The following is a 144,179-nucleotide window of genomic DNA, read 5'->3' as shown; positions in this document are numbered from 1 at the left end:
GCTAAATCTTACCTGATAAGCTCATCTTTAAATCTTTTTTAAAATTTTCTTTAATGTTTATTTTTTAGAGAGACAGAGACAAAGCATGAGTGGGGGAGGAGCAGACAGAGAGGGATCTGAAGCAGGGATTGGGAGCAGAATCCGAAGCAGGCTCCAGGCTCTGAGCTGTCAGCACAGAGCCTGACTCAGGGCTCGAACTCATGAACCGTGAGATCATGACCTGAGCCAAGTGGGATGCTTACCCAACTGAGCCACCTGGGCACCCCCGTAATCTCATCTTTAAATGTTATTTCTCAGGTCTTTCATTAGTCACATTGTTTCACATTTGCAAAATGGGATGGGTATGCAAAGATAGCAGAAGAAAAAAAGAAAGGAAACTAATTAGAAAGAAAAAGAAAAAAAAAATGTATACGGTTCCTGACAATTTGGATCACAAAAAATTAGCCAGTTCTATATCTTTCAGTTTATCCCTCTTTCCTATACTTACCCATCCGTTTGCTTCTTTGAAACAAGGGCTGACAGAGAAGATCTAGGATTCCAGAAAAAGGATTCCAAACTGCTGACAAACCACAAGCCAAAGAAAAAAGCTGGCATCATGATAAAAAATCAAAACATTTACCAAAAATGTAATTGTTTACTTGTAAGATATGTTAAATGTCTCAGTGCTAAGAAATATTCCAGAGCAGATATAACTTACTATCCAGTAAAGAAACATCCATAGAAAGTCTGGCCTCATTCTCATTTAAACTTGTTAAGTATAGAAAAAGATTGATCCTGTAACTAAATGCTTCCCAGAATGCTTTTAAATTCCCCAAATAATTGAGTTATTATTTGTTATGGATTGTGGATACTGTTATAACTTTTCGACAGCAATAGCAGAAACATGGTTGGTCTTTCTGTTAGTTCTTGAAAATACATTAGCAGCGATCTCTCCACTATATCTAGGCAACAAATACAAATACATGTTGGCACCTACTAAATATACTGCTATATAGGTAAAGCTATATACTATACTTACTAAATACCTACTAAAGTGACAAATCCTGGAGGAGCACATAAAAATATACAGTCACCAGAAAAGATATAAAGAAAATAACATATGGATGATCATTATAAAGGAGAAACTGAATAAAGGTCAGTAAAGACAAAATTTTACATGAGCCTAAAAGGACACATAAATTTTGCCAAAAAGGGCATCAAGATGATTTTATAATGCAGGTTCCAGTTCGCGGGGCTTTCATGACGGTCAGCATGTGATTAAGTGGGGTAAAGCAGGCCATTTCCAGCACAGAGAACTGAGGAGGAGGGAGACTGAACGTGAAATTAATCATCCAGAAATTGCAAAATGCCCTCAATCACAAAATCCTCAAATGCTGACAAATCCTGCAAACACTGTAGCAAAGGAGGTCCTTTTTAAAATGTAGATTAAAGACGTAAGCACCCAGCAACAGTCATTTAAAAGAAAGGCCAATGAAACACAAACCTTTTCTAACTCTCTGGTCTAACTACCAAGCATAAGAAACCATTAATGTTCATTTTCATGTGAACACAATGAAATGGACTAAGGTCGGTAGACTCAGTTCTAATTTGAATGTGGTCATCCATCTGCTGAGTGACTCTCTGGGTGTCACCTAGAGAAGGAAGATCATGAACCCTGCTCCCACAACCTGGTCTTCTAACAAAATGAAGTTTTATTCTCCCTCCACCGAACATGTGAAGGCCCATGATGAACATCTTCCAGGGTTCTGGATTGGCATTTTAGTTAAAGTTGTGTTGCCCTTTAAAACAGGGACCACCATGGGGCGCCTGGGTGGCACAGTCGGTTAAGCGTCCGACTTCAGCCAGGTCACGATCTCGCGGTCCGTGAGTTCGAGCCCCGCGTCGGGCTCTGGGCTGATGGCTCAGAGCTTGGAGCCTGTTTCCGATTCTGTGTCTCCCTCTCTCTCTGCCCCTCCCCCGTTCATGCTCTGTCTCTCTCTGTCCCAAAAATAAATAAATGTTGAAAAAAAAATTAAAAAATAAATAAATAAATAAATAAATAAATAAAATAAAACAGGGACCACCAGACCTCCAAATCACAGGATGAGAACTAAGTATGTTTCCTACATCTTTGCAGCCTTGAGAAAACAAAGGATTCATTTCATTTCATTTCATTTCAGCCATCAATGAATTATGAATTAGTGTGCAGGATTGCTGTGTGTTACGTGACGTGAAGGGCACATCTGGAACACTTCCTTACTCTGTATCACATTTCAAAAGGTATTTTTAAAATCGTCATGTAATATAGTAGGCATGAAATTACTTGAATAATGTAAAGCACTATCTAGCTCTATGTTATTATTGACGTGTAGAATCCTTCAAAGAATGAAAACCTCTCTCTTTAAAGAATAAAAAATACAAGTATAAAAATGTTGTATGATAGGCTCAATAATAAATATAAAATAATCTGATAATGAGAAGTAAATGTGCAAGGATGGCCACATACTACCGTTTCTTAAACTCACGACACAGTTGTCTCCTACTGAATAATTACTTCGCGTGTCATTACGGATAGTAACCAAGAAACTTCTCTAAACACTCAGTCTTTTCTACTTTGCTTTCTTTGGTGTCCATGCTTTAATTAGGTGAAGTTTTGAAAGAAAAAAAATAGCCCCACATCGTTTGGGCACATGTATCCTAGGTTTCACTACTACATCATGTGATAACAGGGATGTTAATTTTCTTCCACCAAACAACCATCTTTCCTAACCTCTCCAAAGACACCATCGTGGGCAAGCTCTTCATCAGCTGTACTGCTGTGACACAAGACAATGTGCAGCATAATCCGTTCTGCCACATCTGCTTGGTCTCTCACATATTTAACGAAGCTTTCATCTCTGAAGTGCAAAGATAATTATTTCCAGAAGTCATGGAAAAGAGGAAGCCCACTGGAGGACACGGGTGCTAGGGATTTGCTTGCCTTTCAGACAGTAAGAAAAAGTGAAAAATCTCTAAAAAGAAGGATTTGTGAGATTCTGCAGGGAGGATGTGTTTTACAGTCCAATTTTTGTGTGAGAGGAGGAGAAACCTACGAGAGGTCAGAAAATCCACGAGGGCGGGAAGCATACTGTGCCGCAGTCAATGTGATGTTGCAGGAAGTTGTGCGGATACCCAGATGGGGAGAGCAAGGCGTGGCCTCAATACTGAGAAGGGCAGGGCAGGTTCTGGCTTGGGCATAGAGCTGCCCACAAGTCCCACAGGAATAAGGAAAGGCGACTTTAACAAAGAGACACTCACTTAAACATTCTTAGAAACACTGTTAAGATCTCATTATTCTGGGGCACCTGGGTGGCTCAGTCCATTAAATGTCTGACTCTTGGGGCGCCTGGGTGGCGCAGTCGGTTAAGCGTCCAACTTCAGCCAGGTCACGATCTCGCGGTCGGTGAGTTCGAGCCCCGCGTCGGGCTCTGGGCTGATGGCTCAGAGCCTGGAGCCTGCTTCCGATTCTGTGTCTCCCTCTCTCTCTGCCCCTCGCCTGTTCATGCTCTGTCTCTCTCTGTCCCAAAAGTAAATAAATGTTGAAAAAAAAATATTTTAAAATGTCTGACTCTTGATTTCAGCTCAGGTTCATGAGATCAACCTCCCCATTGGGCTGACAGTGTGGAGCCTGCTTGGGATTCTCTCTTTCCCCCCCTCTCTCTCCCTCTCTCCTGCACGCACCTATGTGCACTTTCTCACTCTCTCAAAATAGATTTTAAAAAAATCTCCTTATTCTGTTAAAACATATCATGTGATTATTGAATTTATTTTTTAGTACTTAGGCAAATAAAACTAGTTATTGATTGGCTTTGAATTTTGCAGGTGTTAATTTTGTTTCTATCACATCATAAAATTCAAAACTTGCCCCTTTTCCTCTTTTCACCCATTCTAGCAGACCTAGTTAGGACCAGATGAAAAAAATAATGATGACCAAGTTCTTTTATTTGTTTGTGACAAATCATGAGTTATATCTGATTCGGTCAAAACAGAGGGAAAAATTCATAAATAGCAGGAACATACTCGATGTTATGCTGTTAAAAGCCATAAGTTGTAAAAGTTAGAACATTGATTTTGAAGACGTACTTATATCAATATTTATTTCACCGTTTCAATAATGCTGGTCATTACTTTGTGAAGATTACCATTACAATAATTTATTTATTTAATGCATACTCTATGCTAAACATTGTGCTAAGAGCTTTACTTGCATCATCTCTTATATTTTTAAACTTTTTCTTGGGGCGCCTGGGTGGCGCAGTCGGTTAAGCGTCCCACTTCAGCCAGGTCACGATCTCGCGGTCCGGGAGTTCGAGCCCCGCGTCAGGCTCTGGGCTGATGGCTCGGAGCCTGGAGCCTGTTTCTGATTCTGTGTCTCCCTCTCTCTCTGCCCCTCCCCCGTTCATGCTCTGTCTCTCTCTGTCCCAAAAATAAATAAAAAACGTTGAAAAAAAAATTAAAAAAAAACAACTTTTTCTTAGGGAAGTTTTCAACATATACAAAAATAAAACAGTACAATGAACCCCCAGGCACCTCACTACACATCCTCTACAATTACAGACTCGTGGCCAATCAACTTATTTCCAGAATAACTCAGAATCATTGGAGTCCTCATAGCTGTACTGTTTTGAAGCAAATCCTAAACTTTGTATTATTTCATTCATACATATTTCATTATAAAATGTCTAAAAGATAAGTCGTTTTTGGAAGCAGCATCATTTTACATAATACTGAAAACAACCTTATGAAGTTGGTGCTATTAATACCCCCATTTCCTAAATGAGAACACGAAGTTTTTTGTCTTTTTTTTTTTTTAGGTTTAATTATTTAGAGAGAGTGAGAGTGCGAGTGGTGTAAGGGCAAAGAAAGAGAGGGAGAGAGAGAATCTTAAGCAGGCTTCAAGCTGTCAGCGCAGAGCCCAATGTGAGACTCGATCCCACAAACTGTGAGATCAAGACCTGAGCCAAAATCAAGAGTCAGACCCTTAACTGACTCAGCCACCCAGGCGCCCCAAGAGCACCAAAATTTTGAACAGTAGAGCATCTTGTCCAAAGTGCCCTGATAGTGTGTGACCTCCTAGGGATTCAAATACAGCTCTGTCTAAACCCAAAATCAAAGCTCCCAAACCTTACATTGGCTCTCTAATGTAAGATAATATCATGCTCTAGAATTTTTTGTTAACTTTTTAATATCCCAGTACGGTCTGGTACTTTATGGTGACAACGAGGAAGTAAAAGTGCTCTTAAACACTTCAAGGATTGAGAATTTTACTCAGGGCACTAGGTGACATGAATTTCTAAAGACAAAGGTGGTCACAGAAATCCTTTTATGCCTCTTTCTTTATTATCTTAAGTTCATTAGACATTGCGACTTAGATGTACAGACTCCTGAGAGCCCGGCTATACCATAAGGAAGACCTCTGGCCATTGGTACTCAGGGGTACTAAAGGCAGAGAGAGCTACCAGCCCGGGAAGGCCAGGGAGAAGGTGGACCGGAACATGGGTAGGTCCCAGGAGTTAGCACTTATTACAACTCAACATTTTCCCACAGCATTGCACACACTCTGGTGAAGGGCAGGGGACACGTAGGTGCTGCTGGCTGGTGACAGTGTCAGCGGATGCTGTTTTCGGTGTCGCCATCCACGCGGTTCCTTATTCAAATAAAACAATAATTGTCATGCCTAGATATTTTTCTCCAAGACGAATTGCTCCCCTAGCTGTACTATTTGTGAAGCCGGCTCGGAATAACTTTCAGGTTCGGCTACTATGAATAATAACAACTATTATGTAACATGGAATTTCTCCGTTGAAATAGAGCTATGTAATCAGAGCGATTTCCATGCAAATGATCCTAGACATTATTCTAGTCTGGAGATACGTAACCGGCAATTTACAGTTGCCAGATCCCGAAGAGGTAGTTGTCATAGAGGCAGGACCTTGGAATAGTCAAAGAGTCAGCAAAAAAGAGTGGTTTGCTGGGGGATGTGATGATGTCTGAGCAGGCTGAACCGAAAGAAGAAAAAAACGAAAACTCTTTGCTCGGGATTTGTAACGTTAAATTTACATCCTTTCTACATTACACAGAATTCCTTCCCTTTCAGCACATTTGGACCTTTGCACAAACAAGTCAAAAATACATGGTAATTTTCCATTTTCCACTTGGTTCGTTAACCTACTTCTTGGTAGGATTTGATCCCATAAACAAGCGCTGTATACACATACAGTAGATACAAATATGGGTAAGTCAGACTTGCCATTACAACCTGGTAGTGTTCTGATGCTTATGACACATTGGAGTGCATGATGTCTCTCCTAGGAGAGGGAATAAAATGTGAGTAAAGTGCTATTGGGTTGGAGATGAGGGTCCAAAGGCAGGATTGGTATTATTCAGCTGGGATGGAATAAAAAAAATCATAGCATCTGGGCATATTAGGCCTTATGACTCCTCCTTTCTGCTTGTTTCCTTCCTACTATTGCTAAGTCTCAAATGAGGTGTCACCTTCTCCAGGAATTTTTCCATGACTCCTTCCCCTAGTATTCCCACCTTTCTATTAATGCCCTTCCCGGTGATTCTAAAACGATCCTGCTAAATCACAGTATGTCCTACTATAGGAGTTCTTTGAATTCTGGGGCACTGATTTATTCATCTCTGCATCACTTTTACAATACGGGCACACAGTAGGTGCTCAAAACTTGGTTAAATCAATGAGTAATGCTAAGATTTAAAAAGGATGACACCTCAAAGGAGAGGTAATATTAGAGATATAGATTAGGAAACCACCAGCATACAGGTACCGGTTGTAGAATGTAAGGTAGATGAGCTCCCCAAGGGATGTGATACAGAGGAAAAAGAGGTGAGCCCTTGGTGGACTCTCTTCTCAATGGGGCCTGTTATTGATAAAACCTGCTTCCTGCTTTCAATCTTCTGCACCCACACTCACCTTCAGGATGCCCCATATCTTGCTTGAATGTTCTTTCTTTCTATTGACTTTTAAGATATTACATAATTTTAACTTATTTATTATATTTATTGTTGTCCAACTGCCCTTGTTAGAATGTAAGTTCATGGGGCACCTGGGTGGCTCATCCCGTTAAGCATCCGATTCAGCTCAGGTCATGATCTTACAGCCTGCTTCGGATTCTGTGTCTCCCTCTCTGTCTGCCCCTCTGCTCATGCTCTGTTTCTCTATCTCTCAAAAAAATAAGCATTTAAGAATTGAAAAAAAAAAGAGAGAATGCAACTCATGAAGGTTGAGATCTCTGAACATTCTGTTCACTAATGCAGTCTAAATACTTAGAACATAGCAAACACTCAATAAATATTTGTTGAATTAATGAACACCTATGTATATTTAGGACAGTAAACAATAAAGAAGAGAAATGCCCAAAAGAACAATCATAATATGGGAAGATAAACACAAGATCACTCTATGTGGTAGAAACAAAAGAGAAAAGAAAAGAAATATAATAAGTAGTGAGTAGATAGGAATTGACACAGCCATTAAATGTTTTAGGCAGGAGTCTGAGAAGAGATTTTTGAATTGAGTAAATCCAGATCATCAATAATGACAGAATAATTTCAATGGTGGTGAGTGAAGAAATCAGATAGCAAAAGGTTGAAAACGAAGCCAACGTCGAGAAAGGGAATAGCACCTAGCATAGACCATCCTTGTAAGAAATTTAGTGGCAAATAAAAGTGCAGTAAAAAGAAGTTTGAAGTAGTCACATAGTTTTAAAACAAGGGATAAATGGCCCCTTGGTAGAATGCAGGGGGAAAAAAGGGCTAAAAATGAGGAGATAGGAGATGTAAAATAATTTGGGAGAAAAAACCTAGAGGAAGCAGGCAGTGATGATAACAAGAGCATAGGTAAGTTTAACCTCTCTAAGCAGTCAGCAAACATTTCCCCCCCCCCCCCAAACATAATCAAAAGGATAAGGCAATTCTCTACAGACAGATTAAGGGGAATAAAGAGAATACAAAGGAGTTTACGTTGTATGGTGCAGTTTTCTGTGCATAAATGGAGTTATCAGCTCATGTCCATCCATACTAACTCTGTCCACACATGAGCCTTATCAACAAAACCGATCATGAGTCTGGATCACAGCATAATCCATTTAGCTACTTTCTATCTGTATGGGTGCCAAAGATGCAATATATCTTTGTGAGCTATCTACTATGGACCCATTTCTCTTCGAGGCACTGGGGCTACAGCAGTGAACAAAACAGACAAAGCTCCTACTAGAGGAGAAAAATAATAAACAGGATAGGTAAATTATACGTGTGATATCTTAGATCACGATGTATGCTTAAAACACCAAAAAAAAAAAAACACCAAAAAAAAAAAAAAAGAAGAGAAAGAAGATGGAGACAGAGGCGAAGATGAAGAAAAACAAACCTGGAAAGTGATAAGAAGGGTTGTGTCAAGAACTACAAAGGGTCTGAGAATTCACCCTATTGGCAAGCTGACAATTAACATGCAATAGATTGCTGGGTGTGAGCAGAAGACACAAGACTCCTGGGCCAGAGACAAAGGACTTTATTACCTAGGGTAAGCAGTAGCCAGAGTATCAAATTGTACATTTCCTCACAGCTGCATTCCTACAGGGTGATGAGAAGAAGGCCAGATAATGCCTGCACATGTAGTGGGTTACATTATACGAAAGGAACAATGAGCTTAGGGAACCTGAATCTTTTAAAACAGATAGTGAACCTGCCTGATCTTTTCCCCAGAGGGAATATTACCTTATTTAAATCAGAAGTAATTATGCCTTTCTTTGTTTTACAAGGCAAAACTCTTTCTTCTTCCAAAGATATTAGCCATACAAGTATTCCTAAAAAGATAGTCAAGAATAAACAGCTATCAGAATTTCACTCACAGGATGTAAAGAAACATGAGAGACCCATGAAGAATTATCTCCCAGTAATATCAGTTCCTCATTTCTACCAAATCTATTCAATTTGTTCCATACAGCATTTTTATTAAGGCTACGACCAACAGAATGCCAAGGTACAGGATGAGGCCGATCTTGATCTCAACCATGCTGCCCAGGGTCCAAGATCCAACCATATGAACAAATTCCAGAAACCATCAAGGTCTACCAAGAAAGTCAGGTGATTTTCTCCTAAAGTTTTTTTTGGCCTCTCGACTTTGCTCAAAGCAGGGATCCAGGTACAAAGAGAAGTCTAGGGCAGATCGACCTTGTATAACCACTCTGATCGGTGAGTTGAGGCTAACCTTGAGTGACTTCCAGAAACAAGTGGCATCATTAGTCACTTTTGCTAAAGTTAGGCATCCATTTTCATACCAGCTTTTCTAAATGGTATGATCCCCAAGGTAGGAATAGCTTCAGTTATAATAAGAAGCCAGTTAAACCCTTAGGATACTTCCAAGAAAGAGTAGTCTCATTAGAAGAGATGGATCCTTCACTGTAATCTGAGGGCTAGATACATAATCTACTGATGGTGTTTCTTTAAACCCTTGAAGGTCATTTATGATCACCCTGATGATGCAACTTAGCATTTGGGAGAGAAAGAAGTAAGTTAATGGCTTCTACACAATGAGTATAGCTCTCAGAGCATGTGGTCCCCCTGGAAAGGAAGTGTTGCTTGCAGTTATCAAAGTTCTCCGAGTGGGACCTATGTAAGTGACAAAGCACAGGATGACAGTGCCTCCAAACCCACCTTTCAACATAGAGGATATATACACATAATGACAGGAAAAGACTGAGAAGTTGAATAAAGACCTGAAAAATGTGAGATTGGAAGACACTTTGTGGACGTCTGGAGTTGAATCATCCTTTTTTATTCATACAAAGACATAGTGAATAAAACATTGTAGAGAATACTTGGCCGAGAACTAGGAAACCTGAATTAGAGGGCTGGGCTTCCTCCTAACTATTGTGTAAAGTAGGGTAAAATCAACTGGAATTTCCTGTTCTCAATCTTGTCTACAACCTGAAGGGGCTTGCCAAAGACCTTCCTACCTCCGTGATTCCATGTTGATCTATACCTACAGACGTCCATGGCACAGAAGAGTAAACCTTTAGATCCTTATCATCATCAACATTCTGTATTTGAGAATTGAGACTCTTTAAAATGACTCCCTTGGATAAAATGGCTGATTTCCACCATGACCCCCTCAACAAGGGCTATTATCCCACACTGATTTATTACTTCACATAGTACTTCTCTCATTCTGAAAAAATACTTTATGTTTTTGTATTGTTTATTTCCCTCAGTAGAAAGTAGGCTTCACAAGGGCAGGAATTTTGTGTCTTTTTTCACTTCCAAGCTTCTAGCACCTAAAACAGTGCCAAACAGAGTAGGATCAAACTTGTTGAATGTTAGTTTAATTATGAAAATACTTGGTATGTCAGCTTTCCTGCTGAGATGTATGCCTATCTACTTAGAATCCACTTCAAGTCAAATAGATTCTAGAACATTTACTAATGATTTTATACCATCTATATCCTGATTTAGCAACATTTTGCTAAGATAATGTCATTTTAATCATGTTTCTCACCTAAAGAAAAAGAATAATAAATTAGTCATGTGACTGTACTGTTCTCGTTGCTTCTAACTATTTTTTTTTAATTTGCTAATATGTAAAAAATTTTATCTGTTTAAGTCAGTTGACTTGAAGTGGAAAACCAGGTTGAATGTTCTTGATAATATAATGCAATAGTATAGTATTTCTTGGGATGATTAAGATAGTGTATAAGAATTGCCTTTAACCACCTACTTGTAATCACATTTTTCTTCCTTCAGCAAAACGTGTTTTGTGACTTTGATAATTAACCTGAATTAACAAATGTCTTATTCATTAGTTGTAGTAACAACATGAATCATTTTTTTATGTGTCCTCAGCTGTTTAATATGTGAAACGGAATAGATCTTTTAAACTTTCGATGACCATGACCAGCATACCTAAATAAAATAGAAATATACAAAGAAAAATAAAAATTCGGGCAGACAACACAATTTGTGGTCAAGAATTTCTGGAATTGTCTAATTTGAATCCAGCTCTGACACTAACTCGTGATCTTAATGAAGTTGTTTAACCACTAGGAACTTGACTTTCTTCCTATGTAAAAATTGGGTTAATAGTAGGACCAACTAGTTGGACTGTTAAAAGCTAACAGAGATAACAGTTGGAAAGCATTTATCACAGTATCTGGCAGGCAGTAGATTTTCACTAAATCTTTGCTATTATTGCCATTTTAAACTTCAATTGGCTAAACATCTTTATCAAAGTATCTTCTGGTAAGTGTAAGTCTTTAATCAAGATCCCACATGGGTTTACCAAGAATCTACTACTATGCTAGCAATATCACAGTCATAAATATTCATTATGTTGCTGATACAGCCTATCTTAGGATCATTTCTGAGAAACAGAGCCCAGGCAAAAACAGATGTGCTAACACTTTATGGAGGAATGCTATCCAGAAACATAGGCATGAGGGGTAAAGGGAGGGAGATCAAAACCAAGTAATGCTGGACACAGCTTCACGACGAGCTAATCACTCATTTTCACAAGATATCTTCAGTGTGCATTTACGAAGCCACTCAGTCTCTAAACAGTCTTTTTACGAGGGAGGAAGAGAGTAGAATTTATCTACCAGCCTTTCATTGTTCAAAATTTGTCCCAAGGGCATGATTAACACTTATCGGTTGCACACGCATGGGCTCCCAGTGGAAACCTTAGTATCTTGCTTCTGGGATAGGGAAGCCATAGGGCTAGAGAAAGAGATGTTCAGTGAGGATGGTGAGTTGCTGTTTTAGGGGCATGCCCATGAACAACATGAGGAAATAGTGAGCGGCTACCACAGTGAGCCTGTTTGTAGAAACAGGGACCTCTCCTGTCAGACAGCAAGGCAAGTATATGGAGTTGGAGTGCACAAATTGACTCTGATATACATACGCTAGCTAAAGGAGCTCAGAGTTAAGGGAAATAGGATTGAGAATTCCTAGACAAATCAAATCATATCTCTTCCTCTTCTAAATTAGCCGGGCCTGGGCTATATCAAGTTTCTCCAAATATCTAAAGCACTCACAAACAAACTCTATATGAACATCTCCTTTAGACTCCAAGAACTCTGCTACTGTAACTGATCCTTAGGGCTTTTTTGTTTTTTGTTTTTTGTTTTTTGTTTTTTGTTTTTTGTTTTTTCAAATGCCATTTCCTTTGCTGGCAAGTAAATTAGCAAAAAAGTCAAACCCAAACCCAAAAATGTGGCTGAAACAGTAACGGGGCAGTTAGAAAACATGCTACACGTGAAGAATAGAAACACATCAATTGTCTTCAAAAGCAATGCTAAAATTGCTCATATTAAACAATTTGTAAACAGAAGTAACTTGAGGCTTCTGTACAAGTTAATATTTAACATATATTTTACTGAGATACTACAATCTCAAGATATAACCAGACATATTTGGGGGTACATCATATACCTGGAAAATATTTACTTTATCTCAAAGAAAATATAACATAATGGGAAAGCATTTGAGGTATATTCTGGTTAACTTTGAATGGAAAAAAGAAATTGGGGTGAAAAATATTAATGTATTTAAAATATAATGCTTAGCCCAGAGGGATTCTGCCTTAATCTGTTAGATCAGCTTCAACCAAAGATAGATAAGTTGCTGCTACAGCGAGGTAAGTTTGGTCATAAAATGGACGAAAGTAACATCAGTTTTAGAAATTAGAAAGACTTAAAAGCACAATGGTAGACTAGATAATTTGGAGTAGTTGTCTGCTATGTATCGGAAAAGCTGGACAAGACATATTTTCTTTAAGGCATGGGGGAGCTAACATGTTAGTGAAAAGTTACTAGTTCGGGATCCTGAGGTACAAAAGAGAACCAGAAAAGTGTGCCCAGCTTTGTAACCACTTTTCATCTCCCCCCCCGCCCCCATCCCACCTCGCCCAATTTGGAAGAGGAAGAGTGAGAGAGTGAGTAGTACCTTTGAATGAGAGAAGAGAAACAGTCCAGAGACTCCCAAAGGGAGTTTCCGGTTCAATGCCTTACTTTGGTTTGGAACTCTGGAGGAATGGGCGTTCAGATAATAGGGGTGAAGGACAAGGATAAGAATGAAGGGTATAGGACTTGCAGGACTATTGCTCAGCTTAAAATCATCTCAATACATGAAGTTGGATTAAGATGATCCCCATCTTGCTAATGCTTCCAGATGCCTGGTTGAGAGAAAAGTAAATCCTCTCTAGAAATTAAAACATTATCTTCTTTTCTAGAATATTTTTAAGGGAGCTCTGTAAACACATTATCTGGGGCAGGGGTTTGGGGAAAAGCAGGCACAGAAAAGCAATGCTACTGAAAAACAGCAAAAACAAACAATAGAAACAGACCCACAAGAACTTCAAATTTGGAGTTAAGACTTACTCTGCTCAAGGACATGAGATAAGATTATAAATTTTAGTAAAGAACTGAAATCTACTTCTTAAAATAGAAATTCCAGAACATTTGAAAAACTAATTACCAAAATTAAGATCTCAGTGAACAGACCTGACAATAAATTTAAGATAATTGAAGAGAAAATTAGCAAACTGAGGTATAGGTCAGAAGAAAATTTTCAGAATGAAGCATAGAGAGACTAAAGAATGAAAAATACAGAAAAGAAAAAATATAAATTATAAAAGGATATAGTATAAAAGCCTAAGATGAATATAATGAGAATTCCAGAAGAACAGAAAGAGAATGGATATATAACAGCAGTTATAGTTAAGGAGAAAATGGCTGAGAAGGTAACCAAATGGATCAAAAAAAATCAAGCCACATTTTCAAGAAACCATACAAAGCACAAGTAAGAAAAACTAAGAAGAAATCAACACCTGCTCACATTGTGGTTTAACTGACATGGAAAACAATGCTGAAAAACAAAATCCAAAGAGAAAAATCATAACAGCAATTTTCAGAAAAAGACCACAGACTGACATCTGAGCCCTCAACACAACAACATAAGCAAAAACAAAAACAAAAACAAAAAAAAGATCCAGAAAGCTATATTTAAAGCTATACTTAAAATATTTAAATAAAATAATGATTCAAGTTAGAATTATATGCATAGCCAAAACGTCCTCCAAAGATAAAGATGAAAGGAAATTAAGATATTTTCAGACCAACAAAAACAGAAAATTCATCTCCAGCGGACTTGCATTTAAAATATTTTTCAGGCTGAATAAAATTTATCCAAAAAGAAATTCAAAAACTCAAGAAATAATAAACAAATATGGTAACTATGTGGGTGAATCTAAATGAATAAAGTATCTGATAAAAAAAAACTTCTGCAATGGGGCGCTTGAGTGGCTCAGTCGGTTAAGCCTCCAACTCTTGGTTTCAGCTCATGATTTCATGATTTTGTGGGTTCGAGCCCTGCATTGGGCTCCGTGCTAGCAGCACGGAGCCTGCTTGGGATTCTCTGTCTCCCTCTCTCTCTCTACCCCTCCCCCACTTGCCCTGTCTCTTTCTCTCTCAAAATAAATAAATAAGTAAACTTCAAAAAACTTTTTTTTGAAAAAACAAAAAACTTCTATGGTGAATGTCTTAGTGATGTTGCTATTCAAGGGCCGAAACATAAAGGTATACATCAGTTTCAAATGTGCCTCCAAGCTAGCATCCCATAATGAGTTCAGCTCTCTCACCTTAGAGCTCTGCTGTATAATACGGTAGCCACTAGCCACATGTGGCTATTCTAAATTGAGATTTGTTATTAATCTCATGGACACATTGGGATTTAAGAAACTTAATTTTTTTAAATATATAAAAATCTTATTAATACTTTTATCGATTCAACATTATGGATATATTGGGTTAAATAAACTCTTATTAAAATTAATTTCATCTGCTTTTTTTAAAATTTGTTCTAATGTAGCCATTATACTACCACAAATTTCAAAATTACATAAAGGTTCTTGTTCTATTTTTATCGGGGACTGCTGTCTTAGAGCATGAATTCCATTACCTCAAAATGGAAAGTTCCATGCTTGATACCCACTCTCTGAAATCACTGAATCACTAAAATCATATAGAGCTTATTAATAGTAGAGACATAGTAATTCACGAACACTATGTCTTTTTCTCCCTAAGGTAGTTTCTCAAATTTATTTATCGCTTTGAGAGTTATGTCGACCCATCAAACAAGATGGGTTGACATAAAACTAGATCTTTAAGAACTAGATCTATTTTCGGGGCTCAGTCGGTTGAGCTTCGGACTTGGGCTTGAGTCATGATCTCACGATCTGTGAGTCTGACCCCCACGTCGGGCTCTGCGCTGACAGCTCAGAGCGTGGAGCCTGCTTCGGATTCTGTGTTTCCCTCTCTCTCTGCACCTCCCCCACTCGCACTCTGTCTCTCTCTCTCTCCCTCAAAAATAAAATAAACATTAAAAAAAACACAAAACACTAGATCTACTTTTAAGGATGTAGTTGGACGGAAAAATGCAGATTTTCAATTGCAGGAGCAGCTTCGCACTTTACACATTCTCCCCACGGAATCACCTTCTTGGTAGGAGCTCATCCTATCAGCACAAGTGGAAGCTCAAGTCACCTTTGGAATTATAAAATATTCAATTACTAAACAAGGAAGGGAGGTATCTTTTAGAGATGGTTCGTGTTTGTTATTTATTACAGCACCTTGGCAAATACTTCAAGGTTTTGACATGCGAACAGCACTGTGAACAGTACATGGGACATGAAATGATCCATGAAGACCAGCCCATAAACTACAAATGTGGATGTCCACACACACACATCCATGATGGCACCGCAGAGGACACAAAGACACGAGGCAAAAAGCATTATGTGCCTGTATGTGGGTATATATAATATGCATATGATAATTTTCCCCTCTCAAACCCAAAGGGACATTTACTGTGCTCTTCCTCCAGAACGTTCAGTAACCACGTATCCAGGAGACAATATTTTTTCTGTGACATGATCTTTTATCTTCGGGTCTCGTTCTTGTTCTCTTGTGGGTGAGGTGCCCGAGATAAAGAAGTGGTACTATAGGAAACGTACCAACTATTCGTGAGAACAAAGTAGTTCTACCCTTCTTTCTACTTCTACCAAACATGAAGCCAAGAATACGATCCAATTGGCACATCGCCATCTCCACCTGGTACAGGATGAAGTCAAGAGGGGACAGATACTTGAGAAAATAATTTCAAATGTGCCCATGAATTAACCCCTGGCCGTATCCCAGCGCCATTTCTTCAAATAATCGGCCCTAATATTTATGCTTCTATTTTGTATATAAGGTCATTCACAACCTCGCTCGTGCCAACCATTCCAACTTCATCTCCCATTACCCTCACACGAGGCCTTTGCACTCCAGAAAGACCAACTTTCTTATACTGTCCTGCACACGCCGTTTTCTTTCACACTTCTTCCCACATGCTTTGACTTCTATCTGGAGTGTTCTTCCTCACTCCCTCTGGTTCCTTAAATCTATTCGTTCTTTATGGCTAAGCTTGTATTTCACGCCTCAGTGAACCTTCACCTCATAAAAAATGATTTTTGAAATCCATTTTGAAACATTTTTAGACTAGTCTGTGAAAAACATGGGAAACAACATAACAATCTAGAGCAATTTTAAGGATTTCATGAACAATTATTCACATGTAATGATTATGTAGAAACTTAGAGTATATGCTCCCATACATGTATATGAATGGATACATACTTTTGCAATTGACAAAGGAAGATGATACGAGGCATTCTGTATACACAAATACGTGCACATACGATATTTATGTTAACGAGAAAGCAAATTTTGCCACTATATTTGTAATGTTTTGGAAACAAAATCATTTTTAGCAGTAACTGGAGATATATTTACCATTATTTTGTCGTTAGACGATTTCCTCACTGAAATGACTGAAATACGTGAGTTTATAAAGAAAAAAAATAAACTACACGATATGCAAAGGGATACCAAATTAAAATTTCAACTTCAGTCAAGACAACAAAAACATGTTTCTCTTCAAATTTAATTTCCATGAGAAACTATTCTAAATTAAAACCTTCCAGTGCAGTGTCCTTCCATTTTTTGCATTTTTACTACCTAGAGATCAAACAGTTTGACACAGCAAAAATTCTGGTAGGTTAGGAAGAAATGCTGATTGGTTTGTTGGCTGGTGGCCGGGGGAATGTTATGACCGAGTAATTATGTGTTCTGGACAGATGCATTAACCAGGCTTGGGGCTGGAGCCACTGGATATTATTTTAGTCATAAGGCTAGAGGAACTGAATCATTTTCAAAGCATTGGCTGGCTGACATTGCCTTACTGATGCCTGTTCCAATGACTCTCTGGCAGTAACTTCCAACGCTGCACTTATGACATGGTAAACAAAAACTACATTAAAGGTTTGCTTTTTAATCATGAAGGAGTTCAACATTTCCACTAAGCTCTCTCGCTATTCATCAAGTCACATTGAAGGCTATTGCAGATTTTCACAGTCCTGTCTTCTGACGGAAGAATTGTAGCAATGTAACAGGCAGAAAGGCTTGATTTTTATCCAGCCATAAAAAGGCACATGATCAGAATTCAAAATGATAATGCACTTTTACAATCGCTCTTAACTATTAAATAGACCGAAAGTTGACAACGCCTTCTACTTTTTACCAGTGACTTACTTCAATTCATAAAATGCCATTCTTTATAAAGTATGTGTGTTTAATGATCAGAAAAATATACACGATAATGAAATAATACGGTCAACACGATGGCTTTTGGCTTCTAGGAAAAGACAGTAAGTCCCATAATAACTGGTTAGCTTCAGGTAACTTTTTGTTTTCTGCCATTTAGACTTGAAGCTTTACTTTGACATCCGGTACTAATCATAAATTTAATAATAATTCAATGGGAACCATGCTTAGTTATTGCAAATATTTTTATACTGGTTATTAAAAAACTTAACTAATAATTTTAATATGACTTAAAATAAAAGAATTTTTACCCTGAATGCTTTTGAATTATAAGGGTATAGTGACATTTTTCTCAAATATAGCACTACTACAGTAAAATGCAAATAATAAAGTCAGATTTCAGGACATTGGAAGACTTGAATAGTTTTTTCATAATAGCAAATGATTTACTTTGATAGCTGGCAAGGTAGGTGACAGAAAGATATGAAATTTCTAAGAAAAACACTTTAAAAGATGATTATAAATTAGTAATGAAATACATTAATATGATCATTAAAATCATTACAACCCCCTTATTATTTTTTATTAACCAACTCACTATTTAAAAAAAAAAATTAATGAGCTCTGAATGCTATTCCCTTGTACTAAAGGGTTATCAAAAGTCTGAAGGGGTCAGTTAATTGGAAGGCAGTTAATGAACTTGTTAGGAAGAATTTAGAAAAAGTCCCTCCTAAACCATCAAGCAGCTCCTAAAACAATATAAACTGACACTTTATGTAATGTCAAAGAAGAATTTACTGAGAGAAGAAAACCTTAAAATGTATCTGAAAAGCAAAAGCCTAATAAATGAGACCACAATGATAAACATGATGGAAAATGTCTTTCCCAGAAAATGAGAAACAAGAGAAAATTGGGGGGAAAGGAGGCAGAATAAAGACATCAGTTCAATCATGTGCAGTCAAAATTATACCATGTTTTAAGAAATGGTGGTTTATGATTCCAAAATACAGGATGCATTAAAATGTACTACATTAAGAATTGATAACAAGTCTAAATAGATCAAAATATTAAATATATACTAAAATATTATGATACTATAACTATACTATAATGAAACATTTTTGCCCATTAGAATTTGACACACGAACTATAATTAACAGAAATATTTTACAGGGAAAGAATGTGCTGTATTTCAACATTGAGGACACACTGTAAAAACAGCTCATTTAAAATTTTTCTTTTTTTCCTTTGCACTTGGGACTCAAATATTTTCAGAAAATCATTTTTTTACTGTAATCATTGTAATCAACTTATTTTTCTCTAAGTTGTTTTTAATTCCACGAATAGTGTTCACTAGTGGAACTAATTTATTGCCATTTAAACGAAAGGATAAATGAGTGGAATATGGATTAGTGCTATTTTATCATATATGGTATATTCAAGTCCTTTCTGAAAAATGAGAAATTAAAATAGTTGATAGTGTTGGTTAGGTTGTAAAATTAAAATATTTAATGCAATATCTGCCAATAACATATTTACAAAATATCGTGAATAAATTTTTTCCCAATAAATGGATTTATTTTTGTTTACAATTCTAGTATTCAGTATTCGTTTCACTACTTAACCTATCCTCATGCATTGTTTTCATTCAGTATATATATTGGGGTATTTATATATTATAATAATTGTGTATACATCAGTTATAATAATTGCCTGTTTAACTGTAAGAAATTCTAGGACTCATTTTTCTCAAATGTTTTCATAAGATGCTTTTTGATTTTTAAAACCTATTCAATCAGATGTTCACCTTGCTGAAGTACCAAAAAAAAAAAAAAAAAAAGGTGGGGGTAGGAGGGGAAAGACTTAAAAAAAAAAGTCTCTGAATGAGCAAAGAATAAAATAAGGGGAAAATATTAAAAGGTATTCTGTTACCATAAAGTGTAGTGAATGTGAATTTAGTCTGGAGTGACCTACATTAAATACAGAAACTTACACGATATTTTCTCTGATGGACCTAAGGAAAATACATTTTCAAACAAGCCAAAAAAAAAAAGAGTACAAACAAAAGAATCCATGTTAATGTGAACTGATCCTCCACTAATGATTTTCTTAAAAGGAAAAAAAAGAAACTCTCTATAAAGCCTAAACAAGACAGAAAAGACCCACAGACACACATCTGTCATATGTTTGCTGCTTTATAGTTACTGCTTTAAGAAAGGATGTGAGTTATGAAGTGAGTCCTTTTGTAAACATTCTAATAAAGTCTGGGTAAGATATACAAGACATCAGAACCCTTCAAGCTGCTGTTCTCTAAATAATACTAAGAATTGTATGAGAGTCTCCAAGGTCCTTGTATAAATTGCTACACCAACTGAAAACACTAAGCTGCTGTACCATTTTTTAAATCCTTTTTTGAAAACCTGTGTTACTCTTCTGTTTCCCAGAGAGGTGAGAACACAGCAGTGAAGAATCTATATTTTATAAGATGTCCATGCTTTTTGGAGGAAGGAGCCAGAACATTTACTTTATGAGCCCTGATTTTGTTTTCCCCCCTAAAACCTCAAACCATTAGCTCTATTGAGGGTACCAAGGATGACATTAGCAAGAGCACATTCTAGGCATTTATTCTTTAAAAAGACATCAGTGAGGGGGGCACAGAAAAGCCAATTAACCTCTGATCAGTTTATCAACCGTAGTCTTTAAAAACTGAAATGAAAAGAAAATAGATTTTAAAAGCATAGAACAAACAGTAGAATATCTCCTCATGTTCTCCCTTGTCTTTTCTAATAAATATTTTTGAACCCAATAATTTAAATCCTTTGTGATTAATTTCCACAGACTGTTTAAATAACTTAAATTCCTTCCTGTCTTCAGACTATAGCATTGCTGGTTCAATCCTATTCCTGGTGACCCTCCTGACTTTTAATAGCTTATTTTTATTATTCCTTTCTAAACAAACCAACTCCCGAAAAGGGAAATGTTAAAAATCATAGAAATTAATTCCAATAGTTAAAGAAAAAAAATATTTTTCTTGGTTTCTAAGGATATTTAAAGAGAAGGAAAATGTTAATATCGCGAGAAAATCTGAAGCTGAAGTAAATAAATAAATAAATAAATAAATGATCTAACTCAAATCCACAAGGCGCTGTCAGATTATTGATTGTTAACAAGCTTTAATTGTTTAATGGCCGGTTACAGTGTTAACAGTTCGAAACAACAAAGAAATACAAACAAAATGACAGAAGAAAAAAGAAGTTGAAAACCAAAAACGAACAGTATAGATTATGTATATGGTTCCTGTAGAATGTGGAACTATAATACACTTCTTAAAAGTCTCCAATTAATGTTTACTATTATCTCATGAGGATTTATGTTCCTTAAATGTAATGTTAAATTTAGTCTGTGACTCTAACATCAGGAATTTATTTTATTTCCTACAATAGGAATCACCTACGGAAAAGAGTGGCTACTGCAAAGTTAGATGTTAAAAAAAGAAAAATAGAGCCAAGTGTTTGAGATAATAGAAGCTATAAAGATATTTTAATTCTTACTTGCCTTTCTCCTAACAACACCCGGCAACTCTGGGACCCTCACCCTCTTTAACTGATGCTATATAATATTTATGCACACATGACAACAAAATATGTTTCAATAAAAATATATTCGAGCTAGCAAAGCAAAATTGCTTTAAGCTTTTGATCTGCCTCATAGCTCACATCTCTGAAAGTCTTTTCCTTTCAACAGTTACATTCAAAAAGTCAAAGATATACAGCTGACGATTCAAGCTGAACGGCACCACGATAAACTATGGTTTCTCCTGAAGATAAAATACATCATAAATCGGTGCAACACTTACCTCATTTTAAATATTACTGTCTCCTTTTATCAGGTAACACTAGATGACCTCCTCTTACCTCCCTTCTTCCCATATTTTACGTGGGATTTTAATTCTATGCAATGATCACAACCAGAATTTTTTTTTAATTAAAATAGGATATATGGCTTTAAAGGCTTAGGTTATCTGATAGATTTAAGTTAAAAAAAAAAATAATGAGGACAGATTGACTTCTGATGCCCTGTAAAATGCGGCAATAATGGAATTATATCCATTTTTAAATTGCAGTAACTTTTTATATTTAGCTGCAGTTTATCACATGATATAAAATGATAGGCAACATGGTTTAATAAAATGGAAATGCATTCACAACTAAATGGCAAAGAAAGATTTTCCAGGGAGTATATGACAACATAATATGTAGCTTTTTCTCATTAAAATTTCTATGCATGAACTACAGTGGCCCCATCAACACTGTATTTCCAGGGAAACACTTGATTTATACCGTCCAATCTCTAGCCAGAAGTTATCCTTTTTCTGGATACTCAAAACTGGATTACACTCCCCAAACTATTAAATGTGTTAAATGTACTAGTATAAATCCTGATTATCATCTACACAGCTTTGGATCCCTATCCTTCATCTTTCCTGGCCTGTTGAGAGGAGGGCTTTCTTCTTTGGCTGAAGTAAAGAGGAAGAAGGGGTCCCCTGGTCAGGAGAGCAGATGTGAGGGAGGGACCCACGGGCAGCAGATGGCCAGTCACCTGGCCGCTGGTCTGTCCTTTTCCTTCCAGGGCTGCCCCCCAGCACACACTAGTGCGGCCCTTCCAGATACTTCGGTCTTGTCTATCCCTGGGGAACACCAGTCACTAAGGGTTTTGTTGTTTTTTTTTTTTTTCCCCATTTCACAGTTGCTTTTATCTGAAACTGGGGCTGGGAATAGAAACCTGTGGACTCAGCCCCCTGACTCAGGCTCCCAAAGTACTCTGTCTCCTGAGTTCTTATCCTTCCAAGACACCTCAGGCAAAAGCCACCTAATGCACTCTTAAGTGTATCCTTTCATTGAGAGGTCCGTTGCCCCTGTACTCTGATAACACACGTTTAGGGTGAGTTAATCTCTGTATTAACTCAGTCCATCCTTTTTTTTAAATTAAAAAAAAAAAATTGTTTATTTTTGGGAGGATGCAAGTAGGGAGGGGTAGAGAGAGGGGGACAGAGGATCCAAAGGGGCTCTGCATTGACAGGCTGACAAGAGGAGGCCGGATGTGCGGCTCGAACTCACCAACCTCGAGATCATGACCTGAGCTGAAGTCAGAGGCTCGATGGACTGAGCCACCCAGATGCCTCAGGTCAACCCATACTTTTTAAAAATTATTCTTTTGGGGCTCCTCGGTGGCTCAGTCGGTTAAGCGTCCGACTTCGGCTCAGGTCATGATCTCACGGTCCGTGAGTTCGAGCCCCATGCGGGGTTCTGTGCTGACAACTCAGAGCCTGGAGCCTGTTTCCGATTCTGTGTCTCCCTCTCTCTCTGCCCCTCCCCCGTTCATGCTCTGTCTCTCTCTGTCTCAAAAATAAATAAAAATTTTAAAAAAGAATTGTTTTTTTAAAAAGTAAGAAAATAAAAAGTATTCTTTTTTTACTATACCAGGACTGCTTACCGTGTGAGAGGTTTACCTACATGAGTAAATTATATAAGTTATTTTCACATAGTATGAAAAAGAAATAAAATGCCTTTTATACAATCCTACTGCTTTCAAAAGCTTCCATTGAGAGCATATTTTGTGAGGATTTTCAGTTAGTGGTAAGAGATTTGTCTTGAGGTATATCAAACCGGTTCACCACCCCAGGCTCTATGGGAGCACGTCACCCATTCGCCATACCGCTGCCTCGAGTTGACATGGGGTTAACAGTGCAGTCTACAACCTTGGAAACCAGTTCGTCATATTCCTGAGGCCCCAACTATACTTGAAGGGTGAAGTACCCAGAATTGAAGACTGCTGGTTTTCTTTCTCCCAACCTCTAAGCAGCATTATGTCTACACTGTAGTTTTCTTTTCTTCCTTCCTACTGGGGGGGGGGGGGGAAGTCCTTATTTTCCACAGATAAACTTCTCTACCTCTCCTCTACCTGTGCTTAATCCCATCTCCCAAGGACTTTGCATCATCAATGGTCTGCTCTTGCCTCTGCCGCAGACCCTTTCCAATATACCTTCAAAGACAGATGGATCCAGTTGGGAGAAAAAAAAAACCACTTCATGTATCCCTGCCACCTTCTTCCAGTTATTTTGTCTGTTTCTATCCTTCTTTTCATTGCTGGAAACTTCCCGAACACCCAGTCTTCTCCTTCTGTGACACATGAGCCAGTCATCTTAATTACCTGTTTCATGTCTATATTCACGAGAGATCCCTAAACTCCATAAAGTAGGTCATCTTGTCAGGCTGTGCCCTCAATGCCCAATACATTTTCTGGCACATAGTAAACATTCAAAAAATACTGCTTGTATTGGATTATTTCATTTTAATGAGTGCTTCGTTTGTTTTCTTACCGCTTTGACCACCACTCCCACCCCTCCATTCTCATGAAAATGTACACTCAAAAAATACATGGTTTATACTTTCTCAATAACTACTTACAAATCAATAAATAAGATAACATTTTCTCAACCCTCATTTTTTTTTTTTTTTTTTGATCCTTAAGAATCAGATACTGATGAGGACACTTTCTCTGGGGAGCCTCCAGCATTCAGCCTCCCCCTCTCCTCAGGCTCCAGTCGCCGTGACTTTGTCTCCATCTCTTTGCTCTGAGCTTTACAAACTGACCCCAACACCTACACCCCAAATTCCTTGCCTGGAATGTTACATTGGCTCCAATATTTCCCATCTCAATTCACGCTAAAAAAGCTTCTTGCTGTTTGTATTATTAATGCCTTATCCTGGCATTCAAGGCTCTTCATAATCTGTACCTTAATCTCTTGCCATACCTCCCAAATTATTTATAGTCTGCCTGATCTACTTACTGAGACCACAAGGGTCTTATATTTACCTTCCTAGGACCTTTGCATAATTGCCCTGCCTGGAATGCTACCCCCTCATTTCAGCCCATTCAAATATCTATCTTTTAATATTAAGTCCGAATGCTATTTCTTCATTAAGACCCAACAAAGAATTCCAAGTAAATGGTGTCCATCTGAACATTATTTCAGAACGTATTTATTTTATTTGGTTAGTTTTGATACAGCTTCGTAATACATTCTTGGTATTCAAAATGCAAGGGGTGCAAAAGTGTATATAAAGAAAAGTGTCTCTCTTCCAACCCCATCCTTCAACCAGTTAAGTTCCTCTTGGAAGCAACCAACATTATCAGCTTCTTGTGTATCCTTCTAGAGATATTTTATTAGAAGCAAATAAAATTTACTGACTTTTGATATGTTCAGCATTTTGTACCAAGCAAATATGTATCTATTTATCTCCTTTATAGTTATTTAACATTTTGAGTACTTACATATTATCTTCCCACTTATGGAGACTGTGTGCCTTCGCTTCCTTATAGAAATATCTGTCACACAAATATTCCTTGATTGATTGTGCCATTCTTTCTTTCAAGTTTGGGATGGACTATTCAATGGTAAGACTGACTCTCCACCACCTTCCTCCTCAATTAAGAAGGATAAAAAAGTAAGCGGTAGGTTTTTTTCAAACACTTCCTCCCCATCCACAGCCACTAAAGGAAAATTAAAGCATGACTAATCACATATGCAGATGTGCATTGTTTTACTGCAATAGTTTAATGTGTTCCAGATACGAGCACATATTACCATATTTCCTTTGGTTCTGATACATCTGCTGATACAAAGATTAACAGAATCACGGATTTGTAATGGACGATTCTGTTTCCTTTTAGAAATCTCCCATTTCTGCAGCATTCCAAATTCACTGAAGGCATGTTTGCGAAACTTTCGTTTCGTAACTGTGTTCGTCTCCACTTCACGTAGCACATATTAGACATGACATGAGAGCCCACCCACCTTGTTATTGCTTCCTGATACCCCCCAGCTTCTTCTTATTATTTTCAATGTATATATCAAACTGTGAAACAAACAAAAAAAAACTCAAATATTTTTTTACATAAAGCTATAAAGTAATACTTAGGGGTCAAGCGCTGGAATCCATAACCCAGCACTATGCCTTGCAATACTAACCTAAACGCAGTACATAATCAAGTACATGTTTGTCATCAAAGGCTTTACAGGGTCAATAGAGAGTCAAAGGAGATAAGCTAGAATCCTTCAAAATCCAGTAAAGAGTCTTAACTATCACACTGGGTGGATCAAACTGGTTACATAGGTGCCAGCTATTTCCCTGAGTTCACAGAATACAAAACAGAACTTTAATGTCCATGGCACACACGTCCCTTCAGTTGGGATATTTCTAACTAGACTTGCACTGAAAATAATGCTCACAGTCTCAATATTAATTATAAAGGTCTAATTTTTCTTAGGAAATAGGATCTTGAACCAATAACTAAAATTCTAGCGACTCCTGGGTGGCTCAGTGGGTTAAGCGTCCGACTCTTGATTCGGCTCAGGTCATAATCTCCTGGTTGGTGGGTTCAAGCCCCATGTCAACTGCAGGGAGCCTGCTTGGGATTGTCTCTCTCTCTCTCTCGCCCTCTCTCTCTGCCCCTCCCCTGCTCATACTCTCTGTGTCTCAAAATAAATAAATAAACTTTATAAAAAGTAAAACTCTAGTTTTAAAGAGTCAATCTAAATTATTTTATCTATCAGCACTAACACTTTAAAATATTTGATTTTTTTCTTCTCAGAACTCTATGGAAAATACTAGTATTTCAGGATTAAGAACTTTAGTAACTCATTAAATCACCAGAATTGTAATATACTTCTGGTTTTGGTTATTTTTCTTAATGGTATATTTCCTTCCCAACTAAACACACACATATAAAATTGTTATAAGCTTACTTTTATTCCTATGGGCCTTTCACCAAGAAGAGTCTCATAAGTATAAAGTTGTAAAGTATAAAGTATAACGTAGTAAGTTACAAAATATTCAAGACTGAGTGGGATTAAGTAGGATTCAATAATTCTGATTCATCACAAAGACTGATTTTATTTTTTATCCTCTATTTTGATAGATTTCGTTTTGGGTTTTATTTCCGACCGTGGGTCTATATTATCATCAGTGGCTTGAACATTTACCAGCTAAGGAATTAAGTAAAATTTAACGGGTAAGGCTACTGCTCAAGTGAGATGTTAAGATACTGTTAAGGCAGGTTGGAAGCACTTAGCTTTGATAGGCATGATATATAGCTGGGGAAGTAGGTGTACCCGAATAATTATGTTGTCTTTGAAAGAGTGGTCTATTTCTACGTAGACTAGCCAATGAGACTGAGGTGGTACTTGTCAAATTTACAGGAAGTAATTAAAGAAGCAGAGATTCTCTTTTTTTACTGGCAGTTTCTGGATTACATAGAGATTATGAAGAGAGACAAGAAAAATGACAGAGCAGCCTGAACAGCCCGTCAAACTCTCTACTAAGAAAATTGTTTTTCTCCGTGAATAAACTTTCTAATTAACAAACACTTGTTGTTTTCAATTTATACTGTATTGGTTGCACTTTTCCACGCAAAAATATCTGATTTCTATGTTGTAGCAAAAACACAGGGATGTTTATTCCCCAGAGGACTTGTTCCCTGTTTCACCAGCATTTTGTAATCCTCTCCATCCCCAATTCCTTTGGTTGGTCGCCATCTGGCATTGTGCCTTTGATTTTATGAATAAGGTCCCCAATTGTTTCTGCAGCTGTTATCAGTACGGTCTGACCTGTTGCGAATGGGGATAACAGAGAAAAATATCTCCACGACTTTCACAGAATTTCATTCCCGTGGCTCTCTTCCCAGACCTCGATTTTCTAGTGTACATTCCTCAACACAGATGGTGACATTACCAGACCCTTGGTTCGAGGAAGACATAAAAGCGAACCCTTTTCCAGCAATCATTGTTTATAAACATAGTTATGAATCTATGTATGAATGTGGGACCTATTAATTCTATACATATTATGTACATACATGGGATTATTTTCATTCATGGTCACTGATAATGCTTCTTACACAATTTCTCCCTACCTCCAACTGGTTGTTTCTTACGTCTACAGTGATGTCAACATCTTCCATATTGGCCTCATGCAAAATAATGATTTTCAAACTGTACTCCCAAGAAGTGAAAGAGACAAGGATGCTGGGCTGCTCCTAGCTTCATTTTCAGGTAATAAGTCCACCACCATCCTATCACCCAAGGCATTTCTTTTTAAATTTATTTCACATATTAGACTTCCAAGTAAAAGTCCTTTTGGAGAAGGGGTTTCCCTTGCTATATGGAGGACAACAATTCGCTCACTACTAAAGGTGGCTCCTGGCCAGTGGAACCAATAGACAGATAAGACATTATTGTAGTTGAAAGGCCCTTTATTAGCAACCTCCCCCAAAATATCTCTCCTTGTGACAAAGCCATCTAGAATTTCCACTTCTGGTTCCACCTTTTTCGAAGGCATTGGAAACATCAGCTTTAGAGGAACTATAATAGATCGGACAGGAGAACACATTAAGCCATCCATTAGCACTTCGTATGAGTAAGTTTGTCTATCAACCCTTGGGACCTAATGATGCCTGAAGAAAACCTGATAAGTTTTGGTGGGGGAGGGGGATAGAGAAATGTTTCCTAAGTTACCCCTTCAGGGAACTGTAAGTTACCCAGTGGCTGGCAAGTGGAGAGGATAACAAGAAAAGGAATGGGATCCTGAGTAACAGGACAGAGATAGGAAACCCAGGCTCTGAAAAGTTGAGATTTGTGAGTCAAGAGAGTGGGGGGCTGATGTCTAGTGAAGAGTGGAGGACAGCCCTCATCTGAACCTCCCCTGGGTCAGCAGAGCTCCTACCTCCAGATCACCAGAAATTTTCTTTTCTGATATGAATACTGTATTCTTCTGATCATGTCAATGATAAATATTTTTTTAACTGAATTTTACTCGAAAAGCCTTCTGTTGTGACCAATACCAAAAATAATGCCTAACATATATTCACCCTGAGTTCTGTTTCTTTCATAAAACACATCCACTCTTCCCCAAATTCAGGTAAGGAAGTTCTTAAATCTATGCACCATTTTTTTTTTAAAATACACACTGACATTTTATGCCCCTATTTTTGCACTGAAAGATATTGCTAAAGGCTCTTCTAGGGTACAAAGGTAAAATGCGATGCCACAAATTCTCTAATGCTATTCTCCCTGCAGCAAGGTAGAGGCAGAATATTTACTTAATTTCCACAACTTGTAACATGAAGGGAGAAGAAAAAAGCCTGTTAGGTCTAGTTTTTACAAACATTCAAGTGATAAGTAAAATTGAGCTATATCTATGACTCACTATGTGCAAGTTAGTATTCCACATCTCCAGGCCTGCCCTGGCGGAAGATTCCCTTAAAGCATACCTCTGTACACACAGTAATTTTGTGCTTTGGCATTGACGGTGATCCTTGGCTAACTCCAAAGAAAGCCAAGTTTGCAGGCAGCCTAACTTTAGGAAGGAAGAAGACAACAAGACTGGATACTATAAAGACTGTGTAAAGTTTCAGTAAATGTCAACTTCAGGTGAGCGTGGGAGCTAACGGGGAGGTGGCAGAGAATATTAATGAAATGAAATAAGAGCTCTACAGAAGATTTTCTTACCAGTTGTCCCCCCATTTGTGTATGAAATTTGCAGATGCACACAGCAATATTGCAACCTAATCCCTTGGCAGCTGAAAAGGTACTTTCAGGGGGCATTTCCCTTTTCTGCAGGCTGTGACGCCTGAACACTCTCGCGGACCCATCGGAGAGTCACCCGGGATGCTCTCTGAGGCTGAAGAATGAATAGCCCTGCTGACCCCAGCAGTCTTCAGCCACCACCTCTGTGGGAAAGGACACCGCCCGGCGCGCCCCCTGGGCCGGAGGTGCCAGGCCCGTTGCGAGTGTTCGCGCTCCCACCATGTCTACCGGTCCAGGCACAAGCAACAGCTGTGCCTGCCAGCAGGTAAGAGCCTTTCTTTTGCAGGCTGCTGTCGGTCACTTTCAGAAAAAGCCACAGCGAAGTGCAAACACCTTTCCAAAGGTCTCAGCTACCTGGAATGCAGGCATCAACGCCTTGCTGATTTATCCATTCCTTTGATGATCAAATAAAGGGAAGCCCAGCTCCCCGCTGTTTGATGTGCGCCTCCATCCAGGCTTTTAGGGCTGTGCGAACCCGGGGGCGTCCTCGATGACTCACCCCACTCCCCGCTTCCCAGTCCCCGCGAGTCTGCGAAGGTACAGTGATTCAGTGGTTGCCGGTGGCGGCGGGCTTTTCCTGCGCGTTCTGTTTCTTGTTCTCAAGATCTATTTACGCAAATTGCTTCTTCCTTTCATTAACTAACCGGGCTTTATTTTCTTTTCTCTATACCAACCACGCGCATATTCAGTGCCGGAGAACCAGTCAACGTTTTGTGTTCTTATTTATTTTTATTCCTGATGAGGCGGGTTCAAATCAAACACCAATGTCAGAGAAAATAATCAAACAGGTCACGGTGCGCTTTTTGCCTTTTTTTAAAAAAAAAATTATTATTATTATTATTATTATTCGAGTTTCTCTTTGCAGATCTTTTTAAATCCTCTTTGCATCAGGGGCAATTAAATGAGTATCCTTGCACGCAAGTCAGAGTGCAAGCTGGCAAGGAGGCCCGGCCAAACCCCTGGATCCCGAAAGCTTCCTTGTCCTGGTGTTAAAAGGGCAACTTTCCTTCCCACGGAAGGGGAGGCTTTCAGCTGAGAAAGAGAGAGGGACTGAAAGACCTTCCAGCAGAATCAGCCACTGTCTGCAGAAACCTGGCCAGCTCTGGCTGACCGTGAGAAGCTGCTAATTCTTCCCTAGGCAACACTTATGTCCCCTGAGGGGTGGAGGAGAGTGAGATCCCAGGTAGAGGGACGGTCCAAACAGGGATGCTGATGAAAACAGAAAATCCCCTCTGTCACCAGGGAACATGGCCTGCTTTTTGTTTTGAAGCTGGCCTCGTGTCACTGAAGATTCACGGGGCCGAGATTCCTTCGGGGACACTAAAAATATTGAATTGTTGACCTCATGGCTTGAATAATGACCAACGTTAGTCGACAGCGGCACGGAGTGCCCTTCTCTCCAATACCACACATGTGGAAACGGGCCCTGTGAGGGGAAAGAAATGGTGGGTCCTGTCTGCTATTTAGTGCCTCCGGCGCATTGTAGAAGGGCTGGGGAAAGGGAGGCAGTGTGATTTAAACTACACGTAATCAAGAGACCTCTTAGGTGACAACAGGAGAGGTTCCAACCAGGTGGCCGGGACTGTGCCCTATGCTTTTATTTAAAAGCACATTCTCTCAGTGTACAGCCCAAAGTGAGTTCTAAGGCACACCTAACCCTCCCTGCTAGAGTGAAAGCTCCAGGAAAGGTTTTTGTTCTTTGTGAACTGCTGCGTCCCCAGTGCCCGGACCCGTGGGCATTCAGGAGCTAGTTGTCGACTGAATGATAGAACAATGGAAGTCCTCCCCGCCTACAAACACGCACGCACGCGGCAGCACCCCCCCCCCACCCCCTCCCCAAGGATCAGACGGATTTGCAAATCATGACCAGTGAAAGCAAGAAGACCAGGCCACCCAGGAAAATAAATTCGGCCTCGACAACACCTTCACCTACTCTTTTATTCATAAAGAGGAGCGAAGTCACACCTGGGGGGCGCAGGGCAGTGAGCGCTTCTAAGGATCCTTCCTTGGGTTCTTAGAAGAGATCCTGCGAACTGGGGGCGCCGAGGGAAGGCGCCGTAAACATTCGCTTTGTAAAAATTAAGTTCATAAACGCCACGCTGCAGAGCTTTCAAACTGCCGTCTACCTAAAAGAAATCTATTCATTCAAAATGCAGCTGATGCATGGGCTTTGGAAACGGCTCTCGCGAGAGGATTGTTGCTCTTGGCCCTTCCTCTGGAGACTCTCACCCGGCTCCCCTCCGCTGGGTGCTTACGGAAAGGAAAGGGAATGGCCCGTGGCGAACGTCCCCGTTGTCTGGGTCGCTCACAGACCAGACCAGACCAGACAGCTGCCTCTCCCACCGCAACACCGTAGGAGATGCTGGCGATTGGTGCCGGCGGCCCCCTGCACGGCCCCCGTCACAGTCATCACACCCCCTGCCCTGGCTACTGACGGGGGCCATGCGCAGCTGCCATAATGTGTATAAAAGAATCTCAGCCAGACGTTGGTTTCCTCCGCTCTTGGAATGCTTTTTGGCAGATCCTCCACGTTTTCCAGGTCTCTGGGGAGTCTGAACATACACTTTCTTTATTTCGGACTAGATTCCAAAGTGTTAACGGGATTGGGAACTTCCCACACTACCTGTCCGCCTCCCCTTTCAGCCGTCGGGGAGCAGGGGTGAGCGCCCTGGCAAACGCGCGCCTTCCTCCCCGCGCGCGGGCGAACCGCTTTCGGGACGAGCACGGTTCACACCGTCCCTAGGTTGTGTGCTGCCTGACACCGGAGCGGCTGATCTGGCCAAACTGAGCTGCTGCGGACGCCAGCTTTGGTGCGTCCCCAGGACCGACGCCGGGTCCGTGCGGGTGCGCTGAGGTCGCAGCGCGTCCCAGGCTCCCCGACTGCAGGGTCGCTTTTTTTTTTTTTCAGAGCCCACAGAAGCATCCCCTCATTGGGGTCCGTCCCTGGCACCTGTGGGGAGAGGAGCGGGCGAAGCAGGGCCCGAGTTGATGGGGGGGGGGGGGGGGGTTCGAGGGAGAGGAATTGGAAAATGGGTGAACGCGTCTGCTGACCTTGGGTTATTCCGCTTGGAGGCTGATCGCCAGAGAGGTCGGGTGGTTTCGGTCCCGCAACTCATTTGCTCGGATCGATCCTGGCGCTAGTTACGGGTGTTAAAGTGGTACGCGGGTGGGGCAATTCATTAGGCCAGAAATGGATTAGTTGTTTATTATCTATAAACATTCCAACCGCAGCAACCAATCATAAAACCGCGGAAGGGCCTATAAAGTCGTGCGGCGGCGAAGCCTCCGTGTGGGCAGTGAGGGTTCAGCAGTGGTGCCCGGTGATAGAGCATCCGTTACGGAAGGAGAGAGAAGGAAGAGGGTGAAAGTCAGCAATAAAGCCATTTGTCGGGAAATACTTTCCTAGACTGGGAACCGCGAGTTCTCCAAGTTTAAGGGCGTGGAGGGGGAACTTGGGGTGCGTTGGCAACGGGTGGTGAGAGGCAGGAAGAAATAAGGAGTAGGGGAACAACAGTGGGTCGTTAGTGAGGTTGATACCAGCAATAAAAGCTATTGATTAAGTGGGGACAGCCATTTAGTCTTAGGTTCTTGGTGAAATGCTTAATCACCAACCATGAAAGCAGCCTAATAATCTTTTATGGAGGGAAAACAAGCTTAAAACTGGCCGCTCTCTAGCAGGAATTCACTTTTGAGGATGGGTGATATGCTTTTTAAATTCTCATTTGGGATAAAACCTTTTCTAATAGGAGTCCGTCTCAATTAAATACTGTTTTAAAATGTGAAGTCTGGTTGTTGTCGTTGTTAAATTTCTTCAGGTACATCTTACAACAAGCCTTAAACTCTCATTGCTTGTTTAATATTTTAATATGTTAGGAACGATGATCCAATAGTTACACTGGCTGACAAATAACGAATTCAAGGATGTTGTTGTCAATTTCATTCAGAACCTATGGCTTCGAAATCAAGTTGTTGGTAAACATATTGCTTTGAAAACTTTTTAGGAGTAAGTTTTAGAAGATAGTGACATATAGACACACACCTCAAAGGTTTCTTATTTCTCAGATTAAAAAAAAATTATTGAACTGTAGCAATCCAAAAAAAGACATAAATCATAAGCAAAAAGCTTGAAATAATTTTTAAAACGCTTCTTATGTAACTATCTAAATAAAAAAATGGGGGGGGGCGGGTTAACCCACATTCAGAAGTTCCCCCTCATTAAAAAAAAAGGCCATTTATTAGATTTTTTTATTTGGGGATATGTTGCTTTTAAATTGTTGCTCATCAAATGCTCAGATTTCTTTTCAGTTTCAGTATTGTGGATTTTTTTTTTTCCTGGGGATTATCTTCTGGAAAATAAAAATAAAAACCCTTGGAGCTTTCCTGTGTTGAGCAGGGAACAAAAACAGGCTCCAAATCCATTTTTCCCCCCTCTGGCAACAGGCACCCCTTCCCCCAGCTTTTCTTATTCCATGCTGAGAGACATAACAAACAAACGATTACATGTTGAAAAACACATCTGAAAACAGAAAGGTCACGTTACTACCGAGTCCTGGGGAACATTAATCTGGTGTTTGGAAAACAGTTGACAGTTGAAGGCTGAGGTTTCTCTCTTTTCTACTTTTCTACTTGGACTGGGAGAGAGACAGAGACAGAGACAGAGAAAGAGAATTTGAATGAGAAGAACAAGGGAGAGACCACTACTTTGTGGCCTCGTAAGAAATCAATGCTTTGGGGGCTACCAACAATCTAACCCAGATTTTTAAAAAATAAACAACAACAACAAAAAGGAAACTGGACAAAGAATCTGAAATGGCTCGTGTTCCCCTTTACTCAAAGCGTGGGGGGGGGGGGTGTGTATTTTCCTAAAATAATTAATGTGAATAGTGAGCAATAATCACGATAACGTCAAGCCCTGAACGCCTGAGGGTACAGTTTGCTGGACGAAAACCAGTCCCTTTTCTAATAGCTACAAGAAGGTGAAAGTTGATTGCCTGCCCACTTGCTCACTACAGCATTTCTCCAAGCCCGCGCCCACCCTCTTTGACCCTCATCTCTCCTAGTCCTCCCGCTTTGCAGGAATGCTTTCCCTCACAAAGATGGGTGCTGGTAATCCCTCGCCCAGAGGCCCAAGAGGCCAGGAGGCGAACTGGGTGTCTAGCACCCCGCTTATCTGAGATTGCCTGAGATTCCTCTTGTCTGAATTGTGAGGTAGCACGAGAAAAGATCTGAAGTTCATTCCTGGGAGGATAAGTGGAGATATCACACTGAAATTTATCCTGATAATTTGCAATGACAGCAAATGGTGACTCGTTCTTTACAGGCAGCCTTAGATCCTGTCATCTCTAAAGGAATAAATTTGAGAGGCAGGAGGGTGGAGGGGGTCAGGCGGGGAAAGGGGGAATCAAGAAATCAGGCAGCAGTGTTACCACTGCTTGATGTGACCTTGAGAATGTCACTTTAATGTTGATGGGCTCAGGGTTTCCCATGCACAGAATGAGATCTGGTGATGTGCTCTTGCATTCTCTGATTTTTGGACGATAATCAGGCCGTCTCGAGCAGACGCGATCTGTTGCTAGAGCCTTCTCGAAGCCCCGGCGCCTTTTGCGTGTCTGTACAAAGCACGTATTTGGGGTCAAGGTGACACGGCTGAAAAGATTTCTTTGGGACAAATACTCCGGGTCCGGAAATTTCGCGCGGAGCCCCCCCCCCCCCCCCCGGGCAGTTAACCTGCCTCCGGCCGGCGTGTCCAGGGCGTGCGGGATCGCTCTGCACCCTCCGTCCGGGCTGACAGTAATTTATGCTCTGGTGACACAAGTCGGCCATAAACCTGGACGGTTAGGCTGTATTTGGGAGCTGCGGCAGAGTTAACGCAGGACTGCTCAGCCCAGGGGACGGATACCTGCACACCTTGCCGCAACCTCCGCACCCGACGCTCTGCAGCTCCACAGCGAGATGGCAGCTTTTCCTGCTAGCTTGGATTCAATTTCAAACCCCTCGGTTAATTGAAAAGTATATGCGTTCTTTGACCTGTCTGGCCCGCGGGCCTCCGGGAACTCTAAGCTGAGGCTGGCGGGGGTCCTGGGGGCCGCGCGCCAGCAGAGCCCGGGTGGGGGTCGGGGGGCAGCGGTCGAGAAGCCAGGGCGCGTGCAAATCCGAGACCCACACCCGGTCGGTGGGAACAAAGCGCCCTAGAGTTCAATGTGAATCGCCTTGCTAGCGGGGGTGGGGGACGGGCCTTCTGCCTTGGGAAAGAATTATCCCTGATCATTTATTTTAAGACGTGAACTTCTCCACAACCCACCAGCGACTGCGGCCGTAGCCCCAGCGCCAGGCAAGCGGCCAAACTGCGCTCTCCACGAAGGAGCGAGACTGGTTCCATCCGGTTACAAATACACTTTTTTTTTTTTTTTAAGCAATCAGATCTCAGAGCGCCTCTCTCGCCTTTCACGGTTCTCAGCAGGGTGCCTCACCCGAGCAGGCGGCGTCCGAGTAAACGCCTCCTCCAGGCTGTCCTCGGGTAACAGGCCAGGGAGAAACTCTGACCAGGACCGTGAAAGCTGACTTGACCTTTTCAGGTTCCTTCCCGTTTGTTTGCTAGCCCAGCAGTTCAAACATTTATTTTTAAACTGTCTCCAAACAAAACACAAAACTTAGAAAGATTGCAAAGAATTAAACTGAAGTCGGGCACCAGTGTTTTGGATTTTCCCTTGAGGCAGAGTTGGGGGGAGGGTACTACCCCCTTTGCAGTTTCTATTTCTTCCCACTTTGTGATCTACTTGGTGCCAGGAAGCTACGCGGACATGGTCTTGAAACGGCATGGGACGCAACACGTGTCTCGCGTTCCTTTTATTGTTAGGTCCCCGAACACCATCTCGACCCCCACTGCCCCGCCTCGTTGAGAAGCGGCCTGTGTCTGGGCGTCAGGCCCTGCAGTAGGAAGACCTTATATGAAGGATGCCTTAAGTGTTCCTCGTTGGTAAAATCCCGGAATCTTGGAGGCATTTAGCCTTGTTCTCTACTTGCCTCTTGTTTTTATCACACCGTTCCGGCCATTCCCCCTCCCTCCTTGTCCCGCCCCCCCCCCCCCCCACCCCACACACCTGTACGTGTAGCCAGTGGCCCGGGGAGGTAGTTGCCCAAGACTACGAATCCCCTCGCCCTCCCCTCGCAACACACTCAGAATCTCCTAAGGCCACGCGACATGCCTAGTTCTGGCGGCAGTCTGTTAAGATGCTAAGATCTATCAGTGGTTCTGCTCAACAAAGCCTGAAAGCAGACAACCCTCTCCTATTCATAAATATTACTCCAATTGTGTCAAAGACTTTGAGTGATCTTTTAATTCCGTTTGGAATCTCCCGTGGCACACTTGAGATTCAGAAACAGGTCGGGGATGCTTTGTGCTAGCCACATGCCAGAGCACCCTTAAAGCGAAAAGAAGAAGGAACTAAAAGTTTTTAGAAAGACACACGTAACATTTAAGATAACCATATCGAAAATGTTCACCTAATTTTTAAGAGTTATATGCATAGCTATAATGAAAAAATTACATTGCCAATTTAATAAAATGTATTTTAGTCGTTTGCACAGATTCCCTACATTGATGACGTTTTGTTGTAAAACTTTGCAGAAAAAAGTATTGCTTCCCTATCAAATTGTAACACTATGGCAGCAGATAGTATATTTTACTTTTAAAAATACACAGTTATTTCATTTATTTATTTATTTTTTAATATCACTTCTTGTCAAATTGGCTAAGGTACAGTGTGCAAAGTGCATACACAGTTATTTTAAAATGAAATGTTTTAACTGCTGGCACAGACATAAAACACTAAAAGCATGGTTATATTTTAGAAATTATCATAATACATTCCCCTCGATGAAATCAGAATTTATCCCATTTAAGCCAAGAAAGAACAACTAACTCTTTGGGTTAAATAATCTTTTCTTCTTAATTCCTAGACATGGGTTGGCAAGCAATACATGAATATTTGCAAGAAATCATTAAAAATCAATATGAAAATGCTGTATCATCTTCCTTGTAAAACATAACTTAAATAAATTTTATATCTGACCATATGAAACACCCACTTATACATTTTACACTTTTATGAAATACAGTTTACTTGTGCTGTATTTATTTTGTAGCAGAATGGAAGCGTTGTTGTTCAGGTAAACAAATATTGTAATCACCTATGTTGATTTATTTTTATCTTTTAAAAGCCTCCTTCTCAAAAGAGGGATGGTTTGTTTAAGCAGAAAATGTTATCAAGGTATAAAATCTAAAGTAATTAATTATTTGAAAGCACTTTGAAAACTTTAGAGATTATATTTCTTGGACTTTCTCTTCTGTCTCTCTTCCATAATTTACAAGTGTGAATATTTGGGTGACCTTCATGGTCTTTCCCCACATAAACTGTGCATATTAGGCATGAAAATTAATTTTGAAACTCCTATTTATTTAACAAATGTTACATATCATTACTGCAAGGTGAGTAAACTAAATGTAGAATTTCTCTTTCGTCACCATGCTGAAGCAAACATAAGTAATACTATAGTGTTGATGTTCAAAGGTAAAACCTCTCGGCCTGGGAAAATCACCTACCTACCTCCTTTTGATGTTTCAAAAATGTACATTGAATTATTTGGACAGACTCTCTATATGATCTGTGTCCTCATTAGCTTTATTCATAAATATCGAAATTATGGAGATAGCTTTATTTCAACTAAATAAGCTCTAAGAGAGCTTATGAACACAAGCATAAAAGGAAAAGACATCTTTACTACATATTCACACCCTAAACTTTCTATCCTCAATGTAGCAGAAATAATCCTTTTATTCTATTAAAATGGTCACTAACCTTATAATGATAAAAGAATGTTTTCATTTTTTACCTGAAGGAGTCTTGTCAACGTAACAGGAACTGAAATTGTGTGTGTGTCCCATGTTGTCTATTACAGGACAGGGCTCTGTACTGTTTTGCCTTTGTGAAGGCTGGAGTAACAATGTATGACTATTGCCTCCTGGGACCTGTATGAAAATAAAAGATAGATTGCTGGTTCAAATAAATGCTATAGACCTTGACCTGGGGATATAGCTGAGAAAGGCAAGTAATTCCACATACACTAAAAAATAATTAAAATGGTATTCTAAACTTGTTTTTCTTGTGTATGTTATTTTACATGTGCATGTGAATGTTAGTTACACTCAGTTACACAGAGAGGTAAGAAATAATTGTCCCTATAAAATGTTACTTAAGCCCCCTTTTGTCCCCCTAGAAGGGCAAAAATACCTTAGAAAGCAATTGCATTAAAACTTCCATTTTCGAAGTCTTTGAATCTTGCATATTTTAATTCGTAACATAGCTTTATCATTCTAAAAAAAAAAAGTAGGCTTCTTCAAAGATGTCATTCTAAATGTATTGGCAAGTTATGTATGTAAGGTTGTATTTCCTATTGACTGGGTCAAAATGAAGTCATTGCTTTGGACTTAATATTTATTTGGATTTGTGTGCATGTTGTTTAAAACTATGAACCCTGTAGAGAGTTTCAATTCTATGCAACATAAATGAATTTTATATAAGGAATATAGAGTTGCAGCTAAAAAATGATTTGTATCTCAACAATACGTTATTTGTTAGGCTATTGTCAAAGATCAGCTTGATTTGAAAACAAATGATTAAGTTCTTTTAATGAACCACTAGCATACTGCTATATGTTATATGTATATATATTTTGCTGATTTTAGAATGGAATATAATCCTCTGGAGAAAGAAATTTGAGGTAGATTACCTAATGAATTTTTCCTGGCTCAAATTTTAAGATGCTGAAACATAGGCATATGCTTTGTTTTTTAAAACATCTCCAAAAAAAAGTCTCAAAATCAAAAAGACATTAGAGGAATATTCTATTTAAAAATTATGATCATTACTGTATTTTTTAAAAGCACCAATCTTTATGCCAGGAGAAATATGTTTAAGAGTCACTAACACTTTAGGCCCAGTGGAGTAGAAACATGGAATGCTATTCTGAAAAAAAAAAAGCATATACACACATACATATATATACACACATATATATATATACATATACATATTCATATGTATGCATATATACTTTTTTAAAAAAGAGAGCTGAAAGGGCTTCATAATTTGGGGCAACAGAAAAAGGGAATAGTGAGCATCACAGCCCAAAGCAGGAAGAAAACCAGTCGTGGTTTTAAGACAAAGACAAAAGGGCATTTTCCAGGGTAAATTTAGTTTTATTTGGAGCAGTTGGGGTGGAAGAGTAGATACATCTCTAACCTGACAATATAGAATCCACCATTTACTTTTGAAATAATTTGGGACTTCCAATTTAGTTAGGAAACTCATGTCACCAATATCATACTGTAACTATATTTTAAATTACATTCTCCATAAGAATAGTCTTTAAATGGAGTTACCCTCCATTATTTTTTGATCATCTACTGAGTACCAGGCACTGTTCTAGGAGCACCAATGAACAAAACAAACAAAATCATTGCCCTAGGTAGTTGGGCAATTGTTTCTGGTGAGTATGGAAATCGATAGTTGGGGGTGGGGGCGGGAGCGGCGGGTGGGGGGGTGGGAGTGGGGAGGAATCCTGTAGTTGTCACGTTGTCCACTAGGTGGCAAAATGTGCAAAACTGACCACAAGGAGGAGCAAACTTTGGTGCAAAGGATAGAGTATTTCTATGAAAATTTCCACCATATTTTGCTTGAAACGTCTCTTTTTCAGCATTACAAATAATAGCTAATTGTCAAAAAACATTCTGTGTTCAGTTTACAAAGCATTCCTTTCTAGGGGCTCATCATTTCAAGGAAAGAATACAGCCAGCTGCATTCCATAGAAGTCTGTCTACAAGATCCCCTAGCTTATCTAAAGAAATTTTGCTATTTCCCTTTCCATACTTCTCTGTACTCCTAGGTTTGTGGTTTATAGAAATCTGCCTAAGGATCTGAACATCTGGTTTTGCATAGGGTCCCACAAAGCCTTGGGTCAGTTTTTTCAAATTTACATAGGTAAACTTAGGTATCATACAATGATTGCAAATTTGGGGAGTTATTGTCCAAAACATTAACATATTGGAATAACATCCATGTTGATGAGTAATCAAACATATATGCCAATATTTACATACATGCAATCATGCATTTATTTTGTTTTCAGAGACCCCTTAAATGAGACCTCACACTTAATAGTGAAGATTTAAAGTTATTTCATTTAATCAGATCTCTTCTTTGGGATAGAATTAAGACCTTATTCCCAAATGAAATTAGATCTTTGTCATCTTTAGATCTCCTAAAGAGATAAAAATATTTTTCTTATTAGAAAAATGGTTTATATAATATGTAGCAATACTTGTAGACTTGTTTGAAAATAGAGTTGAAGACTTTCTTGTGCTTATCTACTATATAATAAGTCAGGATCTTTGTTTCCAGATGAGTGTTCTTTAAATATGAAAGTGAGATGTTAAAGATAAGTATTTCTTTATGTGAAGATGTTCTCTCCAACACACGTCTGTGTGTTCTTTTCCTAAGGATATAATTACTAGAACATTAACACGTTAATATGCACCACTAAAAATTTTCTCCTTACATTTTCCCTTTGGCCATGGTAATATTTAATACATTTGAAATGCATGAATCATACCCAGGAGGTTTGATAACAGTTGTAAATAAGCAAATATATGTATATATATATATATATATATATATATATATATATATATATATTTTATACAGAAATGGGAAATATAAGTGAGTTTTCTGGTAGGTGTGATTGTTTTAGAGTAATCTGAATTCTAGGGTAACTATGGTGTGATGGAAAGTGAAAACATTTATGTGAAGCTTCAATTTGTATCTGCTCACTTGACATGGGGGCTCTATGATATAGTTGAATTGTAATAACTTTATTGATTGAGAACAATGATTATTTCATGCAGAAATCATTTGGATAAAGTTTATTTGTAGCGCTTAATGTAGTTAAGACAAGGGGGGGTGCCTGGGTGGCTAAGTCGGTTAAGTGACTTCGGCTCAGGTTATGATCTCACGGTCCATGAGTTCGAGCCCCGCATCAGGCTCTGTGCCCACAGCTCAGAGACTGAAGTCTGCTTCCGATTCTGTCTCCCTCTCTCTCTGCCCCTCCCCCACTCATGTGCTGTCTCTCTCTTTCTCAAAAACAAATAAACATTTAAAAAAATGTAGTCAAAACAAGGTATAGTATGGGATTACTAGTGAAAAATCTATTCCTAATGTAATTTTCATTGAAAAAAGATTGTGTGAACAAAAGAAGGAACAATTGAAAAGGGTTTCGGTATATCAAGTGCTTCTAAACTGAAGATGACAGCTGGCTGTTATCCGTACTGACAGCTTAACTCAAAGTTCAGCATAGGGAGACTTGGGGACCTTACGTTACAAAAAGGTGGAAGAATTTTAAGAAAATTAACGTTATAAGTAACGGAATGGATTGTAATGGGGGTTCATGGAATTTCCTTCTCTTGAGGTCTTTACCAGTAGAATGTTATATCAATAACCTGAGTTTTATTTTATTTTATTTTGTTTTATTATTTTATTTTATTTTATTTTATGTTATTTTATTTTTTATTCTCTACCTCTCTTCTCCTTCAAACCCTCATTACTACTGCTCTGGATTTTAAGACCTGAGGATAGAGCTTCCAGTGGTTTTAAAATAATTCTACAGGGGAGCATGCGTGACTTAGTCCTTAAGCATTTGACTTCGGCTCAGGTCATGATTTCACAGTTCATGAGCTCCAGTCCCATTTTGGGTGAGCATGAGCCCCACTTTGGGTAAAACATGAGCCCGGTGGGGCACCTGGGTATCTCAGCTCAGGTCATGATCTCCTGGTTCCTGAGTTCGAGCCCCACATCCGGCTTGGTGCTGTCAGCTTGTCAGTGAGAAGCCTGCTTGGGATCCTCTGTAGCCCTCTCTCTGCCCCTCCCCCACTTGCACTTTCCCCCACAAAATAAAATAAAATAAAATAAAATAAAATAAAATAAAATAAAATAAAACATGAGCCTGTAGCGAGCCCCACTTCTCTCTCCCTGTCTGTTTCTCTGCCCCTCACTCATTTGCACCCTCTCTCTCTCAACAATAAAATAAAATAAATAAAATAAAATAAAATAAAATAAAATAAAATAATTCCATTACAAAATGCTTTAATGAATTTATTATAATGAATTTGTGTTCTGGATGGCAATCATTTTAAGCTTTTTCATGGACTTACTGTTTTGTTTTTTTGTTTTGTTTTGTTTTGTTTTACAGAATTGTACTTGTATTTTATAATATTACAACAAGCAGAGTAAAATTTTAAATTAAAAAATTTAAAAAAACCCAAATTCTCAATAAATCCAAGTTTTTATTCAACCATAATTTCTATTCATGTATTTCAATACACAAACATATTGTTTTCAGAGCCATAATTACTGTATACATAACGAATAGTGATTTGTTTTTTTTACTTAACATTTTATCATAAACAGTTCCCCTGATTCTTTTTTTTTTTAAATTTTTTTAACGTTTATTTATTTTTGAGACAGAGAGAGACAGAGCATGAACGGGGGAGGGGCAGAGAGAGAGGGAGACACAGAATTGGAAACAGTCTCCAGGCTCTGAGCCATCAGCCCAGAGCCCAAGGCGGGGCTCGAACTCACGGGCTGCGAGATCGTAACCTGAGCTGAAGTCGGATGCTTAACCAACTGAGCCACCCAGGCGTCCCAGTTTCCCTGATTCTTAACTGATTTTTGTATTCTTTTAATGGATAAACTCCTTTGGATTTCTTCTCTAACCATACTCCTTCTCAATTTTCCTCATCTCAGTCAAATGGCACCAGAATCTACCCAGTTTTTAAAGCCAAAAACCTAGAAGCACCCAGTTCTTAATATCCCGCCTGCCACTGTCCTTTCCTGAGCCTCCCTGGTTTTTATCTGTACAACCTCAGAAGCCAGATAAAATCAGCCTCCCTCCTTCATTCTTGCTCCAGCCAGTTAGTTACCCGTTTTTCACACAGCCATCAAAATATTGTTTCAAAAACATAAATCACACATCACTCTTCTTTTTAAGTCTTCTGTAACTGTCCGTAGCACTTGAATAAGATCCAAATTCCTTACCAACACTTACCAGGCCATGTAAGATATGAGCTCTGCCTTCTTCTTGAAACCCGTCTTCCTCTATGAATTTGTTCGTTCATTCATTCATTCATTCATGCATGCAAAATAGTTATTGATGTTTTCTTATGTTTCCATGACTTTTAAAAATTAACTTTACTTACGTATTTTGAGACAGAGAGCATGAGCAGGGGAAGAGCAGAGAAGAGAGAGAATCCCAAGCAGGCTCTGCATCATCAGCACGGAGCCCCACGCGGAGCTCAAACTCACGAACTGTGAGATCATGACCTGAGCCAAAATCAAGAGTTGAACCCTTGACCGACTGAGCTACCCAGTTTCAGTAACTTTTTAAGGTGCTTAAGATAGAGAAGTGAATACAACAGTACCTTGTTTTCTGAAGCTTAATTTGATTGTACACGAATGTTTTCGCCTCACAGTCTTTGCATTTGTTTCTCCCTCTGCTTTTGGGATATTCTTTATCGGAGACAGTTATATTTAGATAGATACAGATATGCATGTACCTATCTATCATTATAGCCAGTGAACCTAGGACTCCCCAGCCTGTGTTTTCTAAAGCCATGTTGATCTTCTTGGAGTGTACTTGTAAAGGCGAAATGAGTTCAGGGAGCCTTGCGTGGCTCAGTTGGTTGAGCGTCTGACTCTCGATTTAGACTCAGGTTATGATCTCAACAGTTGTGAGATGGAGTCTGGCCTCAGGCTCCTTGCTGAGGACGGAGCCTGCTTAGGATTCTTCCTTTCCCTCTCTCTCTGCCCCCTCCTCCCTGTCAAAATAAAATAAATAAACATTAAAAAAAAATGAGTTAACGCTGAATGAGTTAAAGAATACAAAGCCCTTACCTCTAATTGTGATAGAGCCATAAGACAAATGTTAACTATCATTTTGATTTTATTATCATTCTTTTCAATTAAATATTTTCACAATCGTCCCAGAGATTCCTGAGGCTCAGCTGCCTGTGGTGTGACCAAACTACAAAATGAGCTTCTCTGCAAGAATCCTAAGTCACAAAATACATTTCCAAGAGGCTGCAAGATTATTTCCTTCTAGAGCCAGTGCTCTGCAGTGCAGCATAGTACAAATAGCCCCAGCTTCATGGTGTGGTTTTTATCATGAATACCAAGTGGAAAATAATTTAGAGATGTTCTTTATTGGAAACAAATTTTGACCCTTTGGTGCATTACATTCACAGTGTTTCCACTGAAAAGTGTTTAAACTTTTATTATTGCATTTATCACATTGTATTATAGTCACGGGTAGGGTGACCATACTTCCTAGTTTATGCCTGTTGTCTTGAAGTACCATCTGGTTTAGCATTTTAGCACTCTCCAAAGTGTCCTGGTGTAGACAATAAACTCTGTAGTCCCCCAAGTTATGAGGCAGGTGCCTGGCTGGAGAGGCTGAGGAGCACTGGGGTGGTCCTGAGGCCAGTGTGCGTCTGCTTGGGAAATTGGTGAGGCCGGTGGCACTAAGACATCTGGCCGAGGCACAGACAGAGAAGGCCTTGGGGGGAAACTAAGGCACGGATGGTGAGAGGCAGAATCAGTGGAGGAGTAAGAAGGGCCTCAAAGACTGTGGCTAAGCACTCTGGGGAGAGGATTCCTCCCCCCATGTCTGTTACAAAGACACCTATTCCGAGACGGTGAGAACTGCTGAAAACAGAAGTGTATTAGCGACCTGCATCCTGGTGAAGAAATAAGGGCAAAAAGACATAACCTAGAAGATGCCTTGGAGCCCTTAACCTCAGTGAGGTGTGAAAACAATGAACCAGAGTTTCTAGGGATTCTGAGAAATATTCAGGTGGGGGATAGGGGAGGATTTGTATGGGTCTGAATCAGCAGTACAAGATTGAATTTGGTATAGGATAATTTTAGTTTTGAGAATTCCAATTATAGGACCAATTACAGTCTATCAATTTACAAAGAATAGTTGAGAAATAGAACACCTCATGTCCTGGCAAGGACATGGACAGGTGAGAGGAAGATTTTCTGAACAGGCAGTTATTTAATTCTAAAATTGTACTGTGAAAGATTTTTAAAATTGAAACAGGATGAATTTTTTTTTTATATATCCAAGGCATTTTATTAAAGTACTAAGAGGTTTTTGGATATGTGGTTTGAGAATACTTATCAATCTCAGTGTTCCTGCGACAACTATTTATTTAGATCCTACAATTTTTCATGCACTGTGTAAGTGATCATGACAATATGTGTATTTATGCTGCTATTTCTTCTACATCAAACAATTTTTTTAATGTTTATTTGTTCTTGACAGAGCACGAGTGGGGGAGGGGCAGAGAGAGGGAGACACAGAATCTGAAACAGGCTCCAGGCTCTGAGCTGTCAGCACAGAGCCCCGCACAGAGCCAGACGTGGGGGTTGAACTCACGAGACAGTGAGATGGTGACCTGAGCCGAAGTCAGATGCTCAACCGACTGAGCCACCCAAGCGCTCCTCTTCTACATTTTTTATGTTGAGGGCTCTCCCAAAATATTAGCTCAGCTTTTATCTCTGAGCTCTGCATTATACTGCATTTCCAAACTAACTGCTGAATAATAATTCACATAAGTGTCCTCTATGTACTTTAAATCCGAGCAAAAGGGAACTCATTCTCTTCCTCTAATCACCACTTTACCCCCAGCCCAAGCAAACGTGTCCTTGGTTTGTGTCCATCTATCTGTAACAGCAATACCTTCTTCAGACTATTTGGAGTAATTTTTACCTCTTTCCTCTTACATCCAACAGCCGGTAGCTCGCCAAGGTGGTTTGCTTTCAAAAGGTCTCCCAAATCTTTCCTCCATCCCCAGCCCCATGACGCTGAAGGTCCGCCATCCACCATATTTTACTTGCATGCTTACGGTGGCCTCGTCACTGATTGTCTGGAATGTACCGCGTTCTGTTGCATTTCGGCTTCACAGTTTAGACTGGCTTTCGAAAGATCTTCCTGAATTAGGGATCAGAAATGACACCGTTCTTCACGAGACTTTCCAATTGCCTACAGAAATAAAGTGCTGACTCTCTATTTTAGCTTACTTTCTCCAATCTGTATTTTCCGGTCCTCTTTGCTGCTAACTCACTGCTCGCACCCTGCCATCCAGTTCCAGCAGATTAGTGGCCATTCCGTGTCCCTCCTACACGTTTATGTTTCCATACCTTTGATCATGCTGTCCCCCTCCCCCACCCAGCATGATACTTACTGAAGTAATATTCATCCTTCACACTCAGCCAGTGAGTGTTAATTGTTCACTCTTTCTAAACCGCTACTTTTTTTTTTTAAAAGATCTTTTAACACATTTTCTTCTGTTCATTAAAGTTAATAATATACAAGATGTACTTGGAGGTCAGCCTCTCTTGATCCCTGTAAATGTTCCCGCGAACCTCCAAAAGTCTCATAACTTCTCCAGACCTCTGCCAAACTGTGGTGTTATATATGAAGTATTACAGAACTGTATGGATTATCATTGCCTTCCTCCACTGAAGCCTTTGATCATAAGGGACAGTTTTCTTCATTTTTCTCTCCTTCCTCGCAGCTAGTTAATTCCTTCCTTGCACAAAATGAGCTGTCTTTAAAGGCTTACTTGAATATTTAAATTAAAACTTCACTGTAATGTAATATAATGCCCCAAATTAGGTACTGGGGAGGAGAGGAGGGGGAAGGTACAGTGAACTTGAATATGTGAGAAATGAGATTTCCCTGAAATGGTGAGAAAAGCTCAAAATGCTTCAGAATGACTTTAGGCCATTCCTGTAACACGATCAGCCATATGAAAGTTTTAAATGAATTGATGTAATAGTCATTGAAAGTATTAGACCCTAAATTGTACATCTGAAACTAATATTACACTGTATGTTAACTAACTGGAATTGAAATAAAAACTTGAAAAAAAGAGAAAGTATGAGAAACATTTTGAGTCAATGAAAAGGGAAACTGGTGAGGAAGGCTACGGCAAAACATTGCTCCCCTGAACAGTATAAAATAAAAAGGAAAATGGAACCAACTCTCGGCCATACCTAGTGCAAAGTGACTTAAGCTATCAAACTTTAAATGTGCGACGATCATCTCTGTCGAGAGTGTGATGCATTTGGCTATGCTGTTTGATATGATACATAAAGTGTTTGATTCTGGTAACTTCTGTCGCTCTGAGTCCATGATCATCAATCAACTTTCTGTAGGCTGGTAAAGAGAACTCACATTCAGTAAGTTATCATTGCAGCATTTCCTTCAGTTCTAGATTGAAAAATCAATGCCATGGAGAATACATTTGCTTGAGGTCTGTTGATACAACCACATTTCTGAGGCTGAGAACCAGACCCAGAACCAACAAATTCATCATGGTAATAAATGCTACCCTGGGAACACTGTTCCAAAGGCATTGGATTTCAACTAATCTAATCTGAGCTTGACCTCACTCAAGAGTTTTTCATTTTTCTGGCTTATTATTGACAAGGGCCATAATCTTTTTTGAATGGCATTTTGGAAAATACTGTGTATTATTTTCTTTGTTGAAGATTAAGGGAAGGAGAAAATACGTATATATATTTTGAGGTATGTAGTAAAAACAAATCTCTCCAAAGTGAAATGAAATGAATAACTGAATTCCTTCATAAATATGATTACCTACATTGGATACTGCAGTCCATTTTTAGAGGAAACTCGTAATGAAGCTGCAAAATTTCAGTAACACAAAAATGGACACATATTAAAAATGGTGTATACAATTTTTGAGAATTTTAGAGATGCAATAAATGATCTCATGGCCTCAGGACTGAAAATGACATTTGCTTTGGAAGACACTCACTGCAGAGCGATGTGATATGAGAATGTGCAGGTATATACACACAGCTACTCTGTTTTGCCCTTTTTATTATCCTCTTAGTAAGAGCAGCGGCCTTGATAAACTTTTCTAGATGTGTCCACTCTTCTGTGCTTTTTCTCCGGCTGCCCCCAGCAGAAGCACAAGCCGATTCATTGCAAGTCTGTTGCTGGGCAGAGTGTCTCTCTCCTCAGGTTGCCTAATTCACAGCTCAGAAGAGATGACTCCTCTGAAATCGTTCAACGTGAAAGCATTCTTTGTTCATGTTTCGCTTCGATACAAATTGGCAAGTATGCATTATATTCAATTACTACAAAGGTAGTCTTCAGGTGTCTCTCATACCCTCAAACCTTCACTATGCTTTCGTTGGAAGAAATTCCTTTTGCCTGAACTCTTTCAGACAGGCTTTTACATAAGACAGTAAAGTCTGGTATTGCTTTCTTTTGCAGTTAAACACCAAAGCAAAACTACACATTGCATTTACCATCTAATAACTAACCATGTTCAGTGGCTTGGTTTTAGCTGATCATCGTATTTTTAAACATAAGCACATAAGTTAAGTATAAAAGGGTGGGTTAAGTCAGATCACAACCTTTCAACTTAATTTAAAAACTTGATTATAAAATTGGGTCAAGCCGATGGCTAAGAAGTATTTTCCAAAAGTGAAAAATTATTTCATTTTTCAAAAAACACTTCACCTTAATTCTTAAAAACCAACCAAAAAACCAACGAAGAAAACAGCACGTAACCTGAGATCCTACAATTCTTGTTTATCTTCATTTTTAAAACAAATCCGGGAGGAGAGACATTAGTAAAGAGGTTGGCTTAAAAAGGTTCCCCTTGGGTTGATGGGGGGTGGGAGGGAGGGTAGGGTGGGTGATGGGTATTGAGGAGGGCACCATTTGGGATGAGCACTGGGTGTTGTATGGAAACCAATTTGACAATAAATTTCATATATTGAAAAAAAAAGAAAAAAAAGAAACATTAAAAAAAAAAAGGTTCCCTTTGGAAAGCATCAACAGCTCACATATTGAAAAAGTGAGTAGCCACTTGCAAAGAAAGTGAAAACCGTATCTCAGGGACGTGCGTCCCCAGAACTTACATATTTCTGATTCAGACTTTTAAACTGTCAATACCCAAGAGACAACGCCACTGACGTGTACCTGACACTAGGTTTGCCAGTTAATTTCTTCCCGGGAGAGTGGTTTTGGGCGACAGAGTGGCGTCCGGGCTTCCCAGGTTGTTGCACTGACAAACTGCAGCGGTGGTAAAGTCAAGGAGCCTGACAAAATCTCATTAATCATTTTAAATTAAATCCAACCTTCCTGTCCGACCATGCCGAGAAGAAAGCCTTTTTCTTTTCTTTTCTTTTCTTTTTTTTAAGCAAATGAAAATTTTCCCGGTAAAGATTTGGTATCTTTCTCTTGTTGGTCTTTAATTCGATTAGACAAAAATAATATAAAACAATCCACTTTTCTAAGCTTGAAAACAAAACATTTGTCCAGAAATGATTTAACAGATCAACCAAGTGTCTTTTAAGAATAAAACAAATTTTGAGTAAAAATACATGGAAACATTCTGAAGGGAAACTATACTAGTTGACTTAGGGACACCATTTATCTTTATTTTCTGGATAGTTCAATAAATTTCTTTAGTTCTATCTGAAATATATGATCCTTAATACTATTTGAAAGAGGAAATAAGAAAAAAAAAGCATCATCCATATTTTGATATATTTTATTCCAGTCTTTTTCCATTCATAGATTTTTGCAGTGTTTTACACAGTAACTTTATGTGTGTGTGCACGCACATATATAGGAACACATATACATATATTTATAATTTCATATCCTTTTGGTATTCATCATTATTTATAATGCTTTCACATATTATTCATAAACATCATAGCTGCACAGTAATACATGGTAAGGATGTATTTTGGTCTACTTGACCAGTGGCTAGCATAGGTTCTGAGATATGCTGTGCACTCAAATATCTGCTAGTTATTTGTTTTAACAGCCCCAAGTTTTGGGCATTCCACAGTTAGCTCCTTTTTTTTTTTTTTTTTTCTTAAATTAAAAACAATGACAGAACTAATGGTGTAAGTACTGCCCTTTCCCTATTTTGGATTATTTCCTTAGGATGGCTTCCCACAGTGGACGTATTCAATTATGAATGCTTACAAAGAAAGTGGGCAGTGAACAGCGTTATTTAAGAAGTTCACTTTAAACACAGGAAAACAGACTCCAATTACAATAAACAAGTTATTATTTTAAATGTTGACTTCTGAATAAGCTTACTCTCATGGAGCACCGTATTTATACTATTGTAAAAAATGTCAAAGCTCCGTGTAGGCAAGTTCAATGACTTAAACTCTTGAAGTTGAAAAAAAAAAGACAATCTTATAGCAATTCATTGAAATATTTAAAATTAGAAGCCCTCTAGAAATGAATATATATCTAGAATACATAGTTGAATTTGTGGTTTTAAATACTTTGAAGAGCTCTAATATATTCCAATTTATAAATTGCATACAACTGAAAACTCCAAATATCTATTTGTTAAACGGGCATAGTAAAGCCATCTTTTTATGTGCTTATGTAGAAACTAAACCAGATCTAAGATAATTCAGTTGGATTTATTGAGGAACTGTTCTGGGCCAAGGTCTGTGTCAGGTACTGAGGGAGATATAAGAATCAAATTTCCACTTGCAAGAATTGTCTCTGGAGGGGAAAGAGTCTAAGAGGACTTTGAGGGACAAATAACATTTCAACAGGTAAATGTGAGGGAGAGGTTACACGCTTTCCAGAAGAAAACAGAGCAAAATTAATGGAAAGATGAAAATACAGGGTTCATCGAGATTAGAGAGTGTTAAAAGGTACTTAGGAAAAATCCTGTTGATGATAAATTTGGAGGACTCAAAGGTTTTAAGCATTTTTTCCTTGCCTTCCTTTCTTAAAAAAAATCTGTATATTAGAAAACGTAACTGGTGATTGTGTGTAGGAAAAATGCACTAGCAGTACCCCGTTGATATGGTAGTGTGTTCCGGGCTTGAAACAGCACAGCCCTTAGTGGGGATGGAAGGTGTAGACAGGCCTGAGTTGCAGTGGACCATATGTACTCTTGTGGGTTTCAGAAGAGCTCAGATTACACACCAGGCAAGAGGATATTTGGTCAGAGACCATATAAAAGCCATTAGCACTGCTACTAACTAAAGAGCTCAGCCTCAAGTGGAAAAGGTGGACTCAAAGAGCCTTGAGTGTCGATGGGAAAAAAAACTACCTGGTTGGGCTGCACCAAACGCAAGCTCAACATCCTTCTTGAAACTCCACTGCCCGAGCTCTGGGGATACCATTCTTCTCTGGTCCTTCCGTCGTCTTCACAAACCCTCTTTTCCTCTACCAAAACCTATAATGCCATTTTTCCAAATACTTCTCTCTACTCAAACTTCTTAGAGGAGTTTTCTCCAATACTTCACTTCAAACACATTTTACATGCTAATATGACCCCCAAACTTACATATCCAGCCCTGAGTTTTTGAAACTCTAGTCTTCTTCTCCAGCTGCGATCAACATTCTATTGATACTTTCAAATACAAAATATCCAAAAGTTGGGATCCTTATCTGTTCTATTTCATTCCACTGGTTGCTTCTCTTAGCAGCTACATCTTTGATAGCGGACCACCAGACCCTTAGATCAAAAATCTTCCTCCAAAATCACTAAATCCTGTCAATTTTCAGTATTTTTAAAATTTATTCCTTCATCCTTTCTAAATCCTCTGCCACTTACCTAGTTCAGGCCTTATAAAAGAAAGGTAGTATTTGAGAGCTTTGATGAATAACTTCTATTTGAGGTGGATCTTAGATGATGAGTAGGGGAACTTTAGATATAGAGGGGAGAGAAGGATATCTCAGCCAGAACAGCTTGTAAAAGGCAAAGACAGACCAGACCACATTTTTTTTTTATTAAAAAAAATTTTCTTTTCAACGTTTATTTATTTTTGGGACAGAGAGAGACAGAGCATGAACGGGGGAGGGGCAGAGAGAGAGGGAGACACAGAATCGGAAACAGGCTCCAGGCTCTGAGCCATCAGCCCAGAGCCTGACGCGGGGCTCGAACTCACAGACCGCGAGATCGTGACATGGCTGAAGTCGGACGCTTAACCGACTGCGCCACCCAGGCACCCCAAGACCAGACCACATTTGAGGAATGTTGGAGATGAGGCTTTAAAAAAAGATAAGCTGAGGCCAGGTTGTACAGAAGTTTTGTAGAAACGGGGACACTGAAAGACTTTAAACAGATGTACCATAAAGAGTTTGTGTTTTACAAAGGTAAACTTGTTTGATCAGAAAGAAGGCCCACCAGTTCCCAACTTCACGCACTTGGAAATACGTGGGGAACATTATTTGTACGTCACAATTACTGAGGGATGCTACTGGCATCTAGCAGGCAAAATCCAGGAATGTTGATGTCCTTCCTATGCTATAGGGAGCAGTCTCCCATAATGAATATCCTTCCCCAAAAGCCAGTGGGACTTCCCCTGGAAAACACTGAATTTCTAATTGAGTTAAGCATTCAGCAAACATTTGTTATGATAGTTTTTCTTTACTAGAGCATTTAAACATACTTATGTTTTAAAATGCCAGGGATAAATCCCTATTCAGTAAGTATAGGAGAAAAAAGGCACCAGGGTGGCTCAGTTGGTTAAGCGTCCAACTTTTCATTTCGGCTCAGGTCATGATCTCATGGTTCGTGCTGGGCCTGGAGCCTGTTTAAGATTCTCCCTCTCCCTCCGCCCCTTCCCTGTTTGTGTTCTCCATCAATAAAAACATCGTTTTTAAAAGGATTAAAAAGTATTGAAAAGAATACTGCCCAATCAAAGAGGGTTCTACTTCAAACGATGGCCAAATAGCTCTTCCTTGAACAGATAAAACCACAAACTCTGGACAAAATATGGAAATCCACTACCTGAAAGTTATGGAAAGCAATCCGATATAGGCTGATCCTACAGAGGAGAGAATGCTTGGAAGATGGCGGCATTGGATGAGTTTTCCCATTTTTATACTTTCTGCATGAGGGTGAGTCCCCAGTCTGCATCATAGCCTATGGTTTCACTGACTTGAAGAACCAGGGGACAGAGTTTGGGGCAACAGCAGTTGCTAGAAAATTAAGAAAGAAATAATGGCAAGAAAAGAACCAGAGAGGGCCCTGGTTTCTGTGTAGGAACTGTGCCCCAAACTCTGGCTTCTCTCTGAAGTCTGTACAGACAAAAAAAGATGCCAGGTTAAAGAAGTAAACTGATATCTGAGCTGCCACCAACTTCAGGGGAGTGAGAGCTTGCAACTGAGCTCTGCCAGTTAACTCCCAGCTTAAAAAAAAAAAAAAGTTATTTGGAGAAATATATCATAATCCAGGGTTTCACCATATTTTATTCACCGTGTCCAGGACAAAAACTAAATTACTAACATATTGAACAAACAGGAAAATACAATCTATTCTCAAAAGAAGAGACAGTCAAAAGGATGAAATGAGCAGATAAAGATTTAAAGCTGCTATTTAACTATGTTCAAGGTTGTAAGGGAAAATGTGCTTGTAGTAAATGAAGACAGGAAATCTCGGTACAGAAATGTAAATTATAAAGAACCAGAAGGAATTTCTAGAACCAAAAAACATCATGATTAAGAGAAAAAAAGTTGATTGAATGGACTTCAAAGACGGACGATTACAGAAGAGTCAGTGACCTAGAATATAGATCAAGAGAAATAATCCAGTTGGGAGAGGAAAAAAACAGATAAAAAATCTGTGAGATGATATCAAAAGTTCTAGCACATGTGTAAAGGAGAGGAAAGAGAAAATGAGGCAGAAAAATATGTGACAAAATAAAACTGTGAGAGGAAAATGGCATTATTATACACACAGGGAGAAAACACGTTGAATACATTGACTTTTTTTTTTTTTTAATGTTTATTTATTATTGAGAGACAGAGAGAGACAGAGCATGAGCACTGCGGGGGCAGAGAGAGGGGGAGACACAGAATCAGAAGCAGGGTCCAGGCTCTGTGCAAGCTGTCAGCACAGAGCGCAGCGTGGGTCTCGGACCCACAAACCGCGAGATCATGTCCTGAGCCCAAGTCGGACGCTTAACCAACTGAGCCACCCAGGTGCCCCTACACTGACTTCTTAATGGAAACAGAGGAGACCAGAAGACGGTAGAGGAATAGCTTTAAAGTATCAAAGGGGGCAGGGGAAGAAACTGTCAACACAGAATTATATATTCAGCAAAAGCGTTCTTGAAAAAGAAAAACAAAATAAAGGCATTTTCATGTAAAAATGAACTATGATAAATTGGCAGGAGATCTGAACTGTAATAGATGTTAAAATTTTTCAGGCTGACATAAATGATACTACAAGGAAACTTAGATTTTCGGGATGGAATAAAAGCATTCGAAATGACAATGTGTGTAAATATGAAGGAGGGTTTTGTTTTTTTTTTTGTTTAAAATGTATACGACTACTCAAAGCAAACTATCACATTGTGGAGTTTATAACATACACTCTATGTAACACATATGACAACTGTAAGACAACAAATGAAAGAATGGGGTAAACACTGTATGTGGTTACAAGGTTTTTATACTTTATGTGAAGGGTGCAAATATTACCTATAAACAGGTTGCATAAAGTTGCTTATCTTGATACATGCTTGGTTTACTCACGTGTATGCATTTATGAAGATTCATGGATTCGTGTCCCTAAGATTTATGCATTTCGTTGAATGTAAATTTTACCTATAAAGAAAAAACTTTAAACAAGGTAGCTCTCTAGCAAACAATATACAAGTTGAAGGCTTTAGGAATGAAGCGTACTGATGTCTGAAACTTGGGATTACCTGTATCAAAACAATAAGATGGGTTGATTGATGGACAGGGGGATGTACAAATATGTGGTAAAGTGAGTACAATTACAATGTAATTGTAGAATCTACACAGTGGTTATACAGGCATTTTCTGCATCTTTTTTATAGGTTCGAAAAATTTCAAAGAAAATGTTAAAAAAAAAAAAAAAAAAAGAAGATTGCCGGCCTACATTTATAATCAGGTAATCAGGTCAGGGTGGAGAAAATAAAACAGGAAAAAGGGACAAAGTTGGGAAATGGAAGATACAAAAAAGAAGAAGAAGAAATAGAAGGAAAGAAAAGAGAGAGTAAAGCTAAAACAGAGATGTAGAAAGGACCTAATGGTTAAGGGAGAGTTGGGGATGGAAAAAAAGAAAAAAAAAAAAGACAAGATAGGGGGAGCTAGAGAGGGCAAGATGCCTGCCATTCACTGGAAAATAGAAACAATAACGTTATCATCAGTGTCTTTAGAAACTTTTCCATACATTAGTTTTGAAGTTAAAATTAGAAAGGATTATTTTGTCATGGAGTTTGAAATTATGCACATGTGAAAATGTAGATACTTGCCTCAAGATCTGAGAACTTGTTTACTCCCAGTCTAAAAGTCCCTTTGACTTCTGACATTGTCTGATCACCTTATGTCGTGTCGCTAAAATTCTGTAGGACGTCACTGTAGTTGAGATGTTACCAGACCGCTATTTACTTAGGATCAGATGTCTAAAGAAGCCAGGATTGTACACCTCCAGCCCAAGTTTCTGCCCCTCCAAGCTCCCCCCACCCCAGACTAGAGTTCGACCCATCACATAATGTCTCATTTCAAAGCTGGTGCTTTTCACTTAGCACTTAGTATTTCCAGAAAACTTCTGACTTACCATATAAATATACTAGTCTTTACCATTTCAATGCCAAGTGGTTCATAATTAAATGATTATTAGTTAAGCTATTCTTCATTTGCTCGCCACGAAGCTGTATTTTTCCTTTTGTTACTAGTCATGTAACATCTATGAAGGCAGGGTCCATGTCTAGGTATCACTACTACCTAGCACAGTGTTTAATACACGTAAGGCCCTTGGTAAATATTTATTGAATGAATGAATGAATAAAGAACCTTTATTCACTCACAACATCCCTCACTCAACTGGTTCTAAACACAAATTATCAAGAGAATGGTAAAGTTTGACAAACGACATCAGATATAAGTTCTAATAACATTCTGTTCCTATGTATGTAAATCTTAGATTTAATACATTTTGCTATCTCAAATGGCTTAAAGGACTTATTGAGACAAGACTAAAACATGACAAATGAGGAAACTTTTCAAAATGGAAAGTCAAGTGATGAATTTATATTATAAAAATAAGTGCCTGTTTTGCTTGTTACTAGCAACAAAACAATAAATACTCTTCTCAAAGTTCAAAGGAAAGACAAACGGGTATTGGTTTTCATCCAAGTCAGATCCAACTTTTATGGAGACAGTAAAAAGCTCAGATCAGAATCAAATAAATTTCAGAACTCAGTTTGAGAGAAAAGGAAAGGCTTTAGTTAAAATCTTTACAATAAAATAATTATGATTATAAATCTCTTTCATTAAATATGTACACATTACATGGTATTTTTAAAAAGAATGAAAACGAATAGTTTTTCAAGCAAATCTAATGCACAAATATACCATCCCTTAGAGTATAATGTCAGTTTAACATTCTTAAACAGCTGTGTCAGACAATGGCTCTGCTTTGTGCAAAACATGATAAGCAAAATTAAGAAAAATTCTGCAAAATCCTTTAGCTCCCCAAGGAAATTACTAAAAAAGAAAAGAGTAAAAGGAAAAAAAAAAAAGGTGTATACTCAAGCTTGATTGTATACAGAGGCCAGGATGACCAGCACTAATGTAACCCCCATAACTGCTAAATAAGTCCTTGGGTAACTTTAGTTTGAAGTTAATAGTGGAAGTCCTAGCAATTGTGCTTTTATGCAGCCACGTGGCCAATAAGGTAGATGTTGTCATAAAGATGCCCTACAAAATCTTCACTAATGTTTTGAGCAGCACGACGGGTATTTCGAATAAATTCTCTTTTTGACATCTTATTCTTCACGTGAGGGCTAGTGAGGTCAATGGAAAGTAGAATCAAAGAGTAGCACAGTACATAGACAGCATCTGGAATTAAAAAGAAACACCTCAAATTATTAGCTGCTTTGGAAAATGTGGTCCCCAAGGCACCCTATAATGCAAAACTTGTCACCATTTAAAGAAATCAAGATTAGAATGTAAATTTCTAGGGAAAAAGATTGCTAAACCTGAGCAGCATGAGACAATAACAAAATGACTTTATATGCCCAAGGCAGTATTTGATGCTTCCTATCAAAAAAGTAACAAGCCTCAAGATACTTGCTAGTATTATTTGCTACAAGTACTTGCTACTACTATAGTGTTTTTATTACAGAATCCTGCAATCTTAAGAAAGCTAAGTTAAATAGTACATCTTGTAAAAGCATTTTCACCAAATTTCATGATGGGCGAATGTTTTGTAATCGCCACTTAATAAGATAAGCATGATAAAGTTGTTGATATGAAGAGATAAGTAAAGCTCAGTCAAATGAAAATGTCTGCACACACACACAGACACATACTCAGACACAGATGATAAAGATTCGTTATATTAAAATTAAATTTTAGTAGAAAAGTTCTAGGTGTTACCTATGTAATATGTGAACTATGAAAAGCTTTAAAAATGATTTCTCAAGTTTTTAGTTAAATTAATAATAATATGCAATGCTCAGGCCAGAATCATTTTAAAGAATTTATACCTAAGTCTCATTTTCTTTCTAAAACTGTATGTTTAGGGGCGCCTGGGTGGCTCAGTCAGGTGAGCATCCGACTCTTGGTTTCGGCTCAGGTCATGATCTCATAGTTCGTGAGTTCAAGCCTGCTTCGGGCTCCGCGTTGACAATGAGGAGTCTGCATGAGATTCTCTCTCTCTCCCCCTCTCTCTGCCTCTCCCCTGCTTGCTTGCTCTCTCTCTCTCTCAAAATAAATAAATAAATTAAAAAAAATAAAATGGTATGTTTACTACATATGAAGGACAGTTATAACAAACTATTCCTTTAAGCTCACATAAATGTAGTTTTCCGTATATTTAGTGATTGCTACAAGTACTAAGAGAAGTCATTTATAATTACTCAAAGTATCTTTCCCCACGGTGAGAAAAATTGTCTCATATACTACTGTTTTTACCTGGAGGCAGGAAGGGAGATGGAAGGAATTCACTATATATATTCTTACCAGGACTAAGGCCAAGTTCTCGCATTAAATCGGGGTTGCAAGCACAGAATCTATGTGAGAACTTTGTTATGAGAGTTTCAAGGTACTCCCCACGCTCTTCGGGGGCATGGATATGACGAAAAAATTCTCTCAGTGCATTGGGCAAGAATTGATTTCTAAAATTATGCAATGTTACAAGGTCATCCAAGACATCTCTCCTAGTGGAAAAAGAAAAAGATACAGCTTTAATTACCATTTCTCTACTAGGAAAATGATAAGCACTCATAAATCATCATCTGTTTGGATGAAAACACTTTGTTACTGATTATGAGATCAGCTAACCCTACAAAGTAATACATAATCCTTAAAATTAAAAAATCTGATTATGATTATTTAAGACACTAATTTTAAAATCTTTTGTGAATGGGTTATTATAAAGCAACTGAAGCTAGCAATTCTAATTATAAAATGAAGAAAAGATAAATTTAGCAACATTAAAAGGGACAGCTTCTTTTCAAGCGTCTTCTTGACTAAATCCAAATAAGAACAAAATTCTTTATGCTTTTAACTATGAAAATAATTAAGAGTTTTCACTTTCCATACCAGTCCACACCACCAGAGGTGACAACTATTTATGTGGACTTAAAAATGTCAACATGTACTATATATTTTTCTAGTATTTGCTTTTCCTAGCTCATTTGGTATATTGTGAACAGCTTTCTATATCTTTCTATATCTTTACACACAGATCTAAATCATTCTTTTTAATGGCTCCACAGTACCCTTCTTTCTACTTATGAACATTTAGATTATTTACAACTATATAAATACTTGTGTAAGTATATGTGTGTATATATAATTATAAGTATTTTTTATCAATGGCATTCTAATAGTCACACTTTGGTATAGTATGCTTCAACTCTTGTTGAACTCAATCATGATTGTATGATCATCATCTTTAATTTCTATCAATTGTTTATGGTAGGGATAAGCAAATTATAGCTAGTGGTCCAAATAGGGCCCACTACCTGTTTTGTAAACAAAATTTTATTAGAAGAAAGCCATGTTCGTCAGGCTCCGTGCTGACAGCTCAGAGCCTGGAACCTGCTTTGGATTCTGTGTCTCTCTGCCCCTTTCCCACTCGTGCTCGCTCGCTCTCTCTCTCTCTCAAAAATAAATAAAAAAACATTTAAAAAAAAAGCCATCATTGGTTCACATACTGTTTGTCTGCTTTTAGGCTGCAACGGTAGTTATAAATAGCTGCGAGAGAAATTTCTTAACTAGATGACTGCTATGTGGTGTAGTTTTTAAAGAAAAGCTTAACTCATCAAAAACATTACTTAGCTAATTCTAAAGAAGACGTAATTTTTTTTTTTTTTTTTTACCTTTCATCAAGATAGATTCTCAGTTTTTTCCAATTTAGTGTTCTTGTACAGAAGATAAACTTTGCTATTTCCTTTGGTGAATCATCTAGGATACCCTTGGACATAAAGTAGTTCACTCCCTATGGCAGAAAGACAAGTTTACATAAATAAAGCCAGTCTTTATTTATAAATTTTAACAATCAGGCGATAGCAGAACAATAGCCATAAATTCTTTCCAGCATTAATAGACTTTTTATAGCTTTAACATGCAAAATACAAGCTAGAACTTGAACTGAAACTATTACTTGTGGTTGATAGTTTACATGCAATGAAAAGTAGGAAATTCAAAGTTAAGACTCCCAAAGAAATCCTAATTCAATTTTCTGGCTCATGTCAGTTAAAACTAACTTTACGGAAATATGGCGTAAATGGTGGGGGCAAGGGGAAACTACGCTATAGACTTTAAGCCTTTTAACAAACACTTCCACTGCCTAACAGAAAACACGATTTCTTAAAGACATGCTCTAATACACTATTCAAGGGAATAACTTGAGATAAGATTCTACAAACCGAAAACCAAAAATTAAAAAAAAAAAAAAATTACATTATTCAACTTAAAGTAGGCACAATTCCAGGTGGGTTTAGGGCCTGTACACATACTTTGGCTTTAAGCATTGCTACATTCTACAAGAATTTAGCTTCAATACATAGTGAGGCAAAATACAATAAAACAAAACAGTTTCAATGGTTTTTCATAGGATTTATCTTTGAATTTCCTTTTCCCTGCATGCAAAGTTTTCCAGAGAAGCATTATCCACAGTCTGTACCTATTTTAGATTTAAATCAACAACAACAAAACATCAACAAAAAAATAGAACACTGAAGCCAATGTTCTCTCATGTATGCGGAGGTCACATTCAAATAAATACCTTATGTGGATTTGAATGTGCAGTTATTGAAATAAAAGGCAGGTGTGTTTATTTCAACTCGTAGTTATCCAGATACATGCGTTCCCATGAATACTTATGTCTGGATAATAGCACACTGTGTGCAGTTAATTAGTAGAGAAAATGATGTATTATATACACACAACATACTGTTTTCACACATAAATTCCTTCAGCATTTCTTCCCTTTTACAAACACTTACATATAGTACTCAGAAATATTGCACCCATTAAGAATTCAAAAAGTTGAAGGAATTTTTATAAAAGACTCTTCAAAATAAAAAGTCTCATAAAATTTTTATATTAAAAAAATTAAAAAGCAATTTGATACCATGAGGTAATGCTTTTGAAAGGTCATAATTATCTGTAAGTTGTAATTCAAACAAAAGATTTTTTAATATAAAACTAAGTTTATGAGCCATCAGGATAATATCCTAATGGCAATGTTATCAGTTTCTCATGTGAATTTTAATAGTAAAAGGCAGTGCTAAAGCACTGATTTAAAGAAATGTATATAAAAGCAGAATATAACATGAGATGTTCGTGTCAACTCAATTGTAAGCCACATTTCAGACTGCATCCTAGATACACGGCTAGGAAACGTAACATGGTCAAGATGGAAAGCCCAAGAATTTGGAATGAAGCTCTCGGCAGTTATCTGAGGGGCAGGAACTAAAGAAATATTAATGCTTGTTCCATCCTTTCCTCCATTAGTTTGAATAATCGAGAGTTGACTGTATGTTTTAAATGATCTATTTAGCAAAAGTTTCCAGGTTTGATTTATTTCCAAAATTCCTCCACTTAAAAGAATAACAATTTTTCAGAAGTATTACCAGTGCTTAATTTTAATCTAAGTGATTCAAAGAGGAATGCCAACTAAATATTATGGAATGGGTTCTTTATTTATACCTACTTGTAAGCCAATATTTAGGACATGTAAAACTAGTTCTTTTTAAAATTATACAAAATATTAAAAAATACTGCATGATCCATTAAATAGTACATAATTGTCTAATTATATGATATGTGCATTTTAACATCAGTTAATGCTTCTTAGTTATAAATGAACATTGGTATTTACCTCATGTGAGATCCTAAAAATATGCTGTTGACAATTTCCTTTTTTAAGGAACACGTGTTTTAAGAATGTTGAAGTCTCCAAAATCAACCATATACAGAGGAGTAGGCATGAACTTAGTCAGTTTTAAACCAAAGCCTGAAAACTAGGGACACAACCTGAAATAAGCCAACTCTGTTGGTTTTATGAGGAAAGGAGGCATCAGTTTTCAAGCCTGGGATTCCTCTGGAAAGGAAGATTACTTTAGAAGGGCTATCAGACTGAAGGGTCAAGGGATGTGAAATGGGAAAAGGCATGAGACAGATTATAATTTTCTTCAATAAGCAAGCAGGCAACCATTCGAATTCCTATCTTATTATGTAAGCATGGAACTACAAAAGAAAACATAGTGTGAGACCTGTTGAATAACTGTACATTTGTTTAATAAGTGGTATAACTATTCTTTTTATTTTCAATATAGTTTTAGAAGAATGGTACAGAGAGTTCCCTTCAGACCACATAGCATGTTAGTTATTTTTTAGGACTAGAGCTCTCAGCAGGGTGAGCTATGTATGTGGTGTCTCACAAAGCAAATCATGAACATTAATGTTAGTTTATATTAACATAGTTTCCAGAAAAAAAAAAAAAGAAGTCTGTAGCTCACTACTGTCTACATAATTCACTATAAAAGTGTCTGATTCTGGATGTCACATTTTATGGGCCATATTGATAAACTAGAACTTATCCGGATAAAGGAAATCAAGACCTGATAAGATTGTTGAAGGGTCCAGAAGTCCTGTTAGATAATGAAGAGTTGAGGCATCTAGGGATATTAGGCCTAAAAAAGATACTTAGGAAAGAAGTTTAAGGTTAAGACACCTGAAAGGCTTTATCATAAGGAAAAAAGATAGACCCTGTAATTTCAGTGAAGATCTTAAGCTGATGAAAGTTATAGAACGTCTCCCCAGAATAATGCACACACACATTTTAAAACATTTTGTTTTAAAAGAGAGAAAGTGTGTTTGCATGAAAGAGAAAAAGGGACAGGGACAGAGAGAGAGGAAGACAGAGGATCAGAAGCAGTTTCTGAGCTGTCAGCACAGAGCCCTATGTGGGGCTTGAACTCACAAACTGTGAGATCATGACCTGAGCCAAAGTCAAATGCCTAACTCACTGAGCCATATATATGTATATATAAATACATATATATATATGTATTTATGTCTGAAGCCCATCTAAGAACTTCAGGTTAGAAATCCTATTTTAGATGATGTAGGAGTATGGTTACTAAATGTCAGTAATAAGGAGGCAGGCTTGTGCCATGTAAGGAAGATCGTGCTTCTGAGCTATAGCTGTTCAAGGCTAATAGTTTGTCATTTGGTTAATTTAATTTTTGTTGCTGTATAACTCAAAGATAAATCATGACGGAGTCAGTCCTTTCATGAATTGGCTCCATAGCATAAAGGGAAGTTTCTGTCATCTGGAAGAAAACTATTGACCAAAATGGATTTTATTTAATGAATGGTATTAAAGGAAAGTTACAGTGGGATGCCTGGGTGGCTCAGTCGGTTAAGCGCCTGACTTCAGCTCAGGTCATGATCTCATAGTTTGTGGGTTCAAGCCCTACGTCAGGTTCTGTGCTAACAGCTCAGAGCCTGGAGCCTGCTTCAGATTCTGTGTCTCCCCTTCTCTCTGCCCCTCCCATGATCATGCTCTGTCTCTGTCTCTCAATAATAAATAAACGTTAAAAAAAATTTTTAAAGGAAAGTTACAGTGGGATAAATAAAATTCTTATTATGAAAATAGATTGCATATAGACATTAAGATTCATATTTCTCCAGAAAATCATAAACATAAATAATATTCATATTACAAATCCTAAATTCCTTCGTAATGTGATTTCTTTTAAAGTATCCATTTAACTTTAAATTTAAATATAAAGATGAACACCCAAAGACTAGTTTGTAAAACTGACATATGTATGTCTGTGTGTATGTGTATATATTCATATAGATAGCTATGCATCTTCTTTAAAAGCATTTCTGAAACACTGAATCCAAACAAACCTATTAAAATTAAATCTTCATTTACATCTAGATCTTCATTTACAATGTATTAAGCAAATGGTAAATATGCAAGGTACTCAGTGACAGACACTGAAAAGTACGAAAGTTTTGCATTAAGCAAATTTAAAGTTTATCTGGGGAGATGAGACAGGTACACAAATAACCACACTAGGCATGTGTGACAAATCAATGACACAAGACAGTCAACTAAGGCCTAAATGAACTGGTATGAAAAATAAGCATTTCAGTAGTTCAATTAAAAAAAAAATCACTGTAGGAAAGGGTATTTGAATCATGTTTCCTGGAATATCTACTCTGAAGGAATGGTAGGGGTTTACATAGCCCAGAATGAGAAGAACAATGGAGAGGAATATTTTAGTCGATGTTCTATCATATGAGCCAAAGCATTAGAAGATTTAAAAAAAAAAATCAGACTATTTTCAAAAAAACAGGCGAACTATCTAGGACTTCAGAGCAAGTCTGGAATCAGACTATAGGAGAAATAGGGCTGAGTTTTAGGGTATAAAGTGTATTTTCTACCCTATATGTAACTGGAAGCCTCTGAAGACTTTTTAACATTATCAAGCAATGGCCTGCAATATCAATTTGACAGTAATATAAATAAGTAATAAAATGGAAATTAGACAGTAGGCTACTACAATTGTCCAGGCTTAAACATGTGGAAAAAGCAACAGAAATGCAAAGGAAATATTCTTTTCTAAAATCATATGTATATATATACACATATATATATATACACATATATATACACACATATATATGTGTGTATATATACACATACACATATATGCATATATATACACATATATATATACACAAAATCCATGTGCTACATATGTATATAAAAATGAGAAGTGAGAACACATGGAACCATGCGCCAATGAATAATGAAAAGTGAAAGATAAAGGTAACTGATGTTTCTGGCTTAGATGAAAAGGGAAATGCCTGACAGGGGTAAAAACAAAACAAAACAAAAAACTCCACAGTTTATAGACGGTGCTGAATTAAAGGAAAGAGTAATGAGTGTGGACTTTGAAATGTTGAATTTCAGGTGATGATAGGTACAACTAGAAAGGCAGGGGAAGCAGTTGGCAATGTAATAAGATAATGAAAAAAGTGAGGGTTGAAGGTACAGATTAAGGATCCTGAATAAGAAGAATCGGTAAAGGAGTAGGTAATGAATAACACAGGGATACAATAATGTCCCGGGGGTTAAAGTCTTTGAAATGTAAAGACAGGGGCATACAGTGCAATTCCATAGTACAGAAAGAGAAAGAGCCTAGTTGTTCCAAGAGAGACCAAATCATGGCCCTGCCATTTCATGATCTTGTGAACATAATTTACGCAAACTTTTGGAACCTCGGTTTCCTAATCAGTAAAAATCTTATTTAAGTGGCTATTGTGAAGATTTGAAAGTGTCTGGCATAAAACAAGGCTGGTTTCCTTTTTCTTTGAGGGAGCTCAAAGAGATGAACACGTGGAAAGAGGGTAATGGATTTGGTGACAGGGAGAAAAGAAAGAGAAAGTAGTACCTTTCAAGGTCTCTTTCCTCAGAGTAATGGGGGCTCAAGTCTAAGAAGAAAGCTAAGGAATGAGCTCAAGGTAAAGAAACTGATAGTCCACTCACTTGAAAAATTTATTAGTATAAAGATGGGAAAAATAAAAGGCGACGTTAAAGGTCAATAAGGGAAACACGGTTTTTCAAGAAAATCTTGACCCATGCACGTCGAGGAAGAAAGAAAGAAAGAGAACCAGCAGAGTGAGTAAAAGATTGACGTAAGGAGCAGGAGGAGATAATGGGAGTAGCAAGGTAGAGAAAAGGGGAGCAGGGGAAAGGACTGAAAAAAGTTACAACTCGCCACGCTGGCCGAGGTCTAAACACTCCCCACTGGAGGAAAGAAGAATCCCTGCAGAGGAGGACCGGCCTGAGGGATAGAGCGGACGTAACACAGCTACGGAGTACACACAACATGCTCCAGAGACACTTCCTGAAGCGCTAGGCCCTGGACATTGTACGGTGTCTTCTTCATAAAACCATTACTCTCGGCAGCAGGAAACATAACAGCATTCCTAACACACAGAAGAAGAAAGAGACCTAGACAAAATGCCAAGATGGAGGAATTTATCCCAAAAGAAAGAACAAGAAATGGTCACAGCCAGGGATCCAATCGAAACAGATCCAAGTAACATGCCTCATCCAGGATTTAAAGTAACAATCATAAGATTGCTAGCCGGCCTTGAGGAAAGCACAGAAGACATCAGGGAGTCCCTTACCACAGTGATAAAAGAGCTTAAAACCAGGCCGAAGTAAAAAATACGGTAACCGAAATTCGAAACCAACGTGAGGCAAAGACCATAAAGACGGAAAAAGCAAAGGAACAAAAAAGTGAGACAGAAGATAGAATAATGGGAAATAACGAAGCTGATCAGAAGAAGGAAAGAAAAATCTTGGACCAAAAGCAGACACAGGGAGTTGATAATGCTTTCTGAGCCTGGAGGACAGGGCAGTAGTAACGGTTAGGAGACAGGTTATGTTAAGAAAGTGATAAAGGCAAAAAGCAGAGTGCATATTGGTTTTCTTCTTCGGGTGGACGAACCATCTAGAAAGAGTTGGAAAAGAGAGCTGAATTGGATCTCCCAGTGAAGTGCTGAAGATGTCTATCACAACGGTTCAGGCACAACAGGGAATAAACCAAAGGAGCACCAGGCAGCAGCGAGAACCCAGGTGACATGAGTGTCAATTCATGTTACATTTTCTTTAATAGAACACGTGTTTACAGTAATCCAAGAGAGAACAATTAAGAAATTTTGTAAAGTAGACAGCACAGAATATGTCACTAAAAATGGTTATACAAATGACAGCCCCAAGATTTACACAAATTAGAGTAGTGAGCTGTTTTGATGTAATTTGTTTAGGAGGCAAACAAACAATTCAAGAAATCATGAATAGACAGCTTACGCCAATATTAAGAAGGAATTCAAAATGAAGAAAACGATGTGTTGGGGCTTAGTCACCTATACAATTTATCTATGTTATGACTGTAAGAATGGCTCTTTTCACAGAATTCATTTTAAGATACCTTTACTTTGTTTCATTTCTTCTATTACATCGATACCCACGTTTTCTCTCCCCTTTTAATAAAGCCTTACTTATCGATTAAAGTCATTATCCATGGTGTACTTCAAAAGCCAAACCTACCATACTTATGTTCAGGGTCAGAAATCATACATTTAGGAACAGAGTGAATTCTAAAACACTAGGTATGCAAAGCCAAATGTAAAAGAATCAACTCTTGTTACACACCTAAAACTGACTTAAAAAATTATAAAGTCTTAATTTAAAAGACCAAACACTGACTACTGGTACCGACAGTACTGGCTATTTGCATAGACGCTTGGCAGAAACATCGTGTAGCAGCCTGTATCAATAAAAACAATCATGTATATAGCAAAATTGTGACAAAGTAAGGGGTACCCTTGTATCCTTCAGAACAGCCTAATAAAGAAATTTAGAAAAAGATGGGTTCTAGCTAATTTTGCTCAAATTTGCCTTTGCTCAAATTTGCCACGGCTACTACTTTTCAGGCAATAAATCTGTCCTTACAGCATAATATAATGCTAATATAATTATATAATGGAAAGCAAAACGGACACTGCATTTAATTTTTTTAGAGGACTTTATTAGAGGACTTTTAAAATACTGATCCTTAAATTTTAACAATAAATTTTTATAAAACAGAAGAGTTCAATCTAGATTTCTACTTTTTCTTTCAGTAAGAATTGACATAATAATATTCACATATGCATTTTAACCTCAGTGAAACGAGCAACTGAAATGTCATCCTTTTGCATTAAAAGTAATGTAAAAATTGAGATACAAAAACTATTATGGATGGTTATTTTCTGGATAGTAAAAATAATTAGTTCAGAGGGGCAGCCCTCCATAGGTCACATGGAGTACCCCACTGTCTTGCTAGAAAACAGCAACAATGGTTCAGACGACTGCTCTGATATTATTTCTTCTTTTTTACAGTACTTTCAGGATCACTGCAAAATATAAAACCCACTAATTTTTGTTCAATCAGTAGTTCTCACTCTCCATATTTAACCAGAGAATATGTATTCATTTTATAGTTAAGGGGGAAAAAACCCACATAGAACTTGAACAGGTGAGATTCATTTGGGGATATATACTGTTCAAGTAATAAATCAACACGGTGCTTTTTAGCTGCAGCAAAATAAATGCAGAAGATTACCTAATGAGCACATTTTAAGACTAGGTATCAATGTTTTTATTGTGTCATTTCACTTCATTTTACCCACTAACTTTTGCAGTGTTTTCTTCTGGAAGTATCCACACCACTCTCCTCTGTTGTAACACTGACCTACCACATGTACTTTAGAAATGTAATGTTATTTCATTTATTCATTATAATTTAGTCTATTTATACATATTATAATCATTATTCCTAATCTAGTTACTAGATTCAAAGACTAAAGTAAAAACTAGGCTCAAGTTGTTAAAGTTGTCCTATATGAAAAGATTATAAGAGTAGTAAATGAAGTTTACCTCTTACTGAGGTGCCTGTAAGTAGGCTATTCACAGAAAGCCTCTGTGTGACTTAGCTATAAATAAGAGGAAAGGAGGTAATGACAACTGGGAAAGAAATGTGAAGATAATTTTGATGTCAGTTTGAAATCTGAAGTGCAGATTTGTCTTATCTCTTCCCTAGGAAAAACAGAGCACACATTGTCCATGCTTATGCGGAGGAAGTGATAGACGTGAAGAGAAAATGCTGATATATTGCAGCCAATTCCTTACTGAAATTGCTCAGAATAAAAGATTCTAGAGAATAATGAAGAATCATACTATTCATTTTTTTAAGTATGGAATATGGAATGAAATTGGATTGGATTTCAGCTTCCTGCAACAATTTATGGAGGACTTTTCCATACATCGAAGTGCACAATGTTGATGAACTGCTAAGAATAGTCATATATATATATACTCTAAATTATTTGAAGCCAAAAGATGTCAAAAGGAAATCTTACATAAAGGAGGGACAGTTCAAAGAAAATCAAAACAAAAACGGAAAATACTTCTAATGGAGTCCAGAGAAAATGGAGGAGAAATGTAAGACAGATCGTTGTGCTTCTTTTTCATAGGAGAGAAAGCAATGACATCAGACAAGATAACATAAATGTCATTATCTAGGTTTTAAATAACAATTAAAAGTTCCTATTAATTAATTCTAATATACTCAAACAGAAAAAGAATCACACTGAGTTCTAGTAGTCTCCAAAAGTATCACTCTCATGACAGGGATAAGTAAATAAGATGAAGAACATGAAGGTAATTCTTAAATGATAAATAAGTACTAAGAGCTAATATTATTGACAAGTTGCTGGTAGCTGACGTAAGCTTCAGCTTTTGGGAAAAGCCCCTTCTTTCACTAAACTGTTTGTAAATCAGAAAAAGAAAGCATTCTAATCAAAATCTGGAAATAAAACTCTATTAGATTAAGGTACAATTAATAACAACTCAAACTAATGAGAAAGTGATCCATTTGAATACTAATTTAAATCCCCACTTTATAAAAACTACATGTAAATACTGCATTCGCAGTAATATATGTGTGTATATGTATATATTTAAATGACAAACTCCACTTTGGTAAATAAGAAACACTTTTCTCATATTACCTAGATACTCATATGTACATTTATAAATATATTTTGACGGCTCTGAAACAATTTTGAAATACACATTAAGAAAAACCTCGTATCTTAAGAGTAGACAAGCAGAGAAGCAAGCTGGAATTTAAATGGTAGTTTTATTGCCAGCACATGTGTGTACTTAGTCACGTAAGTAAAGTATCTATTCATCACGATATTCAGCCACGACACATGTTTTAATTTAAACATAATTTTGGACACCTAATTATTGTTTAAAATGTCCTAAAAAAAACCATTACACTAAGTATCACCACTGGCACAAAAGTTACTGTATATGCAAAAGACTGTTCATCACATACTAGGAAATGATATTAAAGGCAAATGGTATTACCATTTAAAGCTAGGAGATGTTGGTGTGACCAATACATACATTATGAAGGGCCAGTACTCAGGTGTCAAATATCTATCTACTAGAATCCAGAAGTTCCAAGAGAGGAAGAACCTCACAGTTTACAGCAGTACTTGCCTCCTGACAGTGTAAGTTGTTATGGTTGTACCTCTAGTATAAATGAAACCTACATTCTGGGAAGCACTTAGAGCCACTAAGTATTTAACATTTATTATTTCATTTAATATTCACAGTGACACCACGATATATGTGATATTATTGTCCCCATTTTACGTACGGGGAAACTGGAGTGCAGACATTAAATGATTTGCCAAGGTCAAAGTCATATAACTAGTAACTGGAGAGATACTTAATAAATATTTTTAAAATGAATGAATCTGTACAAGGCCTCTAGCTGGCTTTCAAGAGAAGCTATAAACTTTTAAGGATTACATAATTAAACTGAAGTTAAAAAAGAAAAGAAGATAACCACCACAAAAACCTATGAATTGGATCAAAACTCCAGTATACTTTGAAATGCCTCACATTGTAAACTCTCAAAAGTCAGAGTCACCAGTACAAATAATAAAAAGCAACAGGCACTATGATTCTATAGTTACTTGCTAACAAATGGTCACAAGTGGTTACAATGATCTTATCACTTTTATAATAAAAGCATCTTCAAAAATTTTATGACATGAAAGAAAATGTTATATAACGTTAGGAATACATGTATACTATAGTTTTGGTTCAAACTTTTGCATTTAATGTAGTGTTTCTTTTATACTCCAATATTTCAAAGGATGCTCTACAACTGAAGACATCCAAGAACTGAGGATATATTGTTTTTTAGGTTTCAGATAAAGAATTCATACTGTAGAGTGACATTGGTATTAGCAATTGCTAAATTCAGATAAGACGTGTAGGAGAGACAACTACTTTGGACATTAAGATTGAGAACTTAGATCTAGAAAGTGTTGCCAAATTTTATTGAAACTGTGGACACATCAAATAACAAAGAACATGGAGGTTATTAAGGTTGTCAGGACATGGTAAGGAAGTAACAGGCAAACAGATTTATCTTTGAAATGTTCTTAAAATAGTAACACAATATTGTAAACTTGCCAGGTGTATTTATTTAAATTGGCAACAAAAGTAAAATTCAAACAAAGAAAAATTTTTGCTCATTTTAGCTTTGCACATTTTAAAATTTAAGAGTTTGTAGTATGGGTGCTTTGGTACTAAAATATTCTAACTTTATTCTTTCTTCTGGTTTAAAGGTCCTAGATCAATACATTTTCCACTAATTTTTGTTTACTTTGCCCTTAGATAATTCACACTAAATGAGTTAACAATATCCCCTGTGATAACTATAGAAAACAAAAGCAAAATGCATCAGGTGGTTTGCCTGATGAATAAACTATAGGATACTCTAGGTCTTAATCTCTCTTTCAATTACATTAAGACAAAAGGGGCTGGGAAATTTATTTCCCTATGAAGCTTCTAAAAGGTTTACCCTGAGTCCATGTAGTTCTATGGAGTGATTCTAGAGCACGTACTCCAAGGACTCCTGAAGACAAAGGAATGGGAGGGTAGCCAAGATATGTTATGGTCAGGGCAGGGTATTGACCTGAATGACATAGGATAACGTTACCTTCTTAAATATAACACATGATTGATCAGATTAAAAAGAGATATATTGATACGTACCCATACACATGCCACGTTGCCCGCAAAAAAGTAAATGGCTTCCAGTTCAGTACAACCTGACTAGTCATAATTATCTAGCCAGAGGATAATATTTAGTGTCTGCGAGGCATAGTTTTTCACTTTGACTCTAATGCTAATCAAGGGGAAGGGGTTTTGCCAATCAGCTTGAGTATTTTAGTTGTTTTGGGTAAATCATTCCAATAGAGGAGAAAGCTTTCTAAGCTATATTCAGTGAGGGATGCCTCTCAGTGTCAACTAGCTCCTTTGCTCTGACTAAATTCTCATCAGCAAAATGGGGATAAAATTAATTTGCTAATGAAAATTAGTATTGTTTATTTTTATAAAAAATAATTTGTTCAGGATTACAATATAAAACTCTTAATGAGTCTGGGTGATGATGGCGGTAATGACGATGCAGTGGAATCCTTTGGACTGCAAGCAATAGGAGCCCCAATTCAAAACCGTAAAGGATTTGTTGCCTTGTGTAACAAACAAATTGTAAAGTATTTTGGCTCCACAGTTGTTAGCCTCATGGACCCAATTCTTTCTTCCTAATGTGCTACTAGCACTGTTATTAATAGCCCTCATGGCTGCAAGATGGCTGCTTCCGTTTCCGTTGTTATAGGCTCACATATTAGTGCCAGAGGTATACACATGGACAGGTATGTACACATGCACATAGATACTCCACAGTACTACTTTTTTTTTTTTGTATCTTTTTGAAACGTAAAATTTTCTCTGCACATATTTCCTCCAATTTACAGGCCAGAACTGAATTGCATGGATGCCATGAGAGCCAAGGGAAATAAAATTAACATGATGGTTTTGGAATCATCTGTATTCAACTTCGGAGGCTGAAAATGGATCAATCCTTTCAGCTGGTTCAAATTCTTTACCTAGTGAGTAGCCTAAGTGATGTGATTTCAACCTTCCCCACATAGGGTTAGTGTGATTTTTTTTAAATTACTTTTACAATAGGATATAGCAGTAGTAGAAGGAATTTGAAGACATCTCCTGAGTTCCACTTATATCCTTCTGTTTTCCCCACTTTGTGGGGGAAACTATTTCCCACTGATAATTAGGCTTAATTACTTCAACCACAGAATAATTACTGATCCTCATTTTTGGGGGGGAAGGGTATCTTCTTTGCTCAGTGGCAGGAGGACCTAAAGTGGCAAGAAGGTCGTCTCAGCAACCAATTTGAATTGTTGTGCCTCTTATCAATACTTTTCCTTTGGGTAAGACTTTTAAACCAGTAGAGCCCAGAAATAAGAGAGGCAGAATAACAAATTTTACAAGTGCCTCACTAGTAAAACTAATGTTGCGGATGCGTGGAGACCTAGCCCAAAGCAATCTCAGTCTTTTCCTTGTCTTTAGAATTTCAGCCACGGTTGCTCAGTCATGATTAACTCTAAGCCAATCATGCAATCCCTTCTATTCTGTTCCTAACTGGTCTAGGAATGTTCCCGTGATTCAGTATGTCCATTAGGAATCAACAGAAGTACACTGAAGGCACCTGAAAGGATAGTTTTCTTCCTAAAAAGCGTAAGGAATTTGAAGAGAATTTCTTTGTGCTCTTTGTGGTGAGGATACTTTCATATGGGCATGTTATGTTTTGAGTGGTGGTGGACAACTTTTTATCAAAAGAAGGCAAAAGTAAACACACCTTGAGAGTCCATGATATGATCAGTGTATCATGGAAATAACTCTGGGATAACTGCTCATATCATATATGAATATTTGAATTCAATATGCCTATCAGGTTTGTTGTCCTGTCCTTATTTTCCAAAGTAACATTTTCTTTAACATATTAGATGACAACCAAAATCCAGAACATAGATAAATCTCTCAATCTTTCAAGACACAACTCTCAGTTTTAAGGTTTTTTTTTTTATAATACTATCATACAAAAGAGAACAGATATAGATTCATAGACTTTCAAAAAGAGAGAGGATTACAAGTAAAATAGGTATCAGATTAATTGTCAGTGAACAAGAGGGCATTTCAGTTATTCAAGCTAGGTGTCTATCCGGTTAGGAACACATATTTATTTACACATAGTAAGATTACCAATAATCTATACTAGCATGTACAGAACGAGTCCCCTCAAATGTTATTTTACCAAAAAACCAAACAACAAGAAAAAACTCCAAAAGCCACTATGTCAGATAAATTTGAATAATACTGTATACAAAACTTCCTCTTTCATATTCAAACTGTATATAAATATAATAAAGGCTCTGAAAAGTTATTCTTTAAATAAGCCAGCTAATCATAACATGTCATTTATTAGATTGGGAAACTCTTTTGATTATCTATTATCCCGTGGAACAATTATTCCAAAGAATACATTCGGGAAATGCTTATCTGTACATTCTGATGACACCAATTTCTGATAGGGTTTTCTATCCTTAGGAATAAAAATAGTTTTCATCATTGTTGCTATGCTATGAAGTAATGGTAATGAGCATTTTGTTGCTGTATATTAGAGCAAAAACTAAGATTTAACATCTGAGTACAAACTTCTGAGTTCCTTTTTATAATGGAGAACTACAATTTCCTGTTTATATTTTAGCTGGACAAACAACAAAAAGAATCATTATCTTTAAAATAAACTGCTTATGCATTTCCCTCTAAAATGCGTACACAGGTCAAATTTAAAATATTTCTTCTCATAAGAAGAGAAGAAACTCTATCTATCCCACATCACTAATAACTATGCATAAAATTGTATGCTTGTGGGCCATCCTTTATGAACACAAAGAAAATGTGCTATTGTATAGTTACAAAAAAGACTACTTTTCCCTGACCCCAATGAGAATATAAAAGACTTTTTAAAAACATGCTTACACAAGCAAAAATAAAAACTATAATATCTTGAAATTAAATCATGTTTGCTAAGAAAATGTCTCATACTAAATGGAGCTCAAGGAATATAGCTAATTGGGGGATAAGAAAAAATTACTTTATTATAATACTGCTAGCAGAATAAAATCAACACACGTAACTTGTACATGCAGGGGGAAAACAGCCTAACATAATGGATGGTTTTCAGCACATTCCTTTACTAGAATGTGGTCACCTGCCACAAAGTACACAAGCTCATGCACAAGATCAAGACTTTACATACAGCTGAGATCACAACGTCATGCAGATAACAGCAGCGTGCTAGATAATCGTACCACAAACTGTGCAGATGTTCTCCCCCACCCCATGAGCCACTGCCAGCAGTTGCTGTGGAGTTTGGTTACCCATATCCGTGACATGAACGATGTCCTTTGGAGAATCTTGTTCCCTGTGGCTGTAAGTATTCTTATTTTTATAATATTTTAATGATGCTTGCTATCAAAATGATAAGTACAGAACTAGAAATTATGGAAAAGTAGAGTTTTTATAACACTGAATAATTACACACATCATATCTCAGGTACTAACAATAAACAACACATATTTAAACATATCATCAAAACTAATTTACTTCTCAGGCTTAAATGAACCCAAAATAACACATTTCATGACAGTGCTCCAATGAGGGCAGAAAAAAACATCCAGAAAGTACTTTCTGATTTCTAGCACTCAAAAAACTTGGCAAGAGTCATTCTAAGACCTGGCTAAAAGTATGACTCATACAGATAATTCTATATAAAAATATCTATTAGGATAACTCTTTGAATTACATGATTCCAATTCTGAAGGCTTGACTCAGATAAACAACCAAGTTGATATTGTGTATATTAGTCAATGAAATAAAGTAAAGATTATAGTCATTAAAATACTTTCCCTCATTTCTCTGTATCTACAAGTATATTTCAATGTCCTTCTTTGTCTATTTACAACCTGGGTGCATTCTGATAAAGATGGGATTCATTTTGCTATCAGGCAACACATGCTAAGTTACTGATGTTCATAAAAGCATAGAGTCAGAATTCTGGAACCATGAGTCACTCTGAAAGGTTCAGCTCTATGCCTCCTGGCACTATGTGCCCCTTTCAGAATAGTGAATTCAATACTTCTGGAATGCTCCAGGATATCAGGCAAGGGAATGAAGAAAAAGAAAATACAGCCAACTCTCAATAATAATGGAAGGTAGGATGGATAAGTAAAATCTGAAGATCTAAAATCTTATTTTACCTAATAACTTCAATCCCCTCTCTTAGTAAACATTCGACTTAAAAAATTTTTTTTAAGTTTTGGGAGATAAAAAGAGGTCTTTTAATTTTACCCTATTTCCTCTGCCCACCCCTCCAAACACAGTAGAGGAGGTGTAACAAGAACTCTGTAGTCTGATATATGTAGCTGCAAAGATGGAAACATATTTTGACATCTAGTTTTTCCAATTTAGATATTTAAAACTATCGATATCATATTCTACTATATGAGGGCCTATCTATGGTTTAATCTTTGCATAAAAATGATGGTTTATAATTTGTTTTAAAAATTGATACTCCTTTAGCAAGGCATGACTACTTACCATAATCAACATCAGCAGTTACATCCAACTTTTCTGACTTTGTAAATCTAAAACTCAGTACTTACCAAGTTATATTTCCCTTAGAATGTAACATTTGCAAGTGATATGAATTGGAGATGACAGTTTTACTCATTATCAGCATAATTCATGACAGGAACCAGAATGCCTTGATAAATTGGACATAAAAGGCTGGCGCTGGTGTTAGCTGCCTTTCGTCATCCTTATGTACTATTCTGCCTCAGTTCTCCAGCAATCATCATTAGATTAAACTTAAGGGATTAATGAAAAATGTGTATCTTATTATAAAGTTCGTCATAAGAACGATTTTAGTTAGCTACAAGTAATGTCTAATTTGAACAAACAAGAATAATGAAGTCTCTGAAACTATGACATTCTTCAAACATGTCAGTATAGAAGAATCTCTCGTACACAGTAGCTATGCCATAGAGCACGATCAAAAAGTGACAGGCTTACTATTGCTATATTTTTAGATGGAGGAGAACTTGGATTCGACCAAAAATAAAGTAAAAACATGTATTTTATGATAAAGTGCATCAGAACAAAATTGCAATTAAGGGCCAAGTTACAAAACCTAAATTTATGACAGTTTAGTTTATCCATTCATTTGCCTTCTAAATTAAGAGTCCTCTATTCACTGAAAGTCGAAACAAACAGTAGTGAGAACAAATTTCTTAATTTCAATATTTATATCAGGCTTTATAATACATATGTTTTGTTATATTTGTGGTGCTAAGACATAACTGATAATGTATGCATGGTGTTATATTTTTTACTTGTGTACAAGAAAAATTTAAGAAATCGTTTGTAATAAGTGAAAATCAATTTAATATTAAAAATGTCATTTGCATTGGGGCACCTGGGTGGCTTGGTCGGTTGAGCATCCCATTCTTGATTTTGACTCAGGTCATGATCTCACGGTTTGGTTCATGAGATTGAGTTCTATGTCGGGCTCTGCACTTAGAGCGTGGAGCCTGCTTGGTATTCTCTATCCCCTCTTCTCTCAGCCCCTCCCCTGCTCTCTTTCTCTCTCTCAAAATAAACTTTAAAAACATGTCATTTGTATTATGATAAGCACATTTATAAAATCAGTATTTTTGTCCAATATTAAAATATTGTGCACGGGGGAGAAACATTTTTCTAATTCTAACATAGCAAAAGTTAAGATATTTTTAAAAATATTTTGCTGTGGGGCACCTGGGCAGCTCAGTTGGTTAAGCGTCTGACTCGGATTCAGGTCAGGTCATGTTATCATGGTGTCATGGGTTCGAGCCCTGTGTCAGGCTCTGCACTGGCAGCATGACACCTGCTTGGGATTCTCTCTCATTTCCCCTCTCTCTGGCCCTCCTCCACTTGTGCTGTCTCTGCTTCTCTCAAAATAAATAAACTTAAAAAAAATTTTTTTTAAGTGTATAAAAAGTATTTGGCTACATGATTTAAATAGTTCTTCATACCCCTACAAGAGATGAAAAAAAGTTGGTTTTTGAAAATTTAAATTAATATCACTGCCAGTTATTTTATTCCACAGAAAATAAGTCACCTAGAAGCAGTAGTTCTGAGTGCTGTGTAATTTCCATTATATTTCTTTTTTTTTTTTTAATGTTTATTTATTTATTTATTTTTTTTTTTTTAATTTTTTTTTTCAACGTTTATTTATTTTTGGGACAGAGAGAAACAGAGCATGAACGGGGGAGGGGCAGAGAGAGAGGGAGACACAGAATTTGAAACAGGCTCCAGGCTCTGAGCCATCAGCCCGGAGCCCGACGCGGGGCTCGAACCCGCAGACCGTGAGATCGTGACCTGGCTGAAGTCGGACGCTTAACCGACTGCGCCACCCAGGCGCCCCAATGTTTATTTATTTTGAGAGAAAGAGGGAGAGTGCCAACATGGGGAGAGGCAGAGAGAGATGGAGAGAGAGAGAACCCCAAGCAGGCTTTGCACTGTCAGTACAGAGCCCAATGCGGAGCTCAATCTCACAACTGTTGAGATGATGACCTGAGCCGAAATCAAGAGTCGGATGTTTAACCAACTGAGAGGCCTAGGAGCCCCTCCATTATATTTCTAAGAATAAGTCTAATAGACATGTAAACATTTCTGAGAAAAAAAAAATTTCTGAGAATTTGAAATTTTCTAGGATGATAGTAAAATGAAAGTAGGGGAAAAAAATCAGAGAAAGCACTGTTTTCACATTTTGATCATTCTAATATATTATAATAAGAGGTAATTAGTTTTGAATATTCAATGACCTGTTACTTTACTTGCAAGTTTATTATATTATATTGCAGCAAAGCTGAGACAAGGTGGTAATCAAGTTCAACTATTATAAATATTCAAGTTCTCCACTTACCTCCTCTGGGTTGGCATTAAAGGTGAGGCTGCCTTCATCCAACTGCATATACAATTTTCTGAAAGAAAATCCTAGAGGTGGGTTCTTATTATATATGGAACAGTGACCCCATGTGGATTTACACAACCTATAAGATGAAATCAGATGAGAAAACATTACTATACAAGTTAAATATGTATATACACGCTATAAAAGTAACATACAATAAAATTGTAATTTATAGCTCTAATGTTGAAAATGTTAACTTCTGTACTTGTTTGTTTGCCTATAGAGTATGATTGACAAATGCCTTCAATGTGGCAATTCTGATAAAGATTCTGAGTTATAAAGATTAATATTCATGAGTTTTATCTGAAGTTAAATATAACCTATTACTAATAATAGCAATGACAGATATTTATTTATAACATTTACAGAGTGCTTAGTAGATGCCAGGCACTATTTAAAACATTGAAATAGTATTAACTTGCTTAATCTTTACAACAATGCTATGATGTTGGTTTTAAAGATAAAGAAACACAGACACAGTAAGAGATTAAAAAGTCGATTTGAATCCAAGGAGTTTTACTCCAGAGTTAGCAATCTTAATCAAAACAACTAAACAGGATTAAGTTGCTATGTCTCCGTTACAAAGTAAAATTGTGTGGGGGTAAAGATTGCTAGGTAGGGAGAGAACCTTTTTTTTTTTTTTTTAACAATACATATAGTGATAGCAGGCAAACTAAACATAGAAATTATAATGCTATAGCTTCAGAACAGACATAGTTGTGTGTGTCATTAAGCTTAGCTGCTTAAGATCCTGCTTCAAAATACTATTTCTTTACTATCACAATAACACATGATTGTTTAAAAATTCTCTGAAACCTAAAATGCAAATAGTTCATCTCAAAACACACTATTTTTGAGGACTGGGATAGTTGTGTCCAACTCTGTGCAAAGATTAGCTACTAGTTATTTTAAAGCTAAAGTTTTATATAATTACAACGCCCAGACATTCTGGATATATGCCATAGATCATGAAATCTAAGTGCATTACTCTAGAGACACACAGAATACTGAAATTCTATTTTAGTGCACTTTTAATGACTCTCTCAAAATTATCGGATTTTGTGTGCTCAAAAACACCTACTTTTAGTAACAGACATTAAACTACTTTCATTTTCTGACATTCAATTGATTTTTGGCTCAAACTTCTTGTCACACACATATAATGTACAAGTTAAAAAGAAAGTTACTGTTTCAACCTGTAACATCAAAATTGCGAGGATAGTGGGTAAAATACGCAATTTAATATGAGAATAACTTCTTAATAGGTCATTTATATCCTTGCATTATTTTTAGCAACCAAACGTAGTCACCGATTCTAAAATAGTGAATTTAGGAACTTCAGAAGATTATCAATATTTTTGCAGCTTCTTTAATCCTCTAGCTTTTGACCTTTATTACTGAGCTATGCAACAGAACCTTTCAATATTAAGTATTCCACACATCCAAAGGTAAAATAAAATTAAGGTAGCCTTTAATTTAAAATTGAAGCAATTTATCACTAAGAAACAAAAATCCAAGTGTCATAAAAACAGGCATAACAATGTGGTAAGAATAAAGGAAGCACTTCTTCCAGAAAAAGAACACCAGATTTAAATCCCAGATGAAGAATACATTCTGATTGAATTCAGATCAGCTTAGAAATAAGCTTTTTTTTTTTTTTCAAAGTTCATATACAGAATTACAAATTAAGCTTGCTAGGAATACTAAAATGCAGAAAAGAAATTTTAAATAAATAATGAGCCAGTTTTAAAGTATTTTTATTTGTTCTTTTGCCAGTTAGGGAATTAATAACTATAATTTAAACACTACAAATTAATAGGATTTCCTCTTATGTCCACAGTACCTAAACTATAACACGACGATGAGAGAATAAGATGATGCTGATGATTTTTATCTATGTAGAGGCTGAGAAATTATATAATACTGTAATTTTGTAGCATGAGAAAGCCTCAATTAGAAATGCCATTGTTGGTAATGCCTTTTTATTAAAGTTTGACTATTTGGATAATTTATTAATTCTCTCATTAGATTTTCGTTTTCATTTAGAAATTATTTATAGTCACAAAAAGACCTTTGCTTTCAGATATGTTTTACATAATTAAAGTCCCATTAAAAAATGAGACTTAAAAAAAGAAAAAAAGAAAAGAATGAGACGTAAATGAACCTTTGTAAAGAATGCTAGAAAGCTCAATAGCCAATGATTCTTTTAGGTTTGGGTCTTTCACACCCAAGTATATGATGCTATGTAAGGAGTAATGACAGTTCCATAAAACAGATTCTACTCCAAACATTCTTAAATTTATAGGTTAAATTTAAACTGATATAATCACTGCTATAATTTCTATCATCTACCCTCACTTCAGCAAGGAGATTATCTCCTTGCCTTCTACTATCTGACTACTTCATTGATGAAATATTGGTTAGAAAAAATAAAAAGTAGATGAAACATTTAAAGTTCATGTTAACGGGCACCTATGATAGAGGAAATACGTAAATAAGTAAACACACAATCTTCATACGGGAAGCACAAACTATACCAGGGACGTAAACACTCTAAATTTTGGATTATAAATTCTCACTTAATTTGTAAGTTTTAGATTTTTTAATTTTTAAGGTAATCTCTACATCCACTTACAACCCCGAGATTTTCAAAATTTCTATTTACCCATGGGGTTTTTTTTCTTTAAAAGAAATTTTTTTGTGTTTCTTTTTGAGAGTGAGAGAGACAGAGCATGAGCAGGGGAGGGGCAGAGAGAGGGAGACAGATTTTGAAGCAGGCTCCAGGCTCTGAGCTGTCAGCACAGAGCCCGACACGGGGCATGCGCTACTGACTGAGCCAGTAGGGCACCCCAACAGCTTGTATTTTTAGATTAAACTGATCATTTCTGATTTACAATAACTGCCACCTCCTGACTGGTTACTTCTAACTGTAAAATTTTCTTTTAAACTGTCCTTTTCCCACTACCAAACCTGACTGTGATGATAACTCCATGTCTTTCCAGATTTTAATAAAGGGCCAAACTACAAACCAGGTTTAAAAGAAATACTTCATAATGCATATACATCCATTACAAAGAGAACATGCAAGCACGGTTGTGTTTAGAGATGCCTGAATCGAATATGTCAGGTTGAACTCACCCTTGCCAGAGAAGTTCATCATTTGCAAGGTCCTGCCAAACACATGAAGCTAAGCAGAGGTCAGTCGCATTCAGGTAGGACAAGATGGTAAAGCTTAGCTCGGGGGGCAACATTTCCAAATTAATGAATCCTTCCTGTTCTTTAGATTTCCGTGCCTTCAAGAGGTGATATATATCGATGCCTCCTTGGACCTGTTTCCGATGACTGGTGTTAGAAATGCTGCTGGCAGCCATCCTCCTGCTCTGCTCTCTGCTGAGGTAGCCTTGCTCACTGTAACCTTCGTGCTGTAGCTGCTGGTTTCTGGCCACTCTCCACAGCCCCTGACCCATCTGCAAGCCTGGGAGAAAGCCAGAATGTATTAAGAAGGTTAACTCTGACCCGAAGCACTAATTTACCAGAATTAACCTTCCTCATTAAAGCATGTTAAAAGGAGTAGTAGATTACAAAGAAGAGCTGGAACCTCCTAAGTGCAAAACTTCGACAGAGAAAGTTGCAGAAATATTTGATTTGATATCAAATCACCTTTATCCCAGTTTGCTAGCTGCTTTTAAAGTCCACAGGTGACATAATCATTTTTCACATGGTGAGATTTAAAAGTTACTGATGTCCTAAAGACTCTTACAAATTATAATTATGTGGACTTATGGGCCAGTATTAAATGCAGCTCTGATCAGAGCACAGGACTTTAGTTAAAAGGCCTCTAGACCCTGCTTTTTATCACAACTCGGGCTAAGCTAAGCTAGCCCCTTTTAACCAAACTCCCAGATGCATAACAGCTGTGAAACAGGCTTTTCCTTTAATTCTTGCCAGTCTACACTTAAGTTGTAGACTGTAATAAAATGTAACATAGGCCCTGAAGTCTAATTCAGAAACCTTATAAATTAGACACCTAGAACTCCGTGATAAATAGCTTAGTAATGACTATTTGGTTTTGTTGTTTCTTTAAATAAAAATCAGAATTTAAACTGATTTTCCAGTTCTTCTCCAGACAGACCCATGGATTCCTCAGAGGCACCTGGAAAAAGGTAGGAGAAGAAGAAGATGTGTCCCGGGCCTCCTCTACCTTCACTTGACCTCCAAACCAGAGCGGCTCTACATTTATCTGTTAGAAATATTGGACTGCCACTATACAAATATTAGGAAACTACTGGCTTTGGCTTCCTATTTGATCTTGGCTTTAAAATAAGTAACTTCTCCCAGGCTAATAAATCTATTGAGAAAAATGAAATCAGGAAGAGCTTTTAACTAACACAGATATTCCATCATCTCTTTTCCAAAATATTCTTGTTCTACAAACCCAAGTTGACTGCTAATATATGTGTATGTGCATGCAATTTAAAAATTGGGAGAAAAAACTATTTTTCATATAAAGTCATTAAAGTAACTTTCATAGCATCATGTAACCTTAAAATAGTTTTAATGAGCTGTTTACAATGAGAATTAACAGAAAAAGAAAGAAAAACACCATGGGTGAATAGAAATTTTGAAAATTCTTAGGAATTTGAAAATTGAATAGAATTTCAAAGAATGTCAAAGATATTTTTTCAGGATTTAAAGAGGCATGATCCACATTTATGTTTACTGAGTTATTGGCTATTATTTAGATAATGGACACTGTAATAGGTTACTCATTGATCAAAACAGAAAAACAGTCCAGGATAATTTTTCACTCTTCCTCCTTACAGTTGACTGCTTGCAACCCCAACAGCTTAAGGTATAAAGGAATGAGGGGTACAAAGAGAAGGAACATATTAATAATTTTCAAACGTGGGGAGATTTATTTACAAAGAAACCACAAAAAATAATCTTTTATCCCCATAACACATACGACAATAACGGTTGGTGATTAGAATATAATAATTAAATTTGTATTTTTTTAATTTTTTTTTTTTTTTTTTACATTTACTTATTTTCTGAGAGACACAGAGAGACAGAGCACAGGTTGGGGAGGGGCAGAGAGAGAAGGAGACACAGAGTCCAAAGCAGGCTCCAGGCTCCGCCGTCAGTACAGAGCCCAATGCGGGGCTTGAACCCACAAACCGCAAGACCATGACCTGAGCCGAAGTCAGACACCCAACCGAGTCACCCACGCACCCCAAATTTGTATTTTTTATATAGGCTCTTAAGAGATTGAACAGACAAGCTCCAGAGCTGCAGAAAATATTTACAAAACACTTATCTAACAAAGTACTGGTATACAAAGAACTTTAAAGTCAACAATAAGAAAACAGCCCATGTAAAAATTTGCAAAAAATCTCAACAGATACCTCACCAAAAAAAAGATATATAGATAGCAAATAAGCATATAAAAAGACACTCCACATGTTATTCTACAATCTCAAACCAAAACAATGAGATAGTAAATACCATACATATTAGAATACTTGAAATCCAAAACACTGACAACACCAAATGCAGGCAAAGATGTGGGAATGCAAAATGGGACAGTCACTTTGGCAGTTTCTTACAAAACATGCTTTTACCATATGACCCAGCATTTGTGATCCTTGGTATTCACCCAAATATGTTGAAAATTTCTGTACACATAAAAACCTTCACACAAATGTCTATAACATCTGTACTCACAATTATCAAAACTTGTAAGCAACCAAGGTGAGTGCATAAACTGTGGTACATCCATACACTGAAATGTTTAGGACTAAAAGAAATGAACTACGAAGCCATAAAAAGACAGGGAGGAAACTTAAATGCATATCACTAAGTGGAAGAAAATGATCTGAAAAGGCTACATAATGTACGATTCCAATAATTTGACATTCTGGAAAAGGCAAACTACAGAGAATAAATATGATTAACACAGAAAAATAAAGAATATCAACAAAATTTGTAAGGAATTTTAATTTTGGTTAATGTTTAAGTACGCCATGCCATAGAACAACGTAAGCATAACTTAATTTTGACAACCATAACACTTCAAAATGTTCAAATGTTTCAAAATGATTCAAAATCATAAAAAAAGGTATTTTATTTCCATCATGGCTATTTCTGTTTATCTTAGCAAGAAAATATCTAAAATCATGTTGCCTGCCAAGGTCATTTAGCATATCTTATCCTTTCTGATGATTACTTATATTTATTTTTCTCTTTTGCTTTTGTACCACTAAACAAATAATACAACATGGTAACTACAATGTTTGAAATCTCAAGATTTAAGGCATTTAATACCAATTTCTGTGTATTTTCCCTACAGCATCTTTCTGGTTAAGCAGCTGTTAAGCAGCTGTTGTTAGTCTCAGGGATGTTGCTAGGGAACACAGAATCAGGGTGATTTCCCTAGGCTCTGGACTTTAATGGGGATCGCTTAAATTGAGCACTGGATAATGTGATTCAGAAAGCATCCGGCAGGTAGAAAGAGGTAAAGCTAGCAGCTGGCTCTTGGGTTGGGGGTGGAAATTTGAGGCTCATATAAGCATAATTCAGACAAAGGAAACTGCATTTTCTATTCTCCTACTGAATAATGCCACAAATTGCCCTCTTGGAATGTCCCTTTCTTTTAGGGGCAGTTCTTGATACTGGGAAAGAACATAAAACGATAAACCACTTGGGGAAGATTCATATCATAAATTTATGCTTTGGAGAAAGGAAAGGGTGTTTATAGAGTTTCATCTCCATTCCCCATCTTCCTTAGGATAACAGAGATGTGGAATGTGGGTGGACTGTCAGAAAAGTGCTAAAACTCTCAAAACAACACGATATCCATTGCAGAAGCTGTGAACTGAGTCATGGAGGGAACACAATGTTGTGGACTCTGAAACTGAACAGACCTGAGTTTAAAATCTGGACTCCACTAGTTATTACTTACAGAGGACCTTGGGGGAATATACTTGACTATTCTAAGCTTTAGCTTCTTTATATGTATGTGATCATTTGCATATTACATAATAGTAATATCTATAGTTCAAAAGATCATTGTATTGAATGAGATAATGCTTATAAAGTTCATTCCACAGCTAATAATCAAGAAAATATCAGCTATCAGTTTGTTGTGAAAAGATTTTCATAAAGTGAAATTGATGAGCACTTTGGCAAAACTTATTTAATGGCACTTCAGTTGTCCAGATGTTATGCCTGCTTAATAAACTCATTTGTTCATGCTGATGCACACTATTCTTCATCTCTTTTAGTTACTTCATATTTCGGCCATGGTTATTCTTTCCCTCATAAATGCAGTTGTTTATATTGATGACCAAACCAACCAACCAACCAACCAACCAACCAACCAAGTAAACCCAAACCTGAAAAACAAAGAAGACTGTGTTGTGTCCACTAAACAATTTCAAACCTCGGCATGCCTTATGATAGTGCCACTAGCAAGGCCTGAAACAGGTCCTTGTGTTATTACTAGTAATCTGTCAACATTTGGTGCTAAAAGAGATATAAAATATGACAGTTTCATGCTGGGGTCTTACATGATGTCAAATTCCTGAAAATAGTTATCTGGACTGACTTCAAAGTACAAAATATTCAGATTTGTCTTAAAGTTTTCATAAATGTTAGTATAAAGATTTTCACAATTTAAAAACAGCATCATAAAAGATATAATACTCTGTCATTTGTGCCAATTCAGTCTAAGAAACATCAAGCTGCATAGTGGAATCACTGAATATACAAAGAGTTTAAAATTGAAAAAAAATAACCACCAAAGAAGTCTGTGTATTTGAAATAAATAGTTTGGGTATAAATATAGATTTTGTGATGAAATCACTGCTGATAATTTTATTCTCTCAAAACAGGTTGAGAAATATAGATACTTACTCCTAGGAAACAGTACTCTTAAGAGCATAGTTAGTCTATTCTATGCACAAATAAAAGAAATATGGTCAATTCTTGTAATTTGTGGTAGTTTGGTGGGATAAAGTCACTGCATACAGTGAATTAGCAAATACTAAACCATTGTTCCTAGCAGATATATGCCGTTAGGTTACTACAGCCTCTGGCTGCATTTTTGCCAACTGATGAATACATAATCTTGCTTTATGCATGTTTCTGTTTAAAGACATCCTGTTTAATATACATTGTTGATTCACTAAGATTGAACTCACCAAACCTGATCAGAGCTCATCTAACACAGGCATTTTCTCTATAAAGCACCATCACAGCCTTTTTACAGTTAGGAACACTACCCAGCACGTGAGTAGCAATTATGGGGGGCATTTTCAACAGTGAAATCATCAACACAAAAGGACAAAAATGTACAAATGTGCCACTATACAGAGCACAAAAAGGACACTTGTTTATAGTATCAGAGCTACAACAAGAAAGCAGAGCATTGCCTTAATTTAACCTTAGCTGGGAACAGCACCTCACAGATGCAAATTTTCTACAGGTCTGTACCTGTCTGAGAATGACTGTGACAGTGCCAGGAGTCCTGATTTGGGGGATCAAAAAATAAATTTTAGCGAGTAGGAGAAATCACAAATACAAAATCTGCAAGTTAGGAAATTGACTGTAATACTGTTGAAGAGGTCCCATGCCTTTTCCTCCAGATTTGAATTTATTTTCTTTAAAGTTTATCATGTTCAGGAGACTTAGAAGATTTTTTCTAAGGACCTTCAAAATGAAACCAAAGATATTTTCTCTTGGTCTCCAAAGGTAGAAACAGTGCTTCATTATTTACCATCTGATGGAAATAAAAATGCCATAATTATATAGGTTACAGGAGAAATTATACTGATAAAAATTCCATACAAGATTTCAAAATTGAAGTTCTTCCTTTTAGAAAAGAGAAACAATTATAGGAAAAAAAAATCAAGCTAAATCGGATGCTATAGTGTCTTAATTTTCAGAATGATAATAAAATTGACACTTAAAGGCAGAGATTTAGATACTATTTAGTAAGTGTGAATTTACATTTTACAGAAAATGGTCAAGGCAAAATAAAATAAATCCCAGAACTCCTTTTTAAATTGGATGAAGACTCTCAAATGAAGCAATGGCCAAACATGCAAATGGATATTATTCAAGAATCTCATTTTTCCTGAAATTATGCAAACATCGCTATCAATTTAATTAATCTTGATTATTTTTTTTTCAACGTTTATTTATTTTTGGGACAGAGAGAGACAGAGCATGAACGGGGGAGGGGCAGAGAGAGGGAGACACAGAATCGGAAACAGGCTCCAGGCTCTGAGCCATCAGCCCAGAGCCCGACGCGGGGCTCGAACTCACGGACCGCGAGATCGTGACCTGGCTGAAGTCGGAAGCTTAACCGACTGCGCCACCCAGGCGCCCCTATCTTGATTATTTTAATACAGTGGTCAAGTAATGCTCCTTACATTTCAGAGCTATTACATACAGTTTTCAAGTAAGGGCCAAAGATTTATGTTCAATTCTCCACTATTTGCAGATGAACTCATGTACATGAGTTCATGTACATGCAAATGTCTCGGGTGGACAGAAAACTCAGAAGCCTGGCACTACTGGTTATGGGATGGGTAACCAACCTGAGCCGCTTTGAACACTCAGTGGTACTGTGGATAAATATGTCACATTAGCTGAAAGAGTCAACCATTTTATTAATTTAATTGCATATATAAGAATTTCCTATTTTTGTTTATTATCTTACACTTCAAATTTAACTTTGTGTTCCTAAAGTCCTATGCTACCGTGGCACAGTAGTTGGAATAAAATAAATGGAAATTAACATTACTTTAGGAAGATTCTGGCATTTTTCAAAAATAGTCTTTGATAAATATTGAGCAATAAGCATGAATAAAACTTCTTGCTTAGCCAAGGGTCCATTTATAGAGAAAATAGCCACTATCACCTCTAAATCATCTGTTGCACCTCTACCTGACAACATTTTAGGCATGTTACATCCAGGGTTATTATGTATATATGTTGCTTTTCCTTCCAAAAAAAAAGCTTTTTTGGTATTACATTGCTTGATTTTAGTATTCTCAACTCTAACACTATTTTGATGCATGCTAATATGGTTTCAGAAACAGGTTTTAAGCCAGGAGCAGGATAAATATATATGGTAGGGTGTCATCTCATTAACATGGTTTGTGAGATATCAATTGGATAGTAGATAAAAGAAAGAATGTTCTAACTCATTTTTGGAAAAATCTTTTATGGTCAATTCCTAGCATCTCGTTAAAAGTTTAAGCATGAATACATATATTTATCACTTTTCCTTCCTATTAAAATGAGAGGAAATAAAAAAGAGAAACTTAAAAACCTGAAAGAGAAGGAAAACAGGCTGTTGAGCGAACAAAACATTTGAACAGATTTCTGTAACATGACATCGGAAGGAGTAGTGGTTACTAGTGAAGCCATGAAGAGGAAGGAGAAAGATAGTATGGAATAGTGCATGGGGTTAAACAGAAGCTTATCTATCCTGCAGAATCTTCAAAAGGCTTTTGAGGGTCCAAAGCACAGCATAAGTAAGGAATTAATTCAGAGTAAAATGAGGAACAAAAATCAAGGGATCACTGGCTCACTGTTTCCTTCCTTACACAATATTGACAAAAATTAGCCCCTTTACAATCTTATTAAGAAGTAAAATGGAACAACAGACAACAGAAGCTATCCTTCAACACACATGCAACAAGTGTCTTGAATGATTAGGCATCTACTCCAACGCCTTTCCCTTATCCGGGTTAAATGAAGAAGTGTTTCTTCTAAAGAAACTGAACCCTAGAGAAAAGATTCCCCTTGTAACATTTAGAAGCAGCCCAACATAATGGCTATCAAACCAATCATCCCAAAGCAAGGGCCACCAACTTTATATAGGTGCATACATCTACAAATCAACTTTTTATTGTCTCAAAGATCTAACATTCAATCATTAATCATTGAATCATATTCAAATGCTGAAGCATTTGCACAATGATCACTTGGCTTATTTTCCTTATTTTACCCAGTGACTCTTCAACAAGAGTTGAAAGTTAATTTTAATCTTGATCTAATAAATAAAATCATAAACTCTACATATTACATATTTGAGAGTTGGCTTACAGAAGGAACCCACTGAAGTTCTGCATTGTATAAATATGGCAGAAGGGTACATCTTTCTCCCAACTTTAACCTTTCCAGTCCACTTGGGACATCCTCAAGGGCTACCCAGAAAATCCTAAAGCAGTGTTTCTTAAATGCAGATTATGAATGTCCAGTGAGCTAGAAGATAATCAACACAAAACAAATGCAATGGAATAATATCAAAAGAAATATCAGGAGCGGATGTGAAAAAGCTCCTATTGGCCAACCCATACGAAAATTTGAGCATCCAAATAAAAATAAGCACACTAATGGATTATAATCCATCACATAACAAAAAGAATCCATGTGTTTACATTGATAATAAATAAACATATAAATAAAGGAGATAAAAAGCTCTTCTTTACAGAAAAATGTTATAAAGATAAAAGGAATACAGGGGTATTAGAAGAATCATCTCACAAGCATCATAGGAAAAATAATTCTGCAAAGATTATGAGTGGATGCTATATCTGGAATTTGATAAAGAATGGAATATTTATAGTGTTTCCCAGGATTCCTCACATATGACTCCTAAATTACAAAAAAAATTATGAAGACAGTATATAACCAAATGACCAAAATTAACATTTATCAATAGGAGACAAATTATATCATGTGCCTCTGGCCCCAATACTCTGAGAAGGACACAGAATCAATTGTGCAGTATTCCTGACAAAAATGTATGTATAAACTGCAGCTAACCATGAGGACTATCAGAGGAAACCAAATGGAATCTCTAAAATGATAGGACTTTTCCCTTCAAAAATGCTATGAAGTCAAAGAAAGGCTGAGGAACAGTTCAGGAACATTATTCGGATACCTGAAAGACTAAACACATGGACTAAAGATTGGATCAAACATCATATCACTGTTAAAGTTCCTAAATTTGATAACTGTGCAGTGGCTCTGTCACAGTACATTATTGTTCTTTGGAAACACACTTCAGGCATCCCATACGTAACCTAGTCTCAGATGGTTCAGAAAAATAGTAATGTCTATCTCCGTAAATAGAAATTTGGTGTGGAATCCAGGCATGTGAATTTGAAAAAAACTCTTGGTTTGATATGCACTCGGTTTAAAATTACTGCTCTAGAGTTTATTGTAATACAGACTGAAAACCATTAATCAGGAGATAAATGCCCAGCATTATGGATTAACAGTAGTAGGAGACTCCTGTCAAGGAAAACATCAAAACGGATGTGCCATTTTTGACAAAAAGTTTTGTTTTGAAGGATGGAGAAAATGTTTGAAAGAAAGTAGAAAGAAACGCCCCTTTTAACTCTTTTTGTGTTCATCTTTAAGACTTGGCATTCATGGCTGTGTTCTCTCCTTCTGTACATAACATTATGTGGATAATATTCAATAATATAAGTATTAAACATAATATTGTTTTTATACCATAAAACATTCATTTAGTACTTTCTCTATGCTAAATACTCTGTTAAAGCTTTTATGTTACCTCATTTTAATCCTCACAACAACCACAACAGGTAGAGATTATTATTCTAATTTTGTAGCTGAGGAACTATGACCCAGAGAGGTTAAACATCTTTGCCCAAGATCTCATAGCTGGCGAATGTAAAATTTAGGATTCAAGCTTAGGTCTATGTGAGTCCAAAGCTTTTATTCTCAACCACCAAACCTTATGCCCAGAACCGTTAGAGGCCACAGATGGCAAAGGCAATCTACCATCTGTTTCTTCGGCGCTGGCTCTCATCTCTTTTTCCTGTTACTGCTTATTACCTCCATTGTTGTTTCCGGCTGCGGCTTTTCTCATAGGCTTTGATGAGAAAACAGGTCTGGTTAAAACTCCAACACAGAATCTGATTCACCTATAGACTGCGGTCCTCATTTTGCTCATCAGTAAGATAATGGATAATTCTTATCCCATGGGACTTACAGGGGATAACATTTAAAGAACCTAATTCAGAGTGACAGGTAGTTTCGTGGCCATCTTTCAAACTTCTTTAAATGATAATCATACGTTGCTTTTTCCATTTCAAATTAACCTGATTATTTTGGATTTAATTAGTGAGTAGTTATAGTCCTGCTTCTGAATTTCATTTATTTAGGATCTGAGAAATTGGGAGAGATGCCATTTACCTTTGCTAGGTGAATATATAAAGTAAGAAAAAGATTCTAACTTTGCTTAGATTGAAACACTATATATAAAAACAAAGTTTGACAATTAAGGCCAAGTACTTAGTCATCAGTCAGTGATAACAGAGATACTTTTTTGGCAGTTAAGCACTACCATCATCTTTAATCATCATCAATGTTTCTAGAAATGAAAACTTTAAGACTCCATAGGAAGATTCAACATGTCAAAGTCACTTCTGGTAGCATGACAAAATAAATCTGTCAATTAATAAGAGGAAATTTCTACTAGAGATCTCTAGAACATCAGCAATCACCAGTAATTTAAATTTTAAAGTACTTTGTGAATAGCATGGTAATTCATTAGATCTTTAAAATTAATGTTACAATTGTTGAGGTTCATATTTTTAAGCATATTTCTTAATTATGGAATAGTAATATTTATTCAAACATGTTCGTTAAGACAATACCTTTGGAACAACCTATTATACTGTGCTTTTTTTCACATTTATCATATATATAGTAAAAGAAATAAATATTTAAAAATGTATACATACCTTGTTTTATCATGCTCTATTTCATTGCACTTGGCAGATACTTAGTTTTCTACAGATTGAAGGACTGATGCAAACCTGCATCAAGCAAGTGCATCAACGCCATTTCCACCCCCCCCTCCCACCCCGCCAGCATTTGTGCACTTTGTGTCACATTTTAGCAATTCCTGCAACACTTCAAACTTTTTCATTATCGTATTTGTTGTGGTGATCTGTGATCAGTGAATATGAGTCACTGAAAGCTCACATGACGGTTAGCATCTTTTAGCAATAAAATATCTTGTAGCTAAGGTGTGCACATTTTTAAGACATAATACTATTGCACACTGTAATAGACTACAGTACAGTATAAACATAACTTTTATATGCATTGAGAAACAAAAAAATTCCTTTGATTTGCTTTATTGTGGTATTCAGTTTATTGTGGTCCAGAGCCAAACCCTCAGCATCTCCGAAGTAGGCCTGTATATAGGCAGTCCTTGCTTTGTACAACATTGTGCTAACTATTAACAGTGACCATGGGACTGTTAAAAGCTCTAATATGCACATTTCAGTTACAATGGTACCATGCAAAGTAAGAACTGAGTTTAAGTACTAAGACGAGGAATTGATTCCAATCAATAGGCTACATGGATAAATCCAGTACCAAATACAGTGCCTTATCCCTATAAAGTGCTCAGTAAATATTTTGAGTGAACAAATGGATGAGTGGCATGCAATGATAAAAAACTGAATTAGATGAACCTTGACTTAAACTTCACGTATCTTTTAAAAATTAACTCAAATTGGATCACAGACTGAAATGTAAAGTGTACAATTGTAAAACTTATAGAAAAATTCATAGAAGGAAATCTTAAGGATCTAGGATTAGGCAGAGTTCTCATATTTGACAACAAAAGGATGATCCATAAGAGTAAAACTCCGTAAGAGTAAAAACTGATAAAGTATATCTCTATAATCAAGAACTCTTGCTCTGTGAAGCCCTATGTAAAGAAGATGAAAACACAAGCTGTGTAGAGACTGAGAGAAAATATTTGAAAATCACATTCTGACAAAGGACCACTATCTAGAATACATAAACAACTCCCAAAACAATAAAAAAAAATTCAATTTAAAAAGAAGCAACAGATATTTTGCCAAAGAGGATATAACAAATGGCACGTAAGCAGATGGTGACATGTTCAATATATCATTACCCAGGAGGGAGTGGGTCTAACCACAAAAGGGCAGCATGAGGAATCCCTGTGGTGCTTGAACTGTTCAGTATCTTGGCTGTGGTGCTGGATAGTCGAACCTGTGAATAGTTTCATATACCTATTTACACATGGGAGTGAAAATAAAATTGGGGTTATATGAATAAGATTGACAGACTGTATTCATATCAATGTCTGGGTTGTGATAGTAGATTACAGTTTTACAAAATGTCCCCATCCGTGGAAACCTGCCAAGGTGTACAAAAGATCTCTCTGTATACTTGCTGCAACTGCACGTGCATCCACAATCACCTCAGAAAAGGGGGAGGGTAAAATTGTACACTTACAATGGGTGAATTTTGATATGTGAATGATAAAGCAGTAAACTGGTTTAAAAAAAGAATCAGAGAGAAACTCTAATGCCTGCTCTAAAGAGAATGACAAAGGACACAGCAAGTGTAGCATCATTTGACAAATAGTAACTATTAAATTTCGGGAAATACAACTAATCATTAAAAATCTATAACCTATCGGGGCGCCTGGGTGGCGCAGTCGGTTAAGCGTCCGACTTCAGCCAGGTCACGATCTTGCGGTCCGTGAGTTCGAGCCCCGCTTCGGGCTCTGGGCTGATGGCTCAGAGCCTGGAGCCTGTTTCCGATTCTGTGTCTCCCTCTCTCTCTGCCCCTCCCCCGTTCATGCTCTGTCTCTCTCTGTCCCAAAAATAAAATAAAACGTTGAAAAAAAAAATTAAAAAAAAAATTTAAAAAAAAATCTATAACCTATGAATCATCTCTGACTTCATGGAACTTCCTATATGGGTCAAAAGAAGACATGATCAAGGAATACAAATCCTGAAAGATATAAATCCTATGTTCTATCTACATAGGATGCATCAATAATTGGATAGAACATAATTGAGAAGTGGAACCTGGGTGGCCCAGTCAGTTAAGTGTCCTGCTTCGGCTCAGGTCATGATCTTGCGGTTTGTGGGTTCGATCCCCGTGTTGCTCTCTCTGCTTCTGAGAGCTTGGCGCCTGGAGCCTGCTTTGGATTCTATATCTCCCTGTCTCTCTGCCCCTCCCCCTGCTCATGCTCTGTCTCTCTCAAAAGTAAATAAACATTAAAAAAAAATAATTGGGCACAGGTATAAATGCTAAAGAACTGGTATTTGTGTGTCTCCTCTTTGATCTAATAAATATGGAAATGCAAAATACATTAAAGAGAAAACTGGTATAATTACTTATTAAAAATCAAAGTACATAAACTTAATTCGGATTGCTTCAAATAAGCTTATTTCTAATATATAGAAATACTGATAATTTACTAAGAAGATTTTAATAATAAGTATCAAATACTATGATTTTAAAAGTCAGAGTAAGTTTTGTTTAAACCTCTTATATTCTTTTTTTAACATTTAAAAAATTTTTTTAAATATTTTTATTTATTTTTGAGAGAGAGAGTGAGTGAGTGGGAGGGGGCAGAGAGAGAGAGAGGGAGACACAGAATCTGAAGCAGGCTCCAGGCTCCGAGTTGTCAGTACAGAGCCTGACATTGGGGCTCTAACTCATGAGCCATGAGATCATGACCTGAGCCGAAGTTGGACGCTCAACCGACTGAGCCACCCAGGTGCCCTACATCTCTTATATTCTTAAAAATCCTTGTTTCTATTAAAATAACAACGGTGACATTAATAATAATACATACTTTTATTATGTATTGATGGGTTATTTGGAAAAGCTTATTTTAAAAAAATAAGTGTTTAGGCCTCTTTGGGTTTTAAACTTTATTTCTAGTTTTATTATGCTGAGATTGGAGAATGTAAGCTATATGATGTCTGCCTGAGAGAAATGTGTAAGTTTTCTTGACACCGTTATAATGGAAAGGGAATTTAAAGTTACAGCTCCAATTATGCCATATGTTGTATGACCTTAGATATTTCAAACAAGGTTTGTGAGCTTCTGTTTCCTATAAAATACGGGAAATCACTCCTGTCTATTTTACAGGATTGCTTTAAGTCTTAATTGATGAGACAGATATATATATATATATATATATATATATATATATATATATGACATAAAAGCATCTTTTAATTGGTAAAGCAGTATGTAGATCCTGACCTTTTTCTAATGCAAAGATTGCAGAAACAGCAATACTTTTCTGACATGATTTTAGATGTAATTTTCTCATTTTTACCAAGTGAAATACAGTTTCAGTCAAAACAGAGCACAATGGCACTTCCACCAAGAAGCCAGAATAAATTAATCATCAACTATATTAGTCACCAACTTATTAAAGGGTATGAGAACCGTAATACTTTTCTAGTCTAGTAGATGGCTACATTTCTAAAACAGACAGTATTCTTGACTGTATTTGTAATGTCTTGTTCTCTTTTCAAAAGAGTATTTCCAGAAAAAGTAAGATTAATTTATTTTAGTAACAGCTGTTGCTATATCTAATATACAGCTTATCTGTAAAATGTTAAGCAGCTTTAATCAAAACATCCCTATGTAACAAACATCAAATGAAATACTATTCTATAAGAAAAAGGTAAATGAATTAGTATGTTTAGTAATTCCATGGCAGTAAACATTCCACATGCTGTGGAGATAACTCCACGTAATAAAGAATGGCTTACATACCATTTAGGTAGAAAATACACGGTGGGAGATGGGAAAAACAGAAATGAGTCTGGAGGCATCAAAAAAGCCTACTTCTTTAAATACTTTGGTTTGAAGCAAACCAATTCCATAAATTTCTTCCTGAGAAAACACTGTGAATCACTGGTTTGTGATGATTGACATATAAATAATCTCATTAAAATAACTCACTATAGAAAGTTAGTTTTCTTCAATAATTCCTAAACATCTGAATAGTGGAATTCAGAAATGAGAGATTTCCTATCTCAGATAAAGATTTAAAATGTATACCAGAAAAGTTAGTCCGAAAATGTTAATCTTATTATGACTTAAAGATGAGGAAATTTACTTTTATCCTCTTAGAAATTTTCAGTATTCTTCAATTAGATAGTAACAACTAGAATTTGATTATTTTAGGTTTTCTGATTATGTTATCATTTATCCTTCAATGATATCATGTGATACTACTCAATGGCATAAGAACATCAGAAATTCTGTGAGAAAATATTTTCTCTAAGACATTTAGAATCAAGTGGCAGCCCAGCATTTATTTCTCCACTTCCAAAAGAATGGACCACCAAAGTAGTTCAGAACACACTGGGTGGAGAAATTTAAAAAAAGAAAAGAGAAAAAAGAGAAGAAAAAAAAATGTGATAACCAAAATCACATCCCTAAAACTGAATGGCAACGATTGAGGAAAAGAAGAGTAGGTCCACAAGGAGGTCTTTCTAAGAAAAGGGAAATAGCTAAGTATTAAGAGGTCACAAGGTACGTTAAACACATTAAAAAAAAAAAAAAAAACCCACACTCATTAAATTTAAAGATCTGGTCTGCAAGAGCAGTTTATGTTACTAAAAGGCATACCATTTGTAGTTGTTTTTTTTTAATTCAAAATGATTTACAATATCACTTTGGTTTCTGAAGCTTTTTTCCAGTTCTTTAATTTGATTCTATAATGAGGGCCACCAAACGGCATCTAAACAAATCTAAAAATTAAAATGTGTTATTTAAATGTGACCAAAAAAAAGCTGAGAATTTTAGCTTTATTTAATTTCTTTGGCTTGTTTTGTAAGAAATGTTCCACTGTTTTATTTTAACCTTTAAATGAAATACATTTATCATACCTCACCTGTTTTAACTTTTAAACAAAAAGAATTATTACACTCCTCATCAGCATTATTGTTAATTACGTTGGTTCTTACTTAACCGCACTATTTACTCAAGCCCAGTGAAAATCAGCAACTGCCATAGCAGCATATCTCAACCCACCTCCTTGGGGCACACCATGCTCTGTGCCCGCGGACCAAAATGTCCATTGCTATGACAGTTGAGGAATTAAAATAACAAAACAAAAACTAATTCTCACTGAATTGCCTTTAGACAAACAAAACAAGAAATTAAAATATTGAGGGCAGCCAGAATACAAGGAAAGACAGAAATGAGGTGAGAAAATATCCAGTAATGAAAAGAGACAGACAGAAAATATACATTTATTTGGGCTCCTTCTCTTTATTAGCTGTATTGGGAAAGTCACTTAAATTCAAGGTCTCAGTTTCCTCACCTGTAAAACAAGAGTTCTGAACCTGATGATCGATCCCTAAGGTCTCTTTTAGCTATAAAATTCTATGATTCTGAGACATAGAGATGAGAAAAAAATTTTTTTCTCTGACAATGAGAAAAAAACCCTAAAAAATAAAATAAAATGAAGAGGTGATAGAGAGAGTGTGTGTCTAAGCATCTGTTCTTTCCATTCTTTTCCCCTGTGTTCATGACTTGTACAAATCACTACTCAGTATGGGCAGATAGGGATTCTCCAAATACGGCTCACTAACTAAAATCTTGTTTCTTCATTCAAAGAGCTTATGAAATCTTATGGAATCTATTCCTGACAAACACATGAACACAAAGCTAAACTCCCTAAACCTAATGCCTACACCTGAAACCACAAATCTTTTTTCATCTCTGTCACTAAAGTATGTGCCACAAGTACGATGTAAATTATTCAAGCCAAGATGTTTTAATTTTATTATAGAATCTATGTCGATAAATTTGTCAGAAAAACAAAGTGATGAGGAAAAAAACAAATAAGGAACAGAAATTTCTAGAAGTAGCTATATTTCATTAAAGTTGTTTTAAAATTATTAAGTAATTCAATGAAAAAGCAATATGAGTTAGATGTATTTCAGACTTCAGTATTAATGATTTTGATGCATTATCACAGGCCAGCCAAGGGATTAGCCTCAGTTTCCAAATTTGAATCAAAATACAGAAAAAAGACAGTTGTACACAACTTGGTTAAGTACTGAACTATAAAACCAGACGTTTCAGGGGCGCCTGGGTGGCGCAGTCGGTTAAACGTCCGACTTCAGCCAGGTCACGATCTCGCAGTCCGGGAGTTCGAGCCCCGCGTCGGGCTCTGGGCTGATGGCTCAGAGCCTGGAGCCTGTTTCCAATTCTGTGTCTCCCTCTCTCTCTGCCCCTCCCCCGTTCATGCTCTGTCTCTCTCTGTCCCAAAAATAAACAAACGTTGAAAAAAAATTAAAAAAAAAATAATAAAACCAGACGTTTCAGTAATTTCAATGCACTGCGATCAAAGAAGATAATCTCTTGGTGAATCAATGGTTTTATTTTACACTGTGAAGTAAGGAAAATGACTATCTTTTAACCTATACAAAAGCACAGTAAACACATAAAAAATCCCTATTAAATTGATCACATACAAGAAATTATAATGCCTGTTTCAGCTTATTTAGCAGTTATTACTATAGGGTATTTTGTGGGTGGAAGTGTTTCAACTGTATTATTTTCTCAAGTGTCTGTTTAAAATTTTGCATATTATCTAAGGGCCCAAAATCACATTAGTTAACTGGCTGTAACCTACTATAAATGAAATACTAGCCTGACAGAGAATCCCAATTTAAAAGCCAAACTTGTAATTTGAGAATTGACACATTTAGGCTACTGTGAAACACTTACGGTATAGAAGATAAACCTGAATTACACTTTACGAGCGGGTAAGGATTTACAACATCTTTCAAACCTGGAAGGAGCACAGGCACTTTTACAGCAGATCACAGCCGACAGAGTGTCACAACAAACCCTGAAAGCCTGCACCTTTAACTCCTAATAAGCTTATGCGATTCATTGACAAAATCTGTGCTGGTGGTGCACAGCCAGGAAATGCTGATAGGAAGTACCTGCCACCTAATAATGCTGATAAACAGACCTGCAAAGTACACTTCCATCCTCAGATTCACCTCTCCCATCCTTACTTGATCTTCCACCATCATAAAGAGGGCCACTGACTTGCATTCTTTCTATACCAGAAAAGCACACCTCTAGCTTTTCCTAACTTCTTTCCTCCTTGAGAGCTATCTTTGCTCACATGTATTTTGATACGGTTTCAACTATATAAGATGGTAATTGGGTAAAGAGTACACAATCTCCAGCTGTGATATGCTCTGCTCATGTAGACCCTAAAAATACAAACATTCCTCTCACACACATTGTCCCTCAGGCAGAATTTCCCAAGAAAAATAGTAGGCCCCTCTTCAGATAATTAGAAGGACAAAAAGACAAAAAACAAACAAAAGCCCAACTTTTTTCAGAGAGGTAATGCTTGCCCAAATTTATTGCTTTACAAGTTGACATCTCTCCTTCTCTGACTGCATTTCACTTGGATGCATTTTTGCTCAGTTATTTCCATCTATTAATGCTTACATTTTTAATGTTTATTTACTTTTGAGAGAGAGACAGACAGACAGAACACAAGCAGGAGAATGGCAGAGAGGGTGAGAGACAGAATCTGAAGTAGGCTCCAGGCTCTGGGCCAGCCCGGAGCCTAACCTGGGGCTCCAACTCACAAACCGCGAGATCAGGACCTGAGCCAAAGTCAGAAGAAGCTTAACCGACTGACCCACCCAGGCACCCCACCCCCCGCCCATCCATTAACTCTTAAAAGTTATCAGCCAGGCTGTCTGTGTTAGGCAGTCTTGAGGATAGCCCCCAAAGACCCTTGCATCCTGGAACTGGTGCCCTTATATATTCCTCTCTACATTGACTTTTGGTTGGATTTACTGAGTCACTTCTATTACAATGTGGCAATGGTGATGAAATACCACTTCAGAGATTAGGTTATAAAAGACTACTGACAGTCTTGGGTACTCTCTATTGTACTCTCTACGTGGTGGAGAACCTAGGTCTGTAAACAACCATGTGAGTGCACGTGGAAGCGTGATCCTTCTACCCCTGAGAGAAGCTTTCAGATAAGACCAGTCCCCACCTATAGCCTGACTACAAACTCATGAAAGACCTTGAGTCAGAGGCTCTCCACCAAGCTGTAACCAAGTTTCTGACCCACAAAAACTGTGAGATAATCAATGTTTGTGGTTTTAAGCTGCTGAATTCGAGTAATTTGTCACTCAGCAATGGATAACTAATACAGTATCTCATCAGACAAAATATCAAGTTAAAGTGAATAAAAATGGCAAGTTTCTTACTCAACTTGAAAAACAGAATTAATTTTTTTCTTCATTCTCAGATCTGCTCACTTTGTAAACCATTTTCTTGGGGGGTTTAAAAACCTCCTATCTCATAAATACGGTTGCCAAACTCCAAATATTGAAAGGAAAGCTCAAATGAAAAACACAAATTAGCTTCACTTTGCAGTAATAAAGATCATGATATATTGTATTGGAGAGAAACATCTAGGATCCAAGAAAATAAAAATTCAATTTTTAAAAAATAAGTAGACTCAGTTATTAAATTACTAATACATACAGATCCTAAAAATAAGAACAAAAAACTTCATTGAGGATTGGAATTAATTTATGTATTTTCACCTAATAATATTTCATTGGAACGCTCACCGTGAGTAGACCCCAGTCACAAACAAGAGATAGATTAAAAATATGCCAGATTTACAATACAAGTTTGACTGCTGAAGCAACTGGCAAATCCATCATAACCTTAACTAAAAAGTGTTTGCATTCTTATTACTGAAAAGTAAGTAAAGAACCGAAAATGGTACCTATGCTTCAAGAAACCACTGTTTGAAAAGCAACACTTGGGCTAGAAAGAGGATTCCTTGCCATTTCTTGCCTTTATTTCATAATGAGGCCGGTCATCACCTGGGGTCCCAAGTTCACCTACACTCCAGTGGCCTAGAAACACAAGGAACACACCTACTCCCGCCTCCTGATACAGATTCCACATTTTAATAAGCCATCACAGCTGTCACTCTAAATGCTCTGCACAGCTATTGGTCCCAAAGTCTCGCTGGTTGGCAAGTTTCTGCCAACTGGCAAGCACCCGTTGTCTATTTCCGAGAAGAAAAGTAAGGGTATGCAAAGAAGAGAGGCAAGAGCTCTGACATATCTAGGCTGATGCTTGTACCTGAACGACCTGCGATCCCCACCGCCGCCGCGACGAATCGGTCTCTGGGCGGGGGCTTTTTTTAGTCACAAAGAAAATGGCTCAGCCGGGAACCGGTCCCCGGGCCATGGAGAAGCCGGTTCAAACTTCACTTGTTCACGCCGATAGTGGTGACAGCAGTGACGATATCAGACGCAGCACAGGATTCCTTTGGACTCAGCTCGCCTCAAGCTGTAGCAGCCAGAGCTGCGGACTGCCCGACTTTTGACGTTTCCTATTGTTGCCGGAAGTGACGTTCGGGTTCTGAGCCTTAAAGAAGAAGCATTTTTATCCCCGATGTTTATGATTCGCTATAGATTCCCTGTTTCTCGCTTAGCAGCCCGAGCCCCTCTGAGCTTGAACACTAGACAAACTTTTAATCCGTAACTTGGGATCGGACTGGCCGTTGAAAAGCCCCTCTGCAGAGTCAGTCACCTCAGGGGTCTGGACAAAAGTAGTGTGGAATCTGCAGCGAGGAATCGTGAAGCACTTCGGAGCCTGCCGCTTTGAAGGGCTGGCCGGGCGCGTGGCGCGCCGCGACCCACTGTTTAAATACAAACGGTCGTCGCGAGGGGTGCGCCTCGGTGCCGGCGTCGGGACACAGCGACGCGTTGCTGGAGTCTGGGCTCCCCTGGCTACCACTGGTCGCATATGCTACCTCCCTCTGTCCTTGCTGTGCGGGGCCAGAGGCCTTCGGGGCCCACTTGTTTGCTTGGCGGCTGCTGGCGAGGCTGCGCCCCAGGTTAAGCAGGGGAAGCCTCTCTCCTGCTGCCTTGACCGAAACCACGGGCGGGAGCGAATGACCAGGTCTGCGTTTTCATCCTTTTAAAGCAAATGGAGGGAGGAGACCCCTTGCTTATATACAAAACTGGCATACCCTTATGATAAACCGCGAAGTTGGAAGAATCGCGGAAGCTAATTCTCTCAGGTTAGGTTACAGTTTAGGGTCTGGGCTGGGAAGTTACAGACTGATTCGTTCTTTCGGAACCACTGAACTCTGATCCGACTCCTCCGAAGGGCTGGCTAGAAGAAAGAGGTGAAGGTAGTTGAGTTTTCTTTGCTCGCATGTCCCTGGGTTTCCGTATCTTTCTAGGCAACTTCCGATTTTTTTCCCCTCAGTGAAAATATCAGTCTTGGCATTTGATTCCGAAATTATGGGTACGCTATTTTGCTAAAATAACTCACAAACGTTCTGACAGTTTTAGCTGTGAACACAGCAGTCCTACAGAGCTCTATTCTTGTTCCGTACTGCCTGTTTTTCTCTGTTTTCTTAGTGTTTTCCCTTTTCCAGATCTTTCTCCCTGTTGTAGAGCAGCGTTTCCCTTAATATCTTTTGCTAAAATTTCATAAACCTAGCTTTTCCTCACATATACTCCTCCCTTTATTTTTGATTCACGGTTTTAGATACTATCTAGTGTTGTAAGCTATGTCACAAACTCTTAGCCATGGACCATGATCGTTAAAGTCAGTGTACTTGTTCATTCTGAACAAAAATCACTGAGTTCAATGGCATTCCATTGGGAGGCATCACTTAACACCTGTGAGAGCAATGAGAGTAAACTAGATTAAAAATCATAAACTGCCATCGATGCCGTTTTCATCACCTTCCCCCAATAAATTTAGTTGTTGGGCAGATATGGCTTGTAGAGAAACTCTCTGGAGGAAGCAACATTGATTCCATCTTAATGATTGAATTTATACTACAATAGCAGAGTAATAGTTCCTTTCTGTTAATTTCTTTTGTTAAGGGTTATAAATTTAAAATGTTAATCAGTTTTTTAAAAAGTAAGTTATTTTCCATTTCTGAAAGTACTATGCTGAACTGTGATTAAGTTGTAGATTGGCTTCTTTTAATACCCTAATTTTAGTGTTTTTCATTTTTATAATAGATTTAGCAGTCTTTCATGATAATGTATAGCAGTAGCTATGATTTTTTGTGTGTATAATACTCACAATTTTTTCTCCCTGTATTTTTTCTATCCCTTTTTATTACTTATCTCCTTCACCTACAGATCCAACCTGTACTTGTATCTTACTCTTCTTCAAAATATTTATTCTGCTGGTACTGAAGAGGATGTGCTCCAAGGACATACTTTGTTGTCAGAAATTCCATTATCGGAGGTAGAAATAATATGAGACATTGATATGTTCCAGGACTTCAGAGAAAGGAAAGATACCACAAAGTGTTAAATAAAGCAAAGTTGCATGCAGTAGAAAGATGGAATATACATCTAGAAGAATTAAAGGAAGTTTTTGAAAAGAGATATATTTATATTAAAGTTATAGAATGTCTTAGAGGAAAAGTTACCAGGAGAAGAATCATATTAAAATAGGTGGGTCTGGAACTTAATGCAATAATATTCTGGCCTATACAGTACCTAAGAATGTGGGTTTTTTGTTTGGTTTTTTTTTGCCATTACAAGCAGATTAGTTACCACTTCCTCTTTCCCAAGAAAGTAAAGGCTGGACTTTGGAAGTCATCTCTCTTACTGCTTCCCTATATCTATTTATCCCCAGGTCATCCTAAAAGATGTTAAATAAGGTTTATTTTCTTGGCCAGTATTTTGTATAATGTGATTTCAGGATCACTTCCTCTTTTTCTAGTTATCTCTCATTTGATGGTACCTGAAATTCCCTCTGCCTAAAAATTGAAATATTTAGAAGTAATTGAAAACACAAACTGAAATCCAAGTATGAGTGTATAAAATTGTATTCAAAAACATCTTATTTACCATGTTGCTAAAGGAGAGGAGTCTTGCAACAGGAAGTTACTGTGTTCCTAAAGAGGGGAGAAAAGGGGACAGAGTTGTGTGGCTAGGGGCTTAAAATAGAAAACCTACTAAATTTAGGATTTTGCAAATCTAGTTCTGCATAGATAACAGAGAAAGTGTGTAAGGAGATGATTTGTATCCTGGGCAACTGCTGGACTGTTGACTGGGGGAGAGGGGGAAGATTATACTATCTCTGCCTGATTTATAAATTGTTCTGTTTTGTTTTGAATGTAATGACTTCATTTTAAAGGAGCTTCATTTCCAGAGGATTCATTTTTCAAGGTATTGTTATAAATTTTCCTTCTATGAAATGACCACGGTCAGTTACAAATAGATATTTTTAAGTGCCTTATTGACCTTGCCTTACTGATTGACTACTTACAGTTTAGAAGCCTTTTAGCGCTTTCTAGCAAAGGTTCATAAACATTTATTTACCTACCAATACATTTATTTATTTTATGAGTCTTTTGGGAATAATGTTTTTTGAGAATCTAATGAAAGCCCTACAAGTATGCAATGAGTCATTTAAAAATATAATTACATGATATTTTCTTTGAGATTTACAAAAATGACCTATTTTATTTAAAATCACAAATATTGTTTTAGTCTGTTGGGAAATTTACCCTTTCCCAGCACTGTGTTTCAAATGTTCTAGAGCTCCACATTTTGGGCTTCCTTTGGTTATTTCCTAATGATAAATGTGACCAATTGTTTTTTTCACATTTACTCTTTTGTAAAGTTCCTGTTCAGGTCTCCTTCCTTTTTTACTATTGAGTTGTCTTTCTTTTTCTTATTGCTCTGAAGGGAATTCTTTACATATTTTAGATACACATCTTTTTGTTGGTTTTACATTATCGACAACATCACTTTCTCTCAATAGTTTGTCTTTCCACGCTCAAGGATGTCTTTTGATGAACAGAGTTGCTAATTTTAATGGGGTTCATTTTAATAGTCATTAAGATAAGAAATCTTTCTCTATCTGAAGATCAAAGATATTCTCCTCTGTGATCTCCAGCAAGCCTAGGTGTCTTACATTTTATGTTTAGATCTTCAACAAACCTGGAATTAATTTGTAAAAGATGTGAAGTACCATTTACATCAAGAGGTCAAGATTTATTTACTCTATCAGGATATTAAGTTGACAGAGAACCATTTATGGAAAAGGGCCATCCTTTCTTCATAGCTTCTTAAGAATCAACTTTGTCATAATTCTAGTGTCAATATACGCATGGTCATTTTTCTGTAGTCTTCCATTCCATTGTTCTATTTGTACATATTTTCACGAACTCAAATTTAAGTTATACAATGAGTCTTGCTATCCAGTGGTTAGTCCTCCAATTTTGATTTTTTTCAAGATTGTGTTAGTTATCCTTTACCTTATGCACTTCTATATACATTTTCAAATCAGTGTCTACCAAAAAATACTTTAGATATTTTATTTTCAGTGGGGGTGGGGGTGGCAGAATGCATTGAACCTATGGATCAATTTATTGAGTCTTCCAATCCTTAAACAAGTATATAGTTTTCTATTTAGGGCCTATTTAATATATCTGAATAAAGTTTTATGTTTTTTTGTTTTGAGGTCTTACATATCTATTCTAGACTTAGTCACATGCTTGTGATGTTTGTGGCTACTTGATTTCTACACATATAACTTTTAAAATAAATTTTTTAACTGAGGAATATAGAGACATACAACTGGTTTTTATATATTGGCCTTGTACCCAGCAATCATCCTAAATTCACTTATTTTTTGTATTTTTTTATATACAATTATGTCATCTGTGAATAGTGATATTTTTATTTCTTCCTTCTTAGTCTTTATTCCTTTTATTTCTTCTTGTATTTTTTATTTGTAGATACCCTTTATCAAATGCAGGCAGTTCTCTTCTATTGTTAACGTCCTAAGTATTATATCATTAGTGAATGTTGAATTTTATGAAATGCCTATTCCGCATGTATTTAAATAATAACACTTTTCTCCTTTATTTGTTGATGCATTGAAGTATAGTAATTCAATTTTTGTGTTGCTCATACTTTGCATTTAATCCAGTATTATTAAATTACTTTTGTCTTTCAAAGAGTTTCACCTTTGACCACTGGGAACTGTTTCATTTGTCTCCTGTGTCCCTTTGACATACCCCACCAATTTGGGATTGATTTGTTTTGTGTATACTTTCTTACTTTCTGGAACTACATAAAGTTTCAGGCTCATCTTACAAATTTTCTGCCCAGTCTTAGAATTGACCATTTCTCCAGGGAGTCCTGGTTCCTTTTACTGGAGAACAATGTTACACACCAAGACCTGAATGCTAGGTGTGCTCTTTACTGCTGGAGAGTTGTTGCTTTCAATCACTTCCCACTGGCAGAGAAACAAAATGTGTATGCTAAGCTGTCTTGAAATACTTCAATATATAACTATCTGTATCTATGTGAAGCTAAACATGAGTTCATCGTACTGATGTTTCTAACTAATCCATTAGGTAAGCATGGCTCATTCTAGTCTCCTCTCCTTGCTAATCTGTAAATTTCCACTCCAGCAGTGAGAAACCAGACTCCTATTCTACCATCTATTTACTTAATTTTTCAATTCCAGTGTATATGCATAGAAGTGTCAGAATTACCTCATAAGTCCTTGGGAAACATCTTATAAACTAGAGTAGAGTGTTTACATGCAGTTGATTTTGTCTTTAGTCTCTCAAGCCCCACTCATTTCCAAAGTTAGTACCTTTTCCATCCAATGCCTTCTATGAGGTTGTTTCACACATTGGTAATATAGTTTGATTTTATTGTCACAGTCTGCATTCTTTCCTGGGGTTTCCTAGTTTTTACATGGTTTTTTAAGGTCATATACATTAGGGTTCTCTTTGTGCTATAAAGTTTTATAGGTTTTGACAAATGCATAATGTCATGTATCTACCATTACAGTATAATACAGAATAGTTTCACTATCCTAAAAAATTCCCCTATATTTACTTATTCAAACTTGTGTTCTTCCTTCTGAATCCTTGGAAACCACTGATCTCTATAGTCTTTATTTTCACTATAGTTTTGTCTTTTCCAGAATATCATATAATTAAACTCATACAGTGTGTAGCTTTTTCAGATGGTTTCTTTCACTTAGAAAGATGCATTAAGGTCCATCCATATCTTTTTGTGGTCTTATGGCTCATTTATTTTTATTGCTGAATAAATATCCCATTGTATCGATGTACCACATTTTTCATCCATTCACTTATTGATGGACATCTTGGCTGCTTTCATTTTTTGGTGATTATGAATAGAGCTGCCATAAACATTCAGGTGCAGGATGTTATATGTACCTGTGTTTTCAATTCTATTTAGTGAAAACTTTGTTAACATGATTGCTGATTGTATGGTAAGACTACATTTAGTTTTGTATCTGCTGAACTGTCTTCCAAAATGACTAAATGATAGCAATAAGTGAGTCTCTTGTTTCTTCATAAGCATTTGGTATCACCAGTTTTTTGGATTCTAGCCATTATAATAGGTGTGTATTGGTATCTTTTTTTTTTTTTTTAATGTGCAGTCACCTAGTGATACGTAATACTGAGTGTGTTTTCTTATATGCTTATTGTCATCTGTATATAATCTTTGGTGATATGTATGTTCAGCTATTTGGCCTATTTTTTAACTGGGTGTTTTCTTACTCTTATAAGAGTTCTTTGTAAACACTTTGTAAACACTTTGGGAAACACTTCTTTTATTTAGTATTTGTTTTGTAAATACTCTCTGCCAGTCTGTGGACTATCTTTTCATTTGCTAATAATGTCTTTTATAGAACAGAAGTTTTAAATTTTAATGAAGTACAACTTACCATTTTTTAAAACTTTATTGATTGTGCTCTGATACTATCTAAGTCATTGCTAAACCCAGGGAAACAGGTAGTTGCTCACCTGAACAAATTATGGGAGGGCAGGGGGAGTAAAATTCTAGCTTTAGCAGCTCCTTACATGGACTTTCAAATCATCATCCATATTTCAACCCCCTTGGCCTTATCCCTTAGCCTTTCTTAAGCATTTAAGGGCCCCTTATTTCTAAAACTATCTTGCTGCTGTTGGTTTCCTTGTAAATAGATAGGATTAGCCTGTTTCTGCTCTGCTAGGTTGGTTATCACTCCTTCATCTGCTTTCAGTCTTTCAAAATTTTGTTAGTACTTCTGTCATGTGGAATCCCCTCTAGTTCATTTTGCCCTGGTGCGTATACATGGCTTTTAATCATCTACTTTCATTTTAGCAGTGTTGAAGGAAAAGAAATGAAGATAACATGCACTTAATCTGCCATATTTTACCAGCCGAATCCTGAATCGTTTTTAACTTGTCATTTTATTTTTTAAACAAAGCATCCTATTGGCGACTATGTGAGGTCAAAGCCCTGGGAATAATGACTAAATCTGTGATAAATTCCCTTGTCTCCATTTTTTATGGGTTTTTTTAAATGTAACCTTTATAAGCATCTAAAATAGTCATTGCTGGAGATTATCTCAAGTTCATGTTTCCTCCCAAATGGCACTTTGTTCAAAATATAGTATTTGGTAGAGTACCATGGGACATATTTTATTTTATTTTTTTAATGTTTTTACTTATTTTTGAGACAGAGAGAGACAGAGCATGAGCAGGGGAGGGGCAGAGACAGAGGGAGACACAGCATCTGAAGCAGGCTCCAGGCTCTGAGCTATCAGCACAGAGCCCGACATGGGGCTCGAACTCACGGACTGTGAGATCATGACCTGAGCCAAAGTCGGACGCTTAACCAACTGAGCCCCCCAGGTGTCCCTCATGGGACATATTTTAAAAACATGAACATAAGGCACACATTTTTTTGTAAGGAAAAAATATTTAGGGTAAAAGCATATCTTAGATTCAGGAATACTATACTGTCAATAGAAGACAGTACTAGCCCAGTAGGGAAGTCAAGTTAGTAGAGAAATAGCTAAGATAAATATGGTTAGTTCCTATAAGGGATGCAAATAAAATAGAAGATTCAGAAATAGACAGACCTAACCAGTGTTTTATGGATTTTTAATTTTAGGTGAAAAATCAGATCATTTCAAAAGCTGGAGCTGAATGTGATGTTAAATAATGGCAACTGGTGACTTAAAAAGAAGCTTACGGAACTTAGAACAAGTGCTTCGCTCGCTAAATTATCCTAAAGAAGTGGATTGTGTAGGGTAAGCTATGTATCAAAGTTATTTGTATTCTTTTTGGCAATGACTTGAGGTAAGATTTGACATTGGGGGGGTATTTATTTATTTATTTTTTATTTTTTTATTTTTTTATTTTTTTTTAATGTTTATTTTTGAGACAGAGAGAGACAGAGCATGAATGGGGGAGGGGCAGAGAGAGAGGGAGACACAGAATCGGAAGCAGGCTCCAGGCTCTGAGCCATCAGCCCAGAGCCCGACGCGGGGCTCGAACCCACAAACCGTGAGATCGTGACCCGAGCCGAAGTTGGATGCTCAACCGACTGAGCCACCCAGGCGTCCCAAGGGGGGGTATTTAAATAGACAGGTTTTATCTGGGTCAATTGAAAATTTTCCCTGTAATGTTTAAAATATTCTAGACAGCAAGTAACTACAGGAGGTTTTTTATTACTAAGTATGAATTAATGAAAAATTGTATCTAACTCAAGAGATTTAAAATATGTTCTTAGAAGTAGAACCACAATATATACCCCAGTGTAAGGCATAGTTTCTGTAGAACTTTTAAATTCATAAAAAATAATATAATAGATTTCATTAATTATACAGTATTCTATCCTCTCACATTTTGGGTTGGATGATATTTCTTTTTGATTTGGAAGATTCTAGTTAATAGATTGCTTATGAGAATTTAAACCATGCTCAAAGATTGTTACCAAGCTAACTCATTTAATAGACCCCACTTTGAAACTTTTGCTTTAGTTTCTGCTTTTCCAAAATGACTGCTTTACTTTGTAAATGTAGCAACATACATTCCTTCTATATTCATGCTAACCTAATGGTACTCTTGTCATCTTCTGTCCTATATTTCCTTTTTCTTCTTATCTGGGATTATTGATTAAAAATATTCCCCACTGGGAGTGCCTGGGTGGCTCAGTCATTTAAGTGTCCTACCTCTGCTCTGGTCATGATCTCATGATTCGTGAGTTAGAGCCCCATGTCCGGCTCTGTGCTGACAGCTCAGAGCCTGGAGCCTGCCTCGGTTTCTGTGACTCCCTCTCTGTCTTTACCCCTCACCCCCCATGCTCTCTCTCTTCCTCAAAAATAAAAAACATTAAAAAAAATTAAAAAAAATATTCCCCACTAGGATACAACTGAAGTCCGGTACTTTGTTTTGTTTGCTGCAGTATCCCCATATCTAGAATTGTGCCTGGTACATATTAGCAGGTAATTAGACATTTATTCAATGACAGTGGACAAGTCCAGATTAGGTATATGTTCAAGGAGTGGAGTGAAACTTGGTTAAAACAATAAAAAAGAGAATCCTGGAGTAATGTGCTTTACATACAAGAATGAATGTTCTGTTGGAAACTGGGGAGAGTTAACTCCAAGAGATGGCTACAAATGAAAGGATAGTGAGGAGAGTGGGGAGAAAGTTGAGTTCTGATGACCTATGGTAGCCCTTCTGTGTGAGAAACAGAAGGTGTTCCATAGTATGTACTAATCATGTCTTGGTTCCTTAAACAGGGAAATCTAGTCTTCCTGGGATTTAACCAGTTTGAGTAGCCAAGTTTTCTTCCTACTACTTTTAAGCATCATTTTAAGACACATTTTGGATAGGAATACTTCTAAAATATACTGATAATTCTTCTGTCTTTTGAGTATAGCATTTAAACATTTGATTTTCTGTCTCAGGAGTATCATTAAGAACAATTGCTTTTAGACTATTTCACAATGTAGTAACTCTGCAGAGTCTATGGAGATTGATAACACTGCTTGCTGCTGCTTATTCAGATTGCCCCCCTCACACTCATACACATTCCTCCCACACATATTTTGATTCTTTCTATTTCTTATCCATTTTTTGAAAATGTTTTCTTTCAGCATCTGATTTTTTGGGGGGCCAGTATGCCAACTTGTAATATGTTTTCTTACAATGTCTAATCAAAGTTCTCAGAAACTAGATAACAAAGATTTTTGAGTTAAAACAAGACGTATTAGGGGCACCTGGGTGGCTCAATCAGTTAAGTGTCTGACGCTTAGTCTTAGCTCGGGTCATTATCTCATGGTTTGTGAGATCGAGGACTATGTTAGGCTCTGTGCTAACAGCGTGGAGCCTGCTTGGGATATATTCTCTCTCTCTCTCTCTCTCTCTCTCTCTCTCTCTCTCTCTCTCTCTCTCTCTTCCCCACCCTTGCTCTCTCTTTCAAAGTAAAATGAACTTTCAAAAACAACCAAAAAACAAGAGGTATTAAATGTATACCTGGCTGTCTTCTAGTCATAACGTGCATAAAATGGACAGATTTTGCTGTTCAAAAGTATTCTCATTTCCTGTTTTGAACTAACAGACAATATTGCCAGCAGTTTTATCATTGGGTAAAATATTATTATACCTGTAAATATAAAAAAGGATTTATATTTGTACTGAAAAATAAAATGTAATTTTAATATGTACTTGTTCTCTGCCTTTTTAAAAAAAATTGGGTGACGATGGGGAATTTTATGTCTTGAATTTTGTGGAAAAACAAGTTTTGTGTAAGCACATTTTTACTTCAGTTGAACGGATGTAACTGGATAATTGAACAAATACCTCCTTGCTTTGTTGTGGCAGAATCAGTGAAGGTATTTCACATTGAGAAAATAATGCCCATATGTGTAGACAATTAGAAAACAGTACAAGACAAAACCTGAGGCATCAAATACTGAATACCCTGGGACTCATTCTGGAAGAGATCAGTCTGGATCAGAAAGTTGAGGATGGCTTTATGGATGGCTTGAAACTTGACAAATAATTCATAGTGAATAACAGACAAGTAGAAAAGAATGGGATACCTTTCTAGACTGGAAGAATTAACGTAATCTAAGGCACAGATTTCTAATGAGCTTGATATAAATGGAAGATGCAAACTGATTAGCCCAGTTACAGTTTCTAGCCCTATTTTCCTCTCTGTAATTTAAAATTCGTAATATTTTACCTTTGCAGGTTTATTGTAAAGAGCAAATGAGGTAATGTAACAAGTGTTTGCCAAACTGTAAAGTGTACTGGAGCACTATAAGGTGGTACATTTGTTTAATCAGAGAAAATGGACTGATCAAATAAGGCTAAGCTTTGGAACATCAAATACTGTGGTGAATAGACCGTACTATTACTGAAATGCCAACTAATAAGTAAATAAGCTATTATTTCATAGCAATCTGGCTATACTGATTTAGAGTAGGAGATGGAATCAAAAGAGTTTTGTGTATCTCCTAATTGTTTGGCTATAACGTTAACTTACAAATTATCGGCATCTCATTTCCCTTTCTATCTAACTTTGTGGAATTATGCTCCTTAAAACTTTTTCTTTTTCTTCCTAATAGTTTGGTAAAGGGAGATACAACTGCATCTTTGCCCATCATCAGCTATTCCCTTACCTCATACTCACCTTATGTAGCAGAACTTCTGATGGAATCCAATATAGAGCTCATAGCGAAGAATGACTTACGCTTTATAGATACTGTCTACAAGGTACTTGATTGTATGAAACATTATTTCAGAAGTCATAATGATTTTTTAAGATTAATGTTTTATAATAACTCCTTAAATATATGTACAGCACATATAGTTGACAGTATTTTCATATGCATTTCTCATTTAGACAGTTCCCATTATAATCAAAATATAATTTAAGTCCCCTTTATGTTTTATAATCTAATAAATTGCAGTTGGTAAACATTTGCCTGTGGTTACCATTTACTCTTTTTATATCAAATTTTAGTAAAATTTGGCATGTTGGCATAAGTTAGAAATGTGACTGTTGAGTAAATTTTGTGGTTTGTAGAATTATGAGTAACTTAGTTGTTAGTAAGAAAGAACTATAGCTTTGAGATTTCATGTTCCTTGACATCTGGGACCATATTTTCTATCGATTCTAGTATCTATACTTGTACTATATTGGGACTGAACTTAATCTCATGATTAAAAAATTCCTTCTGATCATTATTAATTTTTACTCAAGCAGTGGTTATCTCAAACTGTTGTTAAAATAATAAAACCCATTTATCAGATCAAGTTGTTTTTGTTTTTTTTTTTTTTGCGAGTTTACATTTAATGACATGGGATCTTTTCTATGTGTAGAGTCTCTGTTTAATCTTCCCTGTCTTTGCCTCTGACACCAGCAGCTTCCTTGAAAGACTAAGAGGCACTTCTAAGAAATCCTAGGGTTCTAGAGCATAGGCTTTGAAAATTGGTGGTCTAGTTAGTCTGTTTCTCTCATTTTACAAATGAAACATTGGAACTCAGAGGCCTACTGACCTAAGAAATCATATAGTGGAAGAACTAAACAAATAACAACTAAACAACTGTTGTTTTCTAACATCTGGTATGGCATTCTTTATTTTCTACTAAGTTAAGGAGTTTTTCTAGTACCTATGAGGATATTTGAACCTTTTGATCATTGACTGTATTTTGTTTCTCCCTGGACATGCATCTATTCTCTGCTACTTCTGCCCATTTTCTACCTGGATACCTCCTACCTGGTCCTGACTACCACCATGCCTACACATCTCTTTAGTACCTCCATCTAATGCCTTGATCCTCCTTCTTGAAGATGGTATTACATTCCTGACCAGGTGACCATTTATCATTTTGGATTTTTATCTGTTTCCTCTTTACAGCTTCTTCGTGATCAATTTAATTATAAACCAGTTTTGACAAAAAAGCAGTTTCTCCAGTGTGGGTTTGCAGAATGGAAAATCCAAATTGTTTGTGATATTTTGAATTGTGTGATGAAAAAGCACAAGGAATTGAGTAGTTTTGAGAAGGTAATTTTATTAATAGATTTTAACTTACTCCAAGTTGCCTGGAATTTTAGCGGACAAATTCAATACTCTAGATAGCCAACTAACACATAAGTACAATTACTGCATTGTTCACAGATTTAGGCAACCTTATGCCTGATGTTTGCTTTAAATACGGGTCACTTCCGAGGCACCTGTGTGGCTTAGTTGGTTAAGCATTTAACTTTGGTGCAGGTCATGATCTGACAGTTCCATGAGTTCAAACCCCACGTCAGGCTCTGCACTAATAGAGCCTGTATGGAATTCTTTCTCTGCCTCTCCCCCACTCGCTCTTTCTGTCTCTCAGAATAAATAAACTTTTTTTTGAAAAAGAGAGACTCCAACTGAGGGTTGCTGGAGGGGAGGTACGTTGTGAGGCAGTAAGTTAAATGAATGGTGGTCATTAAGGAGGGCACTTTTTGGGATGAGCTCTGGGTGACGTATGTAAGAGATGACTCACTGGGTTGTACTCCTGAGGCCAAGACTACACTGTATGCTAAGTAACTTGAATTTAAATTTAAAAAAAAAAAAAAAGAGATCATTCTTTGGAGTCAGATGGACCTGTTTATTAAATACCGGTCATTTGTTTTTACAAATTTGTGACTTTGAGCTACTAGCTAAGGTAACAGTTCAAACATAATGCGTTTTCCTTACTTTTTAGTTTTCAGAAAACATATCTCATTAGATTTATAATTTGGCAGTCATATTTCATATATGAAAATTCAAATAATGTAATTTAAATATTATATAATTTTAATGTCAGCTTTCACGTACATTTAGTCTCAGTACTTTTTTTTTTTTTTTTTTTTAGATTCCATCACAACAAAGAAAGAAAATCAGTTCTGTTAAGTCAGAACCTTCTTCAAGCACTGAGAAGACATCTACAGAATCTGTTGGCATTGATATTACTGGCAGATTTATGACTTCAGGAAAGGTAGGAAGATACTAAGAAAATATGTAGGTGTTAAAGATTTATCTACCTAATTAATCAAATGTACAAGATTCACTTTTCTGACTAGTAGCTGGTAAAACATTTTTAGTCAGATTTGGTTAAGGAGTTTTGACAATGTATACTGTATATTACCTGGAGAACAGTCCTCACATAAGATAGAAATGTAAAATGAACAAGGTTTGTTTTTACATTTCTATTTCCTAAATCTGCCTCATTTCCCAGATAGAATAGCGATGATTTGGGAAGGTTGTATAATGCGATCATGACATGTACTCTTATTTATGTATCTAGTCTTTCTAAAACATGGAAATGTATGAGGAGCATACCATTAGTTATAGTGATACTTTATGATAATTCATTTGCACAAATTCCTGTCTCTGTACCATGAGTGTATATTATCCAGTGATTGATAGTCCCTAAATCTATAATCTGGTTTTGGGTAAAATTTTTTTAATATTTTCTCTTTGTTAGTAAATATTTACCTACCCTTGTCTCCTCTGAGCATTTGTGGCTTAATGAGTCCCATGCATTTAGGGATAGCTTTTCTATCTCCAAGAGAAATTGAGTTCAAGGTATTACTTTATAATGATCAGTATACTTTTACCAATCTTCCTTTTGGGGCAAACCATTTCTGAGATTAAAGCATAGAATATCAGATAAATAATCAACGTGCAATTAGATAAAGGATGTGAATAGTTTCTGGTGGAAGTAAAATCCAGAGAATTATTTCTTCCCAGTACAATGTACATGAGTTACAACAATCTATTAAAAAGCTACTTGTATGCCTCTATAACAGATAATGACATTTTACTGTAGGGAAAGCATTCTTATATCAATAACTTTTCTTTTTTTTTTTTTAAATGTTTTTATTTGTTTTTGAGACAGAGACAGAGCATGAGCAGGGAAGGGGCAGAAAGAGAGAGGGAGACACAGAATCTGAAGCAGGCTCCAGGCTCTGAGCTCTCAGCACAGAGCCTGACGCGGGGCTTGAACTCACGGACCGTGAGATCATGACCTGAGCTGAAGTTGGACGCTTAACCGACTGAGACACCCAAGCGCCTCCTATCAATCACTTGTCTTACCTAACTCTTGTTAGTTTTATATGATTTTCTAATTTTTAAGTGGTTTATATCTAGTATCTTTCCCCAATATATAAGAATTAATATAAACAAGAAATTTCTTCCACCTTTTTTAAAAATGTTTTTTTTATTTATTTTGAAAGAGTGCATGCAAGTGGTGGAGGGGCAGAGGGAGAGGGCAGAATCCCAAGCTGGCACCAAGAGAATCCCAAGCAGTTCAGCACAAACCCTGACCCAGTGCTCAGTCTCACTAATTGTGGGATCATCACCTGCGCCGAAACCAAGAGTTGGACACTTAACTGAGCCACCCTCGCGTCCCTATACTGCTTTTTTTTTTTTTTTTAACCTTCCTGTTCTTAGTACAGGCACTATAAGCACTTACTAAATATAAGCTGATATAACTAAATGTATTTTTCAATCTTCTATTTCAGTTTTGGGGCTGAGTAGTAATATATATTGTCCTAACAAGGAAAGGTGCAAAATTTCACGGCATTAGACTTGTTTTTCTTAAAGTATTGTTTGTTATTAGTCAAATTTTAATCAGTTGCATCGGATCTTTATCAGAAATTTTAATATTAAAAGTTGGAATCAGTAAGTACATTCCTTTGTTTACAGTTAGAGATTAAGTCAGTACTAAAACAAATTATCTCTTTTCCCAGTTCCTTCTGTAGAGTATGATTTGTGAATTCTGTGTTACATTATATGATATTTTTGTAGCGCATATGCAGTCTAAGGTAAAGGAGGTAGGCAGGAGAGTCTTGTCTGAATGCATAGTTTGACCTAATGCCTTATTCTCAGGACTTTTGTCATTAATTTTGAAGTGTTAGCTGAAGAGCTGATATTTTCTGGTTTGTTTAATAGAAAAAAATTGTAATGGGTCCTACTCACGGAGCCAATTCTTGATTATTTATGTGAATTATGTGGCAACCTATTATGGGATGTTTCAAACATTTATAAAAGTACCAATTCCCACTATCAGAAAATTATCGACCCCTTGTTAATCTTGTTTCATCTTTATTATAACCACTTTTCCAACATCTTCCCCCCAATTCTGAAGCAGTATGAATCAAATCCCAGACATTATTAAATAGTTACTTCAATTTTTCTATTATGTAAGAATGCTCCAAATATAATAACTGCAATTTCATCATCATAAAATATTAGTAATATTAACAGTTTAATCAATGTTTGATATATACCTTACTGTTATAATTTAAACTTTCATAAATTTTAAAGGGAAGATAAGGTATTTCTTCTGCAAAATTATGTATATGTTGAAAATCATTGTATGAGGAGAACATTGAAGCAGCTCTGACACATTTTTCTCTATGCAGACAAAAGCTGTGGTGATCCGTCACCTGTATAATGAAGATGGTGTTAACATTCCTGAAGATACGAGAAGTACAGTAACAGATGTTAGTGGAGCATTTGATGTGTGTGACTTAAAGACTACTGAAATAAAGGTTCCTGAAGTAAAGTTCCCTGAAATCAAGTCTGAACAACAAGTAAGAATTTTGGACTTCCTTAACAGATGCCTGTATTTCTTACTTTGATGTACATGATTACTTCAGCACCTAAACTTTGGAATATCTCTAACTTTTTGCATTATTACTTATGACACAACACTTGATTTAAGAATAAGTAAGTCTACTGTTTATAATTCAACAGATACTATTTGCTGCTTATGTTTAGGGTATGGGGCCAGGTGTTATGGGTAATGCAAAGATGAATAAGAGACAGTACTTTGCTTCAAGGAATTTAAAGTCTGGTTAGAGACAGAAATACACTGCTTTGTACAGTGGAGGTTCTGTATCATCTATCCCTCTCATTAAAGAATGGAAAAAACTGGTGCACACTCCCTCCTGCCATTTTATTTTCTTTTTTGGGCCCTTGCTTTCTTCTTCTCTTATTTTTAGAATACCTTTTCTATTACTTTATTGCCACAGACCTTCTTATAGTGTCTTATCTATACTGCTCTGCTGACTTCCTTTTCTATCTTCTATTTCTTGTAACTTCTATACACCGCAGTTTATAATTGGCATTTATAAAAACTACCACATGGTCATTAGGCTGATTTCCTGTCAATAGCAAACTGAACAGTTTCAAAGCACTGTCATATTTTGGTCATTCCCTCTTAGCTTTGTGCTGGGTGCTGTTACAAATAGCTAGTTAGTGATAGTTTTATTATACTACCAGGTGCCTTTCTAATAGCTTCATGCAGAATTAATCTTCAGATGAGCTATATGAAGTACAAACTGTTGGAGATATATATATGTATATATACACATATATGTATATATATATGTGTATATATACCCACACATACAAACACACACACACATTTATATATAAATTGAAACACCAAGGTCACACATCTCAGAAGAGGTAGTTTCAGTGTCTGAGCATTCTGCCTGTATAGATCATAGTCTTTTAACTCTCATGCTGTATGCCTGTTATAACTATTGAAATAACGCCGTGGAAATGGAAATACATCGATTTTTAAAACAATTTCAGTCTGTCTAATACAACTTTTAACCTTTCTAATCATTTTAGGATATTAAAATTAATCATGAGATTACTGCACTACAGACTATGCTTGCTGAATGCCAAGAAAAACTTAAGAAACTGACTTTGGTAGAGAGTAGATTAGACTCTTTGGAAGAAAAAATGAAAGGAAAAGTGATGGTAAATGAAAAAACCTGGGCTAATCTTCTAAGTCGTGTCACTCTTCTTGAAACAGAAATGCTTTTGTCTAAAAAGGTATTTCCTGTCTTTAACATTTATGGGATATCTCAGATACATTGTTAAGTGTGTGTTCTTTTGGAAAAACTAAAAGAATATTTAGGTAATGGGAAAGTGTTTAGTTAAAATGAGGCCCTATTTAGATATAGCCCATTTTGTTGCTGCTATTGTGGTTATTGTTTTTCTCTTTAGCAACTGAGATAATCTGGCAAGCCTCTGTAGGTTCAGCTTTTAGAGCTGTTGATACTGTAAGCATTTAAAAAAAGGTACGATAATGTTTGATTTTTATGAAGAGCTTGAAATTATATTCTTTAATTGTACAAAGGTCCTATTTTTATCGCGAAAAGAAAAAAGTGGACAGAACAGGAACAATTAAAATTATGACTTCCTTTTCTTATTTACAAGTTATAAATTTCCTGGAAACAGTTACCAAATTTGCCATTGCCTTATGAAGTCTGAGAAATTTGTTTTGATTTGCTTAGGATTTCAATTTCTGGTTCTAGTCTATCTTTCCTTCCTAACAGTAAAGTTAGTTGATTCAAGAATGTTACCTCTGCTTCCACATTTGAAAGGTTATTTCATATTCATAGTGGTATTTATGTATTGCTTTACAAACAATTAAAATTTAAACATTTATCTTGTTATCTTTTATGCTTAATAGTAAGAATAGTAATAGTAAGAATATAGTATAGAATAGTAAGAATATAAAATGAGAACACTTTTCATTTTATTCTAAATACTAAATTATATTATTCCAGAATGATGAATATATAAACTTTGGTCAAGTGAATGAAGACTATGAATCCAGTAATGACTTGGATATTCTGAATTCTGGTAAGTTGTAATATTATGGCAGTGGTATTGGTGGTAAGGTAAAGAGTTTTCAGGAAGATGATTTTTGTAGGTATTTGATAATTTTAATAGTCCCAAGCCTTATTTTTTAGAAGCTGCAAATCTCCTAGGAAAAAAGACAGTATTGAAATTATGGACTACTGAAGCCAAGGATTGCTTAATAAGGCCGGTTTACATATCTTACGCGAGGTAGTGGCTGAATAAAGTCCCATGTACAAAATTGCAAACTTTTATAGAGGCATTTTATTTTACTCTTTTAATTGCTAAATGCTCTAGAATAAACATGGAACTCCAGAGTTTTTAATTTAAACTTATGATAGCTTCCACCTCTGTAAATAACATAAGTAAAAAAAACATTTGTCAGTAACCTGTAATGTATTACAAGCCTCTTGAATTTAATCAGTTAAATGATGATAATGTCTTCTCCATATCACTTACTTCCACTGGATTACTGACATTTTCATTGTGACTGAGCAGCAAAGCTAATATTTCTGGGCTTTTTTTTGGTGATAGCTTTTATTTTTTATTATACTTTTTGAATAGACAGAGTTCGAGATTTTGTCTTATGCTAATAATTAAATCATATTTGCAGAAGAGATATTTTGTCCAACTGAGAATTCATAACAAAAAAACATTTTAAAATCTGTGGATGCTTAATATCATTAAATCTTTCAGCTACTGTGTATAACAACACCAGCATTATAGTACTATGTACCTGACACTGTCCTTAACTGCTGTATTAACAAATTTAATTCTCAAAGCAAACATTCAAGTACTGTAATTATCCATATTTTACAGAAGAGAAAACTGAGGTACAGAGAGAGTAAATAAATACTCCAAAGACCACACAGCAATTGAATAATGGAGCATATTTTAATCTGGGGAACTTGGCTCTGAAGTTTTCTCTTAACTACTACATATTTAGTATACATGTCAGTTTTATGGCAGGACAGTTTCAATGATTAGGTTACTATATAATGATTTGAAGTGTTATTTCAGGCAATAAATTTATTAGACTACAGATTTCAGGTTTGGTAAATGTTTCCTCTTCAAATTTATCATTCATTCATTTGTTCAACAAATGTCAAAGCTCAACTCAGGTCTTTGAGGTTAGGATCTTTACCTTATGATCTGCATAGCAGACAGAAATTAGGTCTGTACTTCTAGCTCCAATATCTGTATATAATGGCGTTCAGTTTTTTATGTAGTGTAAGAGTATTGAATGCCCGCTACTTGCAAACGCTTGCCTTTTCCAAGTTTGGTTTTGCATGTTCACAATTATAATTTTATTAACATTTTTACAGACCTACCTTTAAGCCATTGAGTTAACACATAACCAAATATAAGCCAATGTACTAAGACTTAGAGTGATAGGCAGATAGGCCATCATCTGAAATGGGTTGTAGATTATGAACAAGATAAATATATGGTCTCAAGAAATTTATAATCTAACAGTGATCAGTTAAAAGAGTTAAGTTTATAAATTCTTACACTTTGTCCCTTAAATATGCATGCTACATGGAACCAGAGAGTTTGATTTCACTTGGAAGTTGAGAGCAATAATTCACCAATCTCATTTTAGGATTATGTTAAGTTGGGAATGGTTTTTGAGAAGTTTCAGATTTGTTTTCCCTTTATTAGAAATAGTGTTTCCATGGGGGGCTGTAAGGCGTCTCTGTGTTTGGCAAAAAATCAGTGAGGAGAGGCTTTTATTATAAGGATTGCGCTTACACTGGGTGATTTTGGAGACTGTTTAAAATGAGCGTTCTTCTAGTTTGTGTTCTGTTAGGAAGCGGGAACACTTTGATGAGTGATGATAAGAATGAATGCTGAAATTTTCAGTGGAAAAGAAGTACTTAATATTAGTCAGGAGAGCACTATAGCTGGTCCTTTGCGTGTTTGCTGCTTACATGGTGTCCTTGTCTGTATTCAGACATGACAGAGTTGGTCTTGTTTGTTTCATCAAGGTAATGAAGTGACCTCATATGATGGTTTTCTATGAACATAAATAATTATGTTCAGTTGGGGATACAGTGACCTGGTTGTTAATTATTGGATAGGCCATGACCATGAATGCTCTTTGTTTTTTGCTTTGCTTTTTTTGTGCCTTTTTCCTCATAAGAAAAAAATTAATAAAGTTATAGTGTCACAAGTGTATGGATCCAGTATGACTAGAAGGAAGGGTACATGTGGGCATATGAAGGAAGTTGAAAGAGAAGAGTAGAAAGATAAAATCATGGAGTTTATATGGGGTCATATATTTTTAGCAAAGTAAATACAATCAGATTTCTATTTCAGAGAAATCATCTTAAAACAGAAAAGTGGTTCATTATAGGAAAGTAACACAGGAAAGGGCGGTAATTTGAAGCGTCTTTCAGATCCTTTATTTCAGAATAATGAGGGTGTCTACTAAGGCTATGATAGTAAGGATTAAGAAAAAAATTACTTAGTTGTTAGAATTGATAGCTCTTGATTGCTGATAGAAGTTGTGGTGAAAGAGAGAGAAAAAGTCAAAACGGATCACTTGTATTTGACTTGTGTGATTGGGTACATAGTCGGTACTCTTTAATAGAGAATTAAGGAGACAGTTGGGGAAAAATGGATTCACTTTTGAAAATACGAAATTATGTATGAAATACTTAAGACAAAATATCCAAAAATCAGTCGGACATATTTTCCCTTGATTGGGAAGGACTGGTTTACAAATTAGTTTTCCCTGCTATTGGAAAGAGGAGCATTAACATGAAACCTTTCATAAGCCTAAATGCATAAAGCAAAGTAGTACCAGGAATTTATGGGGAAAATATTTTGAGCATTCCCACACCTCAAAAATAACTTTTTGTAGGCTTTTTTGATGCCTTAGGACACATCTTCCCAATGGATGCACAAAATAAGCCCCGATAAAGCAGTTGCTCACAGAAACAGTTCAAAGCTATGGCGGCTTGATGCTGAGATGCTGAGTGTAACTCCCAGGGAAGGAGCTTTGCGGGCCACTCTCGCTGCTCCAGGTGTGTGATGCCTCTAAAATAACTTGCTGTGAAACAAGTGCTGAATGCTATTTTCATTTTTTTGCCTTTATTCAAAAAAAGTGAAAATCCTCCTTGATTTCTTTTGGTTGGCAAAAACAGGTACTAATGTGGATCTTCTTTAAAAGCAAAGTGGCATAATGCGAACTTTTGATAAGCGGGAGATACCTGTATAGTTAAATGGCAAAGGACCTAACTAGTTCTCTTAATGCAGTAAGGTAATTCTCCAAAGTTGTCAGTTAAAGATTAAAGGTCATGGGAAGTTGGCTAGAAAATCTAGATCTTACAGATCCCCTTTCTTCATAGAGATCTATTGGCAATGACTCTGAAACTGTAAACAATAATTGCCCTAGGGACTACTACTCTTCCCTTTATTTTCCATCCTGAACTTAAATTTTTTTTAAAAGTTTATTTATTTTTGAGAGAGACAGAGACAGAGCACAAGTGGGGGAGGAGCAGAGAGAGAGGGAGACACAGAATCTGAAGTAGGCTCCACTGTGAGCTGTCTGCACAGAGCGCGACATGAGGCTTGAACTCACAAACTGTGAGATCATGACCTGAGTTGAAGTTGGACGCTCAACCAACTGAGTCACCCAGGCACCCCATCTTTTCCAACCTGAACTTAGTTGCCAAATCTTTTCTCAACTTCCCATAGCACAGTTAAAAGCCATTATGTTTAAACAACGAAGACTGTATACTAAAGACTTAGGAAAGCAATAGGAAAAATCATCACAGAAAGTAATACACACTTCATTGATCTGGCTATTAAAATATGGCTTGTGTTCTGTATATGTCCCATTCTGTAATCTCCGGAATGCCCTATGTGGCTTTCCCAATAGCCTCCATAGCCTGCCTAATACCAGCTTTTTCCCATTGTGAGGTATATACCCTTGAAGGCTAGATAGATACTTCCAAGTCTAGGCCCCAGAGAGCAGAGCAGAAAGCTGTTCCTTCACCTTCCATTCAGTTTCCATTCTGTCTTCCCACTTCTTATTTCCTGTCCTAGGACTTAAAACCTCATTATTTTTGAACAGCTTAAAAAATGTTCAGCTCTTTCCAAGGATACTCATCTCTATCCATGGAAAATAATCCAAGATTAGGGAATGGTAGATATAGTTCCTGCCTAGTTTCAGGTTATTCCTTGACATTACCTATTGCCAAAAGCCCCTGTTAAAAGAGCTGGGTATAGATAATCTTCAAAATTGTACTATGTGATCTTGATCCCTGAGCTTGACCAACTGAATCAAGAGTAAACACCTAATCCAGGGAATGCCAATTCAAAAGGTGTTGAGCCAGAGCATTTTCTCTCCCTTGGGAGTTTGGAATTAGGATACTAAGTCAGTCAAGATGTTGAGCCTGGGCTAGGCTGGCCTTTTTCTTCCAAGTTCATGCTGATAAGTAAGCAGATGTATGGAGTAAATAGGTAAGAGAAGTAGACAAAAGAGATGGCTCCGTGTGAAATGAAAGTAAAAGTCTTTCCAGTTGGTTCAGTCTTCAGGTGGTAATACCTTTTCCCTAATTGAGGTTGTCTGTGTAGGCTTACAATAAAACTGTCTTCATATAAACCAGTTTAAATGGGTGCTTTTTTTTTTTTTTTCTGGCCTTGATTTTGCGGTCATATGTATCTTGACTAAAACATAGGGCTAATGGGATTGATTTAATAGTAGCATGTCTTATAAGTGATGTTCTATATTTGATTTAGTCATAGGAAAGATTTGCCATCATTTTGTCGCATGAATGGTATCGGTGTACGAGGTGGAAAGTTGTTCACTTCTTTAGAAAAAAAAAAAATCTTTAAACCCTGAATTTTAGGCATTGTTTTTTCCATACAGGTTAACTTAGGAGGGAATCTTTATTGATTTTTCAAAAGTATACTCAGCATTAGTAATAGTTGCAACCATCTTCAGAAAAGAATATTCATGAGTCAGTAGCTGATACTTAAAAATAAATTATGAACTTGCCTACTTGCTATTAGGACTATCAGGATAAAGATAGTAGTACCTTTTATAATTTTTACTGGCCAGTTTTTAACATCTAGATCTCTAGGTATAATCTTAAAAGAATAATAACAATTTATCTGGGTCAATACCAGTAGCCATTTTATATTAAAATGTCTGTTTTTCTTCCATTTACAAATAAAATTTTTAGATGTGACTGCACTGTGAAGATAACCTAAATATTAATTTCTCCACAGATAGAAAAGGCAAAGAGGAGAGACAAACGAGTGTTCCTCTATCCTCTGGTTATAGTACAGTGTCATCAGATTCAATTCCCAGAACCCCAATGGTTTGTTACTGTGGTCTGAAAGAGAATTCAGAGGTAAGAAAAACTGGCAACTGCCTGGATGATTTCCTTTCTAAGGGCAGGAGAATAAGCAAGCACTAGATTTGGTTGTAGATGCATTGGCAAGAAAAATAGTGAAACTGTAAATCTTAATCTCTCGTAAAAATTCTTTATGATAAGTAAACAGTACTTAATGCAATGTTTTAGACTGTTTTATATGTTCACGGTCCATCTTTGATGATGGTTTACTTTGAGAAATCGCCTAAATTTGTTGCTTTTTAAATTAAAGGAAACAACAATCCAGAAAATGGAAAGGATGAAAAAAATGTAAGTAACAGAAAGGGGGAACAGAAATTCATTTCTCTGTAGGGAGTTGTATTGGATTACAGTATATATAGAAAGTGCATATGTGTTTCAAACCTTAAAGGTCTCTCAATCAGGTGTGGAATTTCCTTCAGGACTCCAGTGGATAATAAATCCCCCTACAGTTATGTGTTTGTGAGATGAGTCACTATTTTGGTTTCCAACAAGTGATGTAAAACATTGTTAATGGAATTAATTGTAGGATTAAACAGTGCAGAGATATTTCTGGTTGAAGTTAATCAAAAGTATTATCTACTTTTGATAACTGATTTATCAAAATATTAAATATATGTAGGTAGATGGTTGGAGACATTTTAAGTATTGTTAAAGTATTGCTAGTCTTTCAGTTATTGGTAAAATAATACTAAAAATGATACTTGTGTCTTGTACGAATATGAAATAGTAAAAGCAGTTGAAAGGAAATATGAAATGAACTTGTGTAAGATGATTATGCAGCATCCTACTTCAGGGGACTATATTGCTTTGAAATTTCATAAGTACTAAAATAACTCATGCTCTGAGAATTAAAGACTCATAATTGACTTTAGTGGTATTTCTCCCCTCTGGCCATGGTATATACTTAATTTATTTTTTATACCTGTAAATAAGAAAAGTAGGAAATTTATTTTGGGCTCAAAAGCATAATTTTCAGCCACTTAAATCCTATGCCTCATTATGACTTTTTTTTTTTACTTAACATATTATTTATTTGTTATATTTCAGGTTTGAAGAAACTGCAGAGTTACTGAAATGTCCAAATCACTAATTATAGAATTTTCTGCGTGAACTTCTCTAGGACTTTGGCTACTGTACATGTTGTATATTTTAAGGATTTTCTATAAATTTTAACATACTGCAATATTTTTATGAAGAATTTTTGAATTCCATTTGGTATATGAGTTTTTTTTCGATATTGAGTAAATACTTAAATATTTTTATGCTACGATTACACTGCTTTACTGTATTTTACTTTTTTAAGGAAAACTTACGTGCCAGTACGTGTCTTTTACAGAGTGAAGTCATTATAGCACTGTATTTTTGTGTTGACATTTGTTGGCAGTGTGCTAAGTAATATGTTTTTTAAAGTAGAGGCTTGTGGACCATGGTTTACATCCTGTTGGAAACACTCCAGCTGGGACTTGCATATTGTACCCAGGAGGCTCTCGTGCATACCATCTTGCCATCTGTACTGACTAATATGTTGTAATGAAAAATCAAAAATGCTCATTGCAAATTAAATAAAAATATAATTTTAATGTTAATCAAAAAGCAGCAGTACATTTTCCGTTAACGCTGAGAAAGTAAGGGTATGATTCTCCTTTTGTATTTGGAAATAGGTCAGAAAGTTCACCATGAGAAATGTGTTGAGTATTTTAGTGCTCTATTCCATAACACATTTTAAGACCAGCAGCGCAGACACAGATGGTGGCCATCCAGTATTACAAGGTACACAGTAAGGTCTTTTTGGGTTTTTTAGGTGATGGGAAGTTATATATTTTTCTAGAGAGAGAAAAGGTCTTAGATGAAGTTAAACCAAGAGAAAAAATGAAATTCACTTGAAATTACCAGACAAATTACTAGAGAAATTATCTTTTTTTATCTCTATAAATTAAAAAGTGTAATAATAGCCCTGGGTAATCCATAAGAAAATTGACTACATTATTTTGAAGGAAAAAAGGAGTATTTTTTCTTTTTTATTATTGTTTAGATTATCTAATTAGATTTTATTGGTTCATCTGTTTATAGTCTATATGTTCGATTTGATAGTTGTCACGTGAAATATTAACGTTTCGTTAAAATTCTGTGTGGAAATGACTTTTAAGTATTTTTAGTATTCTAGTACATAGTTATTAGACTTTAAGAATTTTTAAAGTTAGCCCACAACTTTAAAAATTAGTATTAAGTAGATATCTCTAGAATTGATGAATCCGATTAGCTATATTTTTTCAATTATAAAAGATTTATAAAACTCAAGATACTACAGTCATAAAAGAAAAAATACTGCTTTTATATTCTAAAATATCAGTACCAACATGGAATTATAGCACCACCTTGTGGTTCATATATCAGTATTTTACCTTTTATTAAAACAAGTGATTTCCCATAAAACGTACTTTATATTTCCTCTTTTGAGAAACTCAATTCCAATTAAAAAAAAAAACCTTTTTCAAGTTTTCTTGTTTAAAACAGAAGAAAAAAATGTCCCCTTTTCTCTTTCTCTCTTTTTTCCCTCCCTGTCCTTTTGTTTTATATAGCATACATATACAGTACATAGGTGTGAACTTTTACAACATAGGTGTGAACTGCCTGGAACTGCCCAGATCCATTTTAACATGGATTTTTTACAGCACAGTACTGTAAATGTGTATTCTTTTCCTTATGATTTTCTTAATGACATTTTCTTTTCTTATTGCAATACAGTGTGTGATACCTATAACATAAAAAAAAATGTGTTGCAAGCATTAAGTTATTGGTAAGAATTCTGGTCTACAGCAGGCTATTAGTAGATAAGTTTTTGAGGAATCCAAAGCTATATGCAGATTTTTGATTGCGTAGAGGGTAGACTTCCCCATCACCCTTGTTGTTCAAGAGTCAACTGTGCATAACAATTAGATGATTTGAAACTTCTTTAATCCTAATTTGCATATAGTATATGCAAATATAATATAAGTATAAGGAACTATTGAAAATGTAGTAAGAGTTGTTTTATATTATCAAGTAGAAATTTGGAATCCAATCTTAAAAATATTTTTGTCTAACAACGTGAAACAAAAACTAAAAAAGTCAACTCGTAATAACACTATACATTTACACTTATACTACCCTGACAACATAGTTTTTGTGGAAAACAAAGCTAATTTGACTTTGAAGTTATTGAAGTGATAGCCAAATTATTATTTTACTCTTATTAAAATTTTCTCTCAAACAATTTGGTTAGTAGCCTGTAACCTGAAACCCCTTTTGATTAATTTGAGGGTCCTGAGAAAGTGAGAAAGGAGAATCCTGGAGAGATTATTTGGAGCTATGTTATTAAACCCTTAATTGGAATTTTCACTAACTCCATCCCCTTAATTCTCCCATAACCCAGATGAGAAGTATTTATTTTACCACCAACAGAGGCATCTGCAGCTTGTGCTGCCCTGTCTATACTAGAGAATAGGTCTGGATGAAGATTATATAGGAACACTATAAAGAATGAGTAAGGGAAAGTACTAGTCAGAGTAGATTAAAGAAAAGTAACATCAGCTGTGTGAAAAATCCTAGGCGAAGATAAGGATTAATAAGTTAGAAAAAGTTCTATATTTTTTGTTTGTTTTATTGTAGCATTTTTAATGTGATGTTTTAACATGGAATAAATATACTCACTAAAAAATAAAACTTGGAACTGTGTTTTACGCCATTCATTACTCATGGCTTTATATAATTGACAGGCACTTGGGGAAGCATTAAAAATTAAAGAACCTTGTCAATTTTACAAACTCTAATACTTTCGGAGCTCAAATAACAACATGATAGATTTAATTTTTACTTTTTAACAGTCCCCAGATTCTTCTGTCCTTTCTTTCAGCTGCAGGTTGTTTAGAAGGTGAAGAGGTGGAGTAGTGTGAAACTGTAAAGTTAAACTACAAAATTAAAAGTTTAATTGTTGTGTCCCTTGACTTTTAATGTTTCTAGTGAAAATGGCAGGTTTCTTATACCGTTCCGAGTGAAGGAAGCAGGAAAACCAGAACTGACAGCAGGAGCAACATGGAGACAAATTTGTTTGGGGAGGTGGTGGCTACAATTCATGTTAGTTTGATAATGATTGTTATTTATACCTAATACTTGTAGGAATAGGGACTGTGTATATAGCACGTCTTTCTTTTCTCTCTCAAGCCCTAAATCACTAATAGAAAAGTTTAATTTGAGTTTTTAAAGAAGATTTTAAATGCAAAGTGTTCAACATTTTAAAGTTAAGAACAGAGAACTTAATAAGTATCCCCGAACGTACAAATTGGGTTGAGCTCTTCAGTTACTTTGGTGTTGAAATCCTGAAAGACACTTGTACATACGCACAAGAGTTATTTTATACCTGTTCTTTTGAAATCTCTTTTGACTGTCCCTATGGATTGGACCGTACATGCCTCACCTACTCGTACAGCTTCTCACGTGCTGTATCGGTAAAATTTACCCCAACGAGGTGCTTTCTTTCTGGGTCCTTACTAGATGGTATTTCTACTTCTTTTTCTATTTTGCCGTTTCTGAAACTTCTGAGTTTCTCTAAGAATGTATGCCTGTTAGGATGTTTATGAAAAATGGATAAAATAAACCATGGGCTGGTTACTGATTGTTATAAATGGAAAACAATTCATTTGAATTAGAGCGGTGCCAGGATTTGATCATTTTTTAGACCCATTACTACTGGCTCACTTTCCATTTTCCTCATCCCCCACTCTGGTGAAGAAACACACATTACCATCTCTAAATTTTAATACGGGTGGCTTGTTTTCGGTGTGTTTCAGTGACAGCTGCTCTCAAGAAACAAAACGAATCTCGCTCAGCCAGAGATTACTACTCCTAACTGCCCACTCGGAGTCCTGTATCCTCTTAATCCGTGTACCTCTTTTCCCATTGCCACTGCATTCCCTCTTCTGGTTGGTGCTGGTGCTCTTCACGGACCCCCGCTTACAGCCTTCCTCCCTCAGTGTAGCCACACTGCTTTTTTGAATTGTTCTTCGATTATGCTATGCTGCTGCTTAAAATGGTTTAAGTTTCTCTTCCTCCTACTGAGCAAAGCCCTTCTTACCCTGGACAGCGAAGATCTTTTTCTTTGAGGCCTCATCTACATTTCCAGAGTCCTCTCCTCCAATTCTGTAGTCTATATACACAGTACTCTCTTCACTCGTGCTTTTGCACAGTTTCTTTGGCTGAAAGTGGCTGTCCTTCCATTTGGCAAATTTCTGCTTCTCTTCTAAGACACTGTACCTTCCTTAAAAAGCCTTTTATCAACTGCAGAAGCCAAAGCACATGCTCCTCTTTGTTGCTTTGGTGCCATGTTTATAATTTTGATTTGTACACCTTATTAGTTGCTTATATGACTTTAGTCGCCGTTTTGTCTTTTGGTTTTCTGTCTTTCTTCCAATGTTTATTTCCCCCTAGTACCTAGCATTTGATCATTTGTTTGCTTATGTATTACAAGCTAAGTGGTACGTAGTAATTATTTGTTGGCTGAGTGAATATCAAATTATAATGAAATTATAAGTTATAATCAAGGTTTCCAGATAAGTAAGATTTTATCAAGTTGAAAGTTGCAGTCTGGTCAGTCCTGCTATGTCCACACAGTGGAAGACATGTATTGATGGAGGATCTAATCAGCTTGTGTTCTAGAAAAGGGTCGTCATAGTTTGTTTCTATGTTAATGAGTTATTTAGAATGAAAGCTGATTCAGTTGTTTACTGGGTGTAGGTCAGTGTGCCAGGCACTGACCATAAGCAGAGAACAAGATGAACACGGTTCCTGTTCTCAATACACTAAAAGCCTGAGCAGGAAAAGACAGTTAAAATAAGTAATGACAGTATCTAGTAAGTACCTAAGAGTAAGTACCTAAAGAGAAGCATGATGCATCTGACTAATGTGGGGTGGAGAGAAAGCTTCTAAAATGCTGTCGATCTAAGTCCTAAGGGATGAATGAGGGATAGCCAGGGATGATTTAAGCAAAAGGGCTGGCATAAACAAAGGTCTTGAGAGGAAGGTCATTTGAAGGAAATTCACCAAAACTAGCTTAATGAGTGTGTGTCGTGAAGTGTGGGAGGAGGGAATGGTGGTTAGAGGTTTCTTCATACAGGCCCCAGGGGCAGTTTGTATTTAGTGAAAAGGTAAGTAGCAGAATATCTAACCAGATGGGACTCCGAGCATTTTAGTGCTGTATTATGGAGAATGAGTAAGGTGCCAAGGCTAGAGGCAGAGAAACCATTTAGGAGGCCATGACAGTAATCTACGAAAGACATAATAAGGGTGACTCGGTTTATAATGGCTGGAGATGGAGGGAAACAATGGAATTGAAAGAAAATGTATTTCTTCTAATTTAAGACTATCTTAAATTTGATTTAAATTGATCTTACTTAAAGGTAATCTTCAATTTAGTATCTGCATGGTGGGAGATACATTAATACATTAATGTTTGGTTTGATACATTACCTAGCTGGTCCTGGACTGGAATCTTACTAAAAGTACAAAATCTGAAGCCACTTACCTGATCAGCTGAATCAGATTTATATGGCACAAGAACCCAAAGTAATTTGTAGGTGCCTTAAATTTGAGAAGCACTAGTTTACCTTTACATACCTCTTAGAGCTTAGACTCCAATAATTGTTTATTATCATAAACATTTGAGTCTAAACTTTTAAATACAGATTCTTTTGAATTGCTTTAAATATAACTTTTTACAACCCATGTTCAGTATCTTGGACTCTTTTCCCTTTTGAATGAATAGTTTAGGGTTTTGAATGCATTTAGTTTTTTTTTTTTTTTACTTTATTCAGTTGAATTATGTATAACTAGGAGTTCAAACATTTTTTCCAAAATTAGGTGTAAACTGTACAAATTAATGTTTGGTGTCTCATCAGAAATGATTCTTCACTAAGCATGCACAGTTCATAACAATATCTTCTATCCTTGAAATATCTGTGTGTATGCTGAGAAATTTCCCAGTTTTTTATCTTAATTGTATTGCCCAACGTGTAAAAAGCAGTCCTCTTCTGCATACGTATTAACTTTTCGGTATTATGTCCTAAAGTCACCTTTTGGAAAACCTGGAAAATGATTTTGGGAGTCCATATTGTACATTTAAATTATAATTCAGGGATAAATGGTCTTACAAACTTAAAAAAAAAAATTGTTACATACAACCCAATTTGAGAAGTTTTAAAATGAGGGAGGAAAAATGCATCTTATATTTCAAAAAATATGTTTAGGAAACAGTATCAATAGATGGATGAGGTCTGAGTAGACCAAAAGGAGAGGAAGGCAGAAACCATTAGGCATTCATAAACTTGACCCAATCAGAATGTTCGCCCTCAGCCTCATCATTTCAGTAAGCCTGAATTTACTAGTCTAGAATCTGATTTGTGTTTTCGAGTGCTGATGGTTAGTCTGTTGACATTCAAACTAGAAAACTAAACTACCCGCCACAGTTGAAGACTTTAATAAAAGCATTGCAGTAGTCCATTTATCTTTTTCTCAATTTTGCAACATGTTTTGAATTACTGTGTTATGTTCCATTTTCCCTCTTCAAAAACTGCTTTTTCAGTTTTTGAATGTGTTGGACTTATGATGACCTTATACTGTTCCATTCACCTGAAATGCTGCTTATTCCCCAGTCATTGTTTGTTACCCTCTGTACCACATCTAGCCAACTTCTACTTACCCCATGGTTTCAGATCAAACCTGACTTCCTCCAGTTAACTTTCCCTTGCTGCCTAACATAGCTTAGGCTTGCCATTACATATTAAAGCACCTGGATTTTTTCATTTCAACTTGTACATTATAAAAACCATTGTTGACGGTTGTTGCATAAAGTCTGTCCTCCCTGCCATACTGGAAGCTACATGTGAGAAGACATCCTGAGTCTTGTTTACTGATGTACCCTCCCACACTTAGCTCAATGCCTGGCACATAGGACATTCTCAGTTTATTTTGTGGTTTGATAGATCAACACACAGATCTCCTCTAGCCCCCGTGTTACGTGATAATACAAATTTTGTAGTCAACTTTTACTGATTGCTCAATTCAACATCTTCATTTCAATTTTAAATCGGCTTTTTATTTACATATATTACATTTTTGTATCTGATAGATAATGCATTTAAAAATGGGAAATAGCGTGTAGCATTAATTTCCAAGTTGTGAACTTTTAAAATCATTCTCCATGTTAAGCATTGATATTTTTTAGCCTTAATAGGAGTTTCTCCTGTTAAAAAAGTGAGGAAATTTTGCACAAAAAAAGTACATAGATCTCATAAAAACCAGTGGATTTTGAAAGAAAATGAGATTTCTGCTTGTAGCAATATGGCAGACAAGATATTTAAAAAAAATCAATAAATCAGAGTCAACAGAAAATAACAAGAAACACAAGAAATTAGAAGAAATTCCAACGGGACAAGAGGAAGCAGAAATGTAGTCTTGAACTTGCCAAAAATAGCAGCTGCCCTGAGGTAATTTGCTGATAGTAGAAACCTAAGGCCTGGAGGTTTTTTTCCCTCATGTTTGTTTCATCAGTCTTATTATGGAATAATTTAAATACAACAAAATTCACCAATTTTAAGCTTTGACAAATGTATATATTCTTGTAGCCATCACTCTAATCAAGATACAGAACATAACTCTTTGTAGTTAGTTAATCCTCTCCCTCTATCCTTGGTCCCTAGAAACCACTAATCTGCATTTTGTTATTTTAATTCTGCCATTTCTAGAATTTCATGTAAATGTAATCCTATACTATTTGGCTTTTGAGATCCATCCATATTGTGTGTATTAGTAGTCCATTCCCTTCATATTGCTGAGTGGATTATTTTATTATGTGGAAATACCACGATTTCTGTATTGTGTCATCTGTTGATGGTTATTTCCAGTTTGGGGGCATTATGAACAAAGTTGCTCAAACATTTCAATACAAGTCTTTGCTTGAAGACACATTTTCATTTCTTTTGGGTAAATACCTAGGCGCGATAGCCGAGTCCCACGATAAAGTTATGTTTAACTTGATGAGCAACTGCTTCACTGCTTTCCAGAACGGCTGTACCGTGTTACTTTTCGCACCAGCGATTCAGGAGTTCCATTTCTCAGCATCCTCCCCAACACTTGGTTTTGTCAACCTTTTAGTGGGTGTGTGCCATGAAAGACTGAAAGGCCGAAATTAGGTGCTGTCGTGGCATCTGGTAAAATGGGGAGGGCCTCACATGGCCTAACCACACCCAACCCATCCTGCGGCCACGCATAGATTCCCTAGCCAAACAGCCCGCCTTCCCCGGGAGACCAGGCACAATTCCTGCTTATCCCTGAGCAGCAGGTTTCAGTTTCGTGCCAGACACAGAATTATTCACAGAAGACACAGAATTAATCGCATCCTTATGCAGCAACCGGGAGGCACACCCCCCTCACAATGCTACAAAGCTTACTTCCCACAGCCCCTAATTGTTCACTGATTCCAAATGTTACTGCCATGTGGCCCTGCATGGCACGCAGTGTTCCCCTCCCATAGGCTGTGAGTACATGTAACTTAAAACTGTTGATCTCACCTGCCCTGTATTAGGGGTCATCTGTTGGGCCATCCCCATAACGTCAGGGATGTTAGCCTCACAATGCGGAAGTTTTAAACATTAATAACATCCAATTGATGTATTTTAGTTATTGAGAGAAGGGTGGTTGAAATCTCCAACTATAAATTGTTGGAGGCTACAAAATTTTTTTTTTTTTTTAGTTCTATCATGTATTTGGAGTCAGTTGTTAGATGTATAAACATTGACTGTTTCCTCATGACAAATTCACTCCTTTATCATTATAAATTGGCCCTGTTTGTCTAGGAATATCCTCCTGAAATCTACTTTGATATTAATATAGCCACTCCAGCTTTTTTTTTTTTTTTACAAAGTGTCGTACAGTAATTATTTCCCATCTTTTAGTGTATCTATGGGTGTATTTAAAGTGGGCTCCCTGAAGGTAATATACAATTTGGTCTTTTTTTGTCCAGTCTGAAAATCCCTGGAGTGTTTGGGTCAGTTACATTTAATTGGATGAATGGATATGGCTGGGCTTAAAATCTACCACTTTCTTATTCGTTTTCTGTTTCCCATTTGTTCTTAGTTCCTTTTTTGTTGTTCTGGCTTCTTTTCCAGCATTATTTTGCACTAATTGAATCTTTTGTGTTTCTATTTTGTCTCTTTCATTAGCTTATAAATATACTTTGTGTGTGTGTGTGTGTGTGTGTGTGTGTGGTTGCTCTTAGGTTTGCAGTATACATCTCTGACTTGTTGCAGGCTACCTTCTAATAAGTATACACTAGTTCAAGTAGGTCATAACAAGATTATAACATCCTTCCATTCCTTCTCAAGGTTTTGTTACATTTTACTTCTAAATGTGGCATGAACTCCACAAAACATTGCCAATAAGTTTGCTTTGACCATTCCTTTTTTTTTATTTACTTATTTTTAATGTTTGTTTTTGAAGGAGAGAGAGACAGAGCGTGAGTGGGGAAGGGGCAGAGAGAGAGAGAGAGACACAGCATCTGAAGCAGGCTCCAGGCTCTGAGCAGTCAGCACAGAGCCCGATGCGGGGCTCATACTCATGAGTTGTAAGATCATGACCTGAGCCAAAGTCGGACGCTTAACGGGACAGAGCCACCCAGGCTCTGACAATTCCTTCTTTTTTAAAGAGGTTTAAATAATTTTTAAAAGTCATAGATGTCCACATTTTTACCATTTCTGGTTGCTTTTTATGTAGAGCCACATTTTCTCCTCTTACCATTTTCCTTCTGTCTGAAGGAGTTTCTTTAACTTTTCTCACTAGTTTGCTGCTGATCAATTCTGAAAAAGACTTTCTTTCACTTTCATTTTCAAAAGATGTTTTTTTCCAGGTATATAGTTTTAGGTAAACAGGTTTGTTTTTTCAGCAATTTGAAGATGCCTCTCTACTGTTTGGTTTGCATTATTTCTGATGAGAAGTCTGTCATTTTTATCTTTGGTTCTTTACAGAATCTGCCTTTTTACTCTGCTTTTTACTTAAGATTTCTCTTTACCACTAATTTTCAGCAATGAGAAGGGCTATGTAGAAAAAAACAAAATTAGACAAATTTTTATAAATAATAGCATTTGGTGGATTGGGGGTATTACATCTATATGCAAAACTTAATTTTATTTCTGTACAGCCATGGAGATTTTCTTTTTTACTTATTTTTATCATGGAGATTTTTGTTAAATATAGATATATACATATATATACATATACATAGAAAAGGAGTAGATAATATAGTACATAGTAACAAATGTAATAAAGATGTGTATGAACTTCATGTAGAAAATTATAAAGCTGATGTAAAATAAAAACAAAGAAAACCTAAATTAATGGAAGGACCTACCATCATCATGCTAGGAATATTCCATAAAGATTGTCCATTCTCCCCCAGTTTACAATTTCATCCCAATTCCAACCAAAACCTTCAGTTTTTCCCTCCAGAATTTAAGATCGTAAAAATTAAGACAGAAAAGCCCTCAAAGATAACTAAGACAATTTTGAGGAAAAATGGGGTATCAATTTGTCCTGTAAGATATTTGAAAATATTATAAAACTGTAGTAATTATAACAGTAATTAGAATTCTTAAACAATTGTAGGGCAGTTGGCTATTAGAGCAGAGAGCCCCCAGACAGACTGTCTATATAGAATAAGATACATGACAAATATTGTGTTACTCATCGGTGGGGAAAGGATGGATTATAGAGTAAATAGTTGTAGGGATACATGGCTACCGATATAAGGGAAAATGCATTTACAGCCTGTTTTTACACCGTTCACAAACATCTTCAAGTAGATCAAAGACAAATATGAAAATAGAAGAGAAAGGTCTGTAAACAGCAGTATCAACATCACCTTTGAGCTAAATCTACATTTAAAAAAATATGCCTAGGGAGAAGCGCCGATATACAACAGCTTTGTGACATTGGGGTAGGGAAATAGTGATTAAAACACAAATGCACAAACCGTAAAAGACAAAAAACAAATTTGACATTAATGCTAAATACTTGAATTAGGAAAGACGGTGTCTTCCTGGAGGATTGGTTGCTCACACGGCAGTTAGCCCTGCAAATATGTCAGACTGGAAGGTACTTGAAGCTATTTTCAGCATCCCGTATCTATTGCACGGGTAGCTTGACATACACTGGCTTAAGCATGAAAGGTAATTGATTTGATGAGTAAAGGAAACCTTAGATGTGCGGAGGCCCAGAAATCTCACCAAGGAGAGGAAAACAGCTAAATTGTAGCCATGTGGGAATTCCAATCCTGAACGCTCTTGAGAATCAGGCACTGGTGCGAAGGCCACTGTGTGCCCCCATGGCGCGGCTCATGACAATGAGCCACCCTGCCAATGCAGGGTTGCCAGTGACAATCCACCCTGCCAACCCACTGGACACCTGGCCACAAAGACGCGGTGCGTAGACTGAGGGATGACTCCCTGAACCTGAGAAAATGTCAATGTTACAGAGGTTTAACAGCTCTAAAACCGGCACTCCTTGTGTCCCTCAGATAATTTAGAGGTTCATAGGGACAAAACACGGTCAACAAGGAGCATGTGCCAGTGGTTATGGCTTGGCTGTCAAGCCTGACCTCCAACTCCCGAAAGCTGTTCAGTTGCTTTATATGAACTGGAAATGGTGTCCTTTTTCACATGGAACCTGGAAAGCCTTTCAGCCTCACCTGGCAAAAGGTTTCAAACTGCCAGTCATGGAGAATGGCTGGATCATTCCACACCCACGTTTTCTACACCGTCCTTATCTATCCTTTCTGCTCTGCCAGCCATGGTTTTCCCCAACAGAGTCATTTAGAAAATGGTTCCAGGGCTCAAATTCCTTCGTTGATATTATATCCACAGTGAAGCCAGTGAGATTGAGAAGGGAGCTGGCAGTCTGGACGCCAAGGGTACAAGGTCAGGGATGAGGTAATACTGCCTGAAGCCTTCAGTTTGCACACCTGTGGAGGACAAAGCCTCTAAGATCAAGGTCACCACCTGAATGCCCTTGCCGCTCCAGCCTATTTCCCCACCCTTTCCTTCCTGATGGCATTGGTTGAAAGGCCACTATTAGGGTTCCTGGGGCACTTAGTTCACGCTCTCTGAGCCTTGGCTTCTTTCTCTGTACAGAGAAATTTGCTTCAGGGCCCTCGTTCTCAAACTGGGCCCATGTACTTTTTGGAGATTCCAGAAGTTACTTCAGGGATTTGGTAGAAAACAGGAAAGTTCCAAGAGGAACCCCAGGGCCTCTAACCACTTATCCCCCAGAATCTCAGCTGATACTTTATTCTCCATTTTTAATTTTTTGTGTGATTTATTCCTATGCGATTTCATCACTAAAAATTCGAGAATCTCTTAAAAATATTTCGTCCATCAAATGAAAATGTGAGATGATAAAGCAAAGATGAAGTTTCAGTAGAAATAACAAACAGGTTAGTATTCAGCCTATACAAAGAACACCTATAAATACATGAATGGATGCAATAGAAAAGGGTACAAAAAACAATAGGAATTACTGAGAAAAGGAATCCTGAATGAGCAGTACACACATGAAGATATACTCTGAGTTATCCTTTAGATTCATAAAATTGAAAAAACCAATATTAAGTTTTGATAAGATTATAGTCAACAGGAGGTCTTAATCACTTTTGGTAGGAATACAAATCAGCACAACTGTTTTGCAAACACTTTGGCAAAATCTCATAGAGGTAAAGATGTGCGTTATCTTGAGAATTAGCAATACCACACTGTGGCATACACCTTAAATTCTCACAGGTACTTAAAGGCTATATAAGAATATCCATAGTATTCATGGTAGTATTGCATGAAATTGTCAAAAAAAAAAAATGGTAGCAGCCATTAGTGAGAAATGAAACTGGAGAGGTAGAATTTACTGTATCATCCTAAGGAGCTTTGACCTTGTGAAACAATGGCAAGTCATGGGGCCTAGAATTTCATTTTACCAAGATTCCCCAAGGTGGGGGGCGGGGAGTGAGTTTTAAAAAGGGAATTAGAAGATGACAAAGGTAGAAGCACAAGGACTTGTTAGGGACCTGTCACACTGTCCAGGAGAGAGAGGGGCTTATGGTTAAGAATTAGTATTGGAGACAAAGGGGAGACGGGAAAGAGAAATACTGAAGAAATAGAATCAAAGAATTGACGAGTGGCTGGATAAGGAAAACGATGTTTCTGTCTCAGATGGATGACAAAGAATGTTGACAGTACTCTTGTGAAAAAATCACTGAAGAGCCATGTCTTTAAATGGGTCCAATAGGATAAATAATCTCCCACCTCTAATTCTAGAAAATTACATATGTTGATTTGTTTGGGCTTGTTTATATGCGACTGATATGAGTTTAGTGCAATGTCTACTGCAAACAATGATTCAGTCTCTGCATAAATCATAATTTTCTGGCAGAAGTTTCATAAAGTTATCCTAAGGGACTCAAATACAATTCTTTTTCTTAGTACTACCTCAAGCGGTTCCTGATATGTCATGGGACTCCCTGTCTTCTCTGTTCTTCCAATGATCCGAAAAAGCAGGCTTTGTGAATTCGTCAATCCAGGACCTATTTTCAAGTCAAAAACATGTTACATTGTTCACTTTGGTCATGGAGTTAAGGAGGACAGAATTGGTTTTTATTTTGGTGGTTTTGTCTGAAAAGTGAGGAAGTATAACAATTATTAATACAAAATAATCTATACAGTTGTCATGGATAGAGTAGACACTTACTTGCCCTCCACTCTCACACTTCTCTTCCTTTGGAGACTTCACCCAAATTTCCTAATGGGCAACAATGCCTTCCCCTTCTGAGGCGTGTAATTTTAAGTGACATGAATCCAGGTGTGGGCCCGCTTAACATTTTAACCCATTCTACTTATTCTCAGACACTAACTGACAGGTGAACAGGTAACCCAACTGTGGGCAAAGAGTTTGTTCTTTTTGAGAAAGAGAAACCTCTTTCTTTTTCTTTAATTTTATTTTTAAATTTTTATTATTTATTTTTGAGAGACAGAGAGAGACAGAGTGTGAGTGGAGGAGGGGCAGAGAGAGGCGGAGTCACAGAATCGAAGCAGCCTCCAGGCTCTGAGCTGTCAGCACAGAGCCCGGCGCGGGGCTCGAACCCACGAACTGTGAGATCATGACCTGAGCTGAAGTCAGCCGCTTAACCGACTCAGCCCCCCAGGCGCCCCTTTCATTTTCTATATTAGCTACCAGCAGAGGCTCTCTCTCTTACTCTGTACAACATAGTGTGAGGATTCGAGTCTGGAGCTGATACTTATTTACGCCTGAGGATTAGCTGCCATGTGAACCCAAAGAAGACAGTATCTTAAAGGGCACAATGCTAAAAACAGTATGTGAATTGCTGAAGGAAGCTTCTTCGAAAGCCAGATCTGTGGACTTTAAATTTGCGTGAACCAATATACTGACGCGATTATTAGAGGCCGTGTGAGTACAATGTTATATCCAGAAAGTTGTGTGTAATTTTTAGGAAAAATCAAACTTATTTCTTTAATTCTTTTCTCATGGCAAAGAAGAACTATTCAATAACTATGATTTTTAACCATAACACTTGACACACGTAAAAGATTTTATACTGTATATTATACAACTCAAGCTACTTGAATTTTACATAGAGAGTATCAATTGCTCTGGATTTTCCTGGACCGAAATATCCTTTAACGATATAAATTAAAGTGGTTTTTTAAAATCTGAAGTCACATAGAAAAATTTATGACAAACCATTACCATCTAAAATTGGAATGTAAAAAGTAATGGCAATTATGTACTTTCCCATTTCATTAGGAAGGTGAATTAGGATGAATGGGAACATACACAGGAAAGCACTTTGCTAAAACACACAAAAATTACAAGAGTTAATCATAAGAATCATAAGAAAATCGTAAGAATTTTCAGAAGTTCTTAGCCTCATAGTATAGTTTTAGTTGATTTTTAAGTTGTGAAAGCTAAAGTTGAAGGACACATGTTTTTTAATTGTTTTGGTATATCTTCAAAGTTATGAAATGGTCAATGCTAAAATATATCCGGTGGTTTAACAGTAACATTTTGCTTCCAGGATAACGTTCTCACACTTTATAGCTTAAAGAATGTACTTTACTCATGAGAACTAAAAATGTTATGCTATGAGAAACTGAAGGGAAAAAGTTCAAAAGGTATTTCATGTGTTTTTTTTTTTTTTTCTTCTTTCTTTTTTTTTTTAGGTTTGAAAAAAGGATAAGACTGTTTGGATTATGTTGTTCTGACTTTGTAACAAAAAAATGCTAATGAATATATGTTAACCTTCAGGTTATCAACATTCTTGCCTAAGATAGATTTATGGTAAAAATAGACTACTGGACTATCCTGTTAAATTTTTAAAGATGAGTTTGGATGAGTTACAAATAACTTCCTCTACCCTTAGGTCAGAAAGAATATGTAAACTTGAATTTTTTAGATAATACTTATTATAGCTTAACTTTCATACTTCCTATAAAATGACTATATAAGAATATACAATCTTTTGTTTTTATTCTGAATATAGACCACATGTTCATTTTTCAAGATGTTAAAAATAACATTTTCATTTGGACAGATTTTAAAAGTACAAAGAGCAAATTTGTACTAAATTCATAACAAAGAAATAACCTTTGTTAAGGTTTTCATTTACCTTTTTCTTTTTACTTTTTTCTATGTGTGTATTTATGTGGATTGTATGCGTTCTTAAAAAATGTTATATAATTTAGACATAATTTTTATTTTTTCATGAAACTCCCTGGCTTTTCCCACATCATAGAATATGTTTCCAAATGCACCGTCTGGATTTTAATAGCTACAAAATATTGTCTTTTAAAAGTTCAACAAACACTTGACCTTCTTCAACATGCCAGGCACAACACCACAATCCTTTAAATAATTGTCTCTACTGTGGGTTTTGCTGATTTATAAAGTTCCTAAAAAAATTAATGCCGTGATAAACACCTCTACATGGAAATCTTTGATTATATGTATTATTCTTTCTTTAGGAAGTATTTTGAGGGTAACGGTGATTAGGGTGGTTGGTATCTATTTCCAACTTTATGGCTATACACGTTATACTTGTCTATAGGAATTTTTGTTCAAGTGTAAACGCACAATTAAATATTTTCATTTATAAATCTACTAATTAGTACATAAATCATATTATCATTCCATTTATTACTAATTCTTTTATTAAAATAAGATAATTGATGGAGGTTTCTTATCCCCATGGCTCCTCACCTTTTTCCCAGAGGAAAAATCTCTGAACATTTTAACTGTTTCTGCTGGCGCCTATGTATTTCTAAATATAGTTACGTTTTTTGTTGGTTTGGTCTACTTTAGGCATTATCGTATGCCTACTTATTATGGAAGAGGGACAAGAGCACGCTAATTACTATCTACCTACCCTACTCATATGTTGATATCCTATATTAATGTATCATTTTGCATTTTCTTCCTAGAATCTCCCCACATGGAGTACTCTCCCCTCTCATTCCAATCTGTGCTGGCTGCTCTCTAGACTTACTCCATTCCATTCATTGGAGTTTTCCTTGGCCTTCCTCCGGCATTGAATCCTTATCTCTCAGATCCCGTGTCTTTCTTTCCTCGCCATACTCTGAAGTTTTTTGGAGCTCATTTACTAAGTCTAGAGGTTCTCCAGAATTCTGCCTGAAAAGCTGGCTCCCTTCTCAGCTCCAGTTCTCTGAGTGGGTACACCCCAGCCTAGGGCTTTTTCCTTCCTCCTGCCCAGGCAGCACTGTCACCTGATTTCCATTTGCCAGCCATTTGTTGAAACCTCCGCTGATAACCCTTCATCCATTCTCTTAATATGGGTCAATAGCTTTAATGTTTCTTTACTATCATCGTAAATGGGAAGTATGGAGGCTGGAAAAATGCATTTCTTAAAATAGGAAGACGTGCTTCATTAACTTCAATATTTGTATCAACCTTAGGGGAAAAAAATCTACAAAGTCAGTACAAGATACTAGAGAAAAATTCAAACATTACAGAAGTACCGAAGTACCCATCCTTGGTTTCCTCTCACTGTGTTATTAACTGTTTATTAGATCTACACATAAGCGTTTCATATATATACCTCTATCTCCAGAATAGCAAAAGGGGCAAAAACATTAAGCAAGGTAGGAATTAAAAACATAGCTTAACAATGGAAGCAGCAGACAAAAGAGCTGGGCAGGGAAAGTCAGTTCTTTGCAGGTTTGGTGGCCCCACTAAGGTCAGAATGTTCCACGTAAGCTGAGGAAATGAGAAAATAAGGCCTTCGTATCGAGGACACATGGCTACTCTTGTGCTGATTATACATTCCACACGAAAACATGCCATTCATTTCAGTGGAGCAGGAAAACCTGTGGCAATGGAAATAATGGTGACAGCATTGCTAATCTTTGGACCTGCAACATGGGCAACACTTTCGATTCACTGCAGTAACTGCATCACCACATCTTACAAACGCAATTCCACAGGCCGGATCTTGCAGGCCTTAGCTCCAATCGTTGCATTTATTGACTGCTCAAATTGCCAACATACATTTTTTTCCACATCATTCCCATCAAAAAAAAAAAAAAAATTCGCTTTTATTTTTAGGACCGTATTTAAGACAGAAAACATCTCCCCAAATGGTCTGGGTGTCAAAGTGACAGAGATTTTATGTGCCTCATATTTGAATAACCAAAGATCCCAGGCAGCGTATGCATTAATCACCACTATTTACTGTTCGGGTTCAGATGTTTGTTCCACACACAG

The 144,179-nt window shown here is 36.7% G+C and overlaps 2 protein-coding genes across 11 annotated transcripts; one reads left to right on the top strand and one right to left on the bottom strand.

Moving 5' to 3' along the window:
- Positions 1-54,773: 54,773 nt before the first annotated feature.
- FBXO8 (F-box protein 8) lies at positions 54,774-101,687 on the bottom strand. Its single transcript, XM_043565471.1, has 6 exons — positions 101,578-101,687; positions 81,700-82,036; positions 78,514-78,640; positions 59,835-59,953; positions 58,471-58,667; positions 54,774-57,345 (listed from the first exon to the last, which is right to left on the bottom strand). The coding sequence occupies exons 2-6, from the start codon at positions 82,026-82,028 to the stop codon at positions 57,158-57,160; spliced, it is 960 nt and encodes a 319-aa protein (XP_043421406.1). The 5' UTR covers positions 82,029-82,036; positions 101,578-101,687; the 3' UTR covers positions 54,774-57,157.
- Positions 101,688-101,852: 165 nt separating this feature from the next.
- Positions 101,853-129,032, top strand: CEP44 (centrosomal protein 44). Of its 10 annotated transcripts, none has more exons than XM_043565409.1 (13): positions 101,873-102,402; positions 103,608-103,716; positions 104,617-104,648; positions 109,419-109,557; positions 112,888-113,035; positions 114,184-114,330; positions 115,157-115,279; positions 117,711-117,881; positions 118,930-119,136; positions 119,877-119,952; positions 125,191-125,315; positions 125,569-125,606; positions 126,366-129,032. In XM_043565409.1, the coding sequence occupies exons 4-13, from the start codon at positions 109,469-109,471 to the stop codon at positions 126,406-126,408; spliced, it is 1,167 nt and encodes a 388-aa protein (XP_043421344.1). In that variant the 5' UTR covers positions 101,873-102,402; positions 103,608-103,716; positions 104,617-104,648; positions 109,419-109,468; the 3' UTR covers positions 126,409-129,032. The 10 variants fall into 10 exon arrangements, 9 of the variants coding, with proteins under 9 accessions (XP_043421366.1, XP_043421344.1, XP_043421336.1 ...); XM_043565401.1 differs by having other exon boundaries at positions 103,608-103,928; XR_006294928.1 differs by lacking the exons at positions 125,569-125,606; positions 126,366-129,032 and adding an exon at positions 122,816-122,978 and having other exon boundaries at positions 103,608-103,928.
- Positions 129,033-144,179: the final 15,147 nt, after the last annotated feature.

This window comes from Prionailurus bengalensis, chromosome B1 (assembly GCF_016509475.1).
Source record: "Prionailurus bengalensis isolate Pbe53 chromosome B1, Fcat_Pben_1.1_paternal_pri, whole genome shotgun sequence".
NCBI lineage: Eukaryota > Metazoa > Chordata > Mammalia > Carnivora > Felidae > Prionailurus > Prionailurus bengalensis.
The sequence above is the reverse complement of the archived record's forward strand: the minus strand, read 5'-3'. Positions and strand labels throughout refer to the sequence as shown.

What these genes read in the sequence shown, in the direction of transcription:
- FBXO8 (XM_043565471.1), bottom strand. Translation starts at nt 82,028, where the DNA reads ATGGGTCAGGGGCTGTGGAGAGTGGCCAGAAACCAGCAGCTACAGCAC. An exon ending in AGAATCTATCTTGATGAAAG is followed by an intron (nt 58,668 to 59,834) that starts GTAAAAAAAAAA and finishes TTTTTCCACTAG; the next exon opens with GAGAGATGTCTTGGATGACC. An exon ending in AGAACTTGGCCTTAGTCCTG is followed by an intron (nt 57,346 to 58,470) that starts GTAAGAATATAT and finishes TTTTAATTCCAG; the next exon opens with ATGCTGTCTATGTACTGTGC.
- CEP44 (XM_043565394.1), top strand. Translation starts at nt 109,469, where the DNA reads ATGGCAACTGGTGACTTAAAAAGAAGCTTACGGAACTTAGAACAAGTG. An exon ending in AAATGCTTTTGTCTAAAAAG is followed by an intron (nt 119,137 to 119,876) that starts GTATTTCCTGTC and finishes ATATTATTCCAG; the next exon opens with AATGATGAATATATAAACTT. An exon ending in GTCTGAAAGAGAATTCAGAG is followed by an intron (nt 125,316 to 125,568) that starts GTAAGAAAAACT and finishes TTTAAATTAAAG; the next exon opens with GAAACAACAATCCAGAAAAT.